We start from the raw sequence: 123,636 nt of genomic DNA on the forward strand, positions 1-123,636 counted from the left end.
GGGCTGGGTTGAATATTGAAGAGCTGTACAAGGAAGAGGAAAAGAAAAATCGAGGGTTTGGTAATTACCGGTCTTCCCACAGTGGTCAGAATAGAAGTGCTGGTAATGTTGCTACGAACTAGTCGGGGAGTAGCAATATAGTTGGAGCTGTTAATAAGAGAACCAGAAGGGAATTCACTAATTTGGGCAGACCTTTCAGCACGGTTATGAGGTCCTGCATCAAGAATGGTGTACTGTCAAAGTTACCAATTAATCCATTTAGGCCTATTTTGGGCAAGTTTGTTGATCAAGACTGTGAATACCATCAGTGCAAAGGGCATTCTACTGATAATTGCTTCAGACTCAAACATGATATTCAAGACTTGATAGACAGTGGGAAGATCACCAAGCCTCCTGAGCATAGCAAGCCGACGCCTGGAAACCGTTAAAATTAGTTGTGATGAGCAAATTGAACAAGCTTTTAATCCTGCTTTTTGTTTTTCTGAATGTTGTTTTGAGAACAATATGGATGGATTTCTTTTACTATTTCAATGAATGGGAATGAATTTTGATTATTTATTTTCTTGTTTCTCCTGATTGTTATGTTCATGGCATTGATTATACCACATGCATATTTGGCATAAATGCATTGCATCATTTTGCATTTAACCTAAGCACCGTCGAAGATCTCAAAATAATCGAAATCGGATCAGATTTTAAGCTTGAGCTCAGAAAGGATCTCCAAGAATGTCTCAGGAGGACTTCAGAAGCTTTCACCTAGAATTATGCCAATATACCAGGGGTCAATAAGTCAATTACAGAGCATTTCATCCCTACGAATCCGAATATCAAACCAGTAAAGCGGAAAAAAGATGGGTCAGACCAGAGTGGCAAGACAAGATGAAGGCTGAGGTTGAGAAGCAGCTAGATACAGATTCCTTGGAAGTAGTACATTACCTTGAGTGGTTAGCAAGCATAGTCCCTATGCTCAAGAAGGATGGGAGGCTAAGAGTCTGTGTTGACTACAGCCTCGCCCAAAGATGGCTTCCCTCTTCCACATATAGGTGTTCTGATCAACAGTGCTGCAAAAGTGGGATGTTATTCCATTACGGACAAAAAAAAAAAAAAGAAAAGAAAAGAAAAAAACAAAAGTGAGTCTTCCAAAAAAAAGAGGGGAAAGAAAAAGCCGAAAGTGAGTTTTCCAAGAAAGTCCGTTTTATTCGTTGACTGCCAAACAGGTGACTAGATTTATCGAGCAGAACATTTTTTGTCGCTATGGTGCTCCTCATCACATAGTTACAGACAATGGTTTCCACTTCCGGGCAGACGTCATCCTGGAGAGAAATTCAGACCCAACTAGCATGGACCGTTCAGAATTCAGAAACTGTTGGACGAGGGTGCCGATGAATTGGTCACTTCGCGAGGAAAGCCTTTTAATCGGATCGTTAATCAAGACCAGATGAAAAGGTTTTACGTCTGAGATGATGATTTTGATTATAAAAAAAGTAGTAAAAAAAGTAAAAAGAAAAAAAAAGGGGCTAGGTAGAAAACCCGAAAGGGCGACCGAGGTAAAAAATGAGCTCGCTAGGTTGAAAACCCGTAAAGGGCAGCCTAGGCAAAAGTTAGAGTTTAATAAAAAAAAAGAGAATAAATTTTGAGATTAACGCATGGTGCTTAGTTTAAATACGAAATCTATGCCATGCATTCGTGACATACTTGCGACCGGTTGCTCAATGCCATCAACTTGACTAGAAGGAGAATAGGCGAATGTAACACCCTTCCCGGTCCACCCGTAAACCCGAATGAACCGAACCGAGACGCTACAAACTGGTTGACTGTATGGCCTGACATGCTGAAATCATAATGTATATTGAATATAATATCATGCTGATGCTGTTTATATTAATAATGTACTTAATATTTACAAGACATGATACTAGTTTACAAAATGAAATGGGCCCAACTGTGTGCCCTGTACATGCCATAAAAGGGTAGACAAAAATACACATCCAAATGAGTAGCTACCCTGAAGACTGAGTCTTCTATAGATGAACTGCAGCAGTTGTAAGCCGACTCTCTACGGACCAATCTCAAAACCTGCGAGTTAAACAGGTAACTCGCTGAGCAAATAAAGCTCAGTGGATATCTCAATATATAAAGAAACAATTAAGCACATCCATAGATAGAAATAAGCATATAAATGGATATGGATAATTAAACATATAAGCACATATAGCATGATCCTTTCAGTATACCTTGATTATCTTTCGTACTGTTTATAATACTATATGATTCATGAAATGTTATGTCAAGATATCTGTATGGCTCCATAAGGTTATAGTGAAACCGAAGTGATAAGAAAAACTGTATGAAACTGGATGAATACTGTATGCTTGGCTACTATGGCCCATATATAATCATATCCACTCAACGGCCTGTAGTCGGAGTATCAAACTGTATGGGGTGCAGATCTGCTATCCTATGTCGCGACATAGCCTTATCTACATGGTTTCTACCTAACCTCAATGGAGCATAATGTTGGTATGTCAATAATATAACACAACATCATATTCATAGTTCATAAATCATAATGTTTATTTGATTTCACATCATTTGTATGCTTGCATGATGTTTTGATACATGATTTAATGTTATATTTTTGTTGTAAAATGATTGGAGGCATATAAGTGAAGCAAAGGAATACAATTGCATTGAAAAAGAAGTCCAAAAGTGCATGAAAACATATGTCGCGAGCGCGCCTTACAAGGTCGCGAGCGCGGTAAAGCATCAGATGAGAGACAGTGAGTTATCGGGCACAAGTCGCGAGCGCGTACTTGAAAGTCGCGAGCGCGTAGAGTGCAAAATGAGAGACAGTGAGTTCCCAGGCCAAATTCGCGAGCGCGCGATGAAGGTCGCGAGCGCTTACAGGCCAAGGGCCAAGTCGCGAGCGCGCACTTGAAAGTCGCGAGCGCGAGAAGTGCCAAATGAGAGACAGAGAGTTTGCGAGCACAAGTCGCGAGCGCGCACTTGAAAGTCGCGAGCGCAAGATGTGCCAAATAAGAGTCAGAGAGTTTCAGGTGAAAGTCGCGAGCGCGTAATTCAAATTCGCGAGGCGCCAGAAGTGCAACGCGAACTCATCATGCAATTCGCGCGCGCGCTTCCAGCCTGCACTGTCTGTACTCTTTTGGTCATATCTCTCAATATAAAACTCCGATTTGGATGATTCAAAAAACCCATGTAAGCTAACACAGAGAGGAACAAATAACTCTTCTATGACACTTCCTAATTCCATCATTAAATGGGGTCAAAATCAAGATGAAGTTACTAGTAAAATTTCCAGCAAGCCCTGTTTCAACATAAACTCAATATTCACTTCATTTATTCAATACCTCCCCTGTTTTCTCACCATTACCAGTCCTCCCACTCAACATAAAGCAATATTGTCTCATTAGCACCACACCACATAAATTCTCATGCAAAGAAAATGGTAAATGAAAAGAGATATCAAACCTTTACTCCCAAAAGCTTGAGCTCTTCTTTAGCTTCTTTTTTCTACACTCTTAGAACTCCCTTCACCTATAAATAAGAATTCTTATAACTTATCTACAATATAGCTCACTTAGAGGTTGAATAATATAAAGCTTCAAGAAATTTTACTTACTTGGAGAAAAATTGAGGTTGTCTTAAACTACCATGAAAATGGATGGAGAAAGGAAGAAAATGAAGAAGATGAAGATAAAGATGAAAAATGGGAAAGTGAAATGGGGTTAATACGGGTAGGCCATCAAATATCAAGGGATTTTATGTAAACTTCCTAACTGGTACCTCAATTAGCAAAAGGCTATCACTTAATACCCAAGCTCAATCTTTTAATGCAAATCAATCCTCACCCATGTGCTTTAATCTTTTCTCTCAATCAAGTAACTCCACTTATAATCCCATTCTACCCCAACCGGGCTTGGTTCAACTCGACTCAACTCGACTCTATGCTAAGACTCGACTCGGTAGGATGTCACAGCGAATGAGTAGTTAGAATGAACGACCATTGTATTAAAGTAGTTTCTCTTTACTTCTATATGATGTTAAAAGAATTAAGAGCAATAAAGAGCTTGATTCTCAAATCCTTCTTCCCTTTTGTTTCTGAGGCATGATCGTTGATTACAAAACCTTCCTCTCTGCCTGTATGTTCAGCATTTGCTCATTCGTTTTGAAGATTTTTGGCTATTGGTCCTGTCCGGGTATGGATTCTCTTAGACTGCAATCAGGAGGGTCAAATGCTATTTTCCCTGGTGGTTTCCTTGGACGGAGCAATAAAGAAAAACCATGAATAAATCCCTCATCGCTTAAATAGGCTCATGAATATATGAAGAAATTGCATATTTTATCTCTTTCTGAATGTTTGCAGGTGATAAATGGCCGCCTCATTTTTCGCTTAAATCTTTTTTGTTTTTTGTGGTTTTGGTTGGCTTATTTTATTGTATTGTCTTTTGTCCATTTTGGAATAAAGTTATTGGGCATTTTGTCCGCATTACAAGGTAGACACTCTTGCAAGTGGGTGGGATGCCTCCTTTTTGTCTCTGTGGCTTTGTTTTCTTTGTGCAGGAATAAAGCAAAATCCAAACAAAAAAAAAATCAATTTGGAGTCGGTGTGTAGCTCATATACTTCAACAATTTCATCTACTCGCCACACATGGGGCAAAATCATCAGATACCCTTCAGGTAAGTCTTCTTTCAACACCGCATCAGGGAAAGTAACCCGAAAGTTTGATACTAGAAAATTTAGAATTTTTGCTAAAATTTTAAAAAATTTCTTGCAATGGAATAAAACATAAATTTTCAAGGTTTGCTTAAAAGGTAATATTTTTGGTCTCGGGATGGATTTCAGACTGGGGGCCAAAAATAACATCTTTTACCCTGATGCAAATTTCAAATTTCAAAGTTCATGATTATTAATGCATGGGGGCATGTGATGCTCCAACATCTAATAAAGGCAAGATCTCTTTGTACACAGAAATTGCTCTTTTCTTCTTGAAAAATTTTTCAGCCCAACCGGTGATGATTTCTCGAAGCCGTTTGGTCCCTCCAAGCCAGTGATGGTTGTATTACGAAGCTGTTTGGATCGTTTTCTCGATTAGTGATCGTTGTATTGCCGAAGCTGATCAAGGCAATCTCTATACCAAACCCTCTAAAGCCGATCAGACTGAGCTGATTAGAGATGAACAACAAAGCCGATCAGACTGAGGTTTGCTGTTTTTCTCGATTCGTGATGATGGATATGAAGCGGATCGAGTCAAATACTTATCTGGTTAATGATGATGAATTATGAAGTTGATCAGGACAATCTCAAACACTCCAAAGCCGATTACACCGAGCTGAGGAGGTGGACAAAGCCGATTACACTGTTGCTTTGGACACAACCAAACACTCCAAAGCTGATTACACCAAGCTGAGGAGATGGACAAAGCCGATTATACCGTGCTTTGGATTCTTTTCAAACCCTCTCAAGCCGAATACACTGAGCTGAGGAGGTGAACAACGAAGCCGATTATACCGTGCTTTGGATTATTTCCAAATCCCCTAAGCCGATTACACCGAGCTGAGGAGGTGAACAAAGCCGATTAAACCGAGCTTTGGACAAAGCAAAATCTGTTTGTATACAGAAAATTGCATCAAGTTGAGATCTGTTTGTATACAGAAATCGCTCTTTGACTCCATAAAGCGAAATCTGTTTGTACACAGAAATTGCTATTTGGTCCCCATCTGTTTGTATACAGAAATTAAGCAAAATCTGTTTGTATACAAAAATTGCACCAAGCAAAATCTGTTTGTATACAGAAAATTGCATTAAGCGAGATCTGTTTGTATACAGAAATCGCTCTTTGACCCCATAAAACGAAAATATGTTTGTACACAGAAATTGCTATTTGAACCCACCAAGGCGAGATTTGTTTGTATATAGAAATTGCCATCTTCAAAATCATCATTGAACGTGGCCAGATGACTGCCGATGCTTAGAACGTTGATGTAGTCCGACTGGAGGCCTTCAGGTCAAGCAGTGATGATGAATTACGAAGTTGTTTGGATCCTTTTCTCGATTCATGATGATGCATTACGAAGCGGATCGAGTCAATTCTTTTCCTAATTAATGATGGTGGATTACGAAGTTGATTAGGGCAATCAAATCAAAATCCTTCGAGCCAATCAGACCGAGCTTTGGAGGTATCTTCAAAACGAATCAGACCAAGTTTTGGAGATCGTTACCAATTCGACTGTAGCCAACAAAGCCGATTACACTGAGCTTTGGACGTGACCAGATTCAAGCCAAGATTGAAGGCGCGTCAGTAGGCCACTTTAACATTAATTGCTTACACAATTAATGATAAAGTGGGGGGGTAAACTGTTGACGCGTGTTTTTTATGCCCCCACCTAATACAATGATGATACGAGGATGTGGAATGAAAGGTTAATGCTACCTAGAAGTCTTTTAATCCAAGGATTTAAATAAAATCAATTTTAAGTGTCTGACTGTGTAACACCCGCAGCCCAATCCCGAAAGACCCGACGGTGGATGCCACATTCGGACCGACATATAAATCATAATACCATATTATGAATTAGAAGTGACTTAGTATTCACAAGTTTAGCAAGTAATAATATTTTGTTTTGAAAATGATTTGGGAGAGTCCTACAGAAAAACTGCAAGAGTTTCCCCTAAAAATAGAATTTGCCAAACATATGAATACAAAGCAGTCCCAAATTCAAACTCCAAACCCCATCAAACTCCAATAACAACACAATAGCACTTCTATAATTTTCATAACTAAATAATTCCTCAAGAACATTTTAATATTCGTCACTTAAATACATTCATTATATACATATATATAATATTTATATCCAAACATTAAATAAAATCTCATGCTTATCTCCAAATATATACACCAAACTAATTTATCATTACATGCTTAAGTTATAATTCAAATAACATAATCTCCGAAAAGGTAATAATTATACATGCCATGATTCTTAAGTACATCAAACTAATTCTACTACTACTAAAATAGTCTCTTCTGTTCTAAAGCTACTCTTCTGATCTTCAAGTAGCAACCACGTACGTCAACCTGCGCGTGATAAAAATCAACGCGCTGAGTATAAAACTCAGTGGTGCTCATAAATGACCAACTTACCAATGTTGCATTGGCACACACTTAAAATATAAATTTTTATCAAAAGAACATACATTTACATTTATAGCAAAAGAAATATCAAATAAACTTATAATTAATAACATAAGTAATTTAATTCTTCCAAATCATAATTTCATTACTTGGACATTTATTATACCAATACACATACTATTTATTTTAAAACCATGCACCGAAATATCATGCTGTGAAAATTCATTTGATAACATAATCATTTATTTCCAAACTAAGGTTTATTGAAATATGATAATCTCATTCATTTAAGTGCCTTAAAAATATTTCCAATGGCTCGCATACACTTAGGAGAAAGAGAAGGAGATAGGTTTTCATAACTTATTCATAATGGCCTTAGGTCGCCAACCTTTTCATAACATATAGAGCGCGTCCGCCCTAACATAAGACACCCACGTGCCTAGCATATGATCATAGCTTCTTATCATAATGGCATCAAATGCCGAGCATGCTCATCATACATAAAATCAAACCACGCATCAAATTCACACCAAGTATATTAGAGCCCAAAATCCTTGTTTTAATTCTTAATTCATAACACTTCTCATAAAACTTGTCTTATGCTTTAGTCTTCTTAAATTCATAATGTCAGCGTACTTTACAAAGTCACTAACTGTGACATCCTACCGAGTCGAGTCTTAGCACTGAGTCGAGTTATTTCAGAGAGTTGAGTTGAGTCGGGCCAAACCAACCCGGTTGGGGTAGAATGGGATTATAAGTGGACTTACTTGATTGAGAGAAAAAGATCAAAGCATATGGTGAGGATTTATTTGCATTAAAAGACCAAGCTTGGGTCTTAAGTAGTAACCTGTTGACAATTGAGGTACCATTTAGGAAGTTTCACATAAAAATTCATTGATATTTTGATGGCCTACCCGTAATAACCATTTCACTTTCCCATTTTCATCTTTATCTTCATCTTCTTCATCTCCTTCCTTTCTCCATCCATTTTCATGGTAGTTAAGCCTTAACTTCAACTTCTCTTCTCTCCAAGTAAGTAAACCTTCTTGAAGTTCATAATTGAATCATTTGGTGCTATTTTTAGAATATTCATAAGAATTCTTATTTATAGGTGAAGTGAGTTCAAAGGTAGTAGAAAAAGGAAGTTAAAGAAGAACTCAAGCTTTTTGGAGTAAAGGTTTGATATCTCTTTTCATTTACCATTTTCTTGCATGAGAATTTGTGTGGTGTGTTGATAATGAGACAATCTATTGCTTCATGTTGAGTGGGAGGACTGGTAATGGTGAGAAAACAGGGGAGGAATTGAATAAATGAAGTAAATAGTGAGTTTATGCTGAAACAGGTTTTGCTGGAAATTTTACATGGGTTATTTGTTCCTCTATGTGTTATAGAAGCGTTATTGGTTCCTCTATGTGTTAGCTTTACATGGGTTTTTGAATCATCCAAATCGGAGTTGTATATTGAGAGATATGACCAAAAGAGTACAGACTGTGCAGGCTAGAAAACGCGACGCGCTCGCGCGAATTGCATGACGAGCTCGCGACTTGTGCCTGAAACTCACTGACTCTCATTTTGCACTTTACGCGCTCGCAACTTTCATTTGCGCGCTCGCGACTTTCACCTGAAACTCTCTGACTCTCATTTGGTGCTTTACGCGCTCGCGACTTTGCACTGCGCGCTCGCGACTTGTGCCCGAGAACACACTGACTCTCATTTTGCACTTCTCGCGCTCGCGACTTTGCACTACGCGCTCGCGACCTTCACCTGGAAACTCACTGACCTTCAGGTGTGCTTTACGCGCTCGCGACTTTGCAAGGCGCGCTCGCGACTTGTGTTTTCATGCACTTTTGGACTTCTTTTTCTATGCAATTGGATTCCTTTGCTCAACTTGTATGCCTCCAATCATTTTACAACAAAAATACAACATTAGAACATGTATCAAAACAACATGCAAGCATACAAATGATGTGAAATCAAATAAACATTATGATTTATGAAGTTATGAACTATGAATATGATGTTGTGTTATATTATTGACATACCAACATTAGGCTCCATTGAGGTTAGGTAGAAACTACTTAGATAAGGCTATGTCGCGACATAGGATAGCAGATCTGCACCCCATACAGTTTGATACTCCGGCTACAGGTCGTTGAGTGGATATGATTATATATGGGCCATAGCAGCCAAGCATACAGTATTCATCCAGTTTCATACAGTTTTTCTTATCACTTCGGTTTCACTATAACCTTATGGAGCCATACAAATATCTTGACATAACATTTCATAAATCATACAGTATTATAAACAGTACGAAAGATAATCAAGGTATAAGGAAAGGATCATGCTATATGTGCTTATATGTTTAATTATCCATATGCATTTACATGCTTATTTCTATCTATGTATGTGCTTAATTGTTTTTTTTTTTATATATGTTGAGATATCTACTGAGCTTTATTTGCTCAGCGAGTTACCTGTTTAACTCGCAGGTTTTGAGATTGGACCGTAGAGAGTCAGCTTGCAACTGCTGCAGTTCATCTATAGAAGACTCAGTCTTCAGGGTAGCTACTCATTTGGATGTGTATCTTTTGTCTACCCTTTTTATGGCATGTACAGGGCACACAGTTGGGCCCATTTCATTTTGACACTAGTATCATGTCTTGTAAATATAAATTACATTATTATTGTAAACAACATCAGCATGATATTATATTCAATATACATTATGAGTTCAGCATGACAGGATATAAAGTCAACCAGTTTGTAGCGTCTCGGTTCGGTTCATTCGGGTTAACGGGTGAACCGGGAAGGGATGTTACAAATTTTGGTATCAGAGCCCTAGGTTTAGTTTCCCCGGGCTTGCATGCATAAGTCAGTATAGTGTACATGCCATGACTACCCTGATGAACTAAGCAGTTGTTATTCTTTTAGGAGGATGTCTCAGGAAGGTGAGAGTGAGTCACACGCCTCCAGAGCAGTGGAGGGTGAGGCTCCAGTAGCACCAGGTCAAGCCAGAGCAGTGGAGGGTGAGGCTCCAATAGCACCAGGTCAAGAGGTGTTGTTAAAGCAACTTGCAGATACTTTTAGACAGATTGCAGGGGTGATACCTCAAGCACCAATAGTAGTAGAAAGAGAAAGAAAGCCCCCACTAGAGAAGCTTCGGAAATATGGGGCGAAAGAATTCAGTGCTAACAAGGATGATAGTCCAGAAATAGCTGAGTATTGGTTAGATGGGACATCGAGAGTTCTGGAACAATTACAATGTACACCAGAGGACAAGTTGGTTTGTGCCACATCATTGATCATAGATGAGGCATATACATGGTGGACTACTGTTCAGCAGCGGGTATCAGCAGAGCAGTGTACATGGCAATTCTTCTTGGATGAATTCAAGAAAAAGTTCATCACAGAGGCTTACCTAGATGCGAGAAGGAAAGAATTCTTATACCTGAGGCAGAACAGAATGTCAGTTGCCAAATATGAAAGAGAATTCACCAGGCTCAGCAGGTATGGTAAGGGGATAGTGACTACAGAGGCCGAAGGTGTAAAAAGTTTCAGGAAGGCCTGAATGATGAGATTCAAATGGGAGTGGTAGCTTCCAGATTCAGAGAGTTCTCAGCTTTGGTAGAGGCAGCTCAGGAGATAGAGCGAATTCAGGCCAGTCAGCGTACCAGACGCCAGCGGTCTCAGCAGAGGAGAGACCAAACTCAGAGTGCACCCAGTACCTATCAGTCAGAAAGCAAGAGATTCAGAGGTGCTAGTAGTTCAGCTAGTTCTAGACTTTCCTTTCGCCAAGGCGCAGCTAGGGGTGCTAACGCGCCAGCGGTATCAGTTGTGGCTAGTTCTGCTGGAGGTAGTCGAGGTTCAGGCAGAGGAATTGGTAGAGGCACCAGTAGAGGTGCAGAGTCAGCCGGTTATACTTTTCCACCTTGTGATCATTGTGGCAGACGGCATGGTGGAGATTGTTGGTTGGTGACTGGTAAATGTTGGATATGCGGAGCATCAGACCATCAGAAGAAGGATTGTCCTAAGAGGGCAAAAGGTCCTACACAGTTCATAACAGGTAGAGGTAGAGGTGAGAGCTCCGGAGGGCAGAGACAGCAGTCAGAGACTGTGGACAGACCCGATACAAGAGGTCCAGCCAGGGTCTATGCGATGCGAACCAGGGAAGATGAGGAAACTCCAGATGTAATAGTTGGTGAGTTTTCTTTATGTGATCATACAGTTTCTGCTTTAATTGATCCTGGCTCATCTCATTCATACATTAGTGTACCTAAACCTTGGGTTAAAGGGTTAGAAGTTGCATATGTGAGTCAGGGTATGTTAGTTACTAATCCATTAGGAGATGTAGTACAAACTCATACAGTGGTCGAAGAATGTCCAATTGTTATTCATGGAAAAGAGTTTCCAGGAGATCTGATGGAGTTGCCATTTAGAGAATTTGATGTTATTCTGGGTATGGATTGGCTATCCAGACATCAGGCTATAGTTGATTGTGCAAAGAAAAGGGTGACATTATATACAACAGCAGGGGAAGAGATTACAGTAGTCGGGAAGCGGCGAGATTTTCTGGGTAATGTGATATCAGCCATGGCAGCAAAGAGATTAATTCAGAAAGGTTGTGAAGCATACTTGGTATGTGCATTACAAGCAGAGAAAGAACAGTTAAAAGTGCAAGATATACCAACAGTGTGTGATTATCCAGATGTATTTCCAGAAGAGTTACCAGGGTTACCACTAAGGAGGGAAGTGGAGTTTACCATAGATGTCTATCCTGGAGCAGCACCAGTATCAATTGCACCTTACAGAATGGCACCAGCAGAGCTAAAAGAGTTAAAGATTCAGCTACATGAGTTATTGGATAAAGGCTTTATCAGACCCAGTGTATCACCTTGGGGAGCACCGGTATTATTTGTAAAGAAGAAAGATGGATCATTCAGATTGTGCATTGACTATAGACAACTGAACAAACTGACAATCAAGAATAAGTATCCATTGCCTCGAATCGATGATTTGTTTGATTAGCTAAAAGGTGCAGGTATGTTTTCTAAGATCGACCTTAGGTCGGGATACCATCAGTTGCGGATAAAGGAAGAAGATATCGCTAAGACTGCATTCAGGACCCGATATGGTCACTATGAATTTTTAGTCATGCCATTCGGTCTCACAAATGCACGAGCGGTTTTCATGGATCTCATGAACCGCGTGTTTCATTCATATCTGGATCAGTTTGTGGTGGTGTTTATAGATGACATTTTGGTCTACTCCAAAGATAAGGTCGAACATGATAAACATTTGCGGATTGTACTTCAGACACTGAGGGATAAACAGCTGTATGCCAAGCTCAGTAAGTGTGAGTTTTGGCTGGAAGAAGTTTCTTTCTTAGGACATGTGGTGTCATCAGAGGGTATCAGAGTGGATCCTCATAAGATTGAAGCTATTGTTGATTGGAGACCACCCAGAAATGTCACAGAAGTTCGAAGTTTTCTGGGTTTAGCTGGCTATTACAGAAGGTTCGTAAAGGGATTCTCTATCATTGCATCACCTTTAACAAGATTATTGAAGAAAGCAGTTGTATTCCAATGGGATAATAGATGTCAACAGAGTTTTGACACTTTGAAGAAAAAGTTGACTGAAGCACCAGTGTTGACCCAGCCAGTGTCAGGTAAAGACTTTGAGATTTACAGTGATGCCTCTCATACTGGGTTAGGATGTGTACTCATGCAAGACAGAAAAGTGGTAGCTTATGTCTCCAGACAGTTAAAGCCACATGAATTGAATTATCCGACCCATGATTTAGAATTGGCAGCCATTGTTCTAGCATTCAAAGTATGGCGGCATTATCTGTACGGTGAAAAGTGTTACATTTACACAGATCATCAGAGTTTAAAGTATTTACCGACACAGAAAGATTTGAATTCAAGACAATGGAAGTGGATGCAGATTCTGGCTAATTATGATTATGTCATTAATTACCATCCGGGCAAAGCTAATGTGGTAGCTGATGCCCTTAGCCGCAAATCATTGTTTGCTTTGAGAGCAATGAGAATTAGCATGGAGTTGCAACAGCAGGGAATTATTCTAACACAGATGCAAGTACAGCCATCTTGGGTTCAGGAAGTTGCAGAGGCACAGAAGAAAGATGCACAAACAGCACTATGGGTGAAACAAGTACAGGAAGATCATGGTGGGAAATTCAGATTGGATAACAGTGGAGTCTTATTCTATGAAGACAAAGTTGTTGTACCACAGATAGGGGAGCTTAGACAAAAGATTCTGCATGAAGCTCATAACAGTCCATATACAATGCATCCAGGTAGTACCAAGATGTATCAAGATTTGAAGAAAGGCTATTGGTGGCCGGGCATGAAGAAAGATATCAAAAATGTTGTAACAAGATGTTTAACATGTCAACAAGTAAAAGCATAACATCAACTGCCAGCTGGGTTACTTCATCCAATAACAGTGCCAATATGGAAGTGGGATCAGATCACGATGGATTTTGTTACTGGATTACCTCAGACGCAGCAGAAGCATGATGCAGTATGGGTGATCATGGACAGATTAACTAAGTCCGCACACTTTCTACCAGTTCGGATGGACTATTCTCTGGACAAGTTAGCAGACATTTATGTTACTGAAATAGTTCGACTACATGGAGTTCCATCATCCATTATATCTGATCGTGATCCAAGGTTTACATCAAAATTTTGGGGTAAACTGCAGGAAGCATTAGGGACGAAATTGCATTTCAGCACTGCATTTCATCCTCAAACAGATGGCCAATCAGAGAGAGTCATTCAAATTCTAGAAGACATGATGAGATCATGTGTCATAGAATTTGAAGGCAGTTGGGACAAATATGTACCTCTCATGGAATTTGCCTACAACAACAGCTACCAATCAAGCATTAAGATGGCACCATATGAAGCATTGTATGGTAGACCATGTAGGACACCTGTGTGTTGGACAGAACTGAGTGAGAAGAAGATTTTGGGTCCAGATTTGGTTAGAGAAACAGAAGAGAAACTGGAAATCTTCAGAAAACGGCTGAAAGAAGCAAGTGATCGACAAAAGTCTTATGCTGATTTAAAGAGAAAGGATATTGAGTACTCGGTTGGTGATAAAGTATTTCTGAAAGTTTCACCATGGAAAAAGATCCTAAGGTTTGGACGAAAGGGTAAGCTTAGCCCTAGGTTCATTGGTCCATACGAGATTGTTGAACGCGTAGGACCATTAGCCTATCGCCTAGCGTTACCTTCAACCTTAGATCGAATTCATAATGTCTTTCACGTATCAATGTTAAGGAGATATCGATCAGACCCATCGCACGTGTTATCAGCAGAAGAGATTGAAATTCAGCCGGATCTCACTTATGAAGAAGAACCAGTTCAGATCTTAGCCAGAGAAATTAAAGAATTACGGAACAAGAAAATAGCATTGGTAAAAGTTCTTTGGAGGAATCATAAGACAGAAGAAGCAACTTGGGAATCTGAAGACACCATGCGACAACAGTATCCGCAATTGTTCACAACAGGTAAACTTCGGGACGAAGTTTTTATTTAGGAGGAGAGAACTGTGACATCCTACTGAGTCGAGTCATTTCATAGAGTCGAGTTGAGTCGGGCCAAACCAACCCAGTTGGGGTAGAATGGGATTATAAGTGGACTTACTTGATTGAGAGAAAAAGATCAAAGCATATGGGTGAGGATTTATTTGCATTAAAAGACCAAGCTTGGGTCTTAAGTAGTAACCTGTTGACAATTGAGGTACCATTTAGGAAGTTTCACATAAAAATTCATTGATATTTTGATGGCCTACCCGTAATAACCATTTCACTTTCCCATTTTCATCTTTATCTTCATCTTCTTCATCTCCTTCCTTTCTCCATCCATTTTCATGGTAGTTAAGCCTTAACTTCAACTTCTCTTCTCTCCAAGTAAGTAAACCTTCTTGAAGTTCATAATTGAATCATTTGGTGCTATTTTTAGAATATTCATAAGAATTCTTATTTATAGGTGAAGTGAGTTCAAAGGTAGTAGAAAAAGGAAGTTAAAGAAGAACTCAAGCTTTTTGGAGTAAAGGTTTGATATATCTTTTCATTTACCATTTTCTTTGCATGAGAATTTGTGTGGTGTGTTGATAATGAGACAATCTATTGCTTCATGTTGAGTGGGAGGACTGGTAATGGTGAGAAAACAGGGGAGGAATTGAATAAATGAAGTAAATAGTGAGTTTATGCTGAAACAGGTTTTGCTAGAAATTTTACCAGTAACTTCATCTTGATTTTGACCCCATTTAATGATGGAATTAGGAAGTATTATAGAAGAGTTATTTGTTCCTCTATGTGTTAGGTTTACATGGGTTTTTGAATCATCCAAATCGGAGTTGTATATTGAGAGATATGACAAAAAGAGTACACACTGTGCAGGCTGGAAAACGCGACGCGCGCGCGCGAATTGCATGACGAGCTCGCGACTTTGCACTGCGCGCTCGCGACTTGTACCCGAGAACACACTGACTCTCATTTTGCACTTCTCGCACTCGCGACTTTACACTACGCGCTCGCGACCTTCACCTGGAAACTCACTGACCTTCAGGTGTGCTTTACGCGCTCGCGACTTGTGTTTTCATGCACTTTTGGACTTCTTTTTCTATGCAATTGGATTCCTTTGCTCAACTTGTATGCCTCCAATCATTTTACAACAAAAATACAACATTAGAACATGTATCAAAACAACATGCAAGCATACAAATGATGTGAAATCAAATAAACATTATGATTTATGAAGTTATGAACTATGAATATGATGTTGTGTTATATTATTGACATACCAACATTAGGCTCCATTGAGGTTAGGTAGAAACCACTTAGATAAGGCTATGTCGTGACATAGGATAGCAGATCTGCACCCCATACAGTTTGATACTCCGGCTACAGGCCGTTGAGTGGATATGATTATATATGGGCCATAGCAGCCAAGCATACAGTATTCATCCAGTTTCATACAGTTTTTCTTATCACTTCGGTTTCACTATAACCTTATGGAGCCATACAGATATCTTGACATAACATTTCATAAATCACACAGTATTATAAACAGTACGAAAGATAATCAAGGTATAAGGAAAGGATCATGCTATATGTGCTTATATGTTTAATTATCCATATGCATTTACATGCTTATTTCTATCTATGTATGTGCTTAATTGTTTTTTTTTTTATATGTTGAGATATCCACTGAGCTTTATTTGCTCAGCGAGTTACCTGTTTAACTCGCAGGTTTTGAGATTGGACCGTAGAGAGTCAGCTTGCAACTGCTGCAGTTCATCTATAGAAGACTCAGTCTTCAGGGTAGCTACTCATTTGGATGTGTATCTTTTGTCTACCCTTTTTATGGCATGTACAGGGCACACAGTTGGGCCCATTTCATTTTGACACTAGTATCATGTCTTGTAAATATAAATTACATTATTATTGTAAACAACATCAGCATGATATTATATTCAATATACATTATGAGTTCAGCATGACAGGATATAAAGTCAACCAGTTTGTAGCGCCTCGGTTCGGTTCATTCGGGTTAACGGGTGAACCGGGAAGGGATGTTACAATGGCAGCCTTCGGCTGGTGCCCATAGTCAAGCAGATGGCTAGGTGACGCACGCCGTTTTCACTTATTCTCATAAGACATTCACTTGGCTAGGAGATCACGCTCGGGACTCTAGCTCGATGCTTGGTCCAATGGGGAGTCCGCTTCTACTGCAGGTAGATGCATTTTCATTTATCTTCTTTTTTTATTTATTATTTATTTTTGTATTTTTTTTTTATGCTCTAACATTTGCTTAAGCTACCTTTTGTGCGTTTTCAACTTAACGAGCTTTGCTCTTTCTTTTTTTATTTTATTATTTTTTTTGAATGCACTTGCAGTTATGGGCTTTTGAAAAGCTTCAGGTGATGGACTCGCCATCGAATCATCTGATGTTTGATTAAAGGCCAAGAGTCTATGTACGATGCCACTGTCACTTGACCGATGATACCGTCGAAGTCTGGACTACTATCTTTCAAGATCTCACCGCTGAGGGTGTCAGGTAGACTTGTCCATGGTGGTACATAGAGCAAGTCACAGTTTCTTCTTATATGCTATACGTGCCCCTATGTGGACTGATTATGGTGGCAACTTATTATCTCAGCCGTGTAGCTAAGTAGTACAGTCGTCATTAGACTGTCCCTGATTATACTCGATTCGAGGGTCGACTTATCATACAGTGATTTCTATCTCACTTTATTTTTGCTTGGCCTAGTCACACGACTGTACCCATTTCTGATGTAGCAAACACCTCTTCTTCAGACTTGTACCGCTTATGGCTGTAGGCTTATTCTGAAGTCAATGCTGATTCTGAGTCGGCTAATTTATTGACTGCTGAATTTCTATTAGGACCCGGCATGTAGATGCACTTATCCTGCTTTCTAATGATATGTACTAGACAGTTATTGACAGTACAATTATATGAATGTATGCACTTATTATGAATGAAATGTCATTTGCTTAAAAATGTTTGATATGTTTCCTACTAGTCTATGTCACTAATTTAAATTCACATCATTTGCACATTAACAAGAAACATAACAAAACAAGCTTTGAAGTTAATAAAAACACAAAAGGTGAATTTTATTAATTGGGCTTTCCCATAAACGTTTCAATTTATAAATAAAATTTCTTTAGCTATCCAAATTGACTGGTTTTACGAATTCATGCCTTCCATGTCTGATAGCTTCATTGCACCCTTTGAAAATTTTTTCTTAATAAAAAATGGACCTTCCCAGTTTGGCTTGAACTTCCCTCTTGGGTCATGAATGTTTGGTCGCATCTGTTTCAGGACCCAATCTCCTACTCTAAGTAGCTTCGGATGAACTCTCTTGTTGAAATGCTTAGCTATTCTCCTTTTATACAATTGATCCATGAATCAGGTGTTAAGCCTCTTTCCACCTTGGAATGCTAATTCTTGAGAGTGATTCACAGCCCATTGACATTCTGGAATCTTGGTTTCCATCATTATGCGCAAAGGTTGCACTTCTATTTCCATTAGTAGCATAACTTCCATTCCATAAACTAGAGAATAAGGAGTTGCCCCATTCGCAGATTTGGCGGTGGTCCTATAGCCCCATATGGCATATTGTAACCTGCTTGCCCAATCTCGATGATTTTCTACCATTTTTCTCACTATTTTCTTGATGTTCTTACTTGCGGCTTCTACTGCCCCATTTGCTTGCGGACGATATGGTGAAGATCTATGATGCTCAATTCCATACTTCTCTAATAGTGTCTTTACTTCTACTTGGAATTGAACTCCATTATCTATCACTAAATGATTGGAAATCCATATCTGCAGATCAGATTCTTTTCAATGAATTTGCCCATTTACTTGGCGCCGATGTTCTTAAAAGATTCTGCCTCGACCCATCTCGAGAAACAGTCCACTGCCACCACTAGTAATTCATGTCCATTGGAAGCAAGTGGTGAAATTTGCCAATGATATCTATTCCCCAAGCTGCAAATGGCCATGGCAAAATTTTAAAGGTGGAATGTCTCTCAATTCTCCGTGAATTTGGCATTCGAAGCACCTTTTTACGAAGGAAATGTAATCCTTTTTCATTTTCAACCAAAAGAATCCTTGTATGAGAATCTTCTTAGCTAATGCTTTTCTGTTCATGTGGGTACCGCAAACTCCTGCATGGATCTATTCTATAAATTTCTTCAGCCTCTTTCTTTGATACGCATCTTAATAAAACCCCATTTGACATTCTCTTGTACAACTGACCGTTCAATATTACAAATTGTAATGCCAAACACTGTAGAGCTCTTTTTCCATCTTTAGTAGCTAAGTCGGGATACACTCTCTTAGTCATCCACTGCAGAACATCATAAAACCATGCTGGTCCTCTTCCTCTATATCCATAATCCTCTCTCCTTCATAACATGGGTTACTATCCGAAGACATTAGAAACGGCTTCTTAGGTATGGCTAATATCTCTTCTCAGGCTGATGCTAAATTTGCCAAAGCATCCGGAACTCGGTTGTTCACTCTGCTAGTGTGTGTGAAGGTTACTCTCTTAAAGTTCTGAATAACAGTGTGCAGGTAGTTAATATAAGGCTTCAACCTGTCTTCCTTGACTTTCCAATTTCCGTTAGCGTGCTCGATCACCAATTTTAAGTCACCAACAACTTTAACTTCTTCAGCTTTAACGGCAATCGGAGCTTCTAACCTAAATAAAAAGCTTCATATTTTGCCATGTTATTCATCACTGTAAACCATAATCTCTTCAAAATGGAATAACTTCTCCTTGTGGAGATTCTAACAAGACTGTCTACTCTGGCTCGTTTACTATGAGCTGATCCATTGAAGTAGAGCTTCCATCCTTTCTTCTCTATTAAGTTTAAATGCTCATCAAGAAAGTTAATTTTCCACTACTCATTATCTTCCATTAGATGTGCTGTTAGAAAATCTGTAATTGCTCGTCCTTTTAACAGTTTTCTTAGTAGCATACTCAATGTCGAACTCTGATAATAGGATTAACCATCTTGCTAGTTTCCCCACCAGTGCTGGTTCCATACAGATATTTGACTGGATCCATCCTTGAAATTGCTATGACTTTGTATGACTGAAAGTGGTGTCGAAGTTTTCTGGTTGCCAAATCATTGCTAAACAGGTCCTTTTGATCAAATTATACTTTTGATCATTTGGAAGAAACTTCTTGCTCAAGTAATATACCACCTTCCCAACACCCGCTTTATCAGCTTATGCTAAGATGGCTCCAATTCCGGCATCTTCAACTGTCAAGTACAAAATTAGTGGTTTTCCTAGTTTTGATGGGCATAAAACTGGGGGACTTAACAAATAGTCCTTAATCTTATCAAAAGCTATCTGGCGGTGATCGTTCCACTTTACTGGTTGATCTTTCCTTAACAGCTTGAAAATCGGATTACATACGATGGACAACTTTGATATCAACCTACTAATATATTGAATTTTTCTCAGAAAACTTCTCATTTGCTTCTCTGTCTTAGGCAGCTCCATCTCTTGGCTCCATCTCTTGGATCGCCTCGATTTTGTCTGGATCGGTCTCTATTCCTTTTGACCCACTATAAATCCTAGTACCTTTCCTAAAGTTACGCCGAATACACACTTCTTCGAGTTCAGTCATAGCTTGTATTTGATCACTCTATCCATGAATCGCTCTAGAGCTGCTGGATGCTCCTCTGGTGTCCTATCCATGACAATCATATCATCAATGTAAACCTCTAGCTCCTTGTGGATCATGTCATGAAACAGCGTAGTAGCCATCCTTTAGTATGTAGCTCCTGCGTTCTTCAAACCGAATGGCATTACCCGATAGCAAAAAGTTCCGAACTCTATAACGAAAGCTATCTTGGCTGCATTGTCTACCATGATATCAATGTGAAGAAGGGGAAAATCTTTCGGTGATGCTTTATTTAAGTCTCAATAGTCCAAACACATTCTGACCCACCGATCCTTTTTAGGAACTAGGACTATATTTGCTAACCATTCTGGATAGTGAACCACTTCCAAAAATCCTGCGTTGATCTGCTTGGTCACTTCCTTTTTGATTTTGTTAGCCCATTCTGGTCTTAGTCCTCTTCTCTTCTATTTCACTAGCTTGGCTCTAAGATACAGTGGAATTGTGTGCTTGACTATAAACCTATCAATCCCAAGCATGTCTTCGTAGCTCCATGCGAAGGCTTCTTTCTTGTCCATGAGTAGACTTTAAAGTTTTATGTTTAATTCTGGCATTAGGTTGGGCCTAATTAACAAATTTTGTGGATTTTCTTTTGTGCCAATATTAAATTCAAGCATGCATGATGAGTTAATGTCAAATATGCGCATGAGCTTATCTACTTGATGAATGGAACCATCAGTAAAGACATCAAACAAATAACCAAAATTGAAGTTGATTTCATTAAAAAGCATAGAGAGTTTATTACAATCAGTATCATCACTAACAGAAATCAAAACATCAGAAGGGGACTCAGCTTCCTCGAAGCTTTCTTCAATATAGGCCTGAATCACCTTGAGCACTTGATCCGTAGGGTCCTTAACTTCTTCCTTGGTAGTTGCTTTCTTATTCCCTTCTTCTTCTTCTTGTTGAGCAGCTTGCTCTTCTTTCTTGCTTTCATCCTCGGCCACCTTCGACCCCTCAATCCCTTCTTCTTTTTCCTTCTTCTCTTCTTTCTCTTGCTTCTTAGGCTCTCATCCTTTAAGCTCAACTGCCAGCACATCAATAACATTAACAAAAATCTCTAAGCCTGGGTATGCTTTCCCATTATGCTCAAAGGACTCTATTGGTAGACATGGAGAGGATTGCTCACTCAAATGGACGAAATGTCCATCCATGTCTAACCAGCCAAGTGTTTTCTTTATTGTGCTTCCATATTTGAATCCCAAGCCTAAGCGATACCTCTGAGTGTGAATCTTAGGTAATTCAGTGATGCCCTATTGGTGTTTTCCCAATCCTTTCCCTTCTTCAAAGTTCATCTTTTTTAGAATGTCGGAAATAGTGGGCCCCATGTTGGTACTTAGGACTACTATTTAGAAGCCAGTCCATAGGAGATTGACTTGTTTGTCAAAATTTAAAGCGGGTACACTCTTTTCACTTGCGATCAAAATGGTAATGACTTCACCATTGAATGGAAATTTAATCTCCTGTGTAGCGAAGAAGGAACTCCTCCCAAAGAATGATACCATAGGCGCCCAAGTAGCAAGGCAAAAGTTGGGGTAATATCTATCACAATAAATTATGTCTCTTTCTCAATCGGCCCCACCTTCATAATAGTCTTGAATATTCCTTCTACTTGTCTCTTCGAGTCATCGTAAGCCCGGATGACAACGTTAGATGATTCTAAATCTAACACATTCAGCTTGAACTTTGACAGAAGCTTCAACGAACATACATTCAAAGATCAGCAATCATTAATCATGACATTACTCGTCACACTTCCTCTTACTTTGGCCTTAATGAACAAGGCTTTGGTGTGATTCCTACCCTCATCATCAGAGAATGTGATTGTAAGGGGGTTATGCTGGACCAACACTACAAAACTAGTGGTGGAGATTGATGATGAGACTGAAATTCTATCATTGCCTTAAGTAGAGCCTCTCAGTGCTTTTTAGATGAAACGAGTAAATCCCGCATGCCCATATTAGCATGGGTTCTCTTCAGTTGCTTAATCAGTGCATCATCTTCAGCATAGATTTTAGGCACTACCGATGGGCTTGTTTCTTCATTTTCTACTCTTAGCTTTATCATGTCAAGCTAGTAAACTCGACCGCTATAGGTCATATGGTTCACATTCTTGGCCTCCTCCTCCCTAGTACTCCAAACATCCAGAGTAATGGGATTCACTATCAGGTCATCTTCATTCTTTACCCACTCCTTGTTGTGGTTCAACCATTCCTCATCATTGTCGCCCCATATGTTAAGGATGGTGATGACAATCTGTTCTAACAGAAGCTTTCTTTCTCTCTCTTCCTCCTCTTCCTCAAATTCAGCCATCACCTCCTCGGGAGTCTTATTAGACTTAACCATGTATAAATTCTTAGGAGGTGGCACATTACAAAAGTTTGAAATGGATTAGTTGTTGTGCTTGGCCTGGATTTCTGCGAAGCTGTCACCTTGCCTTCATCACTAAGGTTTCGGATTTTGTGTCTCAACCATAGACACTGGTTAGTGGTATGACCATTGCCTTGGTCAAACGTACAATAAACATTTCGGTTGAAGTTCTTAGGCAGAGGTTCAAGAGGTAGCCTAGGTGCTAGTGGTTGCAACAATCCTGTTGACTTGACTTTCTCAAACACTTTAGACAAAGGGGTACCAAAATTGGACAATCTCCTTGGCTGGATATTGGCAGCTCTCAAATCAAGGGTAGCTGTTGTGGTAGTTTTGCTTGAACTGGTTGTTGACCAAGAAATAAATGTACGCCCCTCTGTTAGGAATAATGGGAATTTACTCGAGGTCTTCCCAGAAGAACTAGACCCTTGGAAACCTGACTTGTTAAAGCTTTCAGAATAGTTCTCATATTTCTTGTCTTCTCTTAACTTGTTCTCAATTATAGTACTAGCCTCGTAAACTTGCGAGAACTTGGTCAAAGGCATATAACACATTTTCTCTCTATAAGCTGGCAGGGTTCCCTTGATAAAGATTTTGATCTGTTCCTTAGTATCGGGTCGATTTCTCATTTGAGTGACCTTGGCTCTCCATCTAGCCATATAATCTTTCAAGGATTTGTCACTTTTCTAAACTGTAGCTTCCAAATCTCTCACATTGGCACTCATCTGGAGGTTATAGGCATATTCTTTGAGAAAGACTATAGTGAGCTCATTCCAGTCCTTTCTTACTTTCTTCTCCAAATTGTAGTACCAAGTCTGAGCGAACCCAGTCAAAGAGATAGGAAATATTTTCAAAATCTCTTTTGACAACAGTCCTGCCAACTCCATTACAGCTTTGTATTGCATAACATGAACCTTTGGGTCGCCTGTGTCATCATACTTCGAGACCTTAAGCATCTTATAGGTTAGGGGAACAGTATTTTTTAACTCACCTCTTCATCCTCGTCATCATCCATGTCCACAAACTGGTTAATGCCTTTTGACTTCCTAAAGACATGAAGCTTCTCCAATTTTCTATCTAGCTTCTCAAATTTTTGAGAAACAACCGATTTAGACTCGACCTTCTTGGTGGATACCTTCTTGGAGAAGAATTCCTCATCTTACCATGTATCATCCATTTGCTCTTTCTTTTCAGACTCTCCTTTAGCTTTGTCGTCCTCTATCACCACATGGTCTTTAGCCTTATCAACCTGTAAAAGCTTTTCTAGACTGGCCGCCACTATCTTTTCGACCAGGTTTCCAATTTCTGAGATGGGAATGCTACTATCACCCATTTTGTCAGTAGAAGTAGAAGTGGTAGAAGCGGCAATATAAGCTAAAAGATCAGCTCGAACCGAGGAGTTCTCGATCTCAAAATCGGAGCCCAATGAACTAGCAGAAACTGATTCAGAAAGGTCGAAAGGGATTGAAGGTTCTTCAACTATAACCAAACAATTAACCGTCCTTAACCAGTTGACCTCTTGTGGAGATTTCTCTCTCCTGTACAAAACAAAGGTTAGAAAACACACCATGATGCATGTATGCATGAATGCATGAGTATGGTATGACATACAGAAATGCAATCACATAACACAGAATCGTGAAATGCAACTAATGTTACATTCCATCATTGTTTGATCACAACTGTTCAAGTCGGGATTAGAGAAGGGCTCTCGAGAACTGATAGGATCAAAATGTGCCCTATTTTATAGCCCAAATATTTATAATATGACCTTTTGCTCTTTTTATTATTATTTTATTATCCCTTTCTTTTTTCCTCAAGCTAAGATACTTGAGCAGGGTTCCTTATTTATATACATTTGAGATTTTTTTAGGTATTATCAACATTTAGCACAAAATAGACTAGCTTTCATTACTTCCAAAAGTTGACTTTTTACAATGATAATTCTTTTAGCCCTAGCTAGAGTATTTAAAACTTTTGAAACTTAAATCCTAAGAGGTTTGGTATGGCTTAGCATCCTCTAAGGTGAAGTGCCTAATCTCCACAAGGCGGTTGGCGATATTGCGCATAAGCGTGAAACGCACCTCCACACCTTGGAAGAGGGTCATGGCCTTGAGTTGAACTTGCTTTATTTCGAGCAAGAATTGATAAGCCTCTTCTAATGGGTCTCCTTTAGTCGGTTTCGGAATCAAAGGAGCTTTCCTCTTAGGCACTTGCGCTTTGACCTTATAATCAACATTTAAAAGAGTTCTCTTGGCTCATTTTGCTTCTAGCACTTCTCTTATGTCCTTTGCCCTTTGGCACTTCGAACAACGAAAACGAGCTATGATAGAATATTCCTATATGGCTATAACAAAACACGTTAAAAGATGCATGAGAAAAACACAAAATAGCATGAGTATATACAAAAAAAGGGGAACAAGAGTTGGAAATGCATGATCTCCACCCTTATTTCTCCCACACAAGATTCAAGGTCGAAGGTCTTTTCTAAACCCTAGGACATATTGGTTGGGCCCATAAACTATCATGGGCCTCTCACATTTATTGGATGAATGACACATCATTTTTATTATGGTAATCCTAAGGGAAGGAACTAGGGTCATGTAAATGAGCTTTGGTCGGGTTTACATAAGTCTTAGGTTCTATAAGCGAGAGTTGATTGTTTCCTCCCATTTAGCTTTGGGTCTAAGTAAATGGTGATAACGGATTAGGCCAATTCTTTTGATATACTAAATGGTACTAGACTTATGGTTGGTGTATATTAGTGACAGATCCTAATAGTCGAGTAGAGTGAAAGGATCAACACCCCTAATATCACCTTTAGGGTTTAGGATAGAAAAGAGATTAAGAAGAGATTTATGCATGAATGACAATTATATATACAAAAAGTAAACTCAATTTTAAGTTAATAATATTATTAATGATTGTGAATAAGTGGACAACATCAGAGTCAACTCCTTACTCAAACCCAAAATTGAAATCTAGAGATTCTGGGTTCGATCCCCAGTGGAGTCGCCAGAACTAGAGGTTGCTATTTTTTCGCTAAAGGAAAACTGAACGGGCTTGATTGATTTTATTTAATAAACTGGCTTTCATTATTTGACCCATTCATTGATTCTCGAAAAAGGCTCTTACTTTGGTAAGAGTTTTATTTTTTGGAGTTACCACCCTCTTTTTGGAATCGACTAACTTGGTTTTAACCAGAAACTAGGTAAGGGAGGTCTGGTTTTGGGAAGGTATTAGGCACCCGAACCGCCCAGTTTAACTGAAGTGCCTAACGCCACACGTAGTAGCGCTAAGCACTTCCCTTATCAGAAGGTTATAGAGTGGAGAAAATGAGCTCCCTAACTGCAGGAAGAGTGGCAGCGCCACATGTAGGGGCGTGCACCACACATAGGGGCATGCACCTCTTGCACTGTGGCATTGCCACTCCTGACACAGTCAGGAGCTATTGGTTGTTCGTGGATTCCTCTCCCAACCAATCAAAGCAATGGTGTTTTTCACACCCTAATGAAAGAAAAAAGACGAAGAAGAAGATTAATGGCTCTCAGAAGTTACCTTTTGACGAATTCCAAAGATTTGGAGAGATTGGAACAAGAACACCCAAAAGTTTGGTTCTTGAACTAAAGATCCGAGTTTGAGATCAAAGGTGTGTGTGTTTGTGAACTTTTGATCAACAATCAGGGGTTTCTTTTATCAAAAATGAATGCATAAAACCCTAGATCAAAGTGGAAAACACAAGTTTTTACTTTGATTGAGGTTGAGTTTTCAAAATGCAATAGTTTCCTTAAGTTGATCCAAAAATGTCCTCTTTAGCACTAATCCCCAAGGCCTATTTATAAGCAGATGGAATGTGTTGCCCTATTTTAGGGCTTATATGGCAAAACACCACTGGTGGGTCCCAAAATAAAATTGGACCGATTTTTACTACATCGATCTGGGTGGCACGCAAAATGAGATAGTGCACCGGACAAACTCGAAATGCTTCCAGAGCTCGATTTCGCTGCGAAACGCCCGGTAGCTCAAAAAAGTAAAAATGGACAAACACGTGCATTATCTCAGCCATGGACCATTGGTCCTAGAACTAGAGCGATCGGGAGTCTCAATCCAATCTTATATTAAAAATAGGTTATCATCACTGAGCCATTAGGGGTAAAATTTGAGCATCTGTAGTAGGTAAGTTTATTTTTCCTATTGACTTTGTTGTTCTTGACATAGATGAAGATGGAGAAGAATAGCTCATCCTTGGTCAATCTTTTCTTACAACTGTAAGAGCTTTGATTGGTGTCTATGAAGGTAAGCTAACCTGAAGGGTAGGTCAAGAGGAGGTTGTGTTTGATGTTCTTAAATCTTGCAAGTATCCCGTAGATTCTAATGATTGTTTTAGAGTTGATGTTCTTGACGATTGTGTAAAAGATATCTTGCATGTTAAAGAAAAATTAAACATTAAAAAGGTGACATAAACATTAACATCAAAAGCATCAAAGGTGAGGAAAAGAGTGAACCACCCAAGCAAGAACTGAAAAAACCCCCTCCATTTATAATATGCATTTTTAGGTGGGAATAATCTTTTTTCCTATTATTATTTCTTCTCACTTATCACTTGATTAAGGGAAAAGGTTGTTGCATGTTTTAGGGAAGCATAGGAAAGCTTTGGGATGGTTGATTTCAGACTTGAAAAGAAGCAATCCAAGTGTGTGCATGCATAGAATTTTGATGGAAGATGAATACAAGCCTTCAATCAAGCATCAAAGGAGACTAATCCAAACATGAAAGAAGTAGTCAAAGCTGAAATCATTAAGCTCTTGGATGCCGACATTATTTATCCAATCTCGGATAATAATTAGGTAAGCCCCGTACAATTTATTCTAAAGAAGAGAGGTATGACAGTTATTGCTAATAAGAATAATCAATTGATTCCTATTAATGTGCGACAATCTCCAGCTAGATTGAAAAAATTCAAAGAATGTGTTGAACACAAGAAAATTCAAAGCAAAGCTTCGCTATGCCTAGATGTCCCTACTAGGTGGAATTCAACCTACCTAATGTTAGAAATAGTAGAAAATTTTGAGAAAGCTTTTGGGAGATTTGATGATCAGGACCCTCACTATTCAGTTGATCTTGGCTCCCCTGATCCGCTTAATGGGCCACCTTCAGTAGATAATTGGAAATGTGTTAGGAGGATGATCACTTTTTTACAACATTTCTATCATCTTACTTTGAAAATCTCAGGATCTTTGTATCTCACATCCAACATTTTTTTTCAAGAGATTTATGCATTTTATCTTCTATTAAATGAGTGGATTTGTAGTAAGGATTCAGAGTTGAGCAACATGGCATGTCAAATGAAAAAAAAAAATATGACAAGTATTGGGGGATCCAAAAAAGATGAATAAATTCATTTACATTGCTGTTATTCTTGATCCGAGATTTAAATTAGAATTGGTCCAATTTGCTTTTAATGATATGTATGATCAACAACTAAGTGTAGGGATGGGAAAAGGTGTGAAAGATTGTTTATATACTTTGTTAAATGAATATAAGAAGAAAATTTGCACCTGAAAGTGAAAGCGAACAAATTGATCAACTTTTCATGCAAGTGAGTCAAATGTGAGTGATCCTCAGATGGTGGGGAAAATGATGCTACAAGGTAAATACCAACAATTTAGGTTCACTAAAATGGGTGGAAAATTTACCAAATCAGAGGTGGATAAGTATTTGAATGAAGAAATTGAAACCGATGAGGATGGCTTTAATGTCTTAGTATGGTAGAAGAATAATGGTGTAAGGTTCCCTATTCTTTCCCAAATAGCCCGTGATATTTTTTGCTATTTTAATTTCTACTGTCATTTATGGGTCTTCTTTGAGTACCGGAGGGGGAGTATGAGATGGATTTTAAAGTTCTCTAAGTCCTAAAATGACACAAGCTCTTATATGCGCTTAAGATTGGACTCGGTCATCAACTCAACCTCTTCATATTAAAGAAGACTTGGTTGAACTTGAAAAATTAGAAAAGGATAATGCATTTTCTTAAATTTGCATTTCTAGCTTTCCACTCACATCTCATTATTAAATATATTTAAATATGAATTAACTATTTTTTTTTTTTTCATAAATCTACAAGGTATTGCCCTAGAACCTACAGTGGATTTGTAAAACTCGAACTACAAGTGTGCTAGCTAATTGTTGGTTTAATTGATTTTAATTTTTTTAACCTTTTTTATGCTAGACAACTGGTGTTTCTTCTTACTTAAAGAGTATACTTCATTTTTTGGAAGGAGGAAAAACCCCCTACAGTAGGTATTAGTTGGTTTAGTGGCTTTAACTTTGGATAATTTTTGAGTTATAATAATACTGTCATGATGTTATAATTAATCATCATTTCATAGTTAAGCTTTTCAACCACCAGCATTTTGCTTGTTGTCCACATATTTATCTGCCATTTGGCTAGAAGTGTTAAAATGCAAACTTCTATCTTGTATATTCCTTCCCTTAATCATTAATATGATGTTTATGCAATTAGCTTTTGATTTTCATGTGTATCTAATTGATAAATGTTGTTAGTGGTTACAAGACTCAGCTAAACCTTTTTTTTTTTTTTTTTTTTTTTGCTTGGAAGATGCAATTGCCTTTTTAGCCATATACTAACTGTATACAGGACACTGTTAGATTTGTTCATTTAACTGCAAATTATGTGAGTTGCTGACAGATCAGCCAAGATATCTTGTGTTGTGTTGTGATAGTTTTTTCTCAAGAATATATGTTGTAATTGAAAGGTGTTAACTGCATCATACTCCACTGTGAATCATGATGACTTAATGATAAGGTTTTCCTTGGAATTTATTCTAGGGTATATTATTTGATGCGCAACTGACTATTTACTACAATTTTGATAATGAACATTTTGGTTTGAAGCTCTACTTATATGATTTTGTTTTGGATCCCATGCAGGATTTTGAATGTGCAAGTTGGCGAGACATCAAGACTGGCGTAGATAGGGGCAGCAGCAGACCAATTGTTATTGTTGAAACTTAATATATTGAATGTGGTTTCATCTTAATATTCCAAACTGTTTGAATGTAGACTCTTCTTACATTTGAAATTAAGGCAAAAGCAAGATTTTTAATGTAGAATATTTTGAAATTATTGTTGTTGAAACTTAATATATTTTATGTTTTTTTATGGTTGAAGACATTTTTAATGACTATGTATCATGAAAACATGTGCAATGACTCGGAATTTTGGTGAACATTTATTTCGGTTAATTCGGTTACTCACAAAAGTTCGATGAAATTCAGTCGGTTAATTAATTCTTTATTTTCTTGAACTTCAGTACGGTTAATTGAAACAACCCGAATTTTTATTTTCAAAATATTTTCCAATTAAATTTAATGAACCGACAGCCTGTAAATTTATTTCAATATTTTAATGTGAATACTGTGAGAAACCGATTGAAAAAGCCGAAAACCAATTGAAAACCAAAGATTTGGGCCGAATCGAACTGGTTTGACCCAAACCATCTAGAAAAATCTCTTGTTTTTTTTATTCTCCAACGCAAACCTCACCCCCTCACTCCCTCACCAGCGCTGCACCTTCACTCCACCGACACAGCCACCACGCCACCTCCTCCTCTCTTCTTCTTCTTCTTCTTCTTCTTCTTCATCTTCTCTTTTCTTCTTTTCTTTCTTTTCTTTCTTTTCCCTTCACTGCGTTTGCGTCCTTGGCGAGACAGGGCAACAGAGTCGCGCCCACCTCCAGCCCGATCGGACCTCCTCGCGCGCCACCTTGCTGCAGCTCGACGCTGCAGTCTCTCCGCCAGCTCCTCTGTCAGATCGCGCCGCTACACTGGTTCTCTTCTGCCTTCGATCGTGTGACATCCTACCGAGTCGAGTCTTAGCATAGAGTTGAGTAGTCGAGTTGAGTCGAGTTGAACCAAACCCGGTTGGGGTAGAATGAGATTATAAGTGGACTTATTTGAGTGAGAGAAAAAGATAAAGCATGTGGGTGAGGATTGATTTGTATTAAAAGATTGAGCTTGGGTCTTTAGTAGTAACCTGTTAATAATTGAGGTACCATTTAGGAAGTTTTCCATAAAATCCTTTGATTTTTGATGGCCTACCCGTAATACACATTTTCACTTTCCCATTTTCATGTTTATCTTCATCTTCTTCCTTTCCTCTTCCACCTTCTTTTCAATTTTCATGGTAGTTAAGCCTTAACTTCAATTTTTCTTCTATCCAAGTAAGTAAACCTTTTTGAAGTTCATAATTGAATCATTTGGTGCTATTATTTTAGAATTCATAAGAATTCTTATTTATAGGTGAAGGGAGTTCTAAGAGTGTAGAGAAAAGAAGCTAAAGAGGAGCTCAAGCTTTTGGAGTAAAGGTTTGATATCTCTTGTTATTTCCATTTTCTTTGTATGAGATTTGTGTGGTGTGTTGCTATTGAGACAATCTTGCTTTATGTTGAGTGGGAGGACTGGTAATGGTGAGAAAACAGGGGAAAACAGGGGAAGTATTGAATAAATGAAGTAAAGAGTGAGTTATGTTGAAACAGGTTTTGCTGGAAATTTTACCAGTAACTTCATCTTGCTTTTGACCCCATTTATTGATGGAATTAGGAAGTGTCATAGAAGAGTTATTTGTTCCTCTATGTGTTAGCTTTACATGGGTTTTTGAATCATCCAAATTGGAGTTGTATATTGAGAGATATGACCAAAAGAGTACAGACAGTGCAGGCTGGAAGCGCGCGCGAATTGCATGATGAGTTCGCGTTGCCTTCTCGCGCTCGCGAATTTGAACTACGCGCTCGCGACTTTCACCTGAAACTCTCTGACTCTCATTTAGCACATCTCGCGCTCGCGACTGTGAAGTGCGCGCTCGCGTACTTGGCCCTTGGCCTGTAAGCGCTCGCGACCTTCATCGCGCGCTCGCGAGTTTGGCCTGGGAACTCACTGTTTCTCATTTGGCACTTCTCGCGCTCGCGACTTTGAAGTACGCGGTCGCGACTTGTGCCCGATAACTCACTGTCTCTCATCTAGTGCATTACGCGCTCGCGACCTTGCAAGGCGCGCTCGCGACTTGTGTTTTCATGCATTTTTGGACTTCTTTTTCAATGCAATTGTATTCCTTTGCTTCACTTATATTCCTCCAATCATTTTAACATCAAATACAACATTAGAACATGTATCAAAACAACATGCAAGCATGCAAATGATGTGAAATCAAATATACATTATGAATTATGAAGTTATGAAGTATTCATGTGATGTTGTGTTATATTATTGACATACCAACATTATGCTCCATTGAGGTTAGGTAGAAACCATGTAGATAAGGCTATGTCGCGACATAGGATAGCAGATCTGCACCTCATACAGTTGGATACTCCGGCTACAGGCCGTTGAGTGGATATGATTATATGGGCCATAGCAGCCAAGCATACAGTATTCATCCAGTTTCATACAGTTTTTCTTATCACTTCGGTTTCACTATAACCTTATGGAGCCATACAGATATCTACATTTCATGAATTATACAGTATTATAAACGGTACAAAGGATAATCAAGGTATCATGAAAGTATCATGATGTGTGTGCTTATATGTGCCATATGTGTTTACATGGTTCTTTCTACACATGTATGTGTTTCTTTGTTTCTTTATCTGTTGAGATATCCACTGAGCTTTATTTGCTCAACGAGTTACCTGTTTAACTCGCAGGTTTTGAGATTGGACAGTAGAGAGTCAGCTTGCAACTGCTGCAGTTCATCTGTAGAAGACTCAGTCTTCAGGGTAGCTACTCATACGGATGTGTATTTTTGTTTATCCTTTTTATGGCATGTACAGGGCACACAGTTGGGCCCATTTCATTTTGTAAACTAGTATCATGTTTTGTAAATATAAAGTACATTATTTTTGTATACAGTATCAGCATGCTATTATATTCAATATACATTATGATTTCAGCATGTCAGACCATACAGTCAACCAGTTTGTAGCGCCTCGGTCCGATTCATTCGGGTTTACGGGTGGACCGGGAAGGGGTGTTACAGATCGAGCAAGGGCAGCACCACCACGAGCTCCACCTCCATCGCGCCTCCTCTCTCGCTCTCTCTGCCATCGCTAGTCGCCGCCGCTTGACGCTGCTCCTCCTGCGCGCGACTTCGGTGAGTGCTGCAGCCAGTTTTGGTCGATCCAGTGAATGCTCTTTCATTTCGTTCCATTGAGATTGGTTGAAGGCCAGTCGATTTGGTTTCGTCACCGATCAAGCAAACTCGGACAATAATATTTTGTTTGGGTATGAATTTATTTTATTAATTGTGGTTAATTAATTTAATTTTAGTAATCTTGGTTAGTTAATTTAATTTTAGTAATATTAGTTAATTAAATTAATTTTATTATTTGAAGTTAATTAATTTAGTTAATTTAATTTATTAATTGAGTAGTTAATTGATTTGTAATATTAGTGTTGATTTAATTAAGGAACCGTGATAATGATATATTAATAGAATTTAAGTGTGGATTAAGGTAGTTTAGATATAATGTTATTGTAAATTATAATTTTGATTGTGCGGTGATGTTGAGATTGAAGGAGGATGAGAAATTTGATTTGATTGTTTGCCCGATGGATGGGCTGTGTGGTTTGATAAATTGTTGATATTTTAACAGGTGGATAGTCCAATTTTTAGGGGAGATGCTGCCGAAATTTCGGTAGAAATTAGATTATTTTTAGGACTTTAATAGATAGTACGAATAAAATTATTATCGTTAGTAATATTATATTATCAATCATATTATTCTTATTAATAATATTATTATTATTAATATTAGTATTCTTATTAGTATTATTATAAAATATTACTTAACCTTTTATTTAAAGTTGATAAATTATAATAAATATATAAATTAGAAAACCATATATATATATATATATAGAGAGAGAGAGAGAGTTTAATTTAAAAAGTGAATTAAATGACTGGAAACCAAAACTAATAAACGAATGTGAAATATAATTTTCTGAATTAGAATTCTTATTTAGAATTTTCTTGTTTATTTTAGAGGATTATAAAAATTCAAAAATGCGAGGACAAAGGCTGGAAGCATGTGGCCAGAAAGGCAGTCCTTTTAGAGGACAATAAAGAACTGTGAGTAGTGTTAGATAACTAGTATCATCCGCCTGCATTCATGCATTCACGACTAAATGTTATCATGCATTATTTTGTTGAATTGCCATATCGTGCTGCACTATTTGTTGATATTAAAAATTGGTTGATTATCTGTGATGTGATATTGTTGTGCCTTGTTTGTGTAGAATTGGGATGAAGTGGGTCACCATGGGTTTGTGATACTGTTACTGTTATATGGATCCTGATTCTGATTTCTGTTAGCCGGGTAAATGGGAGATCGGCGCCCCCGTGTGCACCTACTGTTCTGATCTGTATGATATGGAAAACCACGGGTTGGTCTCTTAGGGCGCACCTAATAATCTAGATCTGATTGCAGCCCGCAGGGTGGCCTCCTGTTGTGAGCGCTTGAAGATCTAGATTTGATGGAGACAACCGGGTTGCCTCCTGTTGGTATATATATATATATATATATATATATATATATATATATATATATATATATAAAGAGATTATACTGAAATCACAGGTTGGCTTCTTTATTGGGGGCACCTGATAATCTAGATTTGATCGCAGCCCGCAGGGTGGCCTCCTGTTGTGAGCGCCTGATGATCTAGATTTGATGGAGACGACCGGGTTGCCTCCTGTTGATAAAAAAAAAAAAAAAAGAGAGAGACTGGAAAAATAATGAGAGGACTAGTTGTGTGAGGATTAAACCGGTCGGCCAGAATGGGGGATTGGCTCCCTGGTGCACATGTGAGAGGATGGGCCATGTGGGAGGACGGCTCATCGGGTTTCGGTGACTCCACTGACTAATTTCCACGTGATGTGATTATATGAAGGTGATAATATTTGTGATTGCTGTTGTATTGCCATTTGTGTGCCAAACTGCATGATCACATAATTTAACGGGTGACCACATAAAATTATTTTAGCATTTGTATGATTGTGTGGGGTGAGAGGGTTATCTAATTCTACTCACTGAGTTTAATACTCACCCCCCTCCAACCCTCCCCAGGTAATAGATGGAAAGAAGAATCGTAGAGACTAATTGATTGAACGAGATATGGATCGATAGGAGTAATAATCATTGTATTAAATATGTAAATGCAAAGAATAGTGAATTATGGAGTAGAGTTCCGCAATTGTATTTCAACTGAGTTGTAAATGAATAAATAAAGTATAGACATTTATTATTTGGATATATTTGTGAAATAAATTATTGGGCCTGAATCCACAATTATGAATAGCATATGAGTTTTAAATAATTTAGGCTTACTACGGGCTTCGGGGGCCTTAAGCCTATTCAGGTCCTAGTGCCAGTCCGGCCCACGGAAATGGGTCGTGACATTAATAATCAAAATTAGTTTGGTTAAATGATTCAATTAACCAATTATTTTGGTTAAGTTCGGTTAAATAAAAAAAAATTCGGTTAAAAAATTTAGTCAAATTAACCGAATTGGCCGAATACTCACCCCTGGTACGACAATGTAAAAATAAATAAATAAATAAAATAAGAGGAATAAAAATTTTTTTTGATGCATGCTAAAACATAACCTGTCCTGAATGCCAGGCAAATAAGGACTGGACTGCCCTTGAAATGATCAGAAAAAGAAAAGGCAATGGTCTTAATCAATGTCCACGGTTAGTATTCAAATTGTACTTCTAGAGTTTTTATTAGCTTAGATTTGATGGGTTGAGTCTTCATATAAAGCTCATGAATCCAATTAAAAAATACGAGTAAAATTTATATAGAATTTTTCATGATAAATTTAAATTAAAAAATTAAATAATAACATGTTTAAAATAAATGAATTTTTCACAAAATTTTATAAAATTCATTTGGAAATCCAAAATTTTCTGTTTGGAATGAACAAAAAAAATATAGATTTGAATTGTTCCAATGGAATTCTATGAAATTCCAAATGAATTTCACAAAATTCAACAGTTGAAATTTTAATTGATAAAATTACCCTCCACTATAAATTTTATTATTTTTACTCTTTTTTTCCCTTTGTTTATTTTTTTTTTTAATTCCTACTAACTTTTTTTTGTTTTTTGAAATTTGGTAATAACTAACTTTATATGGTTTACTTTTTTTATCCTTTTAGTTTTTTTTTCAAATTCCTATTAACTTTTTTTTTTAAATCTGGTAATAACTAACTTTATATTTTTACTTTTTTTTTTTCCTTTTGTTTTGGAATTCCTATTAATGTTTTTTTTTTTAATCTGTTAATAACTAACTTTTTTTTTCTTTTTTTGAAAAATTCATTTTTTTTTCCTTTTTTTGGAAATCTGATAATAATTATTTACTTTTTTCCTTTTTATTTTTTTTGAAAATTTCAAACTATTAATAATATTAGTTTTTTTTTAAATCTTATAATAATATTATTGCGAAACAATAAAAACTGACTATCAACAGTTGTTTCCAAATGCAATTGAAAATAGTAATAACCCTTTTAATTACTTAAATCAATAAGATTTTTAACAATTAAAATAATTATTATGATAAATGTTAATACTTATATAATTAATTAATTAATAAAAAGAACAAGTTATTTTATTGTATATAATAAATTGGTGTTTGTTATTTATTTTTATTAATTATTATGTCAAGAGTATTATAAGAAGTAAAGACACATGAATTTTCATTTAAGAATTTATTCCAAATATAATTTTGTAGAATTCAATTGACATTTTTATTTTAAATTATGACATATCAAACATGAGAACTTCATTTATAAATGAATTCTATATTAATGATTCATTTGTTCCAAACATGATGTAAGTTACTAAAATTTTAATATGTATTAGGTTAGATTTGATGAGTTGGGTCTTCTTATAAAGCTCATGAATTTAATTATAAAAACCGAGCAAAATTTAATTTTATTTTCATAATAAGTTTAAATTAAAAAATTAAATCAGTTATAAATTTATTCTAAAAATTAAAATATTTTTTGAAAAGTTAATATATATATCGTTGGTATGTTTTATAAAGAAAGTGTAAATTTTAATTATTATTATGCAAAAAAAAATTTTAAGTAAACATATTTATGCAAAAAATTGAAATGAAAAATAAAAATATTTTTAAGCAATGTTTTTATTTATGTCTCTTTAAAATAGTAATATAGAACAATATGCAATTTTATTATTAAATACTTTGTCAATATGATTAAATCCTTCAAATTATGCTGATAACAATGTTTTTTTATAAGTATTTCATATTTAAGTCACATGTGCAAAAATATAAAAATTTTCAAGTATGTTTCTATATTCAGTTGGTGAAATTTAATTTTAATTTTTTCATATATATATATGTATGTATAAACAGGTTTATAAAATTACTCATGGGCAGTTCATGAAGTTAAATAAATGGAATTTTAATTATCGACTTATTTATTAAAAAAAATTTAAAAAATAAGTTAGAAAGTTGTGATGCACAGACACGCGAGAGACTTGACATTTCCACGTTTCAGAAATAGAAAAATCTGGGAATAGCTCGGAAACGTATCGGGTCCGTTTCCATAAATACTGCAAGTCAGACACTCATTTCCTCTCTCTGGAAACATTTCTTGTATTAAAGAAAAAAATCAAATTTCAAATCAAAATCAAATTTAAATGGTTTGCAAATCCTATTTGAAAAAGGACGAATAATCCTTCTTTTAATTTCAATATTCAAACTTCAAATTTAATAAAATTTCATTATCTTTTTTAATTTTGACATTTGAATATTTTGTTTTCTTTGTTCTTTATTGAGTATGAAACTTATAAACTTTTTTTTCTCTCTTTTAGATATAATTTATAATGATTTATTTTTAGTTATAGTTAGAAAACTTTATCTGTGGTTGATTATCCTTTAAAATTATAATATATTCTTTTTAAATTATTTTTATATTTATTCCTATATTTTTAAATTTTATAAATAAATCTCTATATTTTTATTTCCGCATTTTTCCATATTTCTATTTCTTATATTTTTAAAATCTCATTTTCTATTTCCATCTCCGCATTTTCCTATTTTCCGGTTTCTGTGTCCGTGCATCACAGTAAGAAAGAGTCGTTAGTTTTTTTGAACTAAATCCTTTTTTAGTAAGCCTTGCTCTCAGCACTTGCATTTGGACTTATTTGCAGTCTGCTTCCTACACTGCACGCCACGGCTTTCCGTCTGGAGAAGATGTGAAAGGACAAATCTGCCACCCATCAATACTGCTGCTCGCTGACACCTCTGTCAGCGAGGTGTCAATCATAAAGCAATAGATTGCAAAATGATTTGCTTCGTTCCTCATTTTTCTCTCTCCTCTTCTCATTGGCTATCACACTGACCAATTTGTCTTTTGACCATTTTCCCTTACAGTGACATGTCAACTTCACTTTCTCTTTCTCTTTGACACGTATCAAACATTTTCTCATCTCACTCAGCTCATATCATTATGCGCCGCTGCGTTTGTTCACTTAACAGATTAATTTATTCTCTCCTAATGATAATAATGAAACAAAAGAGAATAATGATACCATCTAAACCCCGCGAGAATCTCGCCTTGCAGGGATGCTATGTTAATGGGCCGCATTGCAAGGTTCTGATACAATCCTCTCCTTTTTTGTTGTTTTCCTTCACTATTTGTTTTTTTAATATGTTTATTTAGATGTATGATAAATCGAAATAGCACGAAAAACTATACAATCGAGGTAGTCTTCATCAAATTAATGAAAATTCTCATGATCGAAGAGATTTAAATTCGAAATCTGTTACTCTTTATATTAATAAAAAAACTAATCAGATTGTACTTAGTTAACTTCATCTTTTATTTTTTATTTTAACTAAAAACAATAATTCACACGATACTAATTTAGAAGGTCTAAAATTAAATGTTCATTTTGTTTAGTTTGTTTTTTTTAAAGGTAAATTTCAATATTTGCAACTATTGATTGTATAGTATTTTGGTAAGTACTAACCTATTTGTATTTCTTGGTTGATGACGGGTAAGGAAATAGGTGTAGGGTTCTAGAGCTTACATAATTCTTTGCATTTGGCCGTGAATAGGGTGGAAACAGGGTGGATATCCATGAATTTTGAGTTATCCATATTCATATCTAGTTAGAATTTTAATATTTATATCCAATAACTGTTTAACCCGTATTTGAATCCGTTTAAAATTTTAATATCTAAACCTATCTCAAAACCATTTAAAATATTCCCTTAAACAGGTAGAGTATACGCAAATTTTAAATTATTTAAAGTCGAATTTATTAAAAGCACGTGAGTATATATTGTATTCCATTCATATTTCCATTCAGAAATAGATTGGAGCATGACGGATACCTTTAAATACTCGTCCCACTTCTGTACCTAACCATAAAATGGAAAAATAGTTTCATAGAACACATCATAGTAGACAAAGATTTGATAGATTTTCAAATTTTAGACATTAAATCCTTTTGACAATAAGGATAAACAACAGAAAAGCAAGTAGTTTCCTGCGCACGAAATTTATTCATTTATTTTAGGAAAAAACAAAAGATAAAATTTTGTACATGCTCTTTACAAAAAAGAGGGAAGTGAAAGCTTTTTTTTTTGAAGGAAGTGAAAGCATAGTTGATCAAGTATTTCATTGTCAAGACAAATTTCTTTTCAAAATGTAACGGGTAAACCTATTTGAAATCTCAAAACTCTAAGCAATTTCAAGAAGATGCCTATATTTATGTTCAATTATCCTATTTTGTTGAGGCATAGAGACACAAGCAAATTGGCTAAGGATCCCATTTTTATCGACAAAATTGTTAGAATTTATGATGGGTAAATCCAGTCATTTGTTTCACATGACAACCAAATTGTACATGTACCATGGCAATGTGTTTATGCTGGTCCATTTAAAGAAGCAAACAAACAAGGCCCAAGAAGGAAATAATGAATAAAAAGGACCACTTGGGTCTAAAAGCCCATACTTATAGATCGTTTACAAATTGTACATAATATATAGAAATGCGATAATTATATCTTCCGTATCTGCACTTTCATTTTCTTTTTTTTTTATTTTGATATCTCAAAAAAAAAATTCAAAACGATTGAGCGCTTTAATTTGTAAAATTTTACAATTTGATATTTTCGGATCGCGTGATAAATCGAAAAATAATTCTACATATATGGGAGTCGGTTTTTATTACATAACAGCTTATTTGGTGAGAAAGAATTGAAGTTCATGTCAGATAAGCCTTAATGACTAGAATTATTGGGAATCACCATTATGACCTCCATTTAATGCTTTCTAACAACAACTTTCTTTTTTTTTCTTCTCTTAACTCTACTCCTACGAAAACCCTCGCTATAAAAATTCCTACAACCAAAAAATCCAACTTCTCTATTGTCGCATTGCTTCCAAATGCTAAAGACCGAGATGCGTAAGGGAACAGGCTCCATCTTCAAGTCCTACGCCCAACACCGGGAAGGCCCTGTTCGATTACGCTCTCTCAATTATTGGAGAGCTAAATGGTTACCTAAAGAAAGTCATTACTGAGATTATTCATGACCTTGGTTGCGACACGCCACTCGCCAGCGTCACTTTTCGCCATTCATTTCGCTACAAGCACTAGAAGGAGCTCTTCGTTGCTGTTGAAAAAATGTATACTGGTCAGTTTTTGTACAATGGAAAGAAGGGTAATTTGATGGTGGGAAATGTTTTGCTATTGAGATATATTTCAAAAGGAAATGTTTTGACAAGTCATATTTCATCCCAACATAAGAATTTTTTATTCTTTTTAAATTAATTATTTAACATAAAAATGATTTCTTGAATTCTTTAAATTATTAGATGAAAGATAATATTAAATTAATTAGCATAAATTACAGAGCCTTACAAAAAAAAAAAAAAAAAGATATCATTGAATTATATTCATAAAAGTGAAATGTTCCATTTCACCAAGGCTTACTTGGCAAATATTCCAGCTCCTTCTCGCCAAGTAAGATGTTATGTGATAAAAATTGGGCCCCATATGTGCAGAATTATTTTTTTCAATTTGCCGGAGATACCAAATTGTAAAATTTTATAATTAAAATATTTAATCGTTGTTATTTTCCATTGAGATATCAAAATAGAAAAAGGTAAAAGTTCAGAGTCTAAAAATATAATTATCCATTATAGAAATTGCAAAAATCATATAGCTGATGTAGGATTATATATATATATATATTCTAAAATATTAACTTTATTGAGGTGCACTCCTCAAACTCCTATAAATAGGGGTGACACAGTTGTAAACGACATGAAATCCAAGATATGCAAGCTTGAACGCACTAGCATTTACTCTATCTCTTACCTCTTTCTTTCTCTTCTCTCCATCCTCTTTCTTTTTCTTTTTTTTTTTTTAAACTCTCAATTTTTCTAACTTCTCCCAGTTCTTTTCCCCTCATATTTTTGTCTCTCTTCCCTTTCTTTCCGGATTAATAGGCCCACAACCGTTAAGCGAACCTACTTCCGAATGAATAAATTCAATAATCAAAAATAAAAAGTTTGTACACTTTCTCTATTGCTTTCTCCACCATTTGATGATTATTTAGCTCCATTAATGAACAGGCCCTGCTATGAGAATTAGCATGAGGAGGCATAACCAATGAGTGAGTTTCTAGTCCTCTATAATCTATTTCATAAATTTTTGAATCTGCAAGTTTCATTCTCCCTACACCAAAAATATTAAATAAAAAATTAATTATTAATTATGCATTCTGATATTTATAATCATAATTAATAAAATCAAATACATGTTCATTTTTCAAGAACTATGGAATTGCCGATTAGAATTCTATAAAGAAAAAAAAGAGAACATACATAAAACCTCTTGAAACGCAAGGAAGGAAAAAAAAAAAAAAAAAAAAAAAAGGAGAAATAAGTGAAAGAACGAGGTGATGCTACACTTGAGCTCCATGCTATACCACACCCTATTAAATTCCTTTTTTCATCCCAACACATGAATGAACTTGCAAATAAATTTATGCATTCCATATATATATATATATATATATATATATATGGAATATACTTTTCATTTAAAAAAGATTGAATTAATATAAAGATAAATGTTATTACCTTTTTCCTTACTTTTTATATTTTGATTTGCCAACTTAATTAATTTTTTTCAATTTAATATTTAACATATAATAACAAAATTTTATCTAATCATCCAACCTAATCGTGCTAGAAACATAACTTTTGAATTTATTAAATTTAAATTTTTTTAAAAAAAATATTTGCATTCAAGCTTTTCGTTTTATTTATTCTTCCTTTTTTATTTTTTTTTCCTAATGTTTACTGATTTAAATTTAGTAGTGCAACTTTCATCTAATTGAAATTATATCAAAAACTTTTATGCACGTATTTTGATCCCCTCCTACCATGACTACTTTTATGGAGGAATTGTTATTTAGGTAATAATGACAAAGGATTTACAGTGATGTAATGACATTGAGAAAGATTTCTATTATGTTTTTGCAATTGGTTATAAATGTTTTTGATTCTATTCCAATATTTGACATATAAATGCTTATTTTTTTAATTTTATATTTAAAATTTAAATTTAAATTCACAAGCTCTCCAAAAAAAAAAAAAACATACAAAACATATTTTGATCTCTAAAAATTCAAAACTTTTTTAAAAATCTCAAATAATTTGGTTTCCGAACATTCAAATACTCAGTATTAAATATTATTGTTAATTAAAACTTTATTTAAAATATTTTAACTATTTTTAATTCACAAATCAAAAAATTTTTGAAAATGATAACATAATTCATAATAATATTTATTTAAAAAACATGTGTGAAGTGTAGAATAACTATTAGTTTAATATATGGACCAATATCCCAGAAAATTTCCAGCACATCTACGAGTATATATGAGTTGAATCTTTGGCAATTTAGGTATGGGCTATGGGCAAACAATTCGTTGATTATGTATGAGAAGGAAGAGCTATTCCAAATTAATAGGATAGATGACAAATAATGAACTTGTGAATTATGATGGTAGAGAGTTAAATATAACAACGTGTACAATTAAAATACATATAGCTAGATTTTCAAGTTTCAGTTGGATTTGGTTAGATGATTAGATTAAATTGGATTTAAAAAATTATTTCTTCCGTTTCATTTATTTAGACAAAAGTTGATTTGCACGGGATTTGAGGAAAGAAAATTTTTTCCAAATTTACCCTCAACATTGCATTTATTACACCATTATTCATTTAAAGTCAATTATGTCAAGCTCTCTTATTCCAATAAAGTCAATTAATAACCAAAACTCAAAACTAACAGTTGAAGATTCAAAAATATGAGATAAGACATGATTAAAGCAAATCTTGTAGAGAACATACATTGCATCTACGGACGTTTATTATGTATTTATTTCAATCTTCTTTAGTGTATATGCACTTTATATTAAGTTGCACGGATTTTGTATTTTCTGGATTTACATAGATGAGTAAAAGGTGTGCACCAACTTTTTGAATGAGCACTCGTTATACATGTTTGTAGTTAAGTTCAATACATACACAATCAAACTTAATCTTTTTTTACACGCATATATTTATTATTTTCTTTTTTAGGCCTCATTGTTTGAAAAACCGAAGAGAATATAAAAATATTTCCTGCAAAATGTGATAATTTTAAAAACAAAAAATAACGGAGAAACATTGTTATTACAATTGATAAACGGAAAATAAACACACAAAAATACAATTTTAATATAACAAAACGTGGGTATTTAAAGCATTCCAAACTAAACTAAAATACATTCTACAACAAAATGAGCACTCAACGGACTGGTGTATTCAAGTTGGGGAGGCGAATTTTGGGTAGGTATGAGTTTGGAGAGGTATGATTTTCAATTTCTGAATGTGAGTTAAAACTAAAAATCATTGATTTACGGTTTGGAATGGGCAATGTTGTCACGTCCGACTCCAACCACTAAAGGAATTGTCCGCTTTAGATTAAGGCAATTACATCCCATATTGGATTGATAAGATCCGCACGGTTTTGTCCCGCAGGTGAAATAGGAAACTTCCTAGGAGATCACCCATCCTAAGATTTTCGTTAAGCGAGCACGCTTAACCTTGGAGTTCTTTCAACTCTCCAAGCCATACCACCAAAAGGTACCTCTGATGATTAGTTTCCTTCTTTTTAGTATATAATTCGATTCATTTATGTGTCCCGCATTCCACTACTCATAGTTGGCATGCCATCCTAGAAACTAGCCGGGAGCTTTGCTCTATCCACCCTCTTAGGATCGCTTTGCCGAGTCTGGATGTTACAGGCTCATCAGCTTCCGCGTGGTTCGTCCTCGAACTATACTTCTACTGGAGGGAGTCCGGCTCTGATACCAATTGTCACGCCCGACTCCAACCACCCGAGAAATTGTCTACTTTAGATGAAACCAATTCCATCCTATACTAGATTGGAAAGATCTGCACGATTTTGTCTTGCAGGTGAAATAGAAAACTTTCTAGGAGGTTACCATTTTATGATTTTTGTTAAGCAAGCACACTTTACTCTGGAATTCTTCCAACTCTTCAAGCCATTCCACCAAAAGGCGCTTCTGATGATTAGTTTCTCTCTTTTTGGTATATAATTCGATTCATTCCTGTGTCTTGCATTCCATTACCCATAGCTAACCTGCCATTCTAGAAGCTAGCTAAAAGCTTTGCTTTACCCGCCCTTTTAGGATCGCTTTGTCGGGTCGGGATATCATAAATGTCTTCTAAGTTGTGAGCTGTCATTTGAAGAGAATTATAAGAATGATGCAGAGAACTAAAATTGCATTCATAAATTGATTTTTCATGCATTTTTAATTAAAGTGGAGAGAGAGGGATAAAATAATTACATTAAAAACATAGCCTCATTAAATGGATTTCTGTATTTTGTCTATCACTATCTTGATATTTTCAAATATTGAAAGCTAGAGGTGTAAATGAGCCGAACTCGAACCTGCCAAGCTCGAAGCTCGGCTCGAAACTCAACGAGCCTGAGAACAGAAGGTACATTTAGCAACTTTTCGAGTTGATTTATTTACAAAAAATGAAGGTACAAAGTCAATATATATGCTTAAATTTGCTAGAACAACTCAAGGGCATGAAAACTCAATGAGCCTTGAAACTTTTTCTTTGTTTCAGCTTATATATATATATATATATGTGTGTGTGTGTGTGTGTGTGCGCGCGCGCGCGCGGGGGGTTGATTTAAAGCATCCAATATAATGATTTTCCAAATTTAAATATTTAATATATACAATTTTGTAAGTTTAAGTGTTCAATAAATCAAAATAAAAATTTAGATATGACAAGATTTTTCATAAAAAATAAAGAGCTATATATGCTTTCACCTAATCTTTTTGAAATAAGACTTGCCTCTAAACCTAATTATTTGTGGTAAAAAAATTTGTATCCTTTTCTAAGTGAAATTTACACTCTCGTTTATTAAAAATATTTTTGTTCGGTTGATTTTTTAGTATTAATGTATAAAATAGGAATAAATAAGTCATGTCATATTATTTTTATTTATTTTTTGGATAATACTTGCCCATGCCAATATATTCACCCATAAATCAAGCTACTAATTATTTACCATTTAAAAATGTATTACTTTTTTTCCTATTTTTTTCCCTTTCTTTCTAGTGAAAAATATAATATTATTGCACACCCAATTATCATTATTTGATTGGTTTGGTAAAGAGATGGTTTCACGTAGGGATAGAAGATAGAAGCGAGACAAATATTTTAGGTTAGCCGGTTAGCTTCAATCCATTTAATAAATGTATAAATAATTATAAATGAGTTTGAGATGAGTATACATAATGGAATTATTATGTCTATCAGATATGAGTAGAATATAAATATAAATCTTTAGTTACCTACTACCCATTATCTCTATATTAAATGGAATTTGGTTACGAGACCATCGGGTATCCTACATATTTATTAATAAAAGATATATTTTAAATAAAATCCGATTTAGATATTTTAGAATTCGCGAATAACCTACCCATCTAAAGAGTATTTTAAACGGGTTTGAGACGGGTACATACAGTAAATTTTTAAATGAATTCAGATATAAGTATTTAAATGGGTATTTGAACATATTCGGGATGAGCATAGATAGTGAAATTCTAAATGGATTTAGGTACAGATAGTTCAAAATTTAAGAGTACTTGCCTCACTTCTATTCCTAGTCCTATGCACCAAGAATAGATAACTTCTTCCTTCTTTTTCTATTAGGGAGTCCATAAATTTTTCCTAGAACTTTGTTAATTTAACTCTAAGGTATTCTCAACTTTTACTTTGTCTCATTTAAACTTCATTTTATAAAATTAAACTTATTAGATACTTAAATTTATAAAATTATTTTATATTTCAACTTACAAAGTTAGAAAAGTTAAATGTCCATTATATGGCTGAAAAGTATAAAAACTGTTATTTCAAAAATTGTTTTAACCAGACATTAAATTATAATTTTTTATATGAAAAATCAAATACTCTATAAACTATAGTTGTCAATAAAGAAAGGTGTATAATGTGATCAAAATTTATAATTTTAAAGACACAATCATCTACTTAAATGTTAAAGAGGCCATAAGATTAAAGTAAAGCAACAGATTTGGTAAGTAAATTTATGTATTTTGGCTTTTTTTTCTTATTCCTAGACCCATAATATTATTTTAAAGAAATACTTATCTATTGCTATATATGTACCTAGTAATTGAATAAACCAATGATTAATTGCTATTTAAAAAAAATTGTTCCATAAAATAATTATAATTTATTTTTCACTCATATTAAAAGAATATAGTTAATATAACTAAAACATAATTTGTACTTAATTTTTAAAATATATTTACACTAGTATTAAAGAATTAATTTTATTCTATTAACATTAAATAACTTATATCGAATTAGTATTAAAACTAATAAAAATATAATCTTTTGATGCAGAAATAAAAGCTATTAAAGTTGTGAAATTTATAAAAATAGGCAGCGACAATAATAATTTTTATTCTTCCAGGGTTGATTACCATAATTTAAGTTATGAGTTCGATTTCCAAGATTGAGTAAAGATTAATTAGGTTTATCATGGACTCGTTAGAACGGACATGAGTCTAAACACCTGCATGTAAGTATAAAAAAAAAAAATTTATTTAAATGTTATCAATAAATAATAATAATAATATATTTATTGATAGCGATGCACATTAAATCGAATCGAAAAGAATAAAAAAAATCTAAAATATTTTTATTTTAAAAAATAGTAATATGATTTAGACAAGTAAAAAAAGAAAAAACAGATAATTGTTAGAATAAAATGGATTGATACATGACCAAATGACACTTGTCTCTCTGAAGTTATGCATTTACTTTGTATCGCTTTTGAGTTTGTGAGGGATTTATTATAATACTATATTTTTACATTTAAGTAATAATTATATACCTCACCAAATAATGTGTAAAAGTGCAAATTATTTCATTTTGATCAAATGATGTGAAAATATATGGTCGTGATATGTCTCCGTAAATTTAATAGTGTCGTAAGACAAACAACTTAAATTTCACGCCATATATGAATTGTTAATTTAATAAATAATTTTGACCTTTTATATTATTTAAAATATAATAATAATATTTTTTTAACTGTCCTGAGAAGAATCTGAAACTCTAAGCACTATCTTATTTAACATAATAAAAAAAGAAAACAGAAATCTTTATATAAACAATCAACAAAAAAAAGAGAAAAGAGGGAAGAATTGAAATGGCAGCATCAACTTCAACCCTTACAGCTCTAACTCATAACTCTGACACCGCTAAAGAAGATTCTGATCACTCCAACAATCCTTCTTTCCCTGCGGATAATTTCGCTTCCCGCAATGCTTCCTCTAAATACGACTATGTCAAGGTTACTCTTTTACATTTACATTTGCCGGGAACCAAACAGAAACTGATTCTGTATAATCTGTTAATTAATATTTTAATTTTCAGGTAAAGGTGTGGCTTGGCGATCACGCTGATCATTATTACGTTTTCTCCAGATTTTTGCTGAGCAGAATGTTAACTGTCACTAAGGTCTCAATCACAGTTCTCCTAATAATTGTTATTTTTGTTATTTTTCTTTTCCTTTGAGAATTATGACTTGAATGATTTCAGATACCAAATCATGCAGCTATTAGAATTGCTCTTGAACTCAAGAAGCTACTTATAGATAACAGCCTTCTAGATGTGTATGGCATTTTTCTTGATTTATTTTAAGAATAATTTTGTTTATTTATTTAGGATTATCAGATAACAATTAATTTCTCATATTACTTTTGCAGCTCTCAGTCTGATCTTGAAGCTAACCTATTTAAGGTATTACTGTTTCCTTTTATTCCTGAATATCAAAATTCTCAATTGGTTATATCAAAGTTATAGTTGTTATGGGAAGAATTTGAGTTATTTTCCATTTTCTGGTTATAGTTGTTATGGTTCCACTATATCACAAAATGTACCTTTCAGAAAATTGGATTTTTTTCATAAATACTTTTTATAAGATTCTATGTGAAGCAGCATATGGAGCGACAGGGATATGGAGAAGAGTACATTAGACGTTACAAGATGATGACAAGGTGAACAAGCTTTTTGGAAGAACATTTCTTTCTCAGATTTTTTGTTTTTTGTTTTTTTTTGTTTTCCATAGAAGCAGCTGGCGCATTCATCTGGGTTATCAGTTTGTTAGTTTGTTGATAATTGGCTGCTCAGAAGTAGCTCATTCCTTATTGTGATTTTTCTAGAAAAGTTAATATTAAAATTGCTGTTGCTCATTCGATTTTTGAAAAGTAATTTGTTTCCCTCATCATCTCCTTTTAGATTTCACCATCAGAGAGTGCCTTTGGTAATTCTTGTTTGCGGAACTGCTTGTGTTGGGAAATCTACCATTGCTGCCCAACTTGCACAAAGGCTGAATTTGCCTAATGTCTTACAGGTAATCCTTACACCTTGACCTGAATAACTTACAATGTTTGATTGACTAATCCATTTGGGGTTGCACATTGATGCCTTTGACACAGTTTTCTATTGTTACAGACAGATATGGTGTATGAATTGCTACGGACATCAACTGAGTATGTCATGGACCAACAATTGTCTTTCTTTTAGCTAATTCTATGGATTTTTATGTCCAGTACCAGAAGCTAACTGTCTGAAGCACTTAGAGTACAAGTTCAATGTCAAAATAGTGACCGAAGAAATGAATCAATGGAGATGTTTTTTTAACAAAGGATTCTGTTCATAAAAAAGAACCATGACTAAAGAAATACAAAGGACTATATTAGCTGACACTATAGTACTGTCTTTAGTAATCATTTTGTTGCTTATTACCAATATCTCTGAAATGTTGTGATGCATATCCTATTCTTAAAATGATTATTCACATTAGGTAAGGCTTAGCTTTTTGTTTGGAAGGATTGCATTGTAATGTTTATTTTCTTCTTATTTCTTATAGTGCACCATTGACCTCTACTCCTGTTTGGGCACGAGATTTCAGCTCTTCTGAGGAGCTAATTAGTGAATTTTTTAGAGAATGCAGAATTGTTCGTAAAGGTGAGTCTGCTGGGTTATTATTATAGCTTTGAAATTTGCCTTCTCATTTGCAGATATTTATTTCTTATTTTATTTTATTTTCGTTTCAAACATTGTATGCTCCCTACAGATATGATTATCTCACAGCATGTCAGATTTTTTTCAGCTTGTAATAGTCATTGTTATTAGCGTGCTTTGCAAGTTATTGATGTTTGACATGTTAATGTAATGTTTGCTACATAGGTTTGGCTGGTGATTTGAAGAAAGCAATGAAAGATGGAAAGCCAGTCATAATAGAGGTGTGACTGATTTTTCTGTTAAAGTATACAGTAAATTGTATGCTGTACCTAACATCTTTCCACTTGCTTGCAGATATGCATGAGAGAGAGAAAGAGGTGTTTATTCATTTTATGTCTGGATCATATTGATGATATGCATGATGTGGAATAGGAAGTACAGACACATGCATCAGGCCCTTTCATGGCATTTTCTGTCATAGTACAGGGTGCAAATAGATGAGCTTGGACGACAATTTGAGAAGTCATTGTGATATTACTTTAAAATTTTCACATTCTGAAACTTAGCATATCTAGTAATTGTTCAATGACAAATTAATGATCTTATGCCGAAAAATTCCGAAACTGTTAGGGGTTTAGTATGCTACAAATGGTTGGAAGATGTAAGAAGGGAATTTTCTGTTAGAATCTGGTGCAATTGTGTTATTATACCCAAAAGCTGCAATACTTATTAAAAGACACTTGATAATGCTAACATAAACATGGTATTTCAAGAAATATTTTATTACAACCAAAAAGAATCACCATATTGCATATCAAACCAAGAATAGTTAATCATATGTTTGGTATTGTCTATATGCACAATGTCACTGCATCTGCTTTTGGCATGTTACGAGCATTGGAATAATATGTTGTCTATTATACTTGATTGTCTTTATACTATTCTTGGTAAGAACATGACGAGCATGTTATTGTTTCCGCAACACATTTGAATCATCTAGTTATTTCAAACAATAATGGCAGGGTTTACATTTGGACCCAAACATTTATTTAATGGATGAAGAACATAAGTCATCAGCTAATATACCAGAAAAAAGTAAGGAATCAAGTCCTGTATCCTCCACAGATGATGATCCCGCAACAAAGATGGAAGATAATCCTACTAATGCTGGTGAAAGCCACACTGAAAATAGAAAATCTACTCCTGGGAATGTGAATTTGGAAGAAGGGAAATGTGGTGACCAGTGGAATAAGGATCCAGTTTCTCAGGAATATGTTAAAACTGCAGGAGGTAGGTTTTTATAATAAAGTTTACTGTTGCCCCTGGTTTTGGCAATAAGTCAACAATTCTTTCAGTCTTTTCTGAGTACAGGTGTCTGTCATACCAATGTTGAGTGAAAACACAGGGTGCAACTTTTTTGACAGTTCTTATAACTGCTATCTGGGTCATGCAGGTAAAACTGTTAGAGATACTGAGACAGAGAGGGACGCTTCTATTAGGAAAGAAAATTTGGGTCCTGAACCAATAATTATACCCATAGTTCTGAAGATGGCCAAATTCGATCATAAGGTTTGTACTTCTATTCTCGTCAGTCTAAAATTTCTTGAGATCCTGTGACAGTGTTGATGCAAATGCAAGGTAGTAATTCCTTTATCAGAATTATGTTGCCCCTCATTATTCATGTGTTGAAATTTTCATATTAATCTGTTTTTTTCTCAATCTTTTCCTTTCATGTGCAGGCATTACTTGAAGAGTGGATTGTGACTCATACATACAGTGATAAAAGCCCAGTGGCAGTCCAGGTATGGAAGACTACTAAGATTTTATTGTAATTTGTTTATGTGAAGTTGAGCATTACTTCACTCTTTTCTAATGTTTTCATCAGTCTGTATGGTTAATGAACTGTTAAATAGTAATTGCTAAAAGAAAGGAAGTGAAGAATTAAAAGAAGTACAAGAATTGAAAGAAGGCAATAGACTGTGCATGTGTGCTGCATTTGCTGCATTAGGCACAAAATTCCCTTCTTGATTTTATTATTTCCCACTACATCCATGACTTGATTGTTTGCTAATGAAAACTCTGATACATAAATCTTATCTTGTTCTATTTCTTATAAATAATTTGCTGTTGATTATCTGTTATTTTTCCTTTCAGGATAAAGATAGAATAATTACCAATCTCAAAACCATTCGGAACTATCTTTGCTCTTTCAAGTCACAGGTTTGCTTATTAATGTTCGATTCTCCTACTAAATAACATGAAATCAAAATTACATCCCCCTTCTTTAGCCAATTTACAATGATAAATTCCAAACCTCCAACGGATATTCATTTAGCTGAAGAATATATGTTTATAACAAGGGACTTCAATGAACACAGAACTAGTTTTATCAGGTTTGTTTTATACAGTGATTATATTGAATGGATTATAAATTCAAAATCTTGCTAATTTATGGCTTAAAAATTGAAGAATCAGTTGCAATATTTTGCAAAACCACCTTATGAACTTTCTTTAACAATATCATTTTTGAAACATTGCACACATACTAAAATTAGTGAAAGAAAAGAAAATGGTTCAGAAAGAAATAAAAGTCATGCTTAGCATGTTTGCTTGCTAACATAAGCCTTTGATTTTGGCTCCTAGCATTTGAAATGGATGATATAAATTTAAGGCTTATGCATTTGTTACATGGATATATTGTTGGCTTTCCCAGTTGACGATGTACAGTTCAAATCCATGATTACCTAAATTGGGTCAAAATAAGCTGTGTTGTAAAGAAGGCTCATAAGTTCAATCACAATGAATTATACAGTTGTATTTGCTGCCTTTCTTAGTGCATGTTATCCCTACATCCAAATATTATAATTGTAGCTAGTAGTACTTGTATCATGGCAGTGCAGTGTGATCCAAATTTGCTAACTCTTTAATTAGTTGTTTGAAAGAAGTAAAGGTACTTTTTTGATTTTTCCCTTGTGCAATTATTTAATTAGTTTAACATTTTATTTATTCCACTTGTACAATCATCTTGTTATCTTGGAACAGGGTCTGACTGTTGCCAATATATCAGCAACAACATTCACTCAAACGCTTGATTGGCTGCATGGACATATATTGCAGGTAATCTTTCTCTAAAATATTGTTCTTTCTCTTTTATCTCTCCTCTGTCATCTACTAAAATTTTAAAATATTTTTCCCAAGTATGACTTCATGCGATTGTCAAGTGCATCTTTAGTCAATTTAATTCTTTCTTTTTGTTTTCAAAACATCATCTACTAGGGCTGAACTATCTGCCAAAAAGTGGGTTAACTCACTGACTTTCTCATCTTAGGAAGCATTTTTCTTTTATTTTAAATATTTACGAAGATTAAATAAATATGTCATTCGAATGCCTCTAAACATGTTTGCTATCATAGCAAAGGCGGATTTTCATTTTGTTTCATCTTATGCGATTTCTATTTTTATAAGCACTCTCCTTTGCTTTCATTATGCAGTGCATTGAACAAGGCATTTCATCTATGTCCAGTGGAAACATTCCGCAGCCTGCTGAAAATTAGATTTAGATGCAGATGTGAGCATGGGGGCAGCGGCTGGTATGATCTAAACCTCCAGCACTTCATTGCTGGTACAATGGCCAATAAATTTAAATGCATCTCAGTCGAATTTTCAATGTAGTTCAAAAAAAAAAAAAAAAAAAAAAAAAAGAATTTTTAATAAGAGCCAAGAGAAAAGAAAAAGAAATGGGCGATGTAAATGTTGGGTTTTTGATATAGTTGTAAATCTGTTGCTTTTTTAATATTTGTGATTGTATATGGGTTAATTTTACTTTATCGTGCCTAAATTTCAATTTGTAATTTAAAATTAAATTATCCAACTTTGTTTTAGTAGAAAAAAAAAAAAAGAATGGAATCTAGTGACCGGAATAGCACATGGATGAGGTATGACATATTAAAGATTAAGATTTTAAAAACATCAATCTCTTGCCTCCAACTAACTATTCTCGATTCCTCTCTATGCTTTCTTTCTTACTTTTTGTCCATTCTCACTCTCTCTTGCCCTTACAAACCATGACTAGATAATATTGCCGTCAATTTTGGTTGCTTGTGTTTGGGTATGTTGGAAATTCTTTAAGGCAAGGGGGATCGCCAGCATTTGAACCCCACCACATAGCAATTTTAATCATAGCCAAATGGGAAAACTGAATACCATATATGGAGCTTTTGTTTGGAGTTTTGCAGCTGTGTTGCAATAAGTTGACTGCCCGGTGGTGTACCAACACAATTGGAATCGCTGAAGAAACTTATGTTTTTGCTCCATAATATATACAAGTCAAAGGGCGAAATGAAATATTATGTACATATAGTAAAATTTATTATGATATTTTTGATTTTATTGTCTAATGAACAACTTCTTTTCAAAATTTCCTCGACCTGTTTAATGGATTTAAATTGGTTTGTTAGTTTACTTTCAATTCTTTTGTTGCATATTGTTTAGATATAATAGTTTTTACATAAAAAACTATTATATTCGGTCATTGACAGGCAAATTTGCAAGTGCACGAAATCGCTAGAAGTAATAAAGAGTAAGGAAAATATCGTCCCACAAGAAGTGCATACAAGTATCAAAATTGTGTTAACTTACTATTATTTACACGACAATAACGAAAATAATTCTAAGAATTTAAATTAAAAGAAATAAAAGATAATATTAAAAAGAAATCAATCAAGATAATTTGATGAAAAGAAATCAAGGATTAAAAGTTATTAGGGAATTTGATTTCATCTTATTCTATCTAATTTATTCTATTAGTTTGATAATCAATTTTAATTACTTAAAAAGGAGAAACACCCCTAAAGTCCTTAATAAGCTCTCTCGATGTATTATTAGCTATTTTAATTTGATCTAATTATCTATCTTTGAATAGCACAATCAAATATGAATTAAATTATTAAGTTTTATAGTTATTTATGAATTCATAACTTAAGATCGTTGTCTTATAAAAACCCAATAAGTAAAACCATATAACTTTCGCAAGTTATTACTCTTATATAATCTATTATCTTTGTCGTATCAAAAATCCTTCTTCCGATAATAATTAATGGAATAAACCAATTTAAAAGAGAAATTCTGTCTGAAAATATTAAGTTCAATAATAAATTACACCATGAACAAGGAAAAATAAATCAAATATGATAAATTGGAGTTCAAATTAAATTACATCAAATCCCTAATATAAATTTAGTTCGACATAGTAATTAAAATAAACTCAATTAAACTTGTAAATAATTCTATAATCAACATGAATATTGAAAAATAAAACAAGATAAAGAGTTTAGAGGTAAGAACTAGTAAACGAATAGAGTTAACAATTTTCTTGAATCTTTACACAAACTTAAATACTTGAAGTCTTAAAAGAAAGAAAACTATGAAGAGAGTAGAACAAAAGATTTAAGATCCAAGATATATACATAATGAATAATAGATCCCCTATTGTTATAGAGATCTCTTTAAATAGACTTCGTAGGATGTCTTATGGGAAAATCAGCTAACTCATCGAGCAAGAAATATTATTGTAATCAAAAAATGATTTAATCTTGTATTTCTTCTCAATTAGGATCCCAATGGACTAAATAAGATTAGAAACCAATTAAGGAAGGCCCCATACTTGTTCCATGCAAATCCACATACAAACAAGTCCAGCATTGACTCCTAATACGGTCTCAGCATAGAATTTCAGCCCAAGATACAAATTCAATATCGTTGGAATATGGCCTGGCCAGGCCGTGTACTTTATTGACTTAGCCCATTTTTACTTTTTTTTTTCTTCCATTTTCAGCTCCAACCTTCTTTCATACGAATATTGACTAATTTCCTACTAAAAACCTATAAAAACCTTTAGAATGAAGCTTAGTAGAGATCAAGAAAATTTTGTTTAAAATATAAATAAATCTAAATAAAAATTAAATAAAATAATGAAAAACCATAAAAATCATAATAAAAGCTATATTAAAAACACTGTAATAATAAGTTCTACCAAAATATTAAGGAGTAACTTATTTTGTTGATGCTCTAACTTTAGTTAGTTTTTTTGTATTGTTTTTAATCTGTAACTTTGTATTGCAATTTATCATATAGATTTAACAATATTAAATGATTATAATTAGTAAGAATTTTTTAAAAAAGAACATCTTTAAATGTGTATATTTATATTTTTATAAATCGTAAATAATTAGTAATTTATAAAAAAAAATAAGATGTTATTATTATTATTATTATTATTATTAATTTTCTAATATTTACCTAAAATACTTTTAATTATTTTTATATTTCAAGATAACAATTTACTTTAATAATGATACTTTTTGAAATAATATAATAACAATTATTCGAAGAACCTATAAATACCTCCACGTGAAGCGCGGACACAACTGGTGTAGTATCTGTTTGGCTGCTCTCTTCCAAAGTTGCATTGCAAGGATAATATCCGTTAAATAAAAAAAAAAAAAGCGAAAAGATATCCATTATATTAGTAGTATATTATGAAAATAAAAAAATTTAAAAAATATATCTCCGTCTTCCAGTAACGAAGAAAATGGCTACCACTACGACTGCTGCTGTCACCAAATTTTTCTCTAACTCCAAAAACACCGTCAAAACTTGTCAATGCTCTCTCCAAAATCTCTGCGTTTCACTTTCAAGTTCTAAACCTACATTCACTTCAATTACTTATTTCTCTATCTCAATTCCCAGTTTTAAATCATGGAAAATGAGTCCCTCCTCCAAGAGATTCCGTCGCCTCTCCTGCAGGGCCATTTCCACTGCCACCACCACCAATTACGAGGTACTTGTTTATTCTAACCCTCTGTTTGGTTTCCAAGAAAGTATTTGAAATTTTTTTAATTCTTTCAAACCAGAGAATCAAAGCTATTATCTTGAATTCTATCTGCTATGCTGTAGATTCACCAAGTATTTTCTTGTTCCATATTTGGCTTCTTGAATTCGGTTTAATGCTTTAATTTTTTATTTTGAGTTTTGATTCTTTTAGCGTTTGAATTGTAAATGTTATGCAGTTTTCTGATGGATCTTCAGAGGTGGAATTGAGAATACCACTTGGGAGCCAAGTTTTTAAGAGTTCCAAAGATATATTTGTGGATGCAGATGGCACCTCCTTAATTGTTAGAGTACGAAGCTCGGGCTTTCAAACCACACTTATAGAAACTAATCATCTATTTCACAAAATAAAGCCTTCTGAAACTATCTGGTGTGTGATTCTTAATGCACATAAGGATTCTATTTTCTATTTTGAGTTTTCTCTAAACTTTTGATATAAGACTTCTTCTGTTTCAAACAGGTATATAGATGACGATCAGCTTGTTGTTAACTTGAAAAAGCAAGATCCAGATTTGAAATGGCCTGACATTGTGGAGTCATGGGAATCATTGACAGCAGGAGCTATGCAGCTTCTAAAAGGGACATCAATCTACATTGTTGGTGATTCAACTGAAATAAACCAAAAAGTAGCTCGAGAACTTGCAGTCGGTCTTGGGTATTAATTTGTCTTCCTTTGGGTCTGGAACTTGTACTCTTTTGACTAGTGGATTATAAAAAATTCAACTTGCTCCACCTTGGTTTCCATATGTTTGTTTCTTGCATGGCTTGCAGAGTTTTTTTTTCTTACAATTCCTTTTTACTATGTCACACTTACCATGTTTGTGGAAGTTGATATCAGTAGTTAAGTTCAATGTGCTTTATATAAACAGAGTATTGTATCCAGCTGTCTTTGGTGATTCAACTCAAATCTGAATCCAGCTTCTAGAGTTTCTAAATCATCTCCAAGGACTATTTTCTGCTACTGTTGTTTCCTTTTCTATTTGTGTATTACTGACTTGTATGTTGGGGTTATGTAATTGTAGCATGACTGGTTGCCATTCTGTAATTAACATAATGGGCTCTCATACATTTAAAATGGTTGTAAAATTCTTGGAATTTTTATGCGTTCCTTAGATTTAAAGGGTTTGGATAATTTTCAGGTATACACCCCTTGATACACAAGAGTTGCTGGAAACATTTGCCAAGCAAACAATTGATTCATGTGAGAATAATTTCCTCCATTGTGCACTGATTAATTGTAAACAAGGTTCTGCCTCTCAAGCATGTAGCATAAGTGCACATATGTACACAAATATGCATATGCATTTGCACATGCGCAGTATGGTATTATTTTTTACCTTGTCTTGCCAGTTGGCTTCTTTTCTATAGTTTTTTAAGGCATTCAATTTGATACAGCCAATAAGGAAGATTAGTAAATTGTTGAAAAGTGCTGCTTTAGTTGTTTTAATGAAGTCTTTTTTCTGAACCAAGCAAGAAAAATTACTTCTGTTCGAATCCAACTAACTAAAAGCTCCCATCTATTCAGGCATTTAAATAATGAAAATAGCACAGACTAACCATTAATTTATAATTTGAAATTTTCTTTTAGAGAATTTTTCCTTAAGCCAATGTTCTATTTTTTCAATCCAAAATAATATTATGTTGCATTGTTCCTTATGCTATTTATTTTTTAATATAATCCAAGGCCACTAGATGGCAGCTTCTCATTGACTGCTTGAAATGACTTATATCACCACTCTTGCAGTGGTGCATTAACAAGTGTAATCAATTCCAGGGGTTCTTGCTGAAGGTTCTGATGATGTAGCTGATGCAGAAAGTGCGATACTGGAAGGTCTGAGTAGGTATGTAAGTTCGCTTTTGTTTTTCTAGATATGTTGGCTATTAGGTAAACATAAAGTTATCCTTGGTTTGGTTGGTCGTCCAGTCATGTTCGAGCTGTTGTTTCAACATTAGGAGGGAAACTAGGAGCTGCTGGAAGGGCTGATATATGGCAACATCTTTATGCAGGATTTACTGTATGGCTGTCACAGACTGAAGCTATGGGTAACTTGTGCTTAACCTTGGCTTTTACTGCTACATTTTTTTGGGGGGGTTGGGGGAGGGGGGACTCTTATTGGCATTTGTCGCAGCATATGCACTTGTTTAAAGGTTGCAAATTGTATGGTACCACCACCGATAGTCATCCACACAAATCTATGGCATGGAACTGGATACACCACTGGGAATAGCAACAAATAGGATACCCACAAGAAATGTCCTGGACTGTAAAATCAATCTGATTTATTTCATACCTTTCGCTCAATGTGGAAATGGGCAGGTACTCCCCATCAATTATTTCACTAAGAATGCAATTGATAGGGTGTGCACAAGAAATGTCCTACTAATACTTGAATCCGTTAATAATTCCACTACATGGACCCATCTCAAAACCATTTAAAATTCACCCCTTATTACCCATATCTATTTCATGCATTACCTGGACTCTAACCAAACCCATTTAGTTTTGCTATACTGAATTAGTAATTTACTAAATTTATTTTTTTATAATTTAAATAAATAATTTATATTATTATAAAATTAATTATCTTATAAAAATATTTAAGTTTATTTAATAAAATATTTTATAATTTAATTAATAATACTACAGATTATTTATTTTATATTTAATTATTTTTTTATATAAACAGGTTCAGATATGGGTATCTAATTTATTAAATTTGTATTCTACCTGAATCTAAAACATCTAGTTATTTTGAACCTGTACCCGTCTTAAATCCATTTATAAATATCCATTTATAATCATATTGGATCGAAATGCAAAAGAATCAACTTCTATTCAACATTTGTAATTAGCCCCATAACTAGATTTCTGGGTCATTGGTGGTGGAAACTGCTCCTCCCCAGTATGCAACAAGAGTCTTATTGTTCATGTAACTCGAAATAATGATGAATATATATATGCTCATATCATCAGCAATATTTGGAAGAGTAGTAAATGGCATCTGCAATTGACAAATTAACTAACAGATCTGGATAAGAGAAGCAAGTGTATAAGGATCCCTAGGTAATTAAGATTTATACTATAGATGATAGTTTATTGTTCTATTTATTTATTTATTTCAAGGGCAAAGATTATGGGAGTTTTTGAACATTGCATTAGTGTCAAGTATGCAATTCAATCAGTGGCTGTTGGCCCAATGGCGGTTGCAAATTTTAACTGCAAGGAGATCAGTAGTGTGATTGATCCACTTAGCTGATTTCCCTTTTCTAGATTGTCTCATGGCATGTGCTCATTATTGATTAACCATGGTTGTCTAACAGTTAAATTAGTGGGTAAATCATGGGAACAAAAAGTTACAAGCTTTGTGTCATTTTTCAAGTTTGACCTATCCTTTTAAGGATATTAATGCTGCTTGCAACTTTTGAAATTGTTAAATCATTCTTTTAAATTTATCAACTTTTGACATTGATTTGAATAGGCAGTAAAAATTGCTATTTTGCTGAATCTAGGCAATTGGCTGTAATTGTTGCCATTGTCAAAGGTAGCGGGTATAGAATTATAAAGTCAAGAGAATTGACTGCATCTAAAAAAATGCACAAAAGATAGGATTTTTGTTTTTTGGCCTGTTGTTACTAGATTTTAAAACCTGAGATTGTATCCTAGAAATTTGTAAAAAGGAAAGAAAAAGAATTTTGAAGCTTTGTTAGTGTCTTCCCTAGTCCCCCTATAAACCAAGCTCCCTATCAGTTTGTCTTTGAACTTTCAACTTCAATGTCTCCAGCACTAATACAAAGCAAGCAGGCATGGTTTTGTTTGTTGTATTTGTCATTGTTTTGTCAACCTGATTGTGACATGCAAATTATTGTGTTAAGCCAGCCCGTTATTACCATACTTAATAAGAAGGTGAACGTTATCCCATATTGGTAGGGGAAGAGGAGTTGTCTCATATATAAAAAAGAGAAGTGGTACCTTCTTTTATGCAAAATCTTGGAAGGACATGATTTCCTAGGTAGGGGTGAGCAAACGGTGATTTAGATTTAGAAGGGCAAGCCGAACTTCCAGGATCAAAACAAAGTTACTGTGAGAACCAAATTGAACCGAACAGGTTTGGTCTATTTCTTAAGTTTTTTATAGGATCAGTTTTGGTTTTAATCTAACCGATTGGATTATAAAGAACTGAGCTGAACTACCTTGAAACTTCGGTATGAACCGAAGTAAACCAAGAACCAAACTTGTTAGTAAGCCTACGGAACCAGACAGTCAGTTCGGTTCAGTCGTTCATTCTATAAGCCATATTTTCTAATTGCCCTCAAGTAATATTTAATTTTCTTTCACCTAAAATGTGAATCAGCTGATTTGATGTGTATATACTCATAATTGTGTTACCCATTTCAATTGGATTGTATTTGTGTTTGAGATAGAAGAATTACATTGGCTTGGTTTGCAACATGTCTTTGACTATCAAATTAAATTTGAATGGGCTGCTTTAGTTCTAATAATATTAGGGCAGGTGAGGATTTAGCAAAGGCAGAGGTGAGAAAGCATATTCAAGATGGTAGCCTAGCATACACAAATGCTGATGTGGTTGTCAAGGTCCAAGGTTGGGATGCAGATCATGCAAAAAGTGTAGCTCAGGCATCACTGAGTGCACTCAAACAATTAATTCTGTCAGACAAGGAACTTCCAGGTATTTTTCCATCTTATCATGAAAGTTTACTTGCTTTTAGTCCTAGAATATGGTTGAGCCCATTCTACTTGCTTTTAGTTCTAGAAAATGATTGAGCCTATCTTTTTGTAGTCTTCAAAATAATTGTTAAAAAGGTGGTCAAAATGAACATTTTAAACAATCTCTAGCCAACTACTCCACGGTCTAATTGGATAGATGAGGGTCTTGTGATTTGAATTTGACATTATGTTGTATGGTTTTTCACTTGAAACATGAATCCAAAATTCCATCAATATTTCAGAGTACCCTATATGTAAACTAGCTGCAAAACTGAAAAGGACATTGCATTTGAAATAATTCATATAATAAAACTTTACACCATATTTGCCATCTCCTTGTATTCTCTTTGACCATATCAACGTTCAAGAGTGTGAGACTGACAAGTACAATAAGAATGATATTTGTACAGTTTTAGACAGCCGAGTACTGAACTTTTGATACCTTTGATATCATATAATGAATAACTATCCACTGTTACTTCTAATTAAAATTACTAACAATGTACCGAAATTATTAAATTTGGTGATCTCCGTGTGAGCCATTTCTCCTTGGTAGCTGTTACCAAATCCTTCTATTATTAGCATTTTCTTGATAAACTAACCAAGAAAGTGATAGAGCATGTGACTGAAGAGTGCCTGTGAACCTTTTTTTTTTTTTTGTTATGCTGCTATTTTGGTCGCATATTTGTTTTGGAAAATGCACTAGTTCAGCTATTACTGATGTCTCATTTGGTCTGTTTTGAAGGTAAGAAGAGTCTTTATATTAGGTTAGGATGTCGCGGTGATTGGCCGAACATCAAGCCTCCAGGTTGGGACCCGTCGGCAGAAATGGATACAAGCTCCTAGGACTAGAATACCACAGAGTTTATGCTTACTTTGAAGGGGAAATGGTAGGGACCCTAATATCTTGATTTTATACATTCACGTAAACTTATTTTTAATTTTCCATTAACATTTCGTTTTCTCCTTCGAATGCTTTTTTTATGAATTTATCTTCTTTTAAAGCATTTGTGAATATTTCAGTGGAAAAAAAGTCCAGTGATCTTGATCCTGTTGTAAACTTGAAGACAAAAAGAGAGTTTTGCTCCAGTGATCTGCTTGCAAATTCACTATTCAATATTTTTGAAAAAATTACATTTTTATCACTATAAAATATCGAAATTACCCGACATATCCTTGCATATTGAAAAAGACATTACCTGACATATCCTTGCATATTGAAAGACATTGGTATATTTTTAATTTTTGTTTCCGTCGGAACTATTTGGTCCTTTCTTTCATATTTTGTGCTTTTACCGTTTATCAAACTACGGAAGCCAGGTCAAAGGTGAGAGACAGAAATTTTATACTTAAAATATCATTAAAAAATAAAAAATATTTTTTTCTGGTTGTTTTTCTCTTTATCTTCCTCTTTCACAACCACGGCACCTTATCAGCTCACTTCACCACCATTAATTTCACACCCACCACCTACCTAGCTCGATCAATTCCTTGCCCACATGATAGATCATCATCATCATCATCATCTATTTTCTCTTCTTCCTCTCTTTCTTTCTCTTTTTCTTATAAAGAAGCTGTGATGATTTTATGTGAAAAATTAATGGAGTTTTTCACATATAGAGAGTTTCATTATTGCAGGCATAATCTCTCATGCCCTTTATCTTGTAATTAAAGGTGAACCTAAAGGAAATTTGGATTTATAAGCATCTTTATTTATTTATTTTTTTTAAATTAGTATAAATATATGATTTTTTTTTTAATAATTGGTTACATTAAGGGACTGTGGTGTGTCTTGGTGAGACGACTAATAACCCAACAAGTGCAGCAATTGAGCCACAAGAGCAGTGATAAGAAGCTCAATCTCTCGCTCTTGATTTTCTTTACTTTTTTTTTTCTATTAATTTTTTCTAAAATAAAATATTCTTAGTCCCTTTTGTTTGTTTATTTTATTTGATTGATGAGAATTGCAATGGTTTTAGGAGAGAGGAATCCATCGGCAAAGGGAAAAAAAACAAAATTAAAAGTAAAAAAAATTGAAAAAAAAATATACAGTATAGGCAAAGAAAACAAAAAGAAAGAAGGGATTGGCAAGAAAATAATAAGTAAAAGGAAATGATTATTTCCTTTAATCTGTATATTGCAAAATATGTTTGTTTTTGTTAATGGTAACTTTTGTACATACATAGATATGGAGTGAGAATTTAATTTAAACCAAAAGGAACAACTATTTGTTTGTTAGTGAAGGGTATTTTTGTCTTTTTCTTAAGCATTTAATAGAAAAATATAAAAATATGGACGGAAGAATCAAATACTTTAACGGAAACAAAAGTTAGGGATATGCTAATATATTTTTCAATATGTAAGAATACATCGGTTAATTTTGATACGTTATAGGGATAAAATTATAATTTTTCATATTTTTTTCATATTCATTGCATTTCAAAGTCTACATATATGAACTTTAATTATTTGTTTATCATAATTGAATTCCAAATCTGATACAAATTTGTTATCCATTTACTTGAAGAGGAGACGTGATGAGTAAATAAGATAAAAAAGTACCGGATAAAATAAAAAAGAGCCTAAGATTTATAGGATATTAGGAAAAAATAATTTTAAAACTGAGATGCTAATATATCTGGAGTGAAAACAAAAGGAAGTATATTGCAGATAAAGTAATTTTAACGGGGTAGAAATGTAAAAAGCTTATAAAATTAGTCAATGAAAATAGCAATTAACATAAAAGATGGGAAACTAGAAGCTCTAATGATTAAAGTTAATGAAAATCAATCAAGGCAGTGATTTATGGATTTGACAATTAAGCAAGTTGGAAGCGCATGCCCAATGATTCCATCATGGAGTAGACATTGGTTTAGGGCAATTGGTGCCCCAAAACTTAGATCTATAAAATGAGCAAATATGATTATAAAATGAGATACTTTGAAATGTAAATAGTTCGTATAAAAGAACTAATGAATTATAACGACTATAAATGGGTTTAGGCATGTCAACTTAGAGAGTGTAACTTGAATTTTCGTATGGAGAAAGTAATTGTTAATTTGTGATTTGACTTCTGAAGCTTCAATCTTCTAGTGATGGCAAGCATAAATGGTAGTAGTTGCGATGTTGTCATGAAAAAAATATTTGGTGTTAACGATGATAATTTTGATTTTGATAGTTATGTGGGCATTGTGAGGAATGAAAGCATTGAAGATGAAATGATTCTTAATGTGAATACTATTGGTGATACAATGTCAATACAATATATAATGGAGAAGAAGTTGCATTTTCTGTTGATATCAAGGAATGGGTGAGAGTTGGGACGGTCTCTGAATCAATAAATATTGGTATATAAATTTTAATTGAGGCATGAGAGATGCAAAAGTTTTGGTATTGCTAAAAGATCATCTACAAGGGATGCAGATGGTGAATATATGTATAATGTTATTTGTTGTGACAAAAGAAGAAAGTCAAAATGTGAGAACTGAAAGGGTTAATTGTCTAGCTAGAGTGCATATTGCGATTCAAGTGAATGGAATGCTGATGGTGACAAAATATGTGTCAACGCAACCATGACATGGATTTAGAAATATCTAGATTTATTGCTTCTCATAAGAGAATTACTCCGAGTATGAAGAGAGTACTGCAAGCTAATGATATTTGTGGTATTAGGTCTTCTAATAGAATAAAGTTGCTTAAGGTTCAAGTCGATAGGCTAGATAAGTTGGGTTTCCTATCTAGAGATGCCCATAATATATTCAGAATAGAAGGAGGTCTTGACTGGAACATAGGGATGTTGAAGCAATCAGCAACTTATTTATGAGATGCAAATTAAAGATTTCAATTAGTTTTTGATATGAAATATGACAATGATAATAAGTTGTGCAATGTTGTTTGGGTTCACTTATGCGGAATAGACGCTTATAAAGAGTTACATACTGTTGTGTGCTTTGATAATGCTTATCTTGTTAACCGATATAGAATGTCATGCTCAAGTATTGTTGGAATTAATCATCATAGTTTGTTCATTCTATTAATGTGCCCTTTTATCATATGAGGATACCAAGTCCTTCAAATGGTTGTTTAGTATTTGGGTCTTTATGATGGGAGACATTCATCCTAATGCATTTATGAAAAATCAATGTAAGAGTATAAAAAGTTATCAAGAAACTCATGCTTGACACAAGTCACAGGTAAATCGTTAGAAATTAGATATATTAATATTTGCGTATTATATACATGTTTTTTTTTTCTAGCCATATGTTCTTTATTAGTTATTCATGTTAAAACATAATATGATGATTTTATTTGCTAATGCAATACTCAATTATGTTAGATTTTGCACCTTGAAAAATACGAGGTGAAGCTTGAGTTTTATATTGTTGTATATGATAGTTTAATGATCGAGATACTTGAGATAAGCAAGACCACAGTTTCAGAACCGCCCATTTTCATTTTAAAATTGTCGGTTCTAATCATAAGAAAGGCAAAATATAGATCGAACCGTTTTTAAGCAGTTTCTAAGACGGTTTTGGAACCGCCAATTTCGAATTTGTTCCAATTTGGAACCGAAATTAGATAATTTATTTTAAGCTTTTTAAAATTTTTTTTAAAAGATTTGTAACTTGAATAAATAATAATAATAATATATAGTACTATTGAAAAACACTAAACCAATTTAATAAAAATTCTTAAAATTTATTTTTAAAAATTATAATAAAATAAAAAATAAGTTGAGAGTTTATTTACAAACATGTTTTTTACGGTTTCAAACAAGAATTGCTGGTTTTAAACCAAAACCATTGGTTCTAGTTTTAAAAAATGAAGAACCGGAATCGAACTTTAAATATATGATTTCGGTTACAATTTGAAACCAGGAATCATTGACTATGGTTAGTGCCGATTTTGATTAATTCGGTTTCAATTCGATTCCGGTTTGAAACCGAACTGTGGTCATCCCTAGCTTGAAAGGAGTTGGGCTAATTTTATGATAAAGTATTAAACTGAATGAAATGAATGGTTGACAAAGTTATATTCTAAGAGGTAAAATTGGGTGTCAATATATTTGAATAAAAATGTTTTGGACAAGCATAATGTCTACACAGTGGAGTAAGAGCGTGCACTCTTACTTTGATGGCTACGTGCATTCTAGAATGACTTTGAAGTAATTCATTGAGCAATATGAAATAGTTATTCGAGACAAGGTAGAAAAAAAGTTTATGAAGAGCAAAAAATCGATATATAAGGTTTTACAATGTAAATCATGATATCAATTCAAGAAACGGTTTTGGAAAGCCTTTATCCATGAGATGTTGAAGAAAGTTCAGGCTAAGATTGAGCATACAATCTATTGCAAAATTTTCATTCACGTAGGGAGGAGGAAGAATGTATGAGGCAGACACCATGTGTTAAGCCATTTAAGGTAATGGAGACAACTTTAATTCATGATTGGTTTGTGAAAGAGTTTGTATATAAAGTGAAGTACAGGGAAAATTATCATCATTTATGCAATTGTAGCAGTTTCAAATTTAGAGGAATATTGTGTTGTCACATTTTTAAACTTATGATAGAAAATAAAATTCGATGAGTTCAAGAAAGATATATATTTTCTATGTGGATAAAAGATGTATTTAGATCGCACATAAAGATTTTTCAATGGTGCTTATCCATAAATGACAAATGAGTATAAGAAATTTAAAGAAATTGAGAAGACATTTGTTGTAGTTGCTGATTATGAACATTTACTCTTCACACCTTTATATCAATAAAAATTAGTCACAGAAGGTTCAAACTGGTAGCAAACAGGTCAAAAAACGAAGGTCAGCCTAGCAAACAAAAGTGATATTTGCTTACTCTTTTAGCCATAAATTTTCTTAGGGAATTAATTTTAACACAAACTTTATACTTTTAGAGCCCGTTTGGAACAAATGAATTCCACAAAATTGTATGGAATTCATTTGAAAATCCAAAATTTTGTGTTTGGAAGGAAAAAAAAAATATGGATTTAAATTCTAGGTATTGAATTCCATGGAATTGGGTAAGTTTAGTTCAAATCCTATTAAAATTGTTGGAATTTGCAAATGAATTCCACATATTAACCCGCTAACATTTTTATTGACTAACTACCCCTTTACCTCAAATATCCAAAACGCGTATCTCCTCTGTATCTCCTCATTATCATATACCTTCTCATCTCCTAGACAACAGCTGCTCATCATCTCCTCAGCCTATCTCCTCCTTACCACCTCTCTGAGCTACAATTCTCATCCATCGAAGCAGCAGGTCAGTGAGAGTTTTTTATTTTCTTCATAAATATTTGAATATAATTCGAAGTAGCGCTATCTCCTCCTTTCTCTTTGATATGATTTGGTTTAAATTTTAAGGTTAATGGGTTTTGCAAATGTTTAATTTGTGATTTTTGATAGTTTATCTTGCTTTATGTTAAACTTATTTACCATTATTTTGTCATCCACTATGTGTTTGATGAATGCTTTGACGAAGCGAATGAGGTTAATGGGGTTTTCTTGTTTGTTCTTTTTCTTTTCCTGTTATTTCCCTTTACTTTTATGGGCTGTTTGATTAGAGAAAAGTGTGTTTGAAGATTACTCTGAAGGTTTGATATATATCTTTTTTTATTTCTTTACCGCTTCTTTTTTTGAAGCTCTTGTGTTTTTAATTCCCCCTACCTTTTTTTATTGTGTTGAGGAAGTGGAAACATGCATTTGTGTTGTGACCTTGAGTATTATTGGCCTTTTGAGTTGAAGATGCTTTTTGTCAATTATGAAAGCAGCTTTGTTTGAAAGGGTTAGAGAACTAAGTTTCATATCATTAAAAAAAATTGCTTTAGATATTTAGTATTAATCAAGTTTTTGTGTTATATGTAATCGAATTAGTTAATTGTTGCCTTTACATGTTTAGTTTATTGGCAAAAAGACTTTTCATTCATTAATTTTGGACCCTAGTAAATTAGCAAAGTAGATAACAACCACATTGAACCCTAGCATTATAATCCTCGCACGTCTGAAGAATATAAAGGATTATTTTTTTTGAAACAATCAATCTGTAGATGAGAAAGAAATCAAATTTAAGTATTTATTATGTAGTTCTTCCTTGGATAGTTCATCATCTTCCATTTGTGGAGCCCATGATACTAAAACGCCCTGCAAGAAATTAAAACATTAATTGAATCCAGTCCAATAAGAAATTAAAACAAGAAATCAAATAGTAAATAATAAGTATTCTAATAATATATAATTACCTGTATTTTATTTGCTGGTATGGAGTAAAGCTTTTGCAGGGTAGCTCCAAATCTCTACCACAATTTATTAGTATCACATAAACTATTTAGAAACAGAAACCTTACCACCATGTAGTTATCAATATCACATAAACTATTTTCTATTTGAGTAACTGTGCTTTTAAGTTTCATATTATTTACATTAGCGAGTGATAGTTCATCAATTCTTAGCCCATATGACATATCATGTTTTTTCAATTCTATTATAAGTACAAATGGTAACGACAATTTTCCCAAGTTTAATGATAATGTCTTCTCTAGCTATATAGTATATTATGTAATTGTTTTATTAATTTTCATATTCGTGTTAAATATTCAAGAACTATGAGAGGCATTCATAGAAAAGCAATTGTAGCCTTTATTGCATATACTGGATATTCAGTTTTCTTGCTATGTCTTTATCGAGATATTGAGAGACCACTATTTGACTTTAGTAATGATAATAACTATAATGTTAGGCAAGAATAAATGAATGAACTAAAAAATAATGATAATTCTTGTAATATCTTGCGAATGGCGCCACAACCATTTAGAATTTTAGTTAATATTTTACAAAGAAAAAATTGCTCAAAGATAACAATTATAGTAGTGTTGAGGAACAAGTGGCGAAATTTTTATACATTTTAGCCCATAATGAGAAAAATTGTGTTGTAAATTTTTTCTTTCGACGGAGTGGAGAGACCGTAAGCCATCATTTTCACCAAGTTCTTAAAGCAATTATATCATTAAAAGAAGAATTTTTGGTGCAACCCGATGGTTCTACAATTCCTTCAGAAATTTTGCATAGTGGAGGAAGATTATATGCATACTTTCAGGTTAGTGTGTTGAATAATCTTTAATATAGCCCAGATCTATTATTCTTAGAATTTGTTTGACAAGAATATATAATAATCGGAAGCGTACCTTGATCCATAACAGCAGATCTATGTTATGGGTTACCTCATTGCGGCAATTCGATTCTCTCCGTAACAGCAGATCTACGTTTCTTCACTCTGGCCTTTTGTCTGTAAGTGCTCTCTTAATGGTCAGAGAATAATCAACAGCTACGAGAGTTTCTTTTATGAGCTCTCTCAAACAAGCTATCACCGTATGTGTTTGAGGCAGTCGTCACACTCTTTATTTTATTTTCTTTTCTATGTTCACCTTAAGCTGTCGATTCCTTTTACTTTTATAAGGTAGAGGAAAGGTATTAAAACCCTAATTGACTCTTATCCATTAAGCCCAATAACCATCATCTTGGGCCGCCTTAATTAGAACCAGCCCTTTAATCATATGGGCCACATATAAATTATTAAATAATCTAACAATCTCCCACTTGGCCCATGTGCATTTCTTGAATCTATCATATTTACCTTAATTAGAATTAAGATGATCGGATTATGGCGGTCACAAGTCATTAAACGACATGATTCTTTCCATATATCACAGACCACTTCAATTCATAAGACTTTAATGGAGAAACTATTCAACAAACAATACATTGTTACAATCAACTGTTATTGTTATCTCACTCAAACCATTATTGTATACATCTATAATGTGGATAACATATAAATAAGCAAAAACACATCTTTAATTGAATTCTGAAGTGTCACAATAATATGAGCAAAACAACCATATGTATATATATATATATATATATATATATATATATATATATATATATATATATATATACAAGTTTAAACATCATGCTAACAAGGACTTATAATGCCCATCCTATCAACATGGCCAGTGAAGATTTTGGGCGGTAAGCCTTTAGTTAGCGGATCCGCTATCATCAGATCAGTACCGATATGCTCAATTGACACTTTGTGTTTTTGCACTTCTTCTTTCACAGATAGGTACTTTAAATCCATGTGCTTTGCACCCTTAGAGTACCTATCATTCATAGAGAAGAAGACAGCTGCAGAATTAACACAGTAAATTCTCAACGGTCTAGCTATACTGTTGACAATGCCTAGACCTGAGACAAAGTTCCGCAACCACAATGCATGAACAGTGGCCTCAAAGCATGCCACAAATTCAGCCTCCATAGTAGAAGTAGCAATGATAGACTGCTTTCCACTTTTCCATGATACAGCTCCTCCAGCTAGAAGAAACAAGTAGCCAAATGTAGACTTTCACGAATCTACACAACCGGCATAGTCTGAATCCTAGTATCCCACCAGTTCTAGATGGCTAGACTTTCTATAAGTGAGTATATGATCATTAGTGCCTTGTAAATACCTAAGTACTTTCTTTGCAGCTTTCCAATGGTCCATCCCGGGATTACTTTGATATCGCCCTAACATTCCTACGGCGAAACTAATATCTGGTCGAGTACATGTCTGAACATACATTAAGCTCCTAACCACTGACGTATATGGAATAGACTCCATCTCTTTACGTTCCAAATCATTCTTAGGACATTGCATTTCGCTGAACCTATCCCCTTTCTGAATTGGAACTATCCCTGCGGAGCATTTTTCCATTCTGAATCTCTCTAATACCTTATCAATGTAAGCTCTTTGAGACAATCCTAACAGTCCTTGTGATCTATCACGGAATATTTCTATTCCAATCACAAAGGATGCCTCTCCCATATCTTTCATTTCAAAGTTCTTAGAGAGAAAACCCTTTACATCATGCAACAACCCAACATCATTCGCAGCAAGAAGAATGTTATCAACATATAGGACTAACATAATGAGCTTGCTCCCACTAACCTTCATATAAATACACCGATCAACAGTATTTTCTATAAAACCATATGAAGTGATGGTATTATTGAACTTAAGATACCATTGACGGGAAGCTTGCTTCAGTCCATATATTGAATTCTTTAACTTACACACTATGTTTTCCTTTCCTGTGACCACAAACCCCTCTGGTTGGTCCATATCTACTTCCTCCTCTAAGTCACCATTAAGAAAGGCTGTTTTTACATCCATTTGGTGAAGCTCTAGATCATAATGAGCCACCAAAGCCAAAATAATCCTTAAAGAGTCCTTTTTGGAAATTGGATAAAAGGTCTCTTTATAATCAATGCCATCCTTCTGAGTGTAACCTTTAGCAACAAGTCTGGCCTTATGTCTTTCAATGTTACCCTTAGAGTCTCGTTTGGTCTTAAAAACCAATTTACAACCAACTTGTTTTGACCCCTCAGGCAACTCGACTAAATCCCAGACTTGATTGTCACTCATTGATTGCATTTCTTCCTTCATGGCATTAAACCACTTTTCAGAATTATCACATTCCATGGCTTTCTAGAAAGAGACTGGATCCTTATCAATGCTCAATTCACATTCATGCTCAAGTGAGTAAACCACATAATCACTAGAAATAGCTAGCCTTCTTTGCCCTTGTGACCTCCGTAATGCTATTTCTTGTGAAACCACTTGATCATTTCTGAATTGTTTATTTGCTGGTTCATCATTTATATGGTCATTTTGTGGGTTCGGAATGTTGTTTTGTTGTTCAACCATGTTGTTAAACCGTGATACAATAGTGGAACAACAACTGAAGAAGAGACATTAGGAAAATCCATTTGAGTTGGATTTTCAATCTGAATCTCTTGCACATTCACCTTACGTGGTTCACTGCTCCCACAAATTTGGCCATTTTCAATAAACCGAGCATTATCAGACTCAACAATTCTTGTACTATGGTTAGGACAATAAAATCTGTACCCTTTTGACTTTTCAGGATATCCTATGAAAAATCCACTAACCGTTCTAGCATCAAGCTTCTTTTCATGTGGATTATATATCCTTACTTCCGCTGGGCAACCTCAAACATGAAGATGCCTCAGACTAGGTTTCCTTCCCGTCCACAGTTCATAAGGGGTCTTAGGAACTGCCTTACTAGGAACCCTATTAAGTAAATATGCAGCAGTCTTTAATGCATGCATCCATAATGATAAAGGTACAGTACAATTATTTAGCATACTTCTAACCATTTCCATAAGAGTACAATTCCGCCTTTCAGCTACACCATTCTATTGAGGTGTACCTGGCATTGTGTATTACGCACAAATGCCACGACTTTCAAGCAACTTTGCAAATGGACCTGGACATTGTCCATTTTCATTAAATTTACCATAATATTCACCCCCTCTATCAAATATCATCACTTTAACTTTTCTATTTAACTGCCTTTGAACCTCATTAATGAATATCTCAAGGATATCCACTGATTGACACTTTTCATGCAGCAAATACACATAACCGTACCGTGAGAAATCATCGATAAAGGTAATATAATATTTTTCACCACCCCAAGAGGAAACATCAAAAGGACCACATATATCAGTGTGTATAAGTTCAAGCAATTCACTGCTTCTTGTGGCTGGATTCTTTAATGTGTGCTTAGTTTGCTTACCTTTAATGCAATCTATACACACGTCCCAGTCAGTGAAATCCAATTGAGGTAAGATTCCACCTTTCACTAACCTCAAAATCCTTTCTTTGGATATGTGACCTAACCTTTGATGCCACAAGAAAGCAGAACATTCATTATGTGCACTACGTTTAACACCTATATTGTGTTCAATATTAAACAGGGATTCAATAAATTTAGCATTAAGATTAAAACGACACAAACCATCAATTAAAGTACCAGAACCATAATAGTACTTAAGTTTGTATAATGAAAAAACACTATCACAAATCTTAAAACTGAAACCAACATTATCCAACCTCCCTACAGAAACTAGATTTCTAGCACATTCAGGAACATAGAGACACTTTTCAAGATCCAGATAACAACCAGTGTCCAGGATCAATCTATAAGTCCCAATTCCTTCTATTCGTGCCTTCATTCTGTTTTCCATGAATAGGACCTTTTCAGTTTCGTTTATGGGTTAGATCGAAAGAAATTCCTGTATAATATGAGACACATGAGTAGTTGCACCAGAATCTAACCACCAGGTATTATTAGGCACTTCAATAAGATTTGATTCAAAACATACTAAAATATAAAGTATACCTTTCTTTTCAAACCAAATCTTCCTTTTAGGACAGTCCTTCTTGAAGTGGCCATTCTTCCTACAGAAGTAGCACTTCAATTCCTTACGGATTTGGCCCTCATTAACCTTCATTGGGGCACTGTCCCTTTTCTTGCCTTTCTTCCCTGATTTATTGTTGTTGCTACTAGCTCCATTATGAAATGTGAGATTGATAGAGTGTTCCTTCAATTTCTTTAATCTCCCTTCCTTTTGTATCAACATGGCCTTGATTTCCTGAATATTCCATTTTTCCTTAAGGGTGTTGTAATTCACCTGGAACTGACCAAACTCAAGAGGAAGTGAGTTAATAATGAATTGAACTAAAAAGGATTCACTCACATCCACTCCCATTGATTTCAGTTTGGCTGCCAAATTCTGCATTCCTGTCACATGATCATGAATGGATTGTGACCAATCAAACTTCTTAGTCGTTAGCTCACTCATCAAGGATCCTACGATGGACTTGTCAGCTATGTCCGATTGGGAGTATTCCTTAATTTTCAGCATGTGCTCTCTAGCATTGTCTGTTCTAGGCATTGATGGCTTAACATTTTCAGCCATTGTCATCCTCATTAAGTTCAAGCTCAGCCTATTAGACGGCTCCCAAGCCTCATAATGGGACTTGTCAGCTTCAGTGCTGGTCTCTATAATGGCTGCTGGCTTTTCAGAGACTAATGCCAAATCTAAGTCCAAAACTCCTAACTGATAATGGATTTGTTCAGACCAATCAGCATAGTTCAATCCATTGAACTTAATCAACCCAGTGCCCATAGCAAACATGTTAAAAGAAGCTGCAACATTACACATATACTCATACGTTGATGCTTTGACTAAACATAAAATGGATTCAAACCAATAACAACTTTAATTATGCATCTAGATTCACCTTTAGGTAATATTTAAATGCATAGCTTTAATCAATAATGATGCCAAGAACAAAAATACTTTAATAGACTTTCATTGTGGAGCAACTTGCGAGCCTTTATGCAAGTCAGAGAGAAGCACGCCCGTGTTTCATTACAGCACGTCCGTGCTCCTTTCTAGAATCCAGTTACCCTTTTTTTTTTATTCCATTCAACTATTCAATAATGCTCCATACAATATGCATGTTATCTTTGGATATACATTCATATTAATTAGTACAATGATAAGTCTCTTTAATGCCATTGATTATAATTAATGGTCTACCTTTGGGTAACCTAACAAATTATAATCAACGAACTCAATTGTTCAATTTTAACTTTCATGTCATATAACGGCATCACACAAATATGAACAATTGAAAACTGCATAATCAATGTCTAAAACAATCCAAACAAGGCCACTTTGGTGACTAACAAGTTTTCCATTTATTAAACCTTGATTTATGCAAAACTTTTATGAGATTAAATTAAGATCTCAAAACTTTAACGATATAACCCAATAATATGTCATAACCATTCTCTATAAATAACAACAAAATAATTTATAAAGCATAAAGAAAATAAAAATTTTTCAAATTTCTATAATTTTGGCTTCGCGTATACCATATAAATCAACTTCAGAATACGAAATTAATTTTCATTAATTAAGCCAAACAAAACGCTATCAAACAAATCTAGAGCAGGTACAGACTCTGATACCACATGTTGAATAATCTTTAATATAGCCCAGATCTATTGTTCATAGAATTTGTTTGACAAGAATATACAATAATCGGAAGCGTACCTTGATCCATAACAGCAGATCTATGTTATGGGTTACCTCGTTGCGGCAATTCGATTCTCTCCGTAACAGCAGATCTACGTTTCTTCACTCTGGCCTTTTGTCCGTAAGTGCTCTCTTAATGGTCAGAGAATAATCAACAGCTACAGGAGTTTCTTTTATGAGCTCTCTCAAACAAGCTATCACCGTATGTGTTTGAGGCAGCCGTCACACTCTCTATTTTGTTTTCTTTTCTGTGTTCACCCTAAGCTATCGATTCCTTTTACTTTTATAAGGCAGAGGAAGGGTATTAAAATCCTAACTGGCTCTTATCCATGAAGCCCAATAACCATCATCTTGGACCACCTTAATTAGAACTAGCCCTTTAATCACATGAGCCACATATAGATTATTAAATAATCTAACATAGTGAACTTAGGGTTATGATCTTTAGTTATATTACATATTTGCATTAATATTCTTATTAATTAAGTTCTATTGTATAGAATTGCATCGGTGCTATTTATGGAATGCACATTCATGTTAAAGTTCCAAAAAGAGATATGTCGAGATATAGAGGAAGGAAAGGAATACCTACAATGAACATATTAGCGGCTTGCACCTTTGATTTGAAATTCACCTATGTGTTGCCAGGTTGGAGGATCAGTTTCAGAATCAAGAATATCAAAAAATACTTTAACTAGGGAAGATAGCCTTAAAGTCCCTCAAGGTAATTTTAATCAACTAAAAGTTGAATTCATTAATTTTTTAGTAAGTGGTTAATGAAACATATTTTTTAATTTATGCTAGGTAAATTTTATTTAGTGGATGTTAGCTATCCTTTAAGATCAGGTTTCATTATCCCTTATCGAAGTACTAGATACCATTTGAAAGAGTACTCACATCGTCCTCCTGAAAATGCACGAGAATTATTTAACCTTCGGCATGCATTATTGAGGAATGCAATAGAAAGGGCCTTTGGAGTACTTAAAAAAAGATTTCCTATCGTAGCTAGTTGAATAGAAGCATATTATGATGTTGAAACCTGGTCTGAGATTGTACTTGCTTGTTGCATTTTACATAACTTTCTTATGATGTATGATCCGGATGAAGAAATTTTACGGCAAGTAGATAATGAGTTGTTAGGAGATCCCATTGAATTTCAAGATATTACACAAGTGGCTAGAGATGTTGATGCTAGACAAAGAGAACAAATTAGAGATCACATAGCTCCCAGATGTGGCTAGATTATCCAAATAATTTAGATTTTTGTGGTTGAATTATTTAAATCTTGTATTTGGGAACATGCATTTGTTATTTTTACTTGTTTTATTGATTTGAGAACTTATACGTGCTTTCTTATTCTTTGATTGATTTCATTATTGTCAATCATATTTCAACCAAGTAATGAATGTGTTTTAAACATATTTTGGTTTATTTGATATCATAAGTAGATGGACATACAAGTGCAAGATGAAGTTGAAAGTACTTCAATTGAAAAAACTAAAAAGTATTTTAAGTGGCCTCGAGAGATCGACCAACTTCTTCTTGATCTTTTGAAAGAAGAAAAAGCAAAGGGCAATAAGGAGGAGAAAAAAAATTTAACAAGAATACTTGGAATACAGTTATTATTTCTCTTAATATTGAATTTCAAAAGATAGGAAAGATAGTTGATAAGGCAAAAGTAATTAATAGATTAAAAACTATTCAAAAAACTAATGTATTTAGCTGTTGAACTTTTGGATAAGAAGAGTGGGTTTGGAAGGAATAATATTACAAAGGAGATTGAAGCTACTCAAGTGTTTGGGACAGTGTGATTTAGGTATGTTACTCATGTAACCTTTGGTTTCTGCTTTTGCATTATTATACTGCTTTGTAAAAATTTTCCATTACCTACTTTATCCTATTATTGAACTCTTGACTTGACATGATATTTCTAATGTAGGTGAAACCTGATTATAAGTCAGTATGTGATAAAGAACTCTATTTTATGATAATGCTCGTGATTTGTTTAAAAAAGATAGAGCAAATGGAGATGGTGCTGAAAGTGCAAAGGAAAAGGTTCGTAGGTGGCAAGCAGAAGGAGATGTAAGCATCAATGATACTGATGAGATGCAAATGAATATTGAAAATTCATTTGATCAACTAGATTCTTTCTCTAACTTCAATGCACCATCACCAATTGACAATGCCTCATCAGTTGCTAGACAATCAAAAGAAACTTCTAAAGGAACTAAAAGAAAAAAGTCTGATATCATTGCTGTTGAGATAATGGACTGCATCAATGAAAGAAATTGCAAGAGCAATTACAAATAGTAGCAAATGCATTTATTCAGCAATTGAAATTACAACAGAACTGAAAATTTTGGGAATGGATAAATGGAAAAGTATGGAGACACTTGACTTTTTGAAGGATAATGAGCACTTGATCGAAAGATTTTTTGCATGTGATGATGATATCAAACTCCTATGGCTTAAGAATAAGATGGAAAAAATGAATCACTAAGATGCTTAGATGGTTACTTTTTGTTAATTGGTAAAATGTTTAGATGTTTAGATTTTTTTATCATTAAAATATCTTGACAAGGTATACTTTTTGTTAATTGGTATATATACACCTGCTGCACTTTATTAGTTCTCTTATTGCTTGATGGATTATTAATGGGTTTAATTTATTTATGGAAGACCTTGACTTTACTATTTTTTTTGTGCTAATGTTATTGCTATATCTAAAATAAAAGTTGTCATTTCTCTTTTTCCTTCTTGTTATATATCTCTGTAATTATTTTTTTTTTCTAGTTTTTTTTTAAAGAGTATGAAGTTGCTATTGTATATGACTATGATTATATATTGAATCCAAATGAATTTTCAATTTTGAATATATTTTAATCTATTAATAAGAATAAAATTTAAACATTTGCAATGACTTAAAATATGAAATTTTAAAATTTAATTAATTAATTATGGTGGAATATGAGTGTATTTATTTATATTAGTGTTTTTGTTAAATTATTATGTCAAGGGTATTTTAGGAAATAAAGACAAATGAATTTTTATTTAAGAATTGTTCCAAACATAATTTTGTGGAATTCAATTGAATTTCTTATTTTAAATTGTAGCATACCAAACATGACAAATTCATTTATTCCAAATAAGCTATTAGAAAATAAATAGAAATATCTTTTCAACAATATATTATGAGCCAAAATCGAAGTTAAAACGAGCCTTGAACCACGAACACAAAGTCACTTCACATTAAAAAAACTCAAATAGTGCATCTCCACTCTTTCGATCATATCTTAAGGTATAGATTGAATTTTTGGATAATTTGTGTCTTATTAGAAACTAGACATCTAGAGCTTTTTAATAGTATATTAAAGGCCAAAGTAAGAGTTGAAACAGGCCTCAAACCATCCAAATCAAAAAGTTATTCAAACCAGACTTGCTAATCAAAAGGAGCCTTGACCACCAATTAGCTCCGGCTGACCCAATCAGATCACCGGTCAGATCCATTCAATCGACCTTGACTGCTGGTCAGGTCCAATTGGATGCCCCTTGCCAGTGGTTGGGAAAAAAAGTGACTCAAAAACATCCTTTTTACCCCCTCTTTGCACACTTTTTCTCTCACCCCCACTCTCCTAGTCTATAGATACCCCTTCATTTTCACTCTACACACACACTTTTGGTTCACAATTTGGTTGAGTAATATTGGTTAGGCATTTGCTCCTAAAAATTAACCAAAAGAGGAGATTTAATCTCCAAATATTAAGGGTGAAAACTCTTAATTTGAGTTGTTCGAGAACTACCCAAGTTAAAAAAATTGGATCCATGTTGAAATTTCAAGGCAGAAAAATCGTGAAGTTATCGCCTTCGAGATACTATAAGAGCACACTCCAAAAGGTATTTTCCATTTTCTCTTAATTAGAATTTAATTAGGATGCATGCTTAGATTTAATGCTTAACTATGTTAGTTAGAATCAATTAAATGCTTAATTAAATTAGCTTAGAATTGATTACATGCATGATTATTTAGATTAATTATTTTAGAATTAATTAAATAATTGCATGATCAATTAGAATTAATTAATCAATTAGCCTAGAATTAATTAGTTGAATGCATGATCACTTAAGTTCAATAAATTGCTTAGGATTAATTAAATACATGATTAGGATTTAGTAAATGCCTGATTAACTTAGATTTAATTAAATTGTATGTTCACTTAGCTTAGGATTTTACTTTTTAAGTTAGGAAATAAATAAATAGCATGGTTATTTAGACTTTCGTGAATTGAATTAATTAGATTGTATGCATGTCTAACTTAGTTTTAAATAAATATTTACATACTTAGAATGCGTGATTGGTCCTTAAAATGCCTACCTTAGGTTAGAAGCTTTGAATTGAATTTTAGACGTCTATCTTTTACACTTGTGATTTAATATTTTTAACATGATCTTACAACTTCATGATTATTGCATATTTATTATAATTGCCTTCAATGTAAGACTCTAAGCTTTTGGATGACATGAACATGACTTGAATACTTGAATTAGATGAATGTTAACGATTGCTTGTTGCATTGTGTATTGTGAAGAAATTGCATGCTTCTTCACTTTATTCACACACAACTTCATCCCTTTTCTTCTTATTTTTCTTTTCTTTTAAAACTTTTGGTAACTAAAGACAAATGATCATTTTTCAAAAAAATTAGGCGACTAAAGCCCTTTTCTCAAACTTTTGGTAACTAAAGCCAAATGAATCATTTTCAATCAAATAGCGATTACGGCCACTTTTTCAATCAAATTAGTGACTAAAGCCATTTTTTATCAAATGACACTATTTCATTCAAAATGGCGACTAAAGCCAACATTTAACAAAAATACATTTCCACAATCAATCAACCCCCATTTCACAATGGGAAGAACTACTTAGTTCTAATTCCTATTTAATGGGATAAATGCAAATTCGATTACTAAACTCGAGTTGCAAACCAAAAATCCATAAATCCTTTTTTGTTCCCTTTTCCTTTTTCTCTTATTTTGTTAGAACTTGTTTGTCTTACTCGCTTGATTGGGAGACTTGTGATAATCCTAGAATCACCATAAGGGGCTAGAGATAATATTCCCTTCTTTGCTTTTTTTGTTCTTTTCTTCGTAATATATCCATACTTCCTTCATTACTTTCTGTGAATGTTTTCTTTGCTTCAAATTGGAGAAACATGTAATCATCCTAGAATCTCTATAAGGTCTAGAGATGACATTTCTTTTTTATTGGTTCTACCCATTTAAGTGTTTTTTGTAATATATTTTTGCTTAATTGGGAGATGTGTGATCATTTTTCTCTTTATTTACTGCTTTCTTTAAATTGTTTTCTTTACTGCTTTTCCTATAATTGTCATGCATTTTCTTCATCTTAAAATTGCTTTCACTCGACAAAGCATTAATATTTAGCCCAATTAATCGATTATTTTTTAAACTGAAATTTAGTCCCTCAATCCTTCTCAGTTTCACTGATTAGTGCATTTTATCCATTTGGACCAATGTCTGAAGTCAAAATTAGGATTTTCTTTAGATTTTTTTTTTCTTAAACTAAAAGTGTAAGTGGCGACTCATTTCCCATGAAAGCAATCAGACTAAATAAACTTTCACACTGTGAACCCAACTCAATATGAGCATTCTGATTTCATATTTAGCGGATTGAACTACTTGCTCGGGTTAGGGCCTCACAGCTGGTAACTCCACTGGGGAGTTAAATATATTTTTTTTAACATAGTTGACTACCAATTGGTTTAGAAAATAAGACGAAATTATTTTGAAAACAATCTTTCAGTTGGCCTTTATTTTAATACTTTATCTTTCATGCATCATTCCATTTACATTTTAGGCTTAGAACCAATTAAGATGAGCTTCTAGGCTATTAGTAGTGTTGTTCCGACAATTCTCTTTGAGGTTGTTTGGTCATATGTGAAATTACCCAACTCACAATAAATCCTCAAATCCTTTTAAGGTGTAATGAGCATGCCTGCACTATTTATTCCACACGAAACTCCTTATGCATGCTATTAGGTATATTACCACTCTATTGTGATGAGACCCTTTAAAGCAAGCCACCTTACATCCTATTCATATAATGGCATTAGACTCATGGCCTTTAGGATGTATGTACCATAATAACCTATGCGATTGTCAAGGTAAATTTTTTTTCTTATGCACCAATCATTCATATCATTTGCATGCATACATACTTTGGGTCTAGTATCTAGACAACCTTCGGATTCGAACCTAGAATCCTCGATTTGGTACCCTACACATGAGTGTACCCTACGTTTTAAACACTAAAGCTCTAGAAACCTAGGCATGTCTTTATCCTACCCTAGATTTCTAGGTATCTTTTCTCTTCAAATGTGAGTTTGGCCCTTGTGTCCTTATCCCTTCAAACATTGAAACTCTAGATCATTAGATATCGTTTTCTGTACAAATTGGAGATACCTAATACATGGATGTATCTTACTCTTTTAAAAAACAAAAGCCCTAATTTTCTAGGCCCCGTAGATCTTTCTACCTTAAACCCTAGATATGTAAGTATTTCAACTTGACCTTTTCATGCATCCCCCATAAAGGACTTGACATTTTAATATCCAAAACCTAAAATCTTAGACACCCAAAACTTCTCAAAGCTCTAAAAATCTTAAGCGACTCGACAAAGTTTTCTTATTACCCTAAAAATATTTCTCAAACCTTTTAGGGAACCTTGTTATAATATCCAACAATCTTCCTACTTCGAGCAACATGTTGCCTAAATGCTTTGTATTGATTTAAATTGATCTATAAAATCCAAAAATATTATATCCAAAAAAAAATATAGCATGCATCTTAATTCTTTACTTCTTTTTTATATTGGGGTGGTGTTTAGCCCTTAGAACTGACTAGCTGACAGATGTAGTTCCTACTCTCCATCAAATTTTACTATTTAAAAGGTCTTATATTGAAATAAGAGAATAATTATTTAGTCCTTAACGTTTGACCAAATTAACTAACTCATCCTTATAATTTGGCAATATTAATTAATAGTCCCTGAGGTTTACATCCGTCTAACTACTTTGTCCTGCAGTCCATATTTTTCAGATTTTTCCATTAAGTGAGTCAAAAGGTAAGAGAGAAGTGAAAGAATTAATTTAAAATGACGATAGTAGTCCTCATGACCTTTATCTCTCTTCTCTTCTCTCCACTTGCATATCAGATGTTCTTTATGGATATATTTGTTTTCTGGGATTAAAATTCAGATTTATATGATTTTTTAGATTTGATTTTATGTGTTTTTTGTGGTTACAATAACAACATGAAAATTTAACATCGGTTTTCATAAAAATATTTTTTTTTTCCATTACAAGATTTCTTTTGAAGATTTTCAATTCCAACATCGATCAAGACTCTAAAACATATGCACTTAAAGAGTCTAATATCATCTCAGATTTAAAATCCCTACTTCTAGCATCAATCAATAATAATCTTCGATATATAAAATTTTATTTTATTTTATTTTATGTTAAGAGCTATATTGTAATCACATGCAATAAACAGCCAAAACACACACACAAATTCAAATCTAAAAAATCCCAAACAATAATAAAGCCATAAATCTACTGGGATCTGTCTCTTATAAGCCGGAGTTTGAATCTTAAGCTTCACCTCAGAAATGGTAATAAAACCATCCCCATAACCAAAATCTCTATATCTATATAACTTTATTTTGCAACTTCATATACTTAGAAAGAGAAAGAGATGGAGTCGAGAGAAAGAGGTTGTTTGATTATTTAGGAGAAAGAGATAGAGATGGAGAGTTATTTGCTCTTTTAAGTAGTCCTCTAAATTTTTGTTGTTGATGGTCTATTTGGTAAGAATGAAGGAAGAGAGAGAGATAGGTGAGAATTGAGGAGAGGAGAGAGATGAGAGATGGAGATGAGTCAGAATTTGTGGGTCTTGAATAAAGACTTGATAAGAAATAGATAAGGTTATTTTAGTAATTTTATTGCTAAATGTCAAGGTATTTTCGTCTTTTCCTATGATTTTAACGGCAATTTTTAGTAAATTGAATGAAATGACTAAGTAATTTGACAGAAGCAAATTTCAAAGACCATTAATTAATATTATCAAATTGCAAAGATGAGTTAGTTAATCTGGTCAGATGTCAGGGACCACATAATTATTTTTCCTTGAAATAATAAAAAGTTGTAACTAGCTTTAGAATACCAAATTAATATAAAAATTCAATAAACATTTTAAGATCAAGAGAAACCCTAAAATTTACTTAAAAATTTTGATTTTGAACTAGGAGGACAAATTCAAGTTTTAATCCCTACACCAAAATCAGCATGAAATTATTGATCATGATTCATTTAGATCCTAAATTGCAAAAGTAAAAGAAGTACAAAAGATTATAAAAGAAAAAAAAAACTAAAACTGGAATCAAATTAACCTCAGAATTTTATTAAAGTATTAATTCCACTCTAAGAATTCTTGATTCATCTAATGATAGAGTTCAGAAACATGTTAAAATATAAAAAGCTTATTGTCATTCGTCCTAACTCAACTTAGGATCATTGCAAAACTTCGATTTGTCACTTAAACTCTCTTTCACTGTAATCTAGTGCTGAACAATGTTGGAAAACTGATGTGTTAAGAATAAATTAACTACTTGTAAATTTATTTTCACATCAATCTTGGGAGATGTAATTTTTCCTCTCCTTCACAGCAATATATATATATATTGCTTCTCTGCAATTTTCTCTCCGAAAGAAAAAGAGATAAACCATAGTTTTATCTCTCCTACACTTTACCATAACCCCGTCTTCTTCTCTTCTTTTTATCTTTGTTCCTTTCCTTGTTTTCTTTTTATCTTCAAATGAGTTGCTTGTTCGTTTGGATTAGAGACCAAATAAAATAAGAGAGAAAAGAAAATAAAGAGTGAAAATTGTCCAAAAATTCAATTCTCTTTCCTATAGTTTTTCCTGTCTCTTGTTTGGATGGGAGGAAAATATCTATATTTTCTCTTGCTTTCAAAGTTATGGGTTTACAATTTTAAATTTGTTCTTATATATTTGAAAACCTACAATGTGAATAATATTACTATAATTACCTATGAATAGTATAATTTTACTTCAATGTCTCATTTTTCTGTCCAATTTCAAGAGATTGAATTTTGGTAGACCCAAAAGAAATTTTTTGTACACATTTTTCGTTTAATAATTTTTTCTCATTGCCAAACAAGGTAAATAATTTTTTGTACACTCTCATTCAGATGCAATAAACTCTAAGTGTTTTTAGTTCCATAAATTTCAATTCATTTCGAAACAAATAACTTTAAATTCTTGCATAAAAATTGTTCCAAACACCAATATGAAGTAAAAGAATGAAATCATTTTTTACGCTGTTTTTATTTATTTATAACAATTGGTAATATTATAACCTTAAGAGACTCGAAATAAATTATGATGATATTAGCATAATTTAAATATAAATGAACCGATTATAATTAAATAAAACTCTTGTAATATCAAACTTAAGATGACGTTACTCATCTTATCTTTAAATAATTATTTATTTAATCGTCCAAAAGAGTAAAAAGAAAATTTTGAATGAATAAATAAACAAATTAGATATTACGTGCTCCCTCCGTCCTAAAAAAATAATCCAAAACATATGAATAATTATTATATTGAAATTATAAGTAAGGATTGATAAGAGTTATTAATAATAAAAATATAGTAGAGAATTTAAGGATTAATTATAATTCCAAAAAGGAAAGTAGACTATATTTTAAAACAAATTAAAAAGGAAAGATCGACTCTTTTTTTTAAGACAGAGAATTTAATAACCCCAGTTTCATTGAAAATAGAAAATCAAGCGACGGACAAGTGGTGGGTGCGGGATGGTGCACGAGAAGAAATGGCGGTGCAGGTTGAAGTTGGGTAATATTGTCTCCGACATCCTATCTTTTTGGTATTTATGTATGAAAAAAAAGGTTCATTTTGTTATCTGAACTTGAGTGAAATGTATAATAAAATGTCAATTTTTAATATTATGGCCAAAGAACTCCACAGATTGTACAAAAAGGCTCGAATTGCACAATTAGTGGATGTGTCAACAAAGGATAAGAAAAGAACTTTTTATTTCATTTATTTTATTTTATTTCATTTATTTCATGCAATATTAACCATCATAATGAAAATAGAGAACACCTTAGATTCCAAAATCCCCAAGCTGCTTCATTGATGACAATCAATTCAATTTTCAGGAATAGAACCATGAAGCTGGTTATGCTGCAAATGAAGAATCTCTAGCCGTGTCAACTTTTAAATCTGGAGATTTGAACAAAGAAAGAGTGACTGAGAGAGGGAAAGAAATGGTTTGTTAAGTTATCAATTAAGTCATCATGAACCGGTTGTTCGATGGAGTCTGCAAGCGAGTGACTAGAACTACAAGGCTAGAATATTTTGGTCTCACTGGCTCCCACCTGTTCAAGCGCGTCAACACAACAGTGTTATTCGGGCCTTTTTTGTTCAACTTGTTGAGCTCCTTTTTCATATAAAATTAAAAAAGCATTTGGCCCAAATTTGTGGGGCCCTTTATGCCTTTGTTACAATGAACTTGAAATTGCAGGTTCCGATTTCTAGCAGAAATTTATGCCTATTAATCATGGAAATAATTTCCGAGTTCTCTTAAAATGCCATGTGACAGGCACATGTTTTTATTGAGTGCAAAAATGATATTTCACTTTTTAATTAACAGAAAAGTGTGACAAAAAAAGAAAAAAAAAAAAAAAAAAGACTAAATAACATAATAGAATCAAAAGGGAGGGATAATATAAGTTTAATTTCGAAAATAGAGGTCCCGATTAGTGAATTTCACTATGACTAGAAAGTTAGCTTTACAAACTGTGTCTAAATTAACTTGCAAACACTAACTTTATAAAGCCCTAGTTATTTCGAATCTCAACTGTTAAAAAAAACAAAAAGCAGATGATAGAAGACAAATTACCAAATCACCAAATCTTAACCAGTATCCGCTATTACAAGGTGTTCCATCAACTGAAATATTTCACTTCAGAAAGTCGCAACAGAAAAAGAAAAAAAGAAAAAAAGTCGCAACAGGAAAAGAAAAAAGAAAAAAGAAACTAGCAGTTTTGATATAACTAAACCTAAACCTAAACATATCCAACATATTATTCACAACATCATGTCGACGCATTCAAGCACGCAAGTACAGAACGAGTTTTACCTAAACATCCAACGAAATATGCTGCTTTGATAGATCAAGGACCGTTGGACCCTTCTACAGTTGGCTTAGGTGATTCCACCACACACTTGAATGGTACCTACACAACCAAAAAGAAACGAGAAGAAATTTAATTTTTTATTTTAGAAAAAAAAAAAAAGTAAAATAAGAGTATGCATGCTTATAGCCTCGTTATCACATCCTTGCTTTTGTTCTGGGCAGTGTGAGTTCCTACGCTCTTTAGCCATCCCCCACTTCCTTTCTTCCAATATTTGAACCTTATACAGATCTCGGCTAATTATATCAAGAAGGCAAATTTACAGATATGATTTGCCTTTGATTGGATAATACAAGAGAACCTCCTTGTGCCTGGAAATTCAAAATTTCTTCTCCCATTTTGTGCAACCATTGGCTCAGTTCAGTTTCCTCGCTTCAGGCGAGGAGACTTGATTCAAAGAGAGAGTAATTGTTAGGACTCTAATGAAATAATAAATAAAGTTTGGTAGTAGTCATTTGTGAACCATTTTTGTACTTTTGATTGGATTGTTTTGTAGACAAGACTGATATAAGATAATATCTGGATGACATGCATACATGACATATTCATGGTCTTCTTTTATTTATTTATTGTTTTTAATCCCCCATTTAGGAAATACCAAAAATTTCAATAGATCTCCATATCCAATCAGTTTTAGATCTCTTAGCAAAGTCCTCTTGAAAGCCAAATCAGAGAACTTAGTAGAAACTCCCATGCCAATCTCCAATACTGAAATTGGAAGCATTAGTCCCAAAAGGAAGATCTAACCTTTTTTTTTTTTTTTTTTTTCAGCTTGTAGTAACATATAGATAGGAGTTCATCTCTAGACACAAGTTGAGGAAGGTCCGTGGAGCTGAGTCTTTCAGATTAGACGCAGACATGTCCTTTGTATAACACATTGGGAGAAAAAAAAGTAATAAGTCTAGCTGAATGGTTGTACAATGGTTCCTACAATTCCAGCATTAAAATGAGTCCATTCCAAGCCCTTTATGATAACCTCTCTGCAGGTTTTACGCCGCTGCAACTGTAGAGTGGGGGATTGCGTTTTATCCGAAACTACAACCTCCTATACATGAGTCAGTTGCTCTAAGAAAAAACTTGAACTGTCCTAAACTTTATGGTCCACATCTTGTTTTGGAGAAAATTGGAACAGCTGCTTACAAGTTGCAGTTAGCACCTAGTTCTTCTATCCATCCTCGGTTGCATGTTTCTCGAATCAAAAAACACATTGGACACAGTTCTAATATTTCTGACACAATGCCACAGTTCACGACTTAGATTTTTGAATCATAAGAATCCTGAATGCTAGAGTCATTACCAGGCATAATGCTACTGTCTCTCAAGTGTTAGCTCTTTGGAAAAGCATGCCTGCTGCTGCTGCTGCCTCTTGGGAAGATAGGTCATTCCTGCAATCTCAGTTTCCTCACTTCAAAGTTGAAGACAAGACTTGATTCAAAGAAGGGTGCTATAGTTTGGAGACTAATGAAATAATAAATAGTCTGATAGTAAGCCATGTTGCAAATGAACCATTTTGTAAATTTGATTGGATTGTTTCCTAACAAGAATCCTATAAGATAATAAGGCTAGGAGTTCCCGAGTTGGACAGTCTCATTATAGAGATGCTGCGAGACAAAAAGTCTTGTCCAAGAGGCCTAATTTCGTATCGAGAACGGGCCTTGGGACCGACCTTGTTGCATCTGAATTACTTGCATACATGAGCTATAAAAGTTTTTCTTTTATTTATTTATTTATTTTAATCCCATTTAGGGAATACTTCTCACAAACATTGAAGCACAAATTCAAAATATCTTCATCCGCAGTCAGTTTTAGGTCTCTTGGCAAAGTCTTCTTGAAATCAAATCAGGGAACTCAGTAGAAACTACCTTATCATTCTTTTAGTTATTCATTTTTTTAACCCCGTTTAGGGAATACTTCCCAAAAACATTAAAGCACCAAATTCCAAAGCTTCATCTCCAGTCAGTTTTCGATCTCTTAGCAAAGTATTCTTTGAAGAAAATCAGGGAACCTAGTAGATATTACCTTGCCAATCTCCAATACTGACGTTGGTTTAAGAAAATCAGGGAACTTTGTAGAATTGAAGCACCAAATTTAAAAGATCTTCATATCCTGTCAGTTTTAGATCTCTTAGCAAAGTTTTCTTGAAAGCCAAATCAGGGAACTTAGTAGAAACTACCTTGCCAATCTCCAAAACTGAAATCGGAAGCATTAGTTCCAAAATGAGGATCTAACCTTTTTCTTTTGGCTTCTAGTAACATAGATAGGAGTTCATCTCTAGACACATGTTGAGGAAGGCCCATGGGACAGCTAGTCTCTTGAGTACCCACATGTCCTTTCTATAACTCATTGAAAAAAGAACTCTACATGCCATAAACATATTCAAGGTGCATGGGTTTGCCAAATCCAATTCTTGGTCCAAATGGTCAAGTCTACGTCAATGGTGGTACAACACTTTTACCATACCAGCATTGAAATGAGTCTTTTCCAAGCCCTTTATGATAACCTTTCTGCAGATTTTACCCCAGCTGCAACTGTAAAATGGGAAATTGGGTTTATCTCAAACTGCAACCCTATGGACAAGTGTGTCAATTGCTACAAGAAAACACATGAAACTCAATCCTACATTTTATGGTCCATATCTTGTTCTGGAGAAAATTGGACCAGCTGCTTACAAGTTTCAGTTGCCACCTGGTTCTTCTATCCATCCTCTGTTTCATGTTTCTCGGCTCAAAAAACACATTAGACTTGGTGCTACAGTTTCTGATACAGTGACACAGTTCAATGACTTTGATGACACGATTTTTTTTTTTTTTTTTTTTGAAGCATTAAGAATCCTGGATCAGAGTCACTACCAGGCATAATGATACTTCTCAAAAACATTGAAGCACCAAATTCAAAAGATCTCCATACAGTTTTAGATCCTTCATATAAATCAGATCTTGAAGAAGCTTTCAGAAATTTTCAGCCATTCAAGTTCCTCATCAGAGTTATTACTGCTTAAAATCTTCCCATGATCATGTATCAAGAAAATTAACAAAAAGAGAATAACTATCACCAATTGTGAACTATCATACAAATTAAATCATACCTTGCACTGAAGACTTGTTATTGTTGACTTCAGCAAAGCATCTCCAACTATCAACCTCAAACTTTTTATAAAATCTCCCCTGCTTATCTTTTTGGCCTGATGGTTATAGAAGATTAAAAAATAAATAAATAACTAAAAAGAGAAGATGACACGAGAACATTAGAAAACATTTAAACGAACACATAATATAACAAGATATCATGCTATTAACATACCTGGAAAAGTTCATAATTTGTAGTTACGAGTTCCATTTCTTTACGAGGAATTTTGTTTGAGATTGCAGCAAACAACATAGGGAAAGGCATCCAAGGTGATTTAGGAGTCCTTGTGTTGCTTGAACCAAGACTTGATGCTTTTCCCAGAGATCCCCCACATTCTGAAACTGGTTGACTCTCACTTCCCTAAAATAGCAAACATATAATAAACTAAGAACCTGAAATGAAAATCATCAATGACAAAAAAAAAAAAAAAAAAAAAAAAAAAAAAAAAAAAAAACACTAGTTTAATCTGCAAAATTATCTACTTGCACCATTCAAGTACAGAGATGGTATTGCCCTTCAATACCTTCTGACATATATTAGTCTGTGATAGCATTAAAGAGACATAATTTACCATGACCAGTTCTTCCTGTTTGGTCTATTGGTTATCCATCAATATCTTACAAAATATTGCAGCCTTTTATCTTTACAATGTAACAATCAATTTGCATGTTTCAAAGTAAACTCATGAATCTTGAATGACACAAATAAATACTAAATGAAAATTATCTGTTCCAACACAATTGCACATCCTGGCATATTGCAAATCAACATCCTTTCAGCTAGAATAAAAATATAACTTAGCAAACTATAATGATTATGATAGAGGCAGGGAAAAGAAAGTGCCAAAAATATATAAAGATACCCTTACATTGGCTGATTCCATAGTTGGATTCAAATCAACTGCAGTGGATTCTATTGGCTGATTCAGATCAACTGTAGAGGACTCCATCGGCAAATTTCGCAGAGCACCTTGTGAAGATGTAGTAATACCAGAAACAGCATGCTTAATATCACTTCCAATCGAAAAGCCTGTACCAGCAAACATAAAAGCTAGCAGTCAAGTAGCAAGGAAGTTTCAAATTTAAGAGAAACTCATGTACTCATACAGCATCTGCAGAAGACACTGCCAACTAAGTAATTGGATCAATGGTTGGAGCAGCTACCGATCTCAAGGAGTAAGAAAAGCCAAACCGAAGTAGATAACTATGCATCATGGTTTTGATTATTAGCAGAGACAGTAGATATTGATCTCATGGACTAAGAAGGCCAAACAAAAGTAGATAATAACACAGGTTTCGATTATCAGCAGCCAAGAATATTAGACAGCAGTAGAGATTGATGCTCAATTCTGAAACCATTAGAGGTCATTGGTTCCATCATCCACAAATAACAACAAATAATGCAGTGGGAATGTATCCAAAGTAAAGCTCTTCAAGTGCTCGTTCATTAGTAGAACAATATGGATGTATATGTTAACATGTATGCATATATATGCACACAAATAAAAAAATAATGTTCAACCAGAACTAGAAATCACAAGAAGGAATAGCATATCACCTTCAGCATTAGACGAGACTTTGAAACTAACAACAAATTCTGGATAAATATGGGTGTTCATATTCATATTCCATACTATATACTGTCCCGGATTTTGAAGATCATCGACACCACTATCAAAGTCCTCACTGCTGGGATAACACTGCTGAGTCCCAGGCTCAAGGAGCTCCATGTTTCCCATTATTACACGACAAAATAAAATGTGTTGCAACCCATTTTCGTCAACATCACAAAACTTTGCACTGCAAAAGTATGACAGTATTAAAGGCATAGTAAGAAATACAAAAAATGTGGACAAAAAACAATGATTCTAATATGAAAAGAGAACATGACATCCACTCACATAAACCATGACATCCACTCACATAAACTTTTCAAACCAATCACTCAACCTAAAACTAGCAAAAACTGTTTCACAACATTAAAATATAATAAGAACCATTACAATCATGAAGATCGTAATTATGTTGAATAAGAAGATTCATTTGTTGACAAAACAAAAATAAGCTTGCAGGAGGATTCGTGTGCATCTCCATAACTATGCAGCCAAGCCAGCTTTCTGCTAGGCTTACTGAGACCAAAATCAAATTGCAGCTCAGAGAATACCAGTAAAATAAGTAAATTACTAAATCCACTAAGATGGCTATTTGGTGAAGAAAATTAGATGCCACAAACTTACAATCAATGCACCCAGCACAAACAATTTCAATAGTTCATAAATCACGAGCATGGACAGAAAAAACCAACCTGGTGTCGCAGCAGTTTGCTGCAGAAAGATGAACACCAATGCCATATTTTGACTTGGTTATAGATGATCCACAATGCCCAAGTCCACAAAACATGACTGTAGAGAGTAACCTTTTGGAAGAAGCAAGCCAAGCATATCTAACATTTGCGTCACCACGGCATTTTTTTGTTAGCTCAATCTGCTTTTGGAAAAGCTCCAATCGGGCATGCATTGAAGTACTAGAACAACGCTGCATATCAAGAATGTCAGCACCACCAAAAGAGCTCATGCCTGTAAGAAACATTTTCCTTACACTATCAAAATCTAACTTTACATCAACAGAGTCATTTTCAGTTGATCTATTTGTTTTATTATGTTGATTTTCCTCAACAGCTTCATCAATTTTTTCTTCAAGTTTCCTGTTGCAACTATCCTCAACTTCTGCAACATGATAGTCGCTGTCACTCATAGGTTTTTGGGCAATTTGAAAATGTTTGACAATAGCATTTGACTCTCCACTACACTCCTTCAAATTGGATTCGTCCACTCCATTTATGTCAATTTCAACCTGCACCTTGATCTCATGTGGCCCATAAGACTCCGGGAAAATATGCCGTTGGTCATCCACACAATTATGCTGGCAGCAGTTAAGCAGCTCCTGATCATCAACATAAATTTCGGGAAAGAAGCAGCCACCTGCCTCATCAATCCAAGCCATTGGTTGTTGTAAACCTGTCTTCATGTCCATTCGAAACATATGTAAGAAATCAAGCACATAACGGTGACCCTCTAATTCAACCTCAATAGCCGGTTTCTTGTTTTGAAGCTCATTTTGGACTAACGCAACAAGATCTAGAGGAAAATCATTCCATTGACCATTCTGATAAAACATAAGACGGTTTGGCACCCCAGTCCTCATAAAATTTGAATAGCACCGGAGCAAAGATCTTCTAAAATGATATCCACAGCTCACATGCTTGCTCTGGCTTCTAGCTAGTCTCCTCCGTTTCCCAAGCTTATATTTTGAAAAATTCAAATTGGGCCACTCAGGTGACATAATGTGAGAAGCTCCAGCAAAATATGCTGCACAACGGGATGCTCTTTTTCTTTTCAGACCGAGCATAACTCTATGAGTACTACCCAATACCTTTACGTTCTTGGCTTCCATTTCTACCTAACAGATCAATATCTATCAAGAAATTCAAATCCAAAAGTTCGAATATAAAGAAAACTAACAACTCTAGCCTCCCACCAGTTTTATAAAGACAATGACATCGGTGATGATCGGCAAGCCCTGAATAATGGGAATTAGTTAGAAAATTAGAAAGTACAGATGAACTCTGCATGCCATTCATAGCACAAATGCAAGACGTACTGATCTACAGAAGTGTCTAGTCAGAAGGACAACAAGAACCCAGTCAAATACATTAGATAATGAAGAAGACTTCAGATGGTACGTATCACACTGCAGTTACATAAGTACACTGCAGTTATGGTCCTGTGACCTGGAATGTCCACTTTTTCATTACATGAAACAGAAACTCAACTTCAGATCTATGTAATGATCCAATTATAGATGCAATAATTGCTTATCCATGAAAGTAATGATCCAATCATAGATTTAATAATTGCCTGCTGTACATGAAAGTAATGATCCAATCATAGATCCAATCAAAGAAAGTCATCAAGGCATAATCTTTTAACCAAAAGACACATGAAACCATTTACACAGAGCTGTAACTGACCACTACAAGCACACAATGCCTTCGTAACCTTAATCCTATTTTACGATATTTAAAATTTGAAAGAAAGTGAAGAGTCTGTAGACAGCCAACAGAAAATATAACCAAAAACGGAAATGTTGCAGTAATGGTACTACAGTTCATCTCTTACTTTTGCATGCATGTTCCCGTGTAGACATGTGTCCTATGATGTCAAGTGTGTATGTCTACAAATAGATTGTACAAAGCGTTATGCCTACGCACTCCACATAATAACACCTCCAGTGTGATATGCCCCATGCCCATACCCCTATCATGAACCAACACATGCATCGTCCATGTGATTAAGATTTTGACATGTATAAAAACAAATAAATTGAAACATGATTCGTTTCAATCCACTTGTTCATCCTTCTCATGAAAAACTTGCTTCTCATGTCCTCAACTTTTCTATTCCTCCTCTATTTTCCATCTTTCCACTTTACTATGCTTTCCCCTGTTCCCCATCTTTCCACTTATCTAATCTTGATACCAAGTAACCCTTTATCATAACAGCATTGAATCCAACTCCCAGCCATGGAAAAATGGCGCAAAATTGCATGAAAAAAGAACTGCAACGTCGATGATAAAGTTTTAAGCTTTAAAACAAAAAATTCTTTCTCAAATTCCACATTACAAATAAAGAAAATAATTTGGTTCTCAAAACAATATTCTGAACAAACTGAAATAGAGAGAGAGAGAGAGAGAGAGAGAGAGAGAGAGAGAGAGAGAATTGCAATTCAGTTGTGGAAACTTCCTTTCCTCTCTCCACATAACATAAGTAGTGATCGAATCTAAAAGAAAAAAGAAAACGTTAAACTTTTTCCTTCCATTAGTTTTCTTTTCTTTTTTTTTTTTTTTTTTTTTTGTGTGTTCCAATAAAATTGACAAGCCAAATAACTTAAATTTCAGAAATATACAAGTGCTTAAAAGCAAGTTCAATACAACTTCCCTGCACAACGAACATAAATGCAGGCAAGAGACCAAACATGAAATGTGCTAATTACACAAAATGTTATCTCGACAAGTAAGAGAATGCATTCAACAGGAAACATACTTAGAGAACCAAACACAATGGTCCACACATCTCACATCCATAATTACTTCAATTCTAGAACTGAAGAAACTACCATTCCAATGGAAACACAAAGGATGAATACAACAAAATAGAGAGACATAAATAACAAAAGAAACACATACCTAGTACTGCAGTTAGTTAGCATCCTGAAAATGTTCCTCTTCTATACGAGCGTCACAAAATGCAAAGAAGTAGAGCCACTGTTATTTATTCCACAGTCTTGAGTAGCTCTGTTCCTATAATCATCCAATATCAAACAACAATACCCAAAAAATAATAATAACAATCTTTATTTCAAGTTCCAAAAACTAATTATCTGTCAACCAAATTAAATTAACAAAAATTTTGGTTAATTTAACTTAGTTTACTTGATCAAGCTCAAATTATTAATTTCCTTAACTATCAGATAGTTTAGATTAAAAAAAAAAAATACCAAATCGAAATCCAATTAGGAAACAGAACAGATCTTGACCTCAATACAGAGATAAATTTGAAAAATAAATAAATCAATCAATAATAAATTGTACGCCTGCAACACAAATTTTCATCTTTAAAAAAATTGGAAAATGAAAAATATGGGTCAAAAAGTGCAAAATTCCTTTAAATTCAACTCAAAAACGCAAATCAATTAACAAAACAAATTCCAAAAGCACGTCCAGTCAAAATCGGACCCGATCTACTCATTTCTATCACAAAATCCAAAAAAATAATAAAATTTATATTAATCCGAAAATCTCAAAAAAATAAATAAATTAATAATCTTTCGAATTCAAGTCTTTAAAACATGAATCCATAAGCTATTTTTTTATATTATTCGATACTTAATTGGAAAAACAAAGCGTAGAAAAAAGAAATAAATTGAAACAGTATTACCTGCAGATGATACAACAATTAAAAACATGTATAACTTGTGAGGTTCGTTTCTCGCCTTAGAGAGAAGAAGAAACCCTAACTAGAGAGAAGAGGAACAGTTAGAGAGATACGACGCCGTTGATCTGTCAAAAAATAGATATGGCGTTGACGGTGCAAGTTAAGTCGGCGGTCATCGAAAGGCTCCCTGTCATTTGTTATTTTTCCTTTTTCTTTTATTATCTTCTTTTTTCTTTTGATTTTTTTTTTCTTTCTTTTCCTTGCCCGAAAAGCAAGAAAGACTAATGAACCTGCGCGCACCACCAGACAACGTTTTGTTTTTTTCTGAGAAAATGCTAAAGTAACACTGTAGTGATAAAGTTCTCTGTCACAGTTTCCATCTATTTGATTGATTGTGAGGAGTGATAGAGAAGGCCGAGATGAGATTGGTTCGTCCAAGGATTGACCGGCGAGACAGTAATAGTTATGTAAACCTACTTTTAGGGATAGAAGCACAGAGATATTTTAAGGACCCGCTACGCGCCCTTTAAGAAAAATAGGAATAAAGATATCATTCAAATGTCAAAAAAAAAAAAAAGGAATAAAGATTAATTCCCTCAACTTACTTCGTAAGATTAAAAAGCTAAATTAGATTTGTTTTTACCAATTTAACTTTTAAATTTATATGGAATGATTAAAAATTTTTGGTTTACTTTTTAGACCAATTTAATTCTGAAATTTATTTTGATTTTTACAAATTAATAATTGATTTAATTTAATATAATTGACTTCTTATCCATTTTTGTCATACACTAAAAATACTCATATCAAACTTATATCAAACTTTTCTAATACTTATGAATATAAACTTAAAATCCATAAACACAACATTTCTTGTCATATAATAAATTTATAAATATGCATTATAACTTTAATTTATACAATATAAAAATTGCATAGATTTCATAAGTGATAACCTAGTAATAAAGGTTAATTTTAAAATGTTCAAAGTAATACATATTTATAAACTCAAAACCATCAATTAAGGTAAAGAGAAATACAATATACTTCATTTATCATTTTTCTATATAATTAATTTATTTTTTTAATAAATTATTTAGCTCGATCTCATCTACAGTTTTAATAAATGCCTAAATAATGATTTTCTCCTTGTAAGTACAATGAAGAATTAGAGATTAATTGACTCAAAATATCAAATATGATTTTTTTTTTAATCATTTTAAATAAGTTCGGCGATTAAATTGACCTAAGATATTAAATCTAATTTTTTAAAATTATTCAGGGCTAAATTGGCTCAGATCGAATCTCACCTTTTTCATCCTGCTAAACAAGTTTCGGGACTAAATTCGCATTTATTCCAGATAGATATGGATCATAATAAATGGATTTGAAATGATTATGGATAGTAAAATTAATATTCGTAATGGATACAGGTAAGGTACGGATTAAGTCTTTAGATAACTGCTACCGGTTACTTGCTATATTAAACGAGTTTAGTAATGGGTATCCGCAGGTATCATATCCAATATTAGTAAAAACTGTATTTTACATAATTTCATATTTGGATAGTTTAAGTTCACAGATACCCTAAACGTATAAAGGTACTTTAAATGAGTTTTAGACAAATACGGGTAGTAAAAATTTAAACAGATTTTGATACGGGTACTTAAATGGATATCTAAATGGGTTTAACATGTATACGGATAATAAATTTTTAAATTGATATAGATACGGGTAGCTTAAAATTCACGAGTAGCCGTCGGTTTCCATCCCTACCTACATTCGTTCTCATAATTTGTTTAATTATTACAGTGGTATTTTGGGAAAATAAAGCAATTAGAGCTGGTACACACATATAGGTGTCAAAATAGGTTCGCGTGTCGGGTTTGTCTCACATGTCACGATTAGTTTCAATACGAAAATGAGTTGTTTAATAATTGTGTCAAATATTTAAATCACAACACGAAAATTAAATAAGTGACACAAACACAATACATGTAACATGGTTAATTGAGTTATATATGACAAAAAATTTAATTAAATTTAAGTACATGGATCATATACGGGTTAGAATACAATACGTATTAACATATATAACTCGCATAACCCGCTTAATATACATATTACATATTAAATTACATTTTTATCCTTAATTAAACGGTTTAGACGGATTAGAAGAGTCGATGCTTGACACGACATGTTTAAATTCGTGTCATATATAATCCGTTCATGACACGAACCCTACACTCAACCATAACCTATTTAATTTCCATGTTAGGCAAATTGTGTTTCTTGTCGTAATCCATTTTGATGCTCCTAATCAACCCATCACTTTTGTTATTCGCACTCTCAAACTTGAATTTTCGTCCATTAAACATTTCAATTTCAAAAATTTATTTGTCACGACCCGTTTCCATAGGCCGAACCGACACTAGGACCTGGATAGGCTTAAGGCCTCCAAAGCCCGTAGTAAGCCTTTATTAGTTAATTCATATTCTGTTTATAATTGTGGCTTCATGCCCAGTAACTTTATTCCACAAATATATCAAAGAACAATTCATATATTTAACATATATTCTTACTATTCAATTATAACCCATTTGGAATACAATTGTGGAACTCGATAATCTATAGTCCTTTACATTTACATGGTTAACAAAACTATTAACAAGTTTCTAGTTTTGATATTTTAACTCAGTCGGGTTCATAGGATTCTCCTTTCTTCCTATTACCTAAAAAAAATAGGAGGCAGGGGTGAGCGTCAAACTCAATGAGTAGGGTTAGATAACCTTCTCACCCCACACAATCACACATATGCTACAGTAAATCGTTTTAATCCTCCGACTAGTTATATGATCATGCAGTTTGTCACACAAATGGCAATATAATAGCAATCACAATTATTATCATCCTCATATAATCACATCACATAAAAATTAGTCAGTGGTGTCACCAAAACCCCCAATGAGCCATCCTCCCACATGGCTCACCCTCTCATAACGTGTGCACGAGGGAGCTAATCTCCCATACCTGGCCGATTGGTCTAATCCTCACATGACCAGTCCTCTCATTGTTTTTCCATTCTCTCTTTTCTTTTCCATACCAACAAGAGGCAACCCGGTGGTCTCCGTCAAATCTAGATCATCAGGTGCACGCAACAGGAGGCCACCCTGTGGGCTTCCATAAAATCCAGATTATTAGGTGCACACGATAGGAGGCCACCCTGTGGTTTCCATATAATCCATATTATCAGGTGCACACAGGGGCGCCGATCTCCCATTTACCTGGCTGACGGTCAAATTCCATAATTTCATTATATTCAGGATCCATGCACTATAGATCGTCCTCACAAACCCATGGTGACCCACTTCATCCCAATTCCACACAAACAAGGCACATCAATATCACAACACAGGTAATCAAGCAAATTTTAATCGCAACAATAGTGCAGCACAATATAGCAATTTAACAAATGCATGATAACATTTAGCCGTGAATACATGAATGCAAAGATGCAGGCGGATGATGCGAATTATCTAACACTACTCACAGTTCTTTATTGTCCTTTAAAAGAATTGTCTTTATTACTGCATGCTTCTAGCTTTTGTCCTCGCATTTCGGAATTTTATAAACCTCTAAAATAAAAGAAAATTCTAAAATAAGAATTCTAATTCGAGAAATATATTTCACATTTATTTATTAGTTTTGGTTACTAGTTGCTTAGTGTTTCCTTATTTATTTATTATTCTAATTTATAACCTTTAAATAAAACTTCTAATTATTTGGTAAGTAATATTTTTATAATAATAATAATAATAATAATAATAATAATAATAATAATAATAATACTGAAAGTTTTAGTCGTTACTTCCTATTAAGGATATAACTAATTTAATTTTGTATTAAATGTTTCGCCGAAAATTCGACAGCATTTCCTCCATAAATTGTACTACCCAATTTTACATATTCCACATGTCAACACACAGTCCATCCATCGGCAATTCACCTTAACTGATCCCGTCAACCATAACCATCATTCATTCGTTCATTCAATTCACATCTTCCTAACACTATTTATTAAAGTTCCTAAAATTAATTTTTATAATTATTAGTTAGGAATTCTTATTTCATTATCTACCTTATATTTATAGTTAATGTTCATGAAGTATATTTAACAATATTCAATTTCATTCACTTAAATACTCAATTAAATTCATTCATTAATTAATTCGAAATTTATGAAAAAATTGTGAATTGAGTCTTAGAGTATACTAATTGAAAATCGGACGACGAATCCACAGTCTATATGAGGAGAGGAAGATTCTGCCTTCCGGTGCCTCGCCGGAGTGTCGCCGGCCGGTTGCCGGACAGCCGCCGTGCACGGTGGTCGAAAAGTCATTCTTGCCCAGAATCACACACTTCATACACCTCTAGAATCATAATTTCACTAGGAACTCAAATCCATGCTCCAATTATTGAGTCTATGGATCGTTTGGCCTAAACCTACGCCGACCAAAGCTTAATGCCGCGATCAATGGTGGTTTCACTACCGAAGCCCAATCGTCGGAACCAAAGGTAGGAAAACACGCGCAAGACCAAGAGGAGTTGATTGGAAGTCCTCTCGCTAGCTATGTCGGCCAGAAACAGCGAAAATCGGCGGAGAAGTTCATCGTGTGGCGTCGCATGTTCCTGTCACGTTTTCTCTCATTTCAGGCCCCGTTTTTCCATAATAAGGCCACATATGGCTTCATCTCAACGTGATCGCTAGTTTAGAGTCAGGGCTAGCCGTATTTAGTGGCAGGAGGACGCAGATCGAACGAGAGGCAGAGAAGATCGCGCGGGGAAGAAAAAGAAGAGAAGAAAAGAAAAAGGAAGAAAAGATGGTTCTAGAGAACTCTGGGCCATTCCGGTTTGATTCGAACCGGTTTGATCCAAATCAGCGATTCAACTCAATTTTTATTTAGTTTAATGATTTTTCACTTGGTTTTCGAAAAATCAAAATTGACTTACAGGTCCGGTTTAATAATAATAAAATATTTTTCCATTGATTTCATTGGTTGAGTTTTATGATTAATTTTTAAATGAAAAATTTTTGAAAATATTTTTTCGGGTCATTTCATTATTAAATAATTAAAAAATATAAAAATTATTATTTTTGAAAAGACATACTAATTATATATCAAATTAATATTTTCTACATAAAAATCAAAACACTCTAAAAATTATTGTCATTAGTATGAGAAGATGTATAATATTATCAAAATTTGTAAGTTCGAATATAAAGTAAGTCATTTACAAAGTTCAAGGTGATACAAAGATTAAACTTACAAAGTTCAAGAGCGAATTTATTTCAGCATACAACAAATGCATCAATTTTCCTATCTATCTAAAGTTGAAGAAAAAAAAAGACTATTCAATATTTTGTTTTAACTTTTTTTAGGAATGTTTAGTTTGTTTTATTTTTCTATGTTTTGATTTGATGGTTATGTATTTATTAATTTAAAATTAATATTTAATAATGATAACATTGAAATAATTCAATTATATTATTTATTGTTCTTTTTTTTCTTACTTTTATTTTGTTGTCATATTTTATTTATTTACAAATTATTATTATTAGTATTATTATTATGGTAGGTAAGATAACCAATGTTTCGTTTAACTGATCAATGACTAAGATTAAGAGACTAACATGATTTAGTAATGCAAACAAACTTCATATCTAATTACTAAATCAGAACATTAATGATGAAGGGATATTAATTACACTGATAAATCATGCAAATGTTAAGACAAACTACTTTGACTTTTCAAATATTTAGGTAGTCATGACATGTTGCTAGACAATGTACTTGACCTTCAAATATTAATTTCTTGCCAATATATTTGGAACCTAGAAGGTCACGCTCATAAGAATGGATATGAGAAAGTGAAAACGAGAAATCGAATCAAGTATGACTTGATTACAAATAAGTTTTTGGATATTAAGGGGCAAAATTATAATTTATATTTAATTTCAATTTACCTAAATTATTAATAAATTGACTTAATTAATTTATGTCTAAAATTTATTAAGATAAATTTTAGATTAAATAAATCTAATATTTTAATTATGATTTATTTATTTAAATAGTTAAATAAATAAATATAATTGATTAAAATAAATAAATAGTTTTATTTATGTTTTTATTTAAAACTTCATTGAATCATATTTCACTTGATCTTGAGGAATTCTATAGGATTTTATAGGAAACCAGCCAAAAGTGCAATAGAGGATCAATTGTCAAAGACTTCCAGCAAGTTGTACATCCAATGCATGCTACTAGCACCCCCGTGGTGCTCTGCAAAGTTCAACTTGGGCCAAGATTCTAGACTAAGACCATACTGCTTGCATGGATCTGCATGAAGATATTATGGGACGTGCCTTATTAAAGCTGGAGTCCTATTTAGATGCAGGGAGAGCCCTAATTGGGAAGAAATACAAAGTATAAACAATTTCTTATTTCCAAAATATTTTTTCTCATTAGAGATGCATCCTAAACGAATTTGAAGATATTCCAAAAAGTCTATATAAAGAGAGAGACTATCCATTGTATAATCCATCTCTTGTTCTATTTTTCCCTACTCTATTTAGTTTCTTTCGCTTTAAGACTTCGAGTATTCAAGTTGTTATCAAGATTGAAGGAAGCCGCTCAAGCCGATCATTGACGAGTTTTTATTTCTAAACTCTCTTCTTGTTTATTATTCATTATGTGATTATTTATAAGTTTAATTGAGTTTAATTTATGTATTATGTCGAACTAAATCTTTTTACTAAGGATATGATGTAGCTTAAATTCAACTCCTATTTATAATATTAGATTTGATTTTTTTTATTCAAGTAAAATTTATTATTTATCTTAATGCTTCTAGGCAGAGTTTCTCTCCTAGATTGATATATTTCATTAATCACTGTTGAGAGAAGGATTTTTTATATGAACAGGTTAATAAATTTCATGTGAATAACAACTTGATGCGAGAGTTAGATGTTCTGACTCATGGAAGGTTTTCATAAAATTAAAGATCTTTATTTGTGGATTCTTGAATAATCACAAGAACTTAATGATTTAATCTATGTTTGGTTGCAACATTAAGAGATAGGTAATTGAATTGAGGTTCAAATAGCTAATAAAACATCAAGAGAGCTTAATAGCGAGGTTATAGTTATTTCTACTTCTTGAATAATTAAAATTGATTATCAAACTAATAGGATAAACTGAATAGAATTAAGTGAAGTCAAAATCCCAGTAACATTTAAATCTTGATTTCTTTTCAACAATTACTTGTTTGATTTCTTATTCATTGCTCTATTTTATTTCTTTTATTTTCAAATATATTTTACTTATTGTCATTTAAATAATTGTAGGTTAACATAATTTTGGCACTTAGTATATAATCTTCGTGGAAAGATACTCTACTCACTCTTTATTACTTGTTTGTGATTTCCTACACTTGCGAAAAAGTCTATCATATATAATATAATATCATAAACTATCTAAAAAATATGAGAAACCAACATTATCTTTCATATTGTCAATTGAAATAATAAATTTTTATTATTGCATTAGCTTAAAAATACTAAAAGATATATAATTTTATACCAATGAATTCTCCATTATGAAGAATAGGTCTGTTACTAATGTAGTATGTATATCGAGAAATCTATTTTCTTGTCATTGTTGCATTGAGGTTCAGACGAATTAAGAAAATAACAACACAAATCAACTAAAGAATAATTAATTTCCAAAATAAGTTTTTTAAAAAAGTGTAAAGCAATAAAGTAAATTAAAAATAAAAATAAAAATAAAAATACATTAAATAAATAAATAAAATAAAATGAGAATAAGTTACTATGTGAGAAAATTTTCTCAAAATGAGGATTAACTTGACTTACTTATTATGTTTGAGTTTATATTATCGAATAATATAAGTTATAGATAGAAAACTATAATCGTTTATAATTTTAGTTTTTTTTTTAAACTTTTTGCTAAAGTCTATGAATATATAATTAATTTTATAATTATTTTTTTCTAAGAAAAAGAAAATTTCTTTCAATATGTTATATAGTTTGCTAATATAACATGTTATATCATAATTTTATATTTTATAAATATTTCTACTGATTTTTATTTTCCTTTATTTCAACCAATAAATCTTATAATATATTCCTTGATAGATAATAATAAATTATGTTTATTTTTTGTAGAACAAGTTATTTGTAGGAAATTAATTATAACCAATCAAATTGAAGATTTATTAAAAATAATAATTGAATATATTATATTCTTACCATTTTTTTTAAAAGGAACAAACCAAATTTATTGATGAGAATAGAAGTTTAACAAACAATTTGGAACTGAATTTCAAACTTTGAGACTAAGACTAAAATATGAAGCTCTTGCAAGAGAATGAGCTTGCATAATTTCTTGCCAACAAACCCATCGAACACTAAAATCAAGCCACCGCAAAAGTAAAGACTTATAATGTAATATCCTCAAGTTGGTAGTTATTGCTATTCTAGCTTTTTCGATAAATTCGATTACCCAAATCAAAGGAAAACCTAGAATAACAGGAAATACTATATATATAGGGATGTTAATATTAATTAAATGGTAATTAAGGTGATTACAAATCAATTTGATAGGTTAAATGAAATTAAAAATGAGTTAAATAGGAATAATTTCTCAGTAGCACGATTTTATCTAAAAAAAGCCCAAAAAACGGTAATTTCAGTATGATGTTGATTAAGTGGGATTTAGGCTATTAAATACATTTAATTTATACCTAATCAGGACTAAAGTAAAATGATTAAAAAGATTGGAGTGCAAAAGGATGAAGGGAAAACAAAAGGGAGGATTTAAAGTGCAATTTTCACTTAAAGGACATAGAAGAAATTTTTAATAATGTTTATAATATAATATTATGAAAAGGTGGAGATAAACCACGAAAATTTCATCCCATTTTCAGTCCAAACCGTTCAAAGAGAGAGGAGAGGATTTTGATAAAAAACCAACCAAAAAGGAGGTGAAAATCGAGGAATTTTCAAGTAATTCTTAAGAAAAGGTTAGTTATCTTCACTTCCTTCTTCTTTTCTATGGATTAGTTTTTGAATTCCTTGAACTTTGAAGTACGGTGCTTGCTTGTGCATGTTGACTCGGTGAAGATGAAGTGATTAGAATTGATTTTAAGGTGATTTAAGATGATTAAGACTAGTTATGCATGAATTCAAAGTCTAATTTGCATAATTCACCAAGATGAATGATTTTTAGTTTGTAATTGATATTCCATGAACTAGAGATTCTGATATGTCTTATATTATGATGTTATTTAAGTAATAGAAGAGTTGGAATGCATGAATTTGTAATGGAAGTGACACTTGGACAAGCATGGTAAAAATGAAAGAAAAGCATGAATACTACATTATAATGCTTAATTTGCATTCCTATGGTAGTGTATGTGTATACATTGTGTAGTATGGAGTTAATGTGAATATTAATTTCATGCTACAGCTTCTAAGAGAAAGGGAGTTGAGGAGAGAGCAGTTGCTAGAGGAGAAAGGCTAGGGGAGCCTTCTAGTTCAGGTTAGTGTACTATTCCTTTCCTACTTTTATCTACACAAAATGAAATTAATTCTGTAAAATATTTTCAATGGATTTGCTTTATCAATCATAATTATGAAAATTATTAACAATTTCATAAGTTCTTAAAGAAGAAAGCTTATTTTGAAATCATACGTCCTAATGACATATGTAAAGATGTTAGCCAATTGATACCTGTAGTATGAGGGTGACCGTGATTGAATGTTTTTAGCAGTGTTTATGAAATGAAATGTTGCCCACTATGATTTTGATATTATTATTTGAAATGGAATGGTTTAAAAGTCTTATAGCTAAATATAGATATGGTTATTACCCTGAATATCACTTCATTTATTGAAGTTGATATTACGATCGATTGAATATGGATATCATCATTGAATGATATATGATTGATATGAAATTCTCCCTCTATGTTGAGGTTGTAGATTGCTCCCTCTTCTGTTGAAATCATATCACAGATTGAGGTTATAGATAGCAAGTCTAGATGTGCACATTAGACATTGATGGCCTTTGGAAATTGACTCTATAAAACCTTTAAAGACTACATTATGAATTTATGATTTAAAAGATATTGTTTTCCTTATTCCCTTTAACATGGTGGCTGTATGAATTATGATTCATTATTATTGTTTTTTTAAAAAAACAGAAGTTTATCTATTTTGGTTTTACACAGTATCTTAAATTGTTCTGCTAAACACTACTTTGGTTTAACAACTAATTTTAAAGAATAGTTAAGAAAAGAGTTTATACATAATTCATTATTTTCCTATAAAGAGTTTTGATTTGATAAATTGTGTTTGTTTTACAATAGTACACCACTAAGCAATATACTTACCGATAATTGCTTTTGTGCTATCACATGAGAAAGGAAAGGAAAAGGAAACGGGAGAGGACTGTTTTATTTGATGTAGATAGTATGCTACAGATGTAGCACTTGTATATTTGGTTTCTTTTTGGAATATGTATGATGTATCAAACATTAAGAGAACAACTATGTATATTTGAGCAGATAAATGTAAATTATGAGTGTGTAAATTTGAAATTTTGTATTTTATAGAAGTACTTAATTTCTACTATGTATCTAATGTTTAGAAAGGACACCAATATGTAATTAAATCATCCATGGGCTTATGGGTTATGGAAACATTTATGCTTTTGATAATGTAATTGATGTTTAAGAAATCATATTGACTCAACTATTTTATTGAGCTTAACAGAAGTTATGTTTCATATATCTAAAAAATTACTAAAAATGTATTTCTTTATAATAGGTGGAAGAACCAAAAGAAGTTTTACACTTATTTTAATAACTAAATTTACTTTTATTCAAGATATAAATAATGAATGAAAAGTTTTAAGTCCCTTGTAGTATACTTAGTAAATATTTATAAGAATTAAGTGCTTATTAAATATATTAAGGGCGACATGACATGTCTTACAGTAGGGTAAGGTGTGACATATTTAGTTAAATAGCGTAAGGTGTGACATATAAGCTGAAATAACTAGACCAAAGTCTGAATCATCTAAGGATGAGGATAAAAGAGCAAATAAAACAACTTGTGAATAAATAAATATGGTGTTTAGAGTAGATTGATTGTGCTCTAACCAGTATAGCGTCTCATTGAAAGCTTGGGCTTCAAACAAAGATGGCATGGACATTGAGGACGCTTGCGATTTTTCCATAAAATGAGGAAAGAATCGAATCGGAACATGCTTGGTTGATTTTGTTTAACAAAGTAGTTTTCTCTTTACTAAACCCATTTATTAATCCTAAGAAATGGCGATCCTTTTGAAAATAGATTGTAAAAGATCTCTTACATTGATAAGAGTTTTATTTTTTGGGAGTTGCTACCCTCTTTAGGGAAATTCTCGAATTAGTCGATTCTTTGGAATCGACTAACTCGGTTTTAAACCACATATAGGGTTCGGAAGTTAGTACGATATTGAGAAGGTGTTAGGCACCTATATCGCCCGGTTAAATTGGCCTCCTTGTTGTCCATTAATTCATAATGAATAATAATACGATTAACTAGAATTGAGATGAAAAATGGTTTTACTGTAATTTTTGAAGAAATGTCATACATACAAACTCATCCACAAAACATAAAACAAAACATCCACAAAGAAATGGGGGAGGAGAAAGGATTACAAACCAATTCCGATTAATACAATCTACCCTTTAACCCTCCAAAATTTTTCAACCCAATTAATATTACAAACAAGCAATTATAGGAATCCAAATAGGACACTTTTACATTTAGCCAAAATACAAAATAAAAACAAAGCAATAAATAAACATTCATCAAACATAAATACAACATAAATAACATTCTCACAATCATAATCCCATACACAGAATCATACAACATTTATTCATTCAATAAATGATTAAATGATGCATGTTTATGTTCAAGGGTTAATGAATAAAGGGTCAGTGCAACAATAATCATAATACAATAAATTAAAGGACATAATATTAAAAGTGCTTGAAAGTAAAGAATATCAATTTAAAAGGCAATAATTAAAGATTAGAGCAAGATTAGAGTTCAAGGCCTTGATGTTCATCATGAATGTGTTGGGTTTTAGTATCAATAATACGCAGTGAAATAATATAATTATAACAAAATAATTATACCAACAGAGATTCATTTAAATGATTAAAGCAATAAAATTTTTTAGAGGAATATCTCTTTTGAAGATTTTTCGAAACTTTATTCTACGCGGCTAGGTTGTCGTAAATCACAAGCCATCCAAGTGTCCGGCCTCTAGTAGTATCCACACAAATGGACAATCGAAAAATTCTAAAACTGTTTTAGAGGGTTAAGAGGTTAGAGTGTATAATGGTGTTAGCTATCTTATGCTCTATATTTAGTTTTGTGGCTATAAGCAACAAATACCATCTGTAGACTGTCTCTTAAACCTTATATATGAAAACCCTTGATCATAAATAAATAAATTATAATTATTTATTTAAATCTTTTAAATAAATAAATTATAACTAAAATATATATGTGCCTATTTATTTATTTGAGCAATTTAAATAAATAAATCATAATACATATAGGATTTTCAATTTAATCAATTATATTTATTTATTTAACTATTTAAACAAATAAATCATAATTAAAATATTAGATTTAATTAATCAAAAATTTATCTCAATAAATTTTAGACATAAATCAATTAAGTCAATACTTTAATATTTAGGTAAAATTATAATTAAATATAAATTATAATTTTGCCCTTGATGTCCCAAAACTAATTTGTAATCAAGTAATACTTGATTCGATTTCTCGTTTTCACTTTCTCATGTCCATTCTTATGCGTGTGACCTTCTAGGTTCCAAATATGTTGGCAACAGATATAAATTAAATTATTTAATTAATATTTGAAGGTCAAGTATATTGTCTAGCAACATGTCAAGACTATCTAAATATTTGAAAAGTCAAAGTGGTTTGACTTAACCCTTCAGTGCATGATTTATCAGTGTAATCAATATCCCTTCATCATCAATGTTCTGATTTAGTAATTAGGCATGGAGTGTGTCTGCTTTACTAAATCACGTTAGTTCTTTTATTCTTAGCCATTGATCATTTGAATGAAATTCTAAATCTAATTTGCTAATTTCATTCTACCTTGCGTAAGGATTTCTTAATCAATACTAGTAGAGAACAATTAGAACATTTTCCCTGATTTACCTAAGGTGATGAATCTTCTCTTAATTACACAAGTATTTCTATGTAATTTCTACTATGTCCAAAAAATCATTGCTTATTATTCATGAATGAATAATGTGAACAAAGAATCAAAACACAGTCATCCCCATACAAGATAGCTTAGTAACTTCAAGTCAAAGGATCACTTACACAACATCACTTGAGTATTCCATAGATACAGGTAACTCTCCATATGAGGAATTTTCATGCAGGTCAATTCAGTGGACTTGTTTAAATAACAAACACCTACATATTAGTTCTAGATATCACATATATCTCAACTTATGAGAACAACTACTTGCCTAAGGAAAGAATATAATATGTACTAGTCTCAACAGCTCTAATCATTATCCAATAATGAGGAGAACATTGACCATGAATATTTAGAGACATTTCTATAATGCAAATATAAGACTCATAATTATAACCACATTATAATTTATTTGAAACAGTATTGTCTCATGGACTTTATCTTTTACCAAGATTCGATCAATAGAATATAAAAGATAAATAAATGCCTCTTATTAATAATAAAATATTTATTACATGAAATATTATATCCAAAATATAACCAATCAAATTGGTTATAGGGCTTATAACTAATAAAATGATGAACAAATACACCCATCACTACTCAAAATCTTGTTTATTGATGTTTATTAAATCGATATATGAACAAAAACGCATCCCAGGCCAATAAAGGCTGGAGCTTTGCCACTGGAAATTCAAATCGAGACGATTTTATTAATTATTTAACATTTTAGACCTTTGAAATGAAGCGCCTAGCGCCATAGGTAAAGTGGTGTGCGCCACATATAGTGGCACCAAGCCTTTCCCAGATCAAGAAGGTTCCAGATTGGAATAAAGTCAACATGGGCGAATCTATGGTGAAGTAGCACAAGCCACTTGCTTGTGGTGCATGCCACTTTCTTGTGACGTAGTGGCTTGTACCACACGTAGTGGCTTGTACCACACGTAGTGGCTATCAGCATACCACTTCAGCATGGAAAGCCTCTTTTGGTTGATCCCATGTTTCCCTCACAACCAGACTCAAAAATGGTGATTTAACACCAAAAGAAAAAGGAAAAGAGACGGGGAAATGGATTATAGGCTCTCAGAAACTACCTTTTTGAAGATTTTCCAAGGTTTTTAGTGAGAATGGATGAAGAAACCCAAAAATTGAGTTTTTTTATCCAATAATGCAAGTCTGAGATTAGATCTACGTGTTTTTGGGATTTTCAATCAATCCTTACGGTTTTTGATGATTGGAAATCAATGAATCATAACTTAAACCAAAGAGAAACACAAGTTTAGCTTTGATTTTGAGTTGAGTTTTGAAAATGTCATAATTTCCTTAAGGTTTGCAAAAAATCCCCCATACACAATCCCTTATGCCTTATTTATAGGCAAATGGGAATATGGCCATATTGTAGGGCTTATGTGGCAAAAATGCCATTTGTGGGACCCAAAATAGGGTCAGGCCCATTGTTATAAAATTGGATCGGGTGACACACAAAATGAGACGGTGCACTGAAAAATGCATCAAGCTGGCCTGAAACGCTTATTAGGCCCGGTTTCGTTGCAAAACCTTCGGTGACCCAAAAAAGTACAAATGGTTAAACATATGTATTATCTTAGACACGGACCATTGGTCTGAAAATTGGGACGATCAGGAATCTCGATCCACACTTATGTAAAAAAAACAATTTCTGATCACTGAGCCTTTAGGGGAAAAATTTGAGCGTCTATAATTTGCCCCCACTTTTATGATATTTTGCTTTTTAAGCAAGATGTCATCAAAGTGTAAAGTAGACACGCAAGTAAGAAAACACCTACCCGGTAGTCACTGAGTTACCAAGTCTGGTTGAGACAAGGCAGGTGTCCTTTGGATGGGATTTGCGTTCTTTGAAGACTTGGACAGATGAAGTGCACCAATTTGGAGGTTTAGTTGATATAGGTTCCCATTTTGGTGTTAGGCTGGCGAATTGCGCCATGGTGATTTTGGCATCTTTTACGGCTGATTTTGGCATCTTCTACGGCTGACTGTGCTAATTGGCGGCTTTGTTACAATGCATCATTTTGGACGGGTGTCGCTTTGGACATGTAGGGCGGAGGAGATACGCCATGGTGATTGTTGGCAGCTTCTATGGCTGACTGCGCCATTTGGTAGCTTTGATTTGATATGCTTCGCTGTGGGAGGTTGTCACTAAGGATATGGAGGGCGGAGGAGATGCGCCATAGTGATTGTTGGTGGCTTCTGTGGCTAACTGCGCCATTTGGTGACTTTGATATGAAATGCTCCACTGTGGGAGGTTGTCAATGAGGACATGGAATGCAGATAAGTTGCGCCATGATGATTATCGGTGGCTTTAACAGATGTGTGCCTTCTTTGAAGGGCTTTGGCTTCCTTAGGGGACTTAGGATGCCTTCTTTAAAGGGCTTTGGTTGCTTGCCTCAGGGGACTTTGATTGCCTGCCTCAAGGGACTTACGGTTCCTACTTAGTAGTGTTAGATAATTCGCATCATGCACCTGCATTTGCATCCATGCGACACAGCTAAATGCTAACATGCATTACTTATTAAATTGTTATTTTGTTTCATTATTTGTTGCTATTGGAAATGGTTTGATTAGTTGTGATGTGCTTCATGTATGCTTTGCTTGGGTCGAATTGGGATGAAGTGGGTCACTGTTCGGTTTGTGAGGGCGATCTATGATACCGTCAGCCATGTATGGGGAGATTGGCGCCCCCATGTGCATCTGAGGAAATATGATATGGAAAACCACATGGTGGCCTCCTGTTGGTATGGAAAAGAAAAGAGAGTGTAAAAAAATGAGAGGGATAGTCAAGTGAGGTTGAGATAGGTTGGCCATGTATAGGAATCGCCTCCCTGGTGCACACATGATGAGAGGGCAGGCCATGTGTGAGGACAGCTCGTCGGGGTTTTTGGTGGCACCACTGACCAATTTCCATGTGATGTGATTATGTGAAGGGGTTAATATTTGTAATTATTGTTGTTTTGTCATTTGAGTGATCGACTGTATAATCATATAACTAGTCGGATGACTAGATTGATTTATTTACGAATTGTGTGCTTGTGTGGGGTGAGAGGGTTAACTAACCTACTCACTGAGTAAGCGCTCATCCCTGCCTTAATATTTTTCCAGGTTAGTATCTCATGATTCTTTGCCACTCGACATCTAGAGAAAATGTTGAAAATGAAACCTTAATTAATTTTGTTGAGTGTATTGAAGTGAAATTTTAAATTCTTAGATTGTTCCGCAATTACGATAGTCATGTGTAATAAAATTTAGAAATTATTGATTTATTAATTATTAAATTTTCTATTTTGTAATATATTGATACAGGCCTAGAGTACTATAATTGAAATTAACTTATGATATTTAAAGGTTGATGAAATTGGACCTAAGGCCATTTTTATTGAACAGGAAGTTCGTTGGTTTATTTTTGGCTTACTACGGGCTTTGGTGGCTTTAAGCCTACTCAGATCCTAGTGTCGGTCCGGCCCAAGGTAACGGGTCGTGGCACTGCTTCAGGGGACTTACGGTTTGAAATGATCCACTTTGGGTGGTACCTACGAAAATAATTTATTTTTGCTAACAAGAAAACATGTCTTTGGCTAATGGTTAGAGTCAGAAAATTCCGTGATTAGGCCCGAAAAGGCATGCACATGTGAAGCGTGATTTTGCATAAAAAATGCATGAGTTTGCGTGAGTTTGTGTTAATATGTGTGAACTTGTTGAAAATTGTGTTGTGGCATGCAAAACGAGAAAACTTACTTGTTCCCAGCGGTGTGTTGTCCCTGCTTAGGCGGTGGGCCGTTGATGGGTTGTCGGCTAAGCATAAGAGCTAGTCATATTAAGTGGGCAGTTGGATCGAATTGGGCCTAAAGGCAAAACTCGGGCCCATAGGCCCATTAACTTTATAAAAGTTAAAAGTGGAATTCAACCTAACTTACCAAACTTCTTCCTAAAGCTCTCTCTCCTTCCTTTTTTCTTCTTTCTCTCAACTAAGAATTATGGCTACCGAGAACGTCGCAGATTGGCTTCCTAGAGACACGATGATTGATCCCGTTACTCAACCTGTGAGCCACGACATGAACTTGCAGGAGTTTATCCCCGACGCAGGGACTTTTATCAGCCTGCGACATGATTTACCTAGCCACCTTTGCTGGGGCACGTCTGAGGTAACCTGTAACTCTTTTTCTTGCTTTTTCTGCATTATAAATACTAGAAACATGCTAATATTAGGTGAGAAATCAAAAACTAGGTAGAAATTTACCGTTTGGGTATTTTTGGGGCTATGGTGGGCCTTTGTGGTGTGCGCCACTTATTTGTTTATTTGGCTACTCTGATATGTTGTGGCGTGCTCCACAGCAGTAGTGGCGTATGCCACTTGAGTAGTGGCTTGCGCCACAGTAGCTATGAAACACGTATTTTCATGGCTTTTCATCATCTTTTATTGATTACCTGTATCAAAACATATGAATATATGCCATTGCTCTTTTATTAGTATACTTATAGTGGTTTATTTTGCAGAAGAGTGTGAAGTGCAAAAAGTCTAGTGACAACACCTATGTAGCCAGTTAGTGGTTCAACCGATTGCCTCTCCAGGTCTAGGACTGTATACGGGAGACAGGCATTGGTCCTTTGTCGACACTCTACCATGGGTGCACGGGCGGACCCTTCCCTCTAGTATTTTGGCGCTCATGGAGTGGTGGATAGACACCACTCACACCTTCCATCTCCCGTTCAGGGAGATGACCATCACTCCGGTGGACTTCGCTGCCATCACCGGACTTCCTATCAAAGGGCGGTCGGTTGCCTTTGATGACCAGTTGAGGACCTAAGATCGGCCAGGCTCGCGGGCGAGCCTCAGGGTAGCTATCGCGATGGAGCCCACCATCTCTGATAAGAGATTTCGCTATGATAGTATCATCTCTCATTACAAGGAGATGCCGTGATAGCGTGTTGAGGAGCTTGATGTGGACATGGTGGCTTGGACTTTCTTTTTCTATCTACTGTCAACCACCTTATTCACTAACCTTGGTAACGATGTAGATTTGGCATTGCTACCACCTCTACAGGACCTAGATGCGACCAGACAGTTTAACTGGGATGCTGTTGCCCTGTCGTACCTGTACTATGGTATGGAACTTTGTGTTCGAGGGGCGCACCTGAAGGTCAGCTCTACGCGCGTCATCGAGGTATGAAGTAACATTTTTCTTGATGATTTTTTCCTCTTTTATGCTTTCTCCTTGCTATTTTACTTACTAATGTCCACTTTATTCTTGGCACAGATTTGGGCTTCTGAACACCAGGTCCTCCCTATGCCGAGCTTGTATGGCTTCGATGTTGACACTAATGTGAGGGCTCTCCCTCGAGGTTGAGCTTAGAGATTCAGCTGGAGGTATGCTCACACTACCTCCGAGATATCGGTGTTCTGTCAGCTACTAAACGGCTTGTCTTAGGCTGGTAAGTTGTTACCTCGCTCTGTCTTTATCTCTATTTTTCTAGTTTTCTTTCTCTCTTCTTTTTTTTTTTTTGCACTTTTTTCCTCTTTTTCTTTCTTTTTTTTTCTCTTTTTGTTTTTTATAAAATTGTTATAATTCTGCAAATAGTGAGGTACCCATGGGGAGAGGTGACTGATATCCCGACTTCGTCCAGGCAGCTATTGGATACAAGCAGAGACAACTTTTTCCTGGTCTATTTTATGATATGTACTACCTCGGAGAGAGGGTGTACGAGTGGGAGCTTAGATCGGACAGGAGGAGAGTGCCTTATGATGTTCTATACTATATGTTGTCCACCCGGTCTATCAGGCTGGAGCAGGACATTGCGGCTGCATAGAGAGGATCGACTGTCACTGACCACTTGGCCGCTTTTGTACCCGGTGCCTACGCTATCTTTGTGCAGACTCAGCTTCTGGTCCATAGTCCCCCAACCATCTGAGTTTAACCCTTTTGCTGAGGTGGAGGAGGTTGATAGAGATCAGGGTGATGCCCCAGCACAAGTGAGTTTTATCTCCTTTTATTCTATTCTTGGCTTTGCCCCAGTGTCTCTTTTTGTTATTCATTGCTTGTACTTTATTCCTACAGTGGCAGTAGCGCGACAAGCGTGTGAGGGGGCTCTGATTTTGAGGCTCCAGATACGACTGTCATTGTTGGCAGGCTGAAGCATGGCCCAAGTGCCTCCTTCTCATTTATCTCAGAGCGCACAGGGTATGCTGAAGACCCATCTTGTGAGCCTGTATCAGATGACCTCGCGAAACTGCACCCATGTAAGTCTTTTTCTCTATGCTTCTAACAATAAATTTATATTATTTCATTCTCTTATTGGCTACCCTTATCTTATATTACAGGTATCCATCGCCGATTACAATCAAGTGAGTCAATTGTATGAGGCGGCGTGCCTCAAGTTGGCGATAGCGAGGCTCTCAGATGAGCATATATCTGTAAGTGGAAAATAACAACATCAAAAAAATATCATGCATATGCCGTGTATGCATGAATGCAATTACTAATGTTTATGAATGTATACAGAGAGCTAACATGGCGCCTCCAGTGGGCTAAGATTGGGGACTTCAGCATGACAAGCGTGTTGGTCACGGAACTGGCTAGTAGGCCAGTTATCCTTGAAGAGATCGGGGAGTCTGGTAGCGACAACTCGGAGGAGATGACTTCCTACATTGAAAAGACCAAGGAGTTTGGGGAATAGTCTTTTGTAAAGAAATGAATATTTTTATCAATATAAAAGCAAACACCAATTTCTTTACAAGTTTCTAAGTTGTGATGGTGTATTTTTGCTTTATAACTGATGTTTGCACTACCTGTTGAGTCTAAAGGTTGAAATGCAACAAAACAGTGGAATTTCCAAATTTTTGCTAACCAGTGGCATGCGCCACTAGTGCTATAGTGGCAGCCAACTGTCAAGTTTGTCCTTTTATTTCTTACTATAAAAACCCATAACATCCATACACGCTTTAAAAGCTTATTTCTCTCTTTCCAGACGAAGCTTTCACTCAAGAACTTCCCCAAACTCTTCATTTCTTCACCATTCTTCATGGATCGGTACTTAGCAACTGCATTTTCTGCAGTTTCGGTTAGGAAGACTGGGATTTGCTTTCATCTTTCGAACTCGATGGCTGAGCTACTACTGGACATTTGGGTCCAACCCGGACTGTTGTAATGGTTAATTAACCATTTTGATCCTTTGGATAACTTGTTTTGTCATAACGACTTTGAGATTTGTCCATTTTTTTGAAGAGTTTAGTATCATTTTTAGGAGAATACCCATGACTGAAGAGATTTACTTGGCTGGGAGAACATGCTCGGACTCTCGCTCGGTACTAGGTCCGATGGGGAGCCTGCTTCTACTGCAGGTAAATGCATTTTTATTTTGATTTATTTCTTTCTTTCTTTTTTCTTTTTTCTTTTTTTTATGCTTTTATTATGTGCTCTAACTTTTGCTTAAGCTGCCCTTAGTGGGTTTTCGACTTAACGAGCTTCTTTTTTCTTTTCTTTTTTTTTTTTTGCATGCATTTGCAATTATGGGCTAATGAGAAGCTTCAAGTGATGGACCCACCATCAGACCATCTGATGTTTGACTATAGGCTGCGAGTCTATGTCTGGTGCCATCGTCATCTAACTGGCGATACTGTTGAAGACTAGACTGCTATCTTTCGAGATCTTACCTCCGGGGGTGGCAGATGGACTTAGCCTTAGTGGTATATAGAGCGAGCACAGTTTCTTCTTATATGCTCTGTGTGCCCCTGTGTGGACTGACTGTGGTGGTGGCTTATTATCCGAGCCATGTAGCGAGGCAGTACGGTCACCATCAGGCTGTCCCTGATTACATTAGGTTTGAGGGTGGCCTTATTATCCAGCGATTTCTGTCTCGCTTTATTTCCACCTGGCGTAGTCGCACGACTATACCCATTTTTAGTATGGCTGATACCTCTTCTTCAAACTTGTACCGCTCATGGCTACAAGCTTATTTTCAAGTCAGTGCTGATTTTGAGTCAGCTTATTTGTTCACTACTAGATTTCTATTAGGACCTGGCATGTAGATGCTCCTATCATGCTTTCTAATGATATGTACTAGATAATTATTCGTAGCGCAATTATATACATGTATGCACTTATTATGAATGAAATATCTATTGCTTGAAAATGCTTGATATATTTCCTGCTATTCTATGCCATCAATGTAAATTCACATCATTTGCATATCAACACGAACTTAACATGACAAGCTTTGAAGTTAATAAAAACACAAAAGGTGAATTTATTAATTGGGTTTTGCCATAAATGTTTCAAGTTATATATAAAATTTCTTCATTCTATCCAAATTGACTAGTTCAGTGAATTTATTACCTTCCATGTCTGATAGCTTCACTGCACCTTTTTTAAACATTTTCTTGATAAGAAACGGACTTTCCCTGTTAGGCTTGAACTTCCCTCTCGGGTCATGAATGTTTAGTCGCATATGTTTTAGGACCAAATCTCCCACTCTGAGTAGCTTCGGATGAACTTTCTTATTGAAGTGCTTAGCTATTCTCTTTTTATACAGCTGATCCATCAATCGGGCATTGAGCCTCTTTCCATCCAGGAGTGCCAACTCTTGATAATGATCCTCGGCCCATTGACATTATAGAATCTTAGATTCCATCATTATGTGCAAGGATTGCACTTCTATTTCTGCTGGTAACATAACTTCCATTCCGTAGACTAGAGAATAAGGAGTTACCCCATTTGCAGATTTGGCGGTGGTCTTGTAGCCTCATAAAGCATATTGTAGCTTGCTTGCCCAATCACGATGATTTTTTGCCATTTTCCTCAGTATCTTCTTAATGTTTTTGTTTACAGCTTCCACTGCCCCATTAGCTTGTGGTCGATATAGTGAAGACTTATGATGTTCAATCCTTACTTTTCTAACAATGGCTTTACTTCTGCTTGGAACTGAACTCCATTATCTGTCACGATATGATGGGGCATCCCATATCTGTAGATCATGTTCTTCTTAATAAATTTGGCCATTTTCTTGCCATCGATGTTCTTAAAAGATTCTGGTTTGATCCATCTCGAGAAATAGTCCACTGCCACCACTATGGATTTCTGTGCATTGGAAGTAAGTGGTGAAATTTTGCCAATGATATCTATTCCCTAAGCTGCAAATGGCCATGCGAAATAGAAGGATGTAATTCTGAAGGTGGAATGTGACTTAAGTCTCCATGAATCTAGCATTCAAAATACTTTTTCACAAAAGAAATAAAATCTTTTCCATTGTCGACCGAAAGAATCATTGTCTAAGAATCTTCTTAGCTTGTGCTTTTCCGTTCATATGGGTGCCGAAAACCCCTGCATGGATTTGTTCCATTATCTCTTCAGCTTCTTTCTTTGATACACATCTCAACAATACCCCGTTTGACATTCTCTTGTACAACTGACCGTCCAAGACTATGAAATGTAATGTCAAACTTTGTAGAGCTCTTCTATCATCTCTAGTAGCTGAGTCAGGATAAATCCTTTTAGTCATCCACTGCAGGACATCATGAAACTATGGCTGGTCTTTTTCCTTTATATCCATAGCATGGGATACTACCCGAAGACATCATAAATGGCTTTTTAGGCATAACTGCAATCTCTTCCCAGGCTGATGCTAAATTTGCCAAAGCATCTGGTACTCGGTTGTTCATTTTGCTTGTGTACGTGAAGGTTACTCTTTTGAATTTATGAATAACAATGTGTAAGTAATCAATATAGGGCTTTAACCTGTCTTCCTTGACTTTCCATTTTCCCTTAACGTGCTCAATTACCAGTTTCAAATCACCAACAACCTTAACTTCCTTAACTTTAACGGCAATTAGAGCTTTTAACCCAAATAAATAGGCTTCACATTCTGCCATGTTATTCGTAACCGCAAATCGCAATCTCTTCATCATCAGGATAACTTCTCCATATGGAGATTCTAACAAGATGCCCACACCGGCTCCTTTGCTATGATTTGAACCATCAAAGTAGAGCATCCATCCTTTCTTTTCTATCAAGTTCAAATGTTCATCGGGAAAATCAATTTCCTATTGTTCATTATCTTCAACTGGATGTGCTGTTAGAAAATCTACAACTGCTCGTCCTTTGACGGTTTTCTTCGTGGCATATTCAATATCAAATTATGATAACAGGATTAACCATCTTTCTAGTTTCCTCACTAATTTTGGTGTTCTATACAAATATTTGATCGGATCCATCCTTGATGCTGCTAACCTTATAAGACTGAAAGTAGTGTTGAAGTTTTCTGGTTGCCCATACAATTGCTAAACAGGTTCTTTCAAGTAGTACTTTTGTTCATTTGGAAGAAGCTTTTTGCTCAAGTAGTATACTGCCTTCTCAACACCTACTTCATCATCTTGTGCTAACATGACTCCAATTTCAACATCTTCCACTGTCCAATATAGAATGAGGGGTTTCCCTGGTTTTGGTGGGCATAAAACCAGGGAATTTGACAAATATTCCTTGATCTTATTGAAAGCTATTTGATAGTGATCATTCTACTTTACTGGTTGATCTTTCCTTAACAGCTTGAAAATCGAATCATATACAATAGACAACCTTGATATAAACGTGCTTATATACTATATCTTTTCCAGAAAGGTTCTCACTTGCTTCTCTATCTTGGATGGCTCAATCTCTTAGATCACTTTGATCTTGTCAGAATCGAATCTATTCCTTTTGGGCCCATTATGAATCCTAGCACTTTTCCCGAGGTTACCCCGAACACACTTCTTCGGGTTCAGCCGTAGCTTGTATTTGATTATTCTATTCATGAACTGCTCTAGTGTTGCTAGATGCTCCTCTGGAGTCTTAGTCATGACAATCATATCATCAATATAAATCTCTAATTCCTTATGGATCATGTCATGAAATAGTGTGCTATCCATCCTTTAATACATAGCCCCAGTGTTTTTTAAGCTAAATGGCATCACCCGGTAGCAGAAAGTTCCAAACTCTGTAACGAAAGCTGTTTTGGCCTTATCCAACAGTACCATGAGAATCTGGTTATACCTTGCAAATCCATCCATAATGGAGTAGCATCCCATCATTGATGTGCTATCTTTCAGGATGTCAATATTAGGGAGAGGAAATCATCCTTCGGTGATGCTTTATTCAAGTCTCTATAATCCATACACATTCTGACCCATCCCTCCTTGGAAACTGGGACTTTATTCTCCAACCACTCTGGATAGTGACCCACTTCTAAAATCCTACATCTATCTACTTGGTCACTTTCTCTTTAATGTTCTCAGCCCATTCTGGTTTTAATCTTCTTCTCTTCTATTTCACTGCCTTAGCCCTAGGATACAGTGGAATTGCATGCTCAACTATAGACCTATCTATTCTTGGCATGTCTTCATAGCTCCATGCGAAGGCTTCCTTTTTATCCATGAGTAGACTTTGAAATTTTGTGTTTAACTCTAGCATTAGGTTTGGCCCAGTTAACAAAATCTTTGAATTATCTTTTGTGTCGATATTAAATTTGAGCATGCATGATGAGTTAATGTCAAATATGTGCATGAGCTTATCTACTTGATGAATGGAACCATTACGAAAGACATCACACAAGTAAGTAAATTTGAAGTTCATTTCATTAAATATTGATAGTTCATTACCCTCAAATTCATCGCTGATAGAAATCACAACATCAGAAGGGGTTTCAGCTTCTTTAAAGCTTTCTTCAATACAGGCCCGAATCGCCTTGAGCACTTCATCCGCAGGGTCCTCTTCTTCTTTCTCGATGCTTGTCTTATTATTCCCTTCTTCTTCTTCTTGAGCATTTTCCGCTTCCTTCTTATTCTCTTCCTCGGCCGCCTTTGCCCTTCAATCCCTCTTCTTGTGATTCATTTTCTTCTGCCTTCTCTTCATTCTTCTTAAGCACAAGTTCTCGTCCCTTGGGCTCAACTGCTAGGACCTTGATAACATCAACAAAAATCTTTAGGTTTGGGTATGTCATCCCATTATGCTCAAAGGACTCTATTGGTAAACATGGAGAGGAATGCTCACTCGAACAAATCAAACGTTCATCCATGTCCAACCAACTGAGTGTGTTCTTCAATGTGCTTCTATACTTAAAACCCAAGTCTAGGCGGTTCCTCTGGGTGTGAATTTTAGGTAATTCTATAATACCATGTTGGTTTTTGCCTAGTCCTTTCCCTTCCTCAAAGTTCATCTTTTTTATGATATTTGGAGACAGCGAGCCCCATGCTGGTACTTAGGACTGCTATTTAGAAACCAGTCCATTGGAGAATGACCTGCTTATCGATATTCAGTGTAGCTACACTTCTCTCACTACCAGCAGGAATGGTGATGACCTCCCCATTAAATGGAAACTTTATTTTCTAGTGTAGCATAGATCGCACACCTCCCAAGGAATTGTACCATAGGCGCCCAAGCAGTAAGGCAAATGTTGGGGGATGTCTATCACGTTAAATTTTGTCTCCTTTTCAATCGGCCCCACTTTTACCACAGTCTTGAATATGCCTTCCAGTTGAAACCTTTGTAATTAGAGTAAATATTGTCTTTCCTAGTTTAAGTTTATTCCTATTTAGATTACTTCCTATATTAGAACAATCTTTGTATATAAATATAGTAGAGTAGAGATTGGACAATAATAGTACAATATAGAGAAATAAAACTCTCTTTTTTAAAAACTACATAGTATCAAAGCCTTGTCGTGATTTTTCAGTATAGGTATTTGTCTCCAAACAGGTATGAGTTCAAGTAGCGCCAATGAGAGAGGAAGTTGATTATCACCGCCCACTTCAGAAGGAGGAGCAATCATCGATCGGCCTTTCGATCAAATTCCATCGCTGTCCGATCACACGCGTGTGTACATGCGCCGCTGGAAGATTCTGGCCCTTCTTCACGTGCCGACGCGTGCGGCATTTTCCAGTGACCTTTGCCGACGATTCTTGTTCTGGCGGTCTTATTTTGGTGCTGCGACTCAAACCCACTAGTCATCAGTACCAGTTTTGACTTTGTGTTGGTTAATTTTTTGATTTCATCTCACGTACTGCTGCTTATGTGATTTTCGGTTCCAATTTTTTAAATTTTTTAGACGGACAGTATGGTTGACGGAAAAAAGGTATATGTAGTTTTTCACTTGGAGAATCCTTCACTCCAGATTAGGTTAGTGAAGTTAGATGGCACAAATTACTTGGCTTGGTCTCGGTCCTGTTTGTTATTCATTAAGGATAGAGGTTTGTAGGGGTATCTTGCAGTGGAGCAACAACACCAGTTTCGATAGATCCAAGTTATAACAGGTGGAAATCAGAGAACTCCCTTATTATGTCTTGGCTAATCAATTCTATGCAGCCAACTATTTCAAGAGGATATTTGCTTTTTGATACAACTAAGAAGCTATGGGATGCCGTTTCACAGACTTATTACAACTAAGAAGATATAGGATGCCGTTTCACAGACTTATTCACAAATTGGAAATTATGCTCAGAGGTATGAATTGCGATAGAAAGTTGATGAAACCAAGCAGGGAGATCTGACTATCGCTCAGTATTTTGCTGAACTTAGTGGGTTATGGTGGAAACTGGATTATTACCAAGACTTTCAAGAAAAATGTACTTATGATGCAACTCAAGTTCAAAAGTTGAAGTAGAACGTGTGTATGATTTTCCGGCTGACCTAAATAACGAGTATGATCAGATTCGAGTCCAAGTTCTTAGACGAGATCCATTTCCATCCTTGCGACAAGCATACTCATTTGTACAGCAAGAGGAAACTAGGAGGAGTGCTATGGCTCATAGATCTACAATTGATAAAGCAGGGTTGATTGCTTATTCTATAAGAGAACAGATACAGGCTGCAAAGAGGAGTTCTTCAGATAGAGATCAATTATTTTGTGACTATTGCGGTAAGAACAGGCACACTAAGGAGTTTTTCTGGAAATTACATGGATGCCCAACTAAAGGGCATGGAGGGAAGCGGGTCAGTTCTTCTAGACCACAGACACATATATCTGATAGTGGAGCTTTCTCTAAGGAACCATCTACTGCTGGTAGTTTTTCTGATAAGGAAATTCAGTCCCTGAAACGATTATTGTCACAGCTTGATTCTTCCCCAACTCAGACTGCAGCCTCTAATTTTGTTAATTCAGGTAATGTTTTTCTTACCTTTCTTGTAAAAATTGCAAAACCCTCTTGGTTCATAGATTCAGGAACAAATAAACATACAATAGGCTCTTTAAAACATTTCCTTATATATTCTAAGTATCAAGGCATAGACAAAATTCGCATTTCGGATGGCTCCATTGTACCGATTGCTGGCACAGGTCCTATTGACTGTACTTCCAATAACTCTCCTCTATTCTTCATGTTCCTCGATTCCCTATTAATCTATTATCTGTTAGCTTAATCACAAAAGTGATTAATTGCAAAGTAGCATTTTACCCTACTCATTGTATATTTTAGGAACTGAACACGGGGAGAACGATTAGCAGTGGTAGCTTGCGTGATGGACTGTATCTGTTAGATGACGTTTGTCGTTTTTCAAATCCAAGTATTAGTCAAGCTTCGTTAGGAACTTCTAAAAATCCTTCCCATGAAGTTATTCAATGGCATAGGAGATTAGGACATCCCTCTTTTTTTATTTTAGGACATTTATTTCCCACTTTGTTTGCTAAGTGTGATTTTGATTCATTAGTATGTGATGCTTGTGAAC

At 34.2% G+C, this 123,636-nt stretch overlaps 3 protein-coding genes, 2 long non-coding RNA genes and 1 pseudogene across 9 annotated transcripts; 4 read left to right on the plus strand and 2 right to left on the minus strand.

Moving 5' to 3' along the window:
• The first annotated feature begins 33,835 nt into the window (after positions 1-33,835).
• Positions 33,836-35,162, plus strand: LOC119371134 (uncharacterized). The gene is made up of 2 exons (XR_016318896.1): positions 33,836-33,931; positions 34,929-35,162. It is a non-coding gene; the product is annotated as an uncharacterized LOC119371134 (long non-coding RNA).
• A 12,476-nt stretch (positions 35,163-47,638) lies between these two features.
• On the plus strand, positions 47,639-53,333 carry LOC105636435 (uncharacterized). Its single transcript, XM_012219710.4, has 15 exons — positions 47,639-47,830; positions 47,914-47,997; positions 48,079-48,152; positions 48,246-48,279; positions 48,478-48,536; positions 48,778-48,892; positions 48,994-49,031; positions 49,412-49,509; positions 49,732-49,787; positions 50,529-50,796; positions 50,960-51,075; positions 51,246-51,308; positions 51,661-51,726; positions 52,549-52,623; positions 52,998-53,333. Exons 1-15 carry the CDS (start codon positions 47,687-47,689, stop codon positions 53,058-53,060), a joined length of 1,353 nt encoding a protein of 450 aa, XP_012075100.1. The 5' UTR covers positions 47,639-47,686; the 3' UTR covers positions 53,061-53,333.
• Positions 53,334-55,980: 2,647 nt separating this feature from the next.
• On the plus strand, positions 55,981-62,180 carry SKL2 (shikimate kinase like 2). Its single transcript, XM_012219708.3, has 8 exons — positions 55,981-56,344; positions 56,574-56,764; positions 56,855-57,049; positions 57,534-57,595; positions 58,169-58,235; positions 58,319-58,437; positions 60,906-61,082; positions 61,866-62,180. The coding sequence occupies exons 1-8, from the start codon at positions 56,096-56,098 to the stop codon at positions 61,964-61,966; spliced, it is 1,161 nt and encodes a 386-aa protein (XP_012075098.1). The 5' UTR covers positions 55,981-56,095; the 3' UTR covers positions 61,967-62,180.
• Positions 62,181-76,541: 14,361 nt separating this feature from the next.
• On the plus strand, positions 76,542-77,593 carry LOC149492794 (uncharacterized; annotated as a pseudogene).
• Positions 77,594-86,117: 8,524 nt separating this feature from the next.
• On the minus strand, positions 86,118-95,964 carry LOC105636432 (inactive poly [ADP-ribose] polymerase RCD1). Of its 5 annotated transcripts, none has more exons than XM_012219705.4 (9): positions 95,538-95,964; positions 94,787-94,900; positions 93,079-93,120; positions 91,847-92,996; positions 91,100-91,341; positions 90,411-90,571; positions 89,717-89,902; positions 89,502-89,597; positions 86,118-86,458 (listed from the first exon to the last, which is right to left on the minus strand). In XM_012219705.4, the coding sequence occupies exons 4-9, from the start codon at positions 92,992-92,994 to the stop codon at positions 86,396-86,398; spliced, it is 1,896 nt and encodes a 631-aa protein (XP_012075095.1). In that variant the 5' UTR covers positions 92,995-92,996; positions 93,079-93,120; positions 94,787-94,900; positions 95,538-95,964; the 3' UTR covers positions 86,118-86,395. The 5 variants fall into 5 exon arrangements, with proteins under 5 accessions (XP_012075095.1, XP_012075094.1, XP_089572238.1 ...); XM_012219704.4 differs by having other exon boundaries at positions 91,847-93,000; XM_089716112.1 differs by having other exon boundaries at positions 91,847-93,120; positions 94,787-94,894; positions 95,593-95,964.
• On the minus strand, positions 88,113-89,495 carry LOC110009766 (uncharacterized). Its single transcript, XR_002284645.3, has 2 exons — positions 89,037-89,495; positions 88,113-88,944 (listed from the first exon to the last, which is right to left on the minus strand). It is a non-coding gene; the product is annotated as an uncharacterized LOC110009766 (long non-coding RNA).
• Positions 95,965-123,636: the final 27,672 nt, after the last annotated feature.

This window comes from Jatropha curcas, chromosome 11, assembly GCF_041381405.1.
Source record: "Jatropha curcas cultivar XTBG-Jc1 chromosome 11, XTBG_Jcur_1.0, whole genome shotgun sequence".
Classification (NCBI taxonomy): domain Eukaryota; kingdom Viridiplantae; phylum Streptophyta; class Magnoliopsida; order Malpighiales; family Euphorbiaceae; genus Jatropha; species Jatropha curcas.

What these genes read in the sequence shown, in the direction of transcription:
- LOC105636435 (XM_012219710.4), top strand. Translation starts at nt 47,687, where the DNA reads ATGGCAGCATCAACTTCAACCCTTACAGCTCTAACTCATAACTCTGAC. An exon ending in TTGCTACGGACATCAACTGA is followed by an intron (nt 49,032 to 49,411) that starts GTATGTCATGGA and finishes TATTTCTTATAG; the next exon opens with TGCACCATTGACCTCTACTC. An exon ending in TGGCCAAATTCGATCATAAG is followed by an intron (nt 51,076 to 51,245) that starts GTTTGTACTTCT and finishes TTTCATGTGCAG; the next exon opens with GCATTACTTGAAGAGTGGAT.
- SKL2 (XM_012219708.3), top strand. Translation starts at nt 56,096, where the DNA reads ATGGCTACCACTACGACTGCTGCTGTCACCAAATTTTTCTCTAACTCC. An exon ending in ATACTGGAAGGTCTGAGTAG is followed by an intron (nt 58,236 to 58,318) that starts GTATGTAAGTTC and finishes TTGGTCGTCCAG; the next exon opens with TCATGTTCGAGCTGTTGTTT. An exon ending in GTCACAGACTGAAGCTATGG is followed by an intron (nt 58,438 to 60,905) that starts GTAACTTGTGCT and finishes ATATTAGGGCAG; the next exon opens with GTGAGGATTTAGCAAAGGCA.
- LOC105636432 (XM_089716112.1), bottom strand. Translation starts at nt 92,994, where the DNA reads ATGGAAGCCAAGAACGTAAAGGTATTGGGTAGTACTCATAGAGTTATG. An exon ending in CAACTATGGAATCAGCCAAT is followed by an intron (nt 89,903 to 90,410) that starts GTAAGGGTATCT and finishes TTGCTATTTTAG; the next exon opens with GGAAGTGAGAGTCAACCAGT. An exon ending in TAACAAGTCTTCAGTGCAAG is followed by an intron (nt 86,459 to 89,501) that starts GTATGATTTAAT and finishes TTGGTTGTGTAG; the next exon opens with GTACCATTCAAGTGTGTGGT.